The 123,563-nt window shown below is 32.7% G+C and overlaps 10 protein-coding genes, 1 long non-coding RNA gene, 1 other non-coding gene and 3 pseudogenes across 12 annotated transcripts; 8 read left to right on the top strand and 7 right to left on the bottom strand.

The window, feature by feature from the left end:
• Window positions 1-12,539: 12,539 nt before the first annotated feature.
• Window positions 12,540-13,282, top strand: LOC120137222 (uclacyanin 1-like). Its single transcript, XM_039153030.1, has 2 exons — window positions 12,540-12,755; window positions 12,846-13,282. Exons 1-2 carry the CDS (start codon window positions 12,587-12,589, stop codon window positions 13,223-13,225), a joined length of 549 nt encoding a protein of 182 aa, XP_039008961.1. The 5' UTR covers window positions 12,540-12,586; the 3' UTR covers window positions 13,226-13,282.
• A 1,322-nt stretch (window positions 13,283-14,604) lies between these two features.
• Window positions 14,605-14,677, top strand: TRNAT-CGU. Its single transcript has one exon. It is a non-coding gene; the product is annotated as a tRNA-Thr (tRNA).
• A 60-nt stretch (window positions 14,678-14,737) lies between these two features.
• Window positions 14,738-16,673, bottom strand: LOC120137220 (probable terpene synthase 12). Its single transcript, XM_039153028.1, has 4 exons — window positions 16,549-16,673; window positions 16,203-16,470; window positions 15,750-16,128; window positions 14,738-15,665 (listed from the first exon to the last, which is right to left on the bottom strand). Exons 1-4 carry the CDS (start codon window positions 16,666-16,668, stop codon window positions 14,762-14,764), a joined length of 1,671 nt encoding a protein of 556 aa, XP_039008959.1. The 5' UTR covers window positions 16,669-16,673; the 3' UTR covers window positions 14,738-14,761.
• A 9,377-nt stretch (window positions 16,674-26,050) lies between these two features.
• Window positions 26,051-26,948, top strand: LOC120137215 (transcription factor MYB30-like). The gene is made up of 2 exons (XM_039153025.1): window positions 26,051-26,203; window positions 26,299-26,948. The coding sequence occupies exons 1-2, from the start codon at window positions 26,071-26,073 to the stop codon at window positions 26,934-26,936; spliced, it is 771 nt and encodes a 256-aa protein (XP_039008956.1). The 5' UTR covers window positions 26,051-26,070; the 3' UTR covers window positions 26,937-26,948.
• A 2,181-nt stretch (window positions 26,949-29,129) lies between these two features.
• LOC120137242 (external alternative NAD(P)H-ubiquinone oxidoreductase B1, mitochondrial-like) lies at window positions 29,130-33,220 on the bottom strand. The gene is made up of 10 exons (XM_039153046.1): window positions 33,029-33,220; window positions 32,200-32,476; window positions 31,827-32,033; window positions 31,458-31,708; window positions 31,010-31,229; window positions 30,357-30,461; window positions 30,020-30,283; window positions 29,833-29,954; window positions 29,609-29,728; window positions 29,130-29,480 (listed from the first exon to the last, which is right to left on the bottom strand). Exons 1-10 carry the CDS (start codon window positions 33,121-33,123, stop codon window positions 29,393-29,395), a joined length of 1,749 nt encoding a protein of 582 aa, XP_039008977.1. The 5' UTR covers window positions 33,124-33,220; the 3' UTR covers window positions 29,130-29,392.
• LOC120137224 (probable galacturonosyltransferase 10) lies at window positions 33,138-36,213 on the top strand. Its single transcript, XM_039153031.1, has 2 exons — window positions 33,138-33,230; window positions 35,371-36,213. The coding sequence occupies exons 1-2, from the start codon at window positions 33,138-33,140 to the stop codon at window positions 36,106-36,108; spliced, it is 831 nt and encodes a 276-aa protein (XP_039008962.1). The 3' UTR covers window positions 36,109-36,213.
• A 7,718-nt stretch (window positions 36,214-43,931) lies between these two features.
• On the bottom strand, window positions 43,932-49,104 carry LOC120137221 (secretory carrier-associated membrane protein 1-like). Its single transcript, XM_039153029.1, has 10 exons — window positions 49,051-49,104; window positions 48,464-48,553; window positions 48,305-48,385; window positions 48,156-48,218; window positions 47,794-47,827; window positions 47,581-47,703; window positions 46,931-46,996; window positions 46,739-46,832; window positions 44,101-44,146; window positions 43,932-44,003 (listed from the first exon to the last, which is right to left on the bottom strand). The coding sequence occupies exons 1-10, from the start codon at window positions 49,102-49,104 to the stop codon at window positions 43,932-43,934; spliced, it is 723 nt and encodes a 240-aa protein (XP_039008960.1).
• Window positions 49,105-54,081: 4,977 nt separating this feature from the next.
• Window positions 54,082-56,961, bottom strand: LOC120137240 (probable protein phosphatase 2C 52). The gene is made up of 7 exons (XM_039153045.1): window positions 56,859-56,961; window positions 56,001-56,168; window positions 55,675-55,963; window positions 55,228-55,578; window positions 55,018-55,135; window positions 54,713-54,936; window positions 54,082-54,598 (listed from the first exon to the last, which is right to left on the bottom strand). Exons 3-7 carry the CDS (start codon window positions 55,933-55,935, stop codon window positions 54,131-54,133), a joined length of 1,422 nt encoding a protein of 473 aa, XP_039008976.1. The 5' UTR covers window positions 55,936-55,963; window positions 56,001-56,168; window positions 56,859-56,961; the 3' UTR covers window positions 54,082-54,130.
• An 11,355-nt stretch (window positions 56,962-68,316) lies between these two features.
• LOC120137225 (epoxide hydrolase B-like) lies at window positions 68,317-68,823 on the top strand. Its single transcript, XM_039153032.1, has one exon. It carries the CDS (start codon window positions 68,455-68,457, stop codon window positions 68,821-68,823), a length of 369 nt encoding a protein of 122 aa, XP_039008963.1. The 5' UTR covers window positions 68,317-68,454.
• Window positions 68,824-69,632: 809 nt separating this feature from the next.
• On the top strand, window positions 69,633-72,067 carry LOC120137241 (annotated as a pseudogene).
• Window positions 72,068-78,962: 6,895 nt separating this feature from the next.
• On the bottom strand, window positions 78,963-80,314 carry LOC120137211 (E3 ubiquitin-protein ligase RMA1H1-like). The gene is made up of 2 exons (XM_039153017.1): window positions 80,211-80,314; window positions 78,963-79,737 (listed from the first exon to the last, which is right to left on the bottom strand). The coding sequence occupies exon 2, from the start codon at window positions 79,721-79,723 to the stop codon at window positions 79,070-79,072; it is 654 nt and encodes a 217-aa protein (XP_039008948.1). The 5' UTR covers window positions 79,724-79,737; window positions 80,211-80,314; the 3' UTR covers window positions 78,963-79,069.
• Window positions 80,315-81,223: 909 nt separating this feature from the next.
• On the bottom strand, window positions 81,224-82,903 carry LOC120137212 (thioredoxin 1-like; the record flags this gene model as incomplete). The annotated part of the gene is made up of 2 exons (XM_039153018.1): window positions 81,224-81,661; window positions 82,633-82,903. Coding segments are annotated over 2 exons (585 nt in total), but the record flags the coding sequence as incomplete, so codon positions are not given.
• A 4,708-nt stretch (window positions 82,904-87,611) lies between these two features.
• LOC120137239 lies at window positions 87,612-88,404 on the bottom strand. The gene is made up of 2 exons (XR_005517420.1): window positions 88,138-88,404; window positions 87,612-87,967 (listed from the first exon to the last, which is right to left on the bottom strand). It is a non-coding gene; the product is annotated as an uncharacterized LOC120137239 (long non-coding RNA).
• A 4,167-nt stretch (window positions 88,405-92,571) lies between these two features.
• LOC120137237 lies at window positions 92,572-96,867 on the top strand (annotated as a pseudogene).
• Window positions 96,868-97,803: 936 nt separating this feature from the next.
• Window positions 97,804-102,033, top strand: LOC120137238 (annotated as a pseudogene).
• Window positions 102,034-123,563: the final 21,530 nt, after the last annotated feature.

Consider the following 123,563-nt stretch of genomic DNA (forward strand, 5'->3'; position numbering starts at 1 on the left):
CGGCTAAGTCAACATCTACATAGCCTGTCAGTATCGTATCTCCACCTTTGAAACAAAGTGCTTTGTTTGTGGTACCCCGTAGATATTGTAAGATTCATTTGACTGCTTCCCAGTGTACCTTGCCTGGATTATTCATGTACCTGCTAACAGCTCCTACTGCTTGAGCAATATCTGGTCTAGTACAAACCATGACATACATTAAACTTCCAATTGCTGAGGCATACGACACATTCACCATGTGTGCACGTTCTTCCTCCGTCATTGGCGACTGTTCTTTGGAGAGTCTAAAATGAACACCTAAATGTGTACTTGCTGGTTTAATATCTTTCATGTTAAACCTGGAGAGTATTTTGTTGATGTACTCAACCTGTGATAACATCAAAGTCCCCGACTTTGTATCTCTCTTAATCCTCATCCCAAGAATCTACTTTGCAGCACCCATATATTTAATTACAAATTGCTTCGACAATTTTTGCTTCAACTTTATAATCTCTTACATGTCTGAGCTTGCAACGAGCATGTCTTCAACGTACAACAATAAAATAATGAAATTGTTGTCGAACTTCTTGATGTAGCAACAATGATCTGCTTGACATCTGGTAAAACCATTGCTACCCATGAAGCTATCGAAATTCTTGTACCACTGTCTAGGAGCTTATTTTAAACCATACAAGCTCTTCTTCAACCTACATACTATGTTTTTCTTGTCTTCCTTTATGAAGTCTTCTGGCTGTCTCATATAGATTTCTTCCTCCAAATCACCATGAAGGAAAGTTGTCTTCACATCTAACTGCTCAAGATGTAGATTCTATGCAGTTACAATTTTCAACACTAGTATGATTGTAGACAACTTCACGACTGGAGAGAAAATTTCATTGTAGTCAATACATTCTTTTTGCTGAAAACCTTTGACAACCAATCTTGTTTTGTAGCGTTTGCTCCCATCGTTCTTTTCTTTGATCATGTAAGCCCACTTATTATGAAACGCTCACTTGATTGAATCCTCCACCTGCATTATTTCATCATAACAATCTGGTTCACCATTGTCAGTCAGCAACAAGTATTGCAAATAAGGCGAATAACGCTGGGTTGGTTTAGGAATTCTAGAGGAGCGTCTCAATTCTGGTGTGCCTGATTCTTCTTGAACTTCTTCAGGACTGATATGAACATCATTTCCAGAAATCTCTTCAAACTCAATAAATTCCTTTGTTTCATCTTCGGTATTGGAGCTACTTGATGCTATGGTTGACATGTCTTTGTACATCACATTCTCATTGAAAATGATATCTCTGCTTCTAATGATCTTTCGATTTTCGTAGTCCCAAAACTGGTAACCGAACTCATCACCACCATAATCAACAAAAACACATTTGTTGGACTTAGCATCAAGTTTAGTTCTTTCAGCAGAATTTATGTGTACATAAGAAATACAACCAAACACTCTTAAGTGTGAAAGATTATTTTTTTCTGCTTCAAACTTCCTCTGGTATTCTACCATCCAAGGGAACTGAAGGCCCACGATTGATCAGGTAAGTTGCATTGTTGATAGCTTCAGCCCATAGCAATTTGGGCAAGCCGACATGTATCTTTATGTTTCTGGCATGTTCATTCAAAGTTCTGTTCCTGCGCTCTGCTACGGCATTCTATTACGGTGTCATGGGAACTGTTTTCTCAATCTTGATCTCATTGTTTGCGTAAAATTCTCTAAATCTACTATTTCTGTACTCTCCTTCATTATTAGACATCAACCGCTTGACTTTCAAACCAGTCTCATTTTCCATCATGACCTTCAATTTTTTGAAGATATCAAAGACTTCTGATTTTTCTTCAGAAAATAAACCCATACATTCCTTGCAGAATCATCGATGAAGGTGACATAATAAAGTGAGCCTGCAAGAGATGGAACTAGAGATGGTTCACATACAATAGTATGAGCCAACTCTAACTTTTCAGCCTTGGGTGTCTTGCCAATCTTTGCAAAACTTTCTTTTGTTTGCCAAAGATGCAATCCTCACATAGTCCGACATCTATACTTTTTAGATCCGACAACTTCCCTTTTGACAAAAGTGTCTTCATCTTTTTCTCGCTCATATGATCAATCCTTTGGTGCCATAGGTTTAATTTTCCATTAGCATCTGCTTTTGCAATTATATTCCCCAAATTTAAGGTTACACAGAGAGTATCAGTCTTTTTACCATGAGCAATGACGAGTGCTCTTTTGATAATCTTTCGTTTATAGCCTGAAAAGGTTGTACAATATCCTTCTTCATCAAGTTGTCCTACATAAATCAAATTTCTTTTGAGGTCAGGAATATGTCTCACTCCTTTCAGCTTCCAGATGGTCTGGTTTGACAACTTTAATCGGATGTCTCATTTTCCGATGATCTTTAAGGTTTCATCATCAGCTAGTTGAACTTTCCCAAAATCACCACTAACATAGTTCTCTATGATTTCTTGGCATGGGTGGAGTGGAAAGATGCCCCTGAATCTAAGATCCATGATCCAATCGGACTGTTGATGCTTAGAATCATGGCATCACCTTTTTCCTCTGTCACGTTGGTAGATTCCTGTGCACCGGTATCTTTCTTCGATTCTCGACAATCTCTTTTAAAGTGACCATTCTTGCCGTAATTATAACAGTTAAAATATTTCTTTCATGTTATTGATTTTCTCGTTCTAGATTTCAATCTGTCACGATTTGGATTTCTTTCTAAAGTTCTCCCTCTAAACTCCGTGTACAAGGCTGAGAATCTTGATGCTTCACCCGATTCTCTTCGTCGAATTTCTTCACTCAATACCAGATCCCGAACATCGTCGAATTTTAATTTATTGTTTCCCGACGAGCTGCTGACTGTTGTAATAGTAACATTCCAACTGTCTGGTAGAGATGATAAGAGAATTAAAGCTCGAACTTTATCATCGAATTCAATTTCCACGGAACTCAACTGGGTTGTGATTATGTTGAGTTCATTTAGGTGTTGAGCCACTGATGTCTATTCTGCCATCCGCAAATTGAATAATCGCCTCATCGAGTGAACTTTGTTTTAGGCCGATGACTTCTCATACATACTGGAGAGAGCCTCTATAAGACCCGTCGTGGTCTTTTCCTTTGCTATGTTGAAAGCAACATTACGAGATAACGTCAGTTGGATAACTCCGAGGGCTTGTCTGTCGAGAATAGTCGATCTTCATCCTTCATGCCCTCTGGTTGCTTTCCTGAGAGAGGTTGATATAGCTTTTTCTAATACAAAAAATATTCAATCTGTATCTTTCAAAAGCCAAAGTCTACACCATCGAACTTCTCAATTTTCACCCTCTCTTCGTCTGCAACCATCACTCTCACTCGAATCTGGCTTCTTTTGGATCGTTTCTGACAATTCTTGCGAACCACCATGTATTAGAACAACTCTGTCGACAAATTCGTATCGTCAACCGAATTTTATTATTCATGAAATTTACTATTCATATGAATAGTAACCTCACAAAATAACTGACAAAATTCACCACCAAAAGCTATTGATACTAGTTGTTGGGAAATAAAAAAAACGAGTAATTTTTATTTCCCAACAAAGGAGTGCAGGAAGCACACTTTGCACAAGGTTACACAGTATAAGAAGGGTAAGGATAGTTTGGTTGCCCAAGGTTGAAACGCCGTTACGATCGCAAATAATCCGATTATGGTGGTTAGACCAAACCAGTGTTCCACAAGAAGGTAACTTTTACTTGTCTTTTAACCCTTCCCTTGGATGGGTATAGTGGTCAGACCAAACATAATTATGTGTTCTTTGAATAGGCAAAAACCACCAAGAAGATTGTGCTGAGGCTGGAATGCCAGGGTTGCAAGCATGTTTCGCTGCATCCGATCAAGGTCAGTGCAGGGAAAAGGCCATGCTAATTTATTTTCGTTTTGGTTTTACTTTGCTGTATCGACAAGCTAATGTTGTGTGTTCGTGTTTGCAGAGGTGCTAGCACTTTGAGATTGGTGGGGATAAGAAAGGGAAGGGAACGTCTCTTTTCTAGTTTTTGTTATTCATATTGCATGTTTTGCTGTTGTTTACTTTGGTGGCAGAACGTTTCATGCAGAATGGAATTTTTGTGGGAGCTTTGATTTTAATTTTCTGATGCTATGAAAATGGAAGTTTTGGTTCATTGTTACCCTTAGTGTTCTTATCTGGTTATTATAAATTTACATCCTTGAATGGAATTTCACATTACAAAAGCCTGAATGTCAAAATCTTAAACAAAAAGAATACAACTGAGTTCAAAAATTTATCATGTAAGATTCATGGCATTGCAATGGTAAATGTAGCTAGAGGCTGCATGGTTACATGTATATCAACATTCGATGTGTTGAGAATTAAGATCAAATGAATAACATCTGATATTACTATTATGCTTCACGTGCAACTACATCACAACCAGCTTATATAGCAGCTATGACTTCAAGCTTACTCAATCTCTTAGCTTCCTATAACAACATTCATATCAGAATCCAAAACGTCCCTATCCTTAAAAACCATAACAACTCACACACACACACTCAATGCACACATTAACAGTGCATGCACACATTACACGTTAACAATGCATATTCTAGAATGCAAATGTATATTCCAGAATACATATTCCAATATTCTCCCTACTCTTTTCCTTCTCCTTGAGTAAATGAGAAAATCTGCACTTTGGGTCGAAATTGCTCAAACGAATATTTGGACAATGATTTAGTAAATCATCCGCTCTAGTTGAATCGAAAGTGCGATGCTTCTCTTCGTTATACTTTATTCACCTTTATTTTCTTCATTCTTCATCCTTTTACCCAATGTGCCTTTAGATTTTCTGTGAAGCTTTCAAGTCCCATGATTTCTTTAGAGAAAAAGTAACAAATGATGAAAAGATACCACAACAAAAAGTTGTTTTTAAATAGACCATGACTATTGAAGAGATCACCAAAACAATACCATTGTTCTCAACCAAATTAACTCGCTTATACCAATGAACAAGTATTCATCCAACCATCAGCAGTAACCAATTCAGTAAAAGTCAACAGAACAAGACTCAGAAGGAGGAGTATGCACGTCTATGCAACAACTAAATTACTACATCGGAATTCTCACATGTTGCTACTATGCTCAAATTCACATTAACTTTGATTTCTTACTTGAATAACGTCCCAAATGCAAGAATCCAATCACCAAACCAGATTTGATTAACCATTGTGAATCACCAACACAAAACTAATCTCAATAAAGCATAAGAAGTAGACAGACAACATCTGATATTCCAAAATCAATTATCATCTAAAACTAAGAAATGATAGTGATTGAGACATGAATCAGTAATCAAACACGAATGATAGAGGATGAAGCATGCATTTAGATAGAACCTGAAAAACAAACTCAACATATCTCATTGTAGAATTGCAACAGTCGCCATAAAACATGAAGCGATGACGATGAAACTCTGACGTAGCGAACCATCAAATTTGTAACACTGCCAATGAACAACCAACTGGCGTCAAGGAACCAGATTCAGATATGAGATTCTGATATGAAATAGAGGAAGTTTGACTGGTGAATCGACGAAGATAACAAACAATTAGAGATCGGATGAACCCGAAAAACAGACAAGATATTTGAGAGCAATTTTGCAGCAGTGATGACAAAGGCATCATCAACAAAAGCGACAAGAGAATAGCAGGTGGATACGATCATTAACAGCGCTGGAAACAGTCACGATAGCACCAACGAATTCCAAGCAGCGGGAGAAAACATTGTCACTACCGAACTCTCACAAACAAAACGTTGAACAGGTAGTAGATGATTCCAAATAAGATCATAAATGATAAATGCACGACAGAGCCATCATTGTTTAACTCAAAATTCTTCAATACTGATGTTAAAGAAAAACTAGTGATAAAAGAGACAATCACCTCATGATGCGATACTTGCGGCAGAAAAAGAAAAAGAAACAGGTGGTGCCAGCGATGACAGCAACATCATTCAATGAAGAGCAGAAGATGAAGAAAAACAACTTGAAAAAAGGTAATGGAGATAACAATGGCGAAAGAAAGGTGCGGCGGAAGAAAGGCTTCAGGATCTTTAGCTCTGATACCATGTTGAGAATTAAGATCAAATGAATAACATCTGATATTACTATTATGCTTCACGTGCAACTACATCACAACCAGCTTATATAGCAGCTATGACTTCAAGCTTACTCAATCTCTTAGCTTCCTATAACAACATTCATAACAGAATCCAAAACGTCCCTATCCTTAACAACCATAACAACTCACACACACACACTCAATGCACACATTAACAGTGCATGCACACATTACACGTTAACAATGCATATTCTAGAATGCAAATGTATATTCCATAATAAATATTCCAATACGATGCATATGTTGTGTGCACTTGGCAGACGATTTTAAATGAAGGATCGAGCACATGGGTCCTTCAACTAGATATTGTTACAACAGAAATGCAGCAGCCACTAGCAGAGTTGGATCATACCTTCAACTATGAATCCACATGGATTTTAAGGAGAAAGGTTTCTTACTCTGCGAACAGAAGACGACTGAAGTTCCGGCCTGAGGCGCGTCCACTGTTATAGGTGGAACCCAAACACATTTGTCTCTACCTTCTATTAAAAGAGGATGCTCATATCTGAATTCGTAATTAAAAACAGTCGCATTTGGCAGCAGCCAAGGCAGAAATATTCTAAATATTTATAAAACTTAAGCATAGACTACACTAACTACCACATGTGATCATACCTTGTCCAGTCTACATTCTTTGGGGTAGTGAAGAATTCAAATCTTAGGACCCACTCACCGAGACATGAGGAGTGGAAAACGACATGGGACCATCCATGGGAAGTGAAAAAGTAATAAATCTTAGGACCCACAATCTACAAACTGATTTTACCATATCACTGAAGTAATAAGTGGACTCAGAGTTCTTAGGGGAAAATCTTAGCAAAACTTGGTCATCCATCCTGATATTATAAGACCTTCCTCGAATTAAGCCTTCTGCTGCAGAAAATATCGGTAACAAATAAGTTTACCGGGATCCGCATGTGAGACAGCTCAAGGCTGGATTCCTGCTTCATTAGCAACAAATAGAACAAAAAACAAAAATGGGGGCAGAAAGTCCGGTGCTTTACATGCTAAAGGTTCAGTAGTTCCTGATCTTGTGGATGTCTGCTGCTGTCTTGGAGATATGACTGATGATGATGTGTCTGCATGAAAAAAAATCTACTTCAAAAGGCATTCTAAGTACCAAGAAAATATAATTTGGATTCAAATGATTAACATTACGTCTGCAGGTCTTCTGAAAAACTTAGAAGTTACCACAACAATCTAACAGAAAACAAAAGCATGCACGTATAGTGACAAAAGGAAGGAAACAAATAACATTATAAATATATTTCATAATTTTAGATTATATTTGATTTATTAAATAATATTATGTGAAAAAGAATATATATATATATAATTAGAGAAAGTCCTTAAATTGTAACAAATTTGTATTATAATATTATAAATAATCACAATTAAATTGAACATAAAACTTTAACAATTCGGTTTAACTCGAAAAAAAGTTCAAATAAAGTTCAAATAATAAAATAAAACTCGTTAATTTGACTAACTCAAATTTTATGACTCGACTTGATCAATTTCTCCCTCTACCCTTGAGCATTTTTGCTTGTATATCAAATATAAGTCTCCAAATGTTATATGGTGCTGTAAAGCCTGTTGTTTGTGTCCATGGGAACTGATTATCTTGCCATGTTTTATTATCCATGGGAACTCATTTTTTATGTCGATTTTTTTATTGAAGTTAATAGTTTTGGGGTAACTCAGTAAGGTAATTAAATTTTGGGACGAACGTAAAAATTTATGTCGAGATGCTAATTTAAGGAATTGTATTAAAAATTTTAGAAAATACGAAATTAAATAATCAATAAAATATTGAAAGAATTTCAGTGGTTCGACCCTGGCTCCGTCCCCGATTAAAACGCGTTATTGCTTACAAGACAAATGGTTCATTAATCCTTTTGATTATTATGATATTAATTAATTAACCTTAAAAAATATTTTGAAAGTACAAGTTAGAAAACATCATTAATTTTTAATTAGCTACCTACTCAATCACCTAATCAGATTTTGACCGCTTATTATATTGCTTAAATTATAAAATTACGAAATTTTTAAATATTCACATATTTATTACATTATTTTGAGTTATGATCAACTTGATAGGATGTGTAAATTTTACGAACTAAAACTATTATCACATCATACCACTTCACAGTTTCTGTTAAGTCAACGATCAAATCTAGTTACGGTGACCTAAACAAAAATAAAACATAACTTTTACGATTAAAAATAATAATCGAATGACCAAAATAGAAACACGGAAAAAGGTGAGTGACCAAATAAGTGTCTATCCTATGTAATTTTATTGGTCAAACTTTTATATTCTTCTCCCTTGGCATGGGGCTAATGTATAATGTATTCTTCCTTTGAAAGTGTCACGTATGTTATTCTAATATACAAAGCTACATCCCACCAAATTATGAAGATTTCTTCGAGAGTGGAAACAATAAAATAATAATGCATGTACCTCGAAGGTCATCAATATATATACAAGAAATTTTCAAACATGATTATTATTTAGTATATTAGTATAAGTAAAATAAATAAAATATATATTATTTATTTATTTATTTATTTATTTTATTAAATATTAATTAAAAATAAGTTATAGTTTCGGACTCATTGAACGATTTAATGACAAAATGAAGTACGGTTCTTTATGAAGCTCCCGAGTTTGAGCAGATATGTCAGCATAGTACATGCATGTTAATTATCAATCCATTAAGAAATAATTATTTATATATATTTAAATAAAATAATTTTTAAAGGTTTCTTGTGGAATTAGCTGAGGAGAAAAAGAACCATTCATGTTCGGTTTTGTTTCTTCATTATGACATTATCCCAATGTATTATATGCTAATGTCAACCAAAACATAAAAGAGTATTCAAATGAGACATTTGCCATTACAATTTTCTCCCGATTATTTATACTTGCTTCTAGGGTTGGCTACGGGACTCAAATTCGACGGCTTCCGATTGTACTCGATTTTTTTTAAAAAAAAAAGTTTACGGTTTGGGCAGGGTCAAATTTTTTAGATATTATGTTTAAGTCGGGTTGGGTTTATGTTTAAGGTAAAAAATAACGAACACGACCCGATCCAAAAATATAATATCCATATATATATATATATATATATATATATATAATTGCAATAATATCCATATATATCTTTCAATTAAATCTATATTTTTATTAAATAAAGTAATATTTTTAATAAATATATTATTTTAGGTTAGGCTGAGTCAGGTTCGGATTTTATCTCAAAAAGACGGGTTAGGTGGAATGTGTATATTTTTCGGGTTGAATTCGGTTCGGTTGGAATATGTATAATTTTCGGGTCGGGTCCGATGGACCGAAAAGCCGACCCAATCCGACTCATACCCATCCTATTTGCTTATGTTATAAAATAAATTATTTTTTGATATATTCATAAATATAATATTATAAGAAAATTGAGTATTTATTGTCGTGTTATTATAAATTACAAAGCAACATTAAATAAAAATGTACCTACTCGGATTTTTTTTAATTTTTTTAAAATAAAAGCAATTAATTTTATTAATAAATAAGAAAAAAATCAAATACAATAAAATTTACAATAAAAATCATAAATTAGATAAATAATTAAAAAATTATTCTATAATCATTAGAAACTAGCCATTCAAGATCATAGCATGATCATACAAGGAAAATATGAAAATCTCATCCAAAAAAACTCGAACAACGGGTAGATACGAACACACCTGACTACTACGGCAAACCAAACACAATGGATGATTTAAACTACTGAAAGATCACCGAAAAAACACAAATCGCTGGAACAGTTAAAATTGTCGGAATTTTTTTATTTAAATATTCTTTATGAAATATGTCATCATGACAGGGTAAATATAAATACTCTTTTCAAAAGTGACATGTTTATAAAATTCAGTTTAAAAGTTGAAGTGCTAGCGGAAGATGGCGGTAGGCGGCAAGAAATGGTGGTGGGAGTCCGAGTTTAAAGCAATTTGTATTAAATTGGTAAAATATTAAAATTATATAAGCAAGTTTTTACAATTAGAGTTAAATTAAAAATAATTGTAAAATTTGAGGGCTAAATATCTTATTATATTAATTTTATTAACTTTAATGTCATCTCCCGTTACAAATAACTAATGGCTATGCATTAATTTATTAATTTGTTAAAGTTGGAGGATCATTTTAAACTTTTCATAGTTAAGGGTCTCAATATAAAAACACCGTACAATCGGAAGATTATTTATATGTTTTACCCTTCATGTTTTAATTTCTTAAAAGTAGGAGTATATTTAGGCAAAAAGGAATTAGTTTAGGAGCTTAATTAACATTTTCAGAAGATTTTGATAATTTTTGAATTATTTATTGATGTGATATATAAAATAAAATGATTATGTCAACTAGGACTGTAAACGAGCCGAGTCGAGTTTAAGTATTGTTGAGCTCGAATCGACTCGAAAACTCGTAAGCTTAAAATTTTTAAGCTCGACTCAAACTCGAAAACATGAACTGAAGCTCGTAAAAGCTCGAAATAATTTTTTTTTAACTTAACTCGATTGAAAACCTTAAACTCGAACTCGAACCTAAACCCTAAAAAATAAGGTTTTGCATTTAAAAAAATCAACACATTTAAATTATATATTTGACTTGGCACATAAAAAGACTACAAATAATAAAACATATTTCACACACAACTTAATTTTTTTATCATACGTACACATATCTTGAGATAATTACTTAGACGACCATTTCCTCTCCTCATCCTCACAAATAATTAGTATATTTGTGATCTGAATTTTATTTGGCCGAGTTTGAAAAATTTTACGGTCAATTACAAGTTTAGTATTTAAATTATTATTTTTATTCTGTTTTGGTACTTCAACTTTATTTTTTTCAAAATTATATCTAACATTTAATTTATGTTTCAATTTGGTACACTTCTGTTAAAAAGTTAACATGACTACTGTCATGACATTTTTATATTCTTTTAATGATGACATGGGGTTACCTTACACGTCAACATCGCCGTTAAGATTTTAACGGTAATATACTAAAATAAAATCTAAACTACACGTTAAGTATATTATCCTTAATTATATTTTTCAATTATAATCAGTCCATTCAATTTCTCTTTTTTTAGTGTTTCATCCTTCTTGGGATTAGGTGCACCCACCAAAGAATTTTGGACTAATATTTTATCCTTCATTCACATGGAAGCCAACAACCAATTGCTCTCTTTGTATTTATACATGTATGATAATTAAAAAAATATAGATGAATTCGATTATTATCAAATTAGTCCGACCTTTTGGGTTTATCTTCTACAACGTATATGCATATATATATATATATATATATATATATATATATATATATATATATATATATATATATATATATATATACATGAACACATAGGAAGTTGTTAGTATACGTTAGTCAAACGATTTGGGGTCATTTGAGATGCACAAACCAATCAATATTTACTAGACGCAGAATATTATTATATTACTCTAAACAATAAGTCAACCCTCGCAAAAGTAAGTATGTTTATATTGATTTTTAGGGTAAATTAAATGAGGTATCATCAAATATTTTTCTATTGAATTTTGTATGGAATTGTACCACTCGGTCGTTAAGCAGTAGATCAAGAGTTGACATGTTCCGTTAATGTGATGATGTTACCAAAACGATATTTTTTTGGTGTAGATATATTGATATTCAAATCGACATCATTTTTGGGACTATATAAATCTTTTAATTTATGTATTGATTTTTTTTTACTAAACTTTAAAACGTTTCAATTTTAAGCACTGGACTTTTCAACCGCCATTGGAGGTCACTCGTCCCTCATCATAAGTCACTATTCGTAGCATGACCGACAACAAAACGTTCATATTTCGCTCATCTTTCTTCTCATTGGATTGTTTTCTCACGAAATACACTCAAAATTGACAAAAAAATAATCAAAAGATCTGACATATTAATTCTCCGATCTCATCCGATAGCTTCTGATGAGATTAGTTTTATGTTGTTTGTATTCTTGAAATAATGATTCTCATCGTTCGAAATTTAGAATTAACACCCTAAATCTCCATTAAAAAACCCAAAGGATAAGAGGAGGAAGTATTAATTTTAAATAGATTAAATTAATAGTAAAAAAAATTTTGGTATATCCTTGGAAAAACAAGTTGGCATCTGCAAGTGTTCATACACTAATTAAATAAACTCCGGCAGGTAAATTAATAAACTAATCCTCATCTCTTCCATTTGAAAATGAATTTTCCATCGTCTTCGATCATCTTCCTCTATAAAACAAACTTTTAACACAATTCAAATCCAATCAATCTTGTCCAAATTTAGTCTATTTTATACTTTGATCATCATCTTCCATAGCCAGGAAAATGGCAGTGCGGAGAGCATTATTAGTGTTTTTTGCAGCCACCGCAATTGTTTTCCAGTTAGCCATGGCAGTGGATCACACGGTCGGAGCTCCGAACGGAGGCTGGGACACAAGCACTGATCTCGCAGCTTGGGCCAGATCCCAGAGTTTTACCGTAGGCGATAATCTGGGTAAGTTTATAAACTATACGAGAATTTAAAATTTTTAAATGACGATGATATGTGTTTTGAATCGAACATACGTGTTCTTATAACTTGCAGTCTTCCGGTACACCTCGAACCACGATGTGGTCGAGGTGACGCAGGCGAACTACGACTCGTGCTCGATTAGTAACTCGGTCGAGACTCACACCGGTGGCAACACGGTCATAGCTTTGTCTTCACCGGGGAGGCGTTACTTCATATGTGGAACACCCGGACATTGTAGCCAAGGAATGAAGGTTGAAATCGATACCTTGGCATCTGCGGGAACACCCCCGGGATCGGCTCCCGGCACTCCGTCGTCCCCCGAAGTTCCTTCGGCTGAATCGCCCGGAAGCACTCCGCCGCCACCGCCTCCGGCATCTTCTAACGGTGTCGGTTTGAAGGCATGCCTCGCAGGGGGAATTGGCCTCATGTTGATGATGCCTTTGGCCATCTAGGGCCTATAAGCCTTGTGGGAATCTTCAAATAATCAGATCTTTGTGATTCATTTTCGCCTCCTCTCTATCATGTATTACTTCGTGTTTGTATTATTTTTTATTTACGTTAGATATAATAATTTCTATGTAATTTAAAATTTAATCCACATCTAAAATACATTATTAAAAAATAAATATTAACGATTGATTTGTTATAAAAAAAATTATCTATTAATTTATCATTAAAATAAGTTCCTTTCTCCCTCAATCAAAAGTCACCGCTAGATAACAAATTTGGGATGGTCGTTTAATTGATATATTATGTTATAGTATTTTCATAAATACTCATTTAATTTGGGAAGATTGTTTTACCTAGATATAATGGGTTTCGATTCGATCTAATTTTATAAAATTAAATTAAAAAAGATTGGATTGGGGGTCGACTTTATGTTTACGATAAAAAAAATTCAACTTGACCCATGATAATAGTTTAATTTTTCTATATTTATTTAGGGATAATTGCTATAAATATAAATATCTTTCTATTTTTTAAGTTCTCTATTTTATGCAATAAAAATGATAATTAGTTTTATATTTTTATCGGATCGATTCAGTGTGAGTTTTTACTTTAAAATTTGGATCGAATGAAATCTCCATAAATTGAACCAGATCAAATTTCAGATAAAAGATGTATATTTCTAGAGTTAGTCGAAAAACCCAACTTGATCTATAATCATCTCTAATTTAAATAACAAATGTTTTATTAAAAATAATAATATTAAATATTTATAACTAACGAGATAGTATAGTTGACAATTTATAAGCATATTTAACTTTAAATACAATATAAAAACTTATATTTCTCTCTCATTAGTGTGCCGCTCATATATTTTCTTTTTCGTTTTTATTTATCGGCGGTTGACAACTAACATTCACGTTTTTATCTACGTATATGACACGTTTTCCTATATTTTTGACATGTTTTTTGGTTCTTTGGCCGTTTTTCATTTTCTTTTCTGAGGGCTGATTTAACATCGCTACAACTGATCAAGATGACGCTTATTTGATATCTTGTTATTTTCCCTGCCTTGGACCCTCTTAGTGGATTTGGATACCCGATTTGCATTCGTGGATAACTTTTCACGTCGCTCGAGTTTGATTTGCGGTTTTTCGGTGGTGTCTTTCAATAGCTTGATCCTCTTTTATGGTTCATTTATCGATGCGATCAGATATGTTTGTATATATTTTTGTTCGAGTTTCTTGATTAGATTTAATCTTTCCTTGTATGGTCCTTGTGTGGTCCTTGATAATGAAGTATATATTCTAGAATATAATTTATTATAAAGTAATATAAGATAATATACATCACCACCACATGGATAACAAAGGACGCAGGACCAGCCCTTATAGCTCAGTGGTAGAGCGTCAGTCTCGTAAACTGAAGGCCTGTAGTTCAATCCCTGCATGGGGGCACTTAGAAAGGTCCTTTACAATTGTGGCATTTGAAAGTATTAATATTTTTCTGTACCAAAATGCAAAACTTACGAGATTGTTCTTTTAGTCGATAGAAATAGGGTCAACAATCAATGATTGAACTCGATTCTTAGACAGGTTATCTGGACATCCATGAGCATCTCCATGCTGGTATGTGCATTGGGAAATCCGAGCCAGATTAATACCTGTTTCCAACATTTGTTTTTCAAATGGAGAACCATCAACTCGACATCTATTCATTTTCATCCAATAATTGTCGATCAGGTCACTTATGTGTCGTCGAGCCACTGCCTCCGAGCAACCAGTTTCCTTCATATAGCATGTTATCGAGTTCGCACTTTCACCTCTCTCCAACTCATCCTTTGACGTGCCTAAGTCATTGCAGAGTCGAAAAATAGTGGATGGCCAACGGAGGACATCATCGTATTGTTCCAAGCCGTCGAGTGCCTCACCGGTGATGCTTGAAGTTTGTAAGAAGTAGGCGTGTACTAGAAATACATGTCCAGACACAGACATCCATGCATTGTCAAGATAGTGTTCGAATGTTGGAACATGTTCACTGTGTTTCCACTTTGCTTCTTTCAGGAATGCTTTGCACAGATCACTCCACGCTTTTGTTAAGTATGGGGTGATGTTTTGTCCGTGATCTCTAAGAGTTTCATAAGCCATTTCATTGACAGAGTTAGACAGGGCAAAAAAGCATAGCTCCATACACTTGGGAAGATTTTTCGCAGCACGTACATCCCACCTTCGAACAGCATCGGTGAATAACTCGAGTTCATCTAATGTGCCGTAAACGTCGTAAACATCATCGATTATAGTTACCATGGAAGCCACTTTGGTTAGACATTTTCGACAATTCCCGAATTCGGGTTCCGAAACCACTCCGATCGACCAAAAGAAACATTCCATGAGCCTATCCCTTGCGAAATTCAACTTGCTCGCTAGCCCCCGACTTGTCCACCATCTAATCAAGCGTTCATGAAAGCAATGTTGTCAAAGCTGTAACTGATAAACAAAGTAACTTATTTTTCCTTACCAATCGTTTTACCTTGCCATCTCCTTTAGATCTTCTTGATGTGTTGATTGCACCATGTTGAAATCCAACTTGGCCAATTCGAGTTGGGTTGGATTTACCGTCGCCCTTCTGCTGTAAGCTTCGATGTACCACCGAGCTTCTAGCCTGAGCATTCTTTGATGCAACGGGAGCTCCAACGCGTGGCTCACCTCTTCTAATGAGCCTTGTTCGGAACTACTGACGCCATGTAAATCCATGAGATGCATTCGTGAAAACACGAGGGCTTCATCCAAAAGATCTTCTCCTTCAAAGGCAAGATGTGAAGCTTCATACAAACTCAACATTCCTTTGACATCCTTACCAAGGCATTCCTTGAAGTTTCCCTTATTGTCCTTGAAAGCTTCAAATACATCTGCATTAGGACAATTTATCAACATCAATGCAACTTCGAAAGAAAAATACATTTTCAAAGGATTCAACGCTTACCTTGAGAGACATGGTAGCCATGTTGCCTGAGGAGCCTAAATCTCAGAGCTGCTGCATGCAAGCTATACTCCGTAGCGACACCGCCGTCGTCCGAAGACACAAATTTCCAAAGGGCTCTATCGATATCCATCTCGAAACGATGCCCCAACCCCAGCCGTTGGATGTCATCAATAAGTTCAAGCAAGTTCAGTGGCTCTGCATCTTCATCATTAATAGCAAACCTCAGTTCCTGCTCTAACTTGGCTGCTCTCTCTTTGTATATGACATCCTGCGAATTCAGCACCAAATAATCAAGCAAACAAGGAAAGAAAGGGACATAGACAGTGTGATGAGGTTAATTACGCACGGCATGATCATTGTTCAAGGACTGAAGGAAATCGTAGTTCCAGATGGTCGGCTGGTAATTTGCCGAACGCCTTCCGTCATTCGGCTGATCGGAACCGGAAACCTTTGCAGTCGACGACATAGCATGGCAGATATGATTGTCTGATACAACTTGTCGACGACGAATTGTGGTAGGGATCGTTATTTTCTTAGGGTTGAAACTGGACAGGCAGAGGTTGAGGCTGGTGGGTACTATTGCCATGATTCCCTTTAACATATTTATTACATACCACCTTCCGTTTTTGTTTCGATAAGTTTACCAGTTAAACCTTAGTACTAAAATAATAGTTGTATGGATCAAGCAGAAACGAGTAGGTGACAAGTTTCTAACTCAGTGGAAACGACATGAAACATCAATAAAATCATTCACATAAATATTGACTGTTATTCTACTTTCTAGGTCCATATTTTTCAAGACCACGAAGAGTTTTATAGATCTTGGAGAAACACATCAAGCACTAACTGCTGATTTATTAGATGAGCAAGCCAAGTAAAATCCATGGTTTTCAGAATCGGATTGATTAGCGAATCGGTCATGCTATCGATTCATTGGTTCAATTGATCGAATCGGTCCGATCGGTCGGAAGAACCGAACGACATCATAATTATTTAAAAAATTAAATAAAAATATCAAAAATATTTAATAAAAAATAATTTTTTATACCACAAGTCATATTCAAAACAAGTCATAACATATATAAGTTAAAAACCATAAAATCAAGTGAAATAAAATTATTCAAATTAACTACAACATAATATTTAAGGTAAAACATATTAAATAATAAATATAATTATATAACTATAATTAAAAAATAAATTTGACGCTAAAAAATCATAACAAAATGATATTGTTTGGTTTAATTTTTTTTAAACAATTTCACATGGCTAAGAAACATAGAAAAACATCCAAAAAGTCTAAAGAGTAAAAATATGAGAACAAAACAATCCAACATGGCTAAGAAACATAGAAGAGCATCCCAACTAACTTCTATAAATAATAGAGGTAAATTGACATTCAAAATCATGGAGCCTTTTGGTAAGCATTGAGTGAACTATTCTTTCACTTCAATTAAGCTCGAATTTTAGGCTTCAATTGAGCTTCTAATTTTTTTTAGTTCAAGCCTTTTTGAGTTCAAGTTTCAATATAATTTTCAAGTTTGAGTTGAACTTGATAATTTTTAGCTCGTGAGTTTGAGTTGAGTTGAGCTTACTTTTAAAGTTTTCAAGTTCGAGTCGTGCTCAGTAATATTCGAGTTCGACTTGGCTCGTTTAACAAACGACATCGTTTGATTTAATTTTTTTTTAAAACAAAAAACAAAATTGGTGGTTTTTTTGGTTTTTAGCCGGTCCGATTCGAATGGTTCAACGGTTCCGGCCGGTTCACTAATAGTGGTTCAACCGGTGTAAATTGAATCGAATTAGACAATGATTCTCGATTGAACCGACCGATCCAATCCGATTTTTAAAACAATGGTAAAATCAGTGTACTTGGAGATAATGAAACCATATATTTTGATGTTCCGATTGCGTGTATGAATTTGCCTATATGTTTAATGTACTCCACAAACATTTCGCAACGACTGCCACCCTCAAAAGTAGTTACGGTTCGAAAGTACATAAATTTTTATGTTAAAATAAAATTTTAAAATTTTAGAGGTTAATTTATAAACTTATAAGAGGCTAAAATAAATAATAAATAAAAATATAGAAAAACTATATGAAATATATAATAATTCAAAAATTTTAAAGAGATCGACTACCCAAACGTACTTTTTGAATCCCTACCCTAAAGGCATAAAAGATCGTGTGCAATCTCAAAAATTGATCTAACGGTTGTTGGTAGTAACGATCAAGGTTGTAATGGGTTGCTATGAACGATCATTTATGTCAGTTTCGTATTCAAGCCATACTTTGCTTAAAATCATTTCCTACTATTTTAACTGACATGGTAATTCTTCCGTCAAACGTTAATGGTATGCGACTTGATTAACAATATTTAAATAACTAAGTGTTCTGATTGATAAAATTAAACGATCGATGTCAAAATAAAATCTATCGATGGTCAAGTGATCATGGGTGTAGTTTACCCTAGATTTTAAGTTCAAATAACAAGTGTAACGGCCCGGATTTTCGAGTCAACATGTGGGAGTTGACCCGGAATATTCTTAGGCCGATATAAGATCTTAATTGGATCTCTAAGATATGTTGGGCCTAATTTGGGTGAGAAATAAACTTGAAAAAAGGGGATTTTACATGTGATTCAAATATTGATGGACAAAAAATTGCAATTTACTCATTAGTGAAAATCATGGTCGGCCTTAAGGGAAGAAAGAGGAGACTTTTTCACCCACTTTTTCTTTTGCCCATATTTGGTCATAAAATTCTGCAAAATCCGTGGGTACTATTGCCATGCTTCAGTTGAACATTTTTTTAGGGTAAACTACATCAAATACCATCCAACTTTGAGTCATGACTTGTTTATAGAATTAAACTTTTAATTTTATCAATTTTATCACTAACTTTATGTTTTACGTTCAATTATATCTCTGCCGTAAATGACTTAACGGGACGATGACCTTTTTACCTATTTTATTTCACTTTGACATTCTCTTCTCATCAACGATAAAAGTAAGAAGAAGAAGACGACGACGAAGAAGAAGAGCCATGAGCAACAGATAGCAGAACGGTCTGGTAATGGTGCTGAGAATTTTGACGACAGGCAGATAGCCTGAAAAACATATTTTGGGAAGATGCCTGGTTTGGGTAAATTAAAAACTTATCCTTGCACTGTTTTGGGTTTACAAAAACGCCCATAATTAATATTTTATCTAAAATTTAGTGGTTAGAATAAAAATTAAACTATTTTGTTCACGTACCACCTCATCAAACTAATGACATTCAACGTCCCAATGACCAAAACTTAATAAAATAATAACGTAAGTGACCAAAAAATCACTTTTTTTTAAAATTTGATGAACAAAAGTGTATAAATATGAAATATAAGTGATAATTTTTGTAATTTATCCTTTAATTTTTTCCCATCATGTCGCCCAATGTCCATTTCATCGTCCCGTTATTTCATTAACGACTGAGTGATATAATCGATCGTAAAATATAAAATTAGTGCTAAAATTGACAAAATTAAACGTTTAACGATATAAAAGAGTCATGACTCAAAGTTGGGCGGTATCTGATGTAGTTTACCCATATATTTTTATTACACACAAACTTCTGGTTTTGTTTAGATAAGTTCACCTGTTAAACATTAGCATTAAAATAGTGGTTGTATAGATCAGCCAGGACCGAGTTGAAGACAAGTTTCTAACTCAGTGGAAACGACATGAAACATGAATAAAATCATTCACATGATAAATGCTATTCTAAAGTTTCAACAAGAATTTGTTTTTCTGAGCTAAAAGACATTTTAGTCTAAGTTCGTACTCACCCATTTTCATACGAGTCAAGACTCAACACGCCACTGGATTGTGAAACGATTCCGACAAAATGATTTTAGAGGATTAGATGTTTCACCCATTAGACACATAAGTATATGTTCGAAAACTCTCTCAACCATTTGATATTGGACGCTCAGACACTCTTGGCATACATAGTGTTCGAATCTAGATCCTAAAAAATAAAAAACAACTATTTAACCACTAAGATCACGCGGTTCGTGTTTTATAAATTTCGACTCTTGTTCTACTTTCTAGATCAATATACATGACCACCAAGAGTTTTATAAATCTTGGAGAAACAGATCGAGCACTGACTGCTGACTTGTTAGGGTGAGGCAAGCAAAGTAAAATCAATGTACTTGGAGATAATGAAACTATACATGTTGATGCTCCGATTGCGTGTATGAGTTTGCCTATATGTTTAATGTACTCCACAAACATTTCGCAATGACTGTCGCCCTCAACTAGGGACGGTTCGAACGGACGTAAGATTTTATGTTAGAAAATAATTTCTAAGGTTTTAGAGACTAACTTATAGAATTATAGGAGGCTTAAATAAATTGTAGATAAAAAATATAGAAAACTATATGAAAAATATAATAATTTAATTTCTTTTCAAGAGAGGGACTATCCCCGATCGTACTCTCTCAGTCCCTACCCTCAAGGCATGAAGGATTGTGTTCAACTTCAATCTAAAAAATTGATCTAACGGTCGTTGGTACTAACAATCAAGGTTGTGCCGGGTTGTTATGAGCGATCGTTTGTGTTATGGAATAATCTCAAATTTAATGATCGATGGTCAAAATAAAATCTACTGATAATCAAGTGATCATGGGTGTAGTTTACCCTAAATTTTAAGGTCAAATAACAAGATGTGTGAGCGGTAACGTGTAACGGCCTAATTCGGATGGGAATTGAGTCCATTTAAGCTTAGAAGAAGGGGATTTTTACACGTGATTCAAATGTTGATGGACAAAAGAATGGAATTTACCCATTAGTGAAAATCAACTGATTTTCCCCTAATTTACACGTGATACAAGTGGCAAACGACGTGCTATCGTTTGAGTTGGTCTCGAGATTGAGACATTGTATGTGTAAAAAAATTCATGCTGAAAGGTTCACAAATCAAAACCAGATGTACAATACGGATCGATCTGGGTCAGTCAACGTAACAAACAATTTCTTTTTAATATTTCTAGAACAACAATAAAGGTGCACTTGTTTGACGTTGAACAGCTATGTTCCATGCCAATAATCACCATTATTTTAAACTTGACTCCAAATCATTCATGAAAAATGGTCTAAATTCTCCACCTCTAAAATCACATCGGATCGTACATAAATATACATTAATGTATGCGTTAAAAATATACGAACAAGAACTTGTACGTCAGTACATTACAATTGGACAACGTAAGAGTCATGGACCTACTTATTTTTATATTTGCCTTGTGCTCTCATTCAATGAATTTTATAGATATTTATAATATTTAAGTGCCAAAATTTCAACATTATCCCCTTGTGTGTTTTATGGGTCTTTTGACTTGATTTCCCTTCATGTTTTGATTAGGTTGGGACCAAGGCCAGGATAATATAATTTTTTTTAAATAAAATATTTATTTTATGAATTTAAAATATAATTTTTAAATAAATAGTAGATTCCATTAGCCTTATCTTCTAGACATGATGAATGATAATAGATTTCTCCATGATTTTCTGTCCAATTAGTTAGATCTAATATAAAATTTAAGTTAAAATCCAATAGAATTATTATTTTTATTTAAATTATATTATTAATTAATATAATTACAAATTTGTAATTTGTCAATGAGACTTTGGCATAGTTGACAAAGGCTAAGATTTCAGTTTCTTTTATTAATATAAAGTGAATACAAAATAGTATCTGCTCTAAATACTATTAACCATTTGACAATGAACGTTCAATCACCGTGTTGCAATTGTTGGTGTTCGAACACGTGACTTCTAGGAACAATAACGATTCCTTTACTCGTTGAGGTAAGTTGGTTCGTGTAAGATTCTAGGTTATTAAGAACTCATAATATTCAAGCATTTCATTAATCATGTGTGGATTTTATAATCGGTTATATCTCTAGTTTTAGTTAGAATTAATTATACGTATAGTTCAATATTTACAGAGATTGATTTTAATTATATATATATATATTATGAAATATTTGAAAAATAAGTTTATCATATTAAAAAAGAATTCAAAATTTCAAATTACTTCTCCAATTAGGTTCATAGATTGAAAATAAGGTTCATAAATATATATTGTCATCATCGCTTCGTCGACCTGTATTTTTTTTGAACAAAATTCATTTAACTTTTTGTTATTGTACCACGTTTTTTTTTCTTTATTATTGTGACACATTTTTTCTCTATCTTTTTTGTATGTTCTTTATGATATTCATTAAATTTTTCGTATACTTTTACAGTTGTGTTGGTGATTCTACAAAGATTATTACGGCATTTATTTTTCATTGGCTTGTCAATGGTCACGTAGTGTCATATCCCCTCTTTTGTAAATGGTTGTTTGCCGATATAATCAGAACTGTGTAACGAAACAGACTGATAAATTGTTTGGTTCGCTCACCACTCCTTTATCACATTGTAAAGCGTCTCGTTCGACATAGACAATGAGTTTTATGAATGTTACTGGATTGTTTTGATGTTTGGAAGGTTTCATTCGCTTCGTATCTTTGAACTTAATATTTTAATTTTATGTATGAGTTTTTGATAACTACTGTCTCCAATTTTCTCTTTAAATACGTTATAATTTTGATTTCTTTATTTTTATTAATGAAATTCAGTTATCATTATTCAAATAATAATAATAATTAATTAATTGAGAATATGTTGTTTTTATATCTAATTATTTTTATGATGATATTTGAGTAGTTTAATCGTAAAGTGTTGGGAATTAAAAAATGTGATTATAATTCAATAATAGGTAAACTAAATTTCTCGGGTTTTCTGGTTTATTTTTTTATTATTTTTTTTAAAAATAAAATAAATATTTAAAAATGAGGAGCTTCACGCAGGACTTCATTTCCCCCCTAATAATTTGTGGCTGATTCCTGCTCGTTTCCGGGGATGTGAAACTGAGAAGATTACGAGTTGACTCGTGAATGATGCTAAACGTGACTCAGAAAGAAGGTAAGGTAAAAGGAAAGAAACGTGGAGAAAGGTCGAGTTTACACTGTTGACCACTTTCCGCTTTTTTTTTTTTTTTTTGGCAGTGACACAGTATCATTGTCGTTCTGTTTAAATTTTAAAAATATAATTTTAAATAATATTTTATTTAAAAAAAATTTAGATGTAATATGTGTCATTTAACAATTTTTTTAACGGTAAGTGTCTAAAAGTGTAACAGATAAAATTTTAACGGTAGACGCCTAAAAGTTATTTTCAATAATAAATTAATTTAAATAAAATTGATAATTTATTTAAAAAAAGTTAGATTTATAATAAAATAATAAAAATTTTAAGAGGAATATAAAAGTAAGAATATAATTTTAAGATTAAAAACAATAATAAATAAAGTTTACTTATCTTACTTGTTATAAAAACATTAGATTAGAATAAAAACAAGAAAACAACTCAAACAAATGAAATAATATTAGATTTATAATAAAAATAATATAAAATTTACTTATGTTACGACTAAAAATTAACAAATAAAGTTATGTATTATTTTTTTAAAATATAATAAAAATATTAAATTTATAATTGTAAATAAAAAATTTAATAAAAAATATTTTTTATCAAATAGTTCTCATTATATACTTTTCATACGAGAACAATAAAAATTTTGATAACAAATTCTAACACGCATTATAAGATCGTATTTGTGTCAAATTATCGATTTATCATCTCTAAATGATGGATTAATTCAAAATATTGAATGATTGAGAATTGAAATTAAACCTAAATGATGAAATTAAGAAAGAAGAAGACATGTTTTTACAAATATATATATCAGTTTTCTATATATACTTTATTTTGATTAGAATATAACCAATTCAACCCGAATTGACTTATTCTAAAGGTTGACCCAAACCAAAAATCAACCGATCCGATATTGACCCGACCCGAAATCTAATTAATCCGGTATTATCTCAACCCAAAAATCAATCAATCTGGTATTGACCCGACCCGATATTGACCGATAAAAAAAGCAACTGATATGTTATTGATCCAAACCAGAAAATAATCGATCTAATAATCACTCAACCCGATAGTCGACCCGATCCGATTCATTGTACACCCAAACTAGATCCGAACCAGATCTGAACAAAATTAAATCGAATTTAATCTAAACCCGAAATTACCCGATCCAAATGACCCGTTTGCCACCTCTAGCCGAGGGGAGCGGGTGAAGTCAGTCGCCTCCTGAAATTTTAAAATTATTATATATTTTAGATTTTTTTTCTATGTATTTTTTTTATTGAAAATATGTTTTTGCCACTAAAATTTTAAAAGTTTAAGTTTACCCCTAAAATTTTAAAAGTTCAAGTTCCTTAACACAAAATCTTACCTCCGTTTATGAACTTAACTATCTATTCTTCAATTATAAAATTGAATAAATGAAATAAATTACTCAATTCTCGAACAAAACGGTTTATTTAAATATTTATATTAATAATGTTTACTCTTATAATTTATAAATAATACTTATGTTGTTTAAAGAAATTACTATATCATTATGATATTTCCTAAATTCAAAACTTCGTTAAATTTGAAAGTTAAACTTATCAAATGGTCTTAATAGTGAAATAAAATATTTTTTTTCTTTAAGATTATAAGTTCGAATAATTATATTTATACAAAATATATAAACATTATTAATAGATTAAATATTTTTAAATAAATATTATCTTATAATTATCTAAATTATTAAAAATAACTTGATTAAACTTCAAAATAAATAACTTAATGACGAGAGCAAAAGAAGATACCATAAAAGAGCATGAAATGTAAACAACGGAACACGTGTACTTCTGGACAAGTTTTAAAGATGGAAATGTCGAGGATGGCCATATCCTTTTAAAGACGGAACACGTGTACTTCTGATGGTGTCTACCATGAAATTTTTTGTGCTCACTCCGAAATATAACACGTGTACTTCTGATGGTGTCTACCATGAAATTTTTTGTGCTCACTCCGAAATATAAGTTTTCTTCGATTAATTACTTATTTTTCGGATAATGCTCACCCTAAAATTTTATTTGCATCTATCTCATTTAAAAATATTATTTTGTTAAAATATATGTGTCCACCCTAAAAAATATTTCTGGATATATCCGTGATCTTATTTCACGAAACATGCTTGGAGTAATATCTGTTTATTTCTAGATTAAATAAATTCACGTACAACCTTACTAATAATATTATCAGGATCGAACTATTTAAGAAGTATAGTATCTTTTATCATTAGAGCTATTCTTCTAGGTCAGTTATTACTTCATGATTTAAAGCCCATAATTGGTATGAATCACGTGAAGCTATTCAACATGGAAACATAGCAGATAATGTCTTAGTTTCTTAAAGCAGCATACAGACATGGAACTCTGTGCAAGATTCAAAGCGATTTTCAAGCTCAAAACAACAGTGGCTATGCACGAAGCAAATCAGGTTAAAATAACGTGCTGAATCCACTGCTGATGATGAAACCGAAAACTGACCTTCGTCGAAATGCTCGTGTAGTCGTGTGCACACATCACGTTATGTTGCTTCTTCCTTCCTCGAAGGTCGGCCGTGTATTAATTTATGCCAAGTCATCGATCTGACATAATACATAATTTTGACTGTGATCAAACACTGAAAGCGACATCTGCTGAATCTTCCTGGATGTTTTGTAATAATGTAATAAGGAGTGTTAAAAATTTCGAAATCGAAACGTGCAGCACGTTTTGGTCCAACGCATGGGAGAGTATAAATTGCCTCTCAACTTTTGAAGTCTGAGCTTGTAAAATAGAGAAAGCACAAGGAACCAAAGGCAAGGAACCATGGCGAGAACACCTTCGTGTGATAAGAGTGGACTGAGGAAAGGAACATGGACGCCCGAGGAGGATCGGAAACTGAAAGCCTATGTCACCAGATACGGCTGCTGGAATTGGCGACAACTCCCCAAGTTCGCCGGTATTGTCTTCTTGTCGATAATCTAATTCCGCTAAATTTTGTAAAAAGTTCTTAAGTTGGCACCTCTTAACATAAAATCATGCCCTATTCTTCAGGTCTGCAGAGGTGCGGGAAGAGTTGCAGGCTCCGGTGGCTGAACTATTTAAGGCCGAACGTCAAAAGAGGGAATTACAGCAAGGAAGAAGAAGAGACGATCATCAGGTTACATGGATCGCTGGGAAACAAGTGGTCTGCCATTGCTGCACAGTTGCCTGGTCGGACGGACAACGAGGTCAAGAACCATTGGAACACGAATCTCAAGAAACGCTTCAATGAATCAAAACACGAGAAAGATGAAAACCAGGAACCAGTCGAAGTACACGTGAAGCGTGGGAGAAGCAAAGAGAAAGAAGAAACAAAGCGTGTGATTAATCCTTCAAGCCCTCCATTGATTCTGGAAAGCTCGTTATGGTATTCGCCGGCACAACCGGCTTCAAGCGACCAATTCTCATCGGACACCAAGGATAACACGGCTGAGTCCAGCAAAGACTCGGTTACAGATGACGATAACAAGGCTTTGTTCGAAGCATTCGAGGCAGATAGTGGAAGTTTCTGGACAGAACCATTTTTCTGGAAAAATTCTAACACAAGTACCAGTAGTTCTTTGGATTCTGCTGGGTATGAATTTTCCGAGTTTCCATTTCTTTATGGAGAAATGGATTTCTACGACCAGCTCGATGGCTTCTACTTATAATTAAGTGGGTGAAACCAGTTTTTTCCCCTTTTTTTCTGGGTAATTAGCTGAATTAGTTTCCTTTGTGATTCTTTCTCCATGATGGGGTCTTTTTCAGGCTTAGAATCTAATTCAGATATGATCTTGGACATTGAATATATAGTAACGAGGAATCACCTATGTAATTTATTCTTTTTCTTAAACAAAACTAGTAATTAACATCACAAAACTACCATATAAGAAAAGATTAAAAATCTGACCAAGAAATTCGAACAAAGATAGATACAAACATATTTGATCATTCCAGCAAACGAACCAAAAAAGATGATCAAACTATTGAAATATCACTGATAAACAACAAATCAGACTCGAGCGACGTGAAAAACTATCCACGAACGTAAATTAGGTATCTAAATTCAATCCGATGGTCCAAACTGGGAAGATCAACAAGATAACAGATAAACACCATCTTGATCAGTCGTGACGACGTCAAACCAACCCTTAGAAAAAAGATAAATGAAAAACAATCAAACAACCGAAAAACATACAAAAAATATAAAAAAAATGTCATAAAAGCATATGAAAACGTGTCATATAGGTAGACTTATTGAAAAAAAAATATAGATACAATATAAAAAAAAGATAATAAAAAATGGGTGGTTAGAAATTAATTTCAAAATTAAAATTGTTCCGATCAACAAAAGAAAAAGAGATGAACAAAACACCGATAAAAAAAATTGCCTATGTAATTTATTCAGAATTTAATAAAAGGTTATGTTTCTAAATTCTAGACCATTCAAACAAGATAAGCTAAGCAACTACTCTAACTATAGATATTAACATAATGCAATTCAGATGTGGATTAATTATAAATTGTCACTTGTCAATGAAAAAAAATTTCAATTAAAGATATTACATCATCGTTAATTATTATAATTGAGTATGAGTATATGATTTTTTATAATTTATTTTTATCCCGTGTTATTATTTTATTTTTAACTATATTAAATTAATTATAAGATGAATAAAAAATCAAAATATATAGAGTTTTTTTAAAAAGTTATCATTTATAAGCATTTTTATGACAAACTAAATTAAATTAACTGGAAGATAAATATGAATAATAAAGACAGTTTAATATAAGGTTAAGGAAAGGCTCTACCGAAAATGTTAATATTTTTTTAAGATTTTCGATAGAACGTTACTTAAAATGTTATTTTTTTCTACCGAAAATATTAATATTGGACACTACCAATGTTACTTTTTCTACCGAAAATGTTAATATCAAAAATATTCATTTTAGATAGCGAAATTAACATTTTCGGTAAAAAAATATTTTAGGTAGCGCTCTACCGGAAATATTAAAAAAATATTAATATTTCTAATAACATATTTTATTAACCTTATATTAGACTGTCGTATAGTAAAACTACCCTCTTACTTGTTCTAGGGTGATATAAGAAAAGTATGGGCTGTTGCTTTATTAGGTAGTTCGTTCACCGATTGAATTGACAAAAAAAATTTATAATTTTTTAGTTAATATAGGTCTTTTATTTAGATTAAAATTTAATTGAGTCTCGATAATTTAATAGGTATAATGCAGTTAAAAATAATTGGATATTAATTTATAATGGATTTTATCTTAAAATATATATTATTTAATATATAATATATTTAATATTTAATATTTTTAGCTAATTTAGTTAATTCGATTATTTAACTGATTTCGAATCAAATTAATCGTTATCCAAATATTAAAAATTTAATCGTTTCTTGAATCAAACTAATTCAGTGACCAATCATTTTAACCAAATTAATTTAGTTCGGTTGACTAATTTGATTAAAATTGAGAAATGAACACGCCCGGATATACCTAAATACATTTAGACATTCACTTACTCTACTTAGATTTAATGAAATGGATGACACCAATTGATATATAATAAATTTATATGCTCTGCATAGCCAACGTGGCCGGAGACATTAGCCGAGCTCGCCATTGCTACATGCTCTGTTTGATGTCATAATACTTGCCGACAAGAATTGAAGAAGATGAGGAAATGGCATATAGGAGGTGATGGTATTTATTACGGAAGAGAAAGTAGAGGGAAGGGAAGTTAGGTTTGTTGTGTGTTAATTGCACGTGGTATAACAAAGGTGTTGGCCGGATGAAGTACAAGTCTCCGTGAAAGCGTCAGAGTTGAGCTCGGCAAGTATCGAATATAAGTTTTCATTGCACAACCCCATTTGTTTTCTTCATAGGTATTATAGGGAAAAAAGGACCAGTACACACCAAAACAGGGAAAGAGCACAGTGAAAAGATTAAAAGCCTACATACGTCCACACGACTCGTAATACTCGTATACAACCGATGCCGATGCAAACACAAACACCATACGAATGAATAACTAACGTTGGTGAGTGACAAAAGTCCCCCCCCCCAGCTTATTATGACAAGGTTCACTCATGTTGCTGCCTCAAATGCGGCTTGAATCTCTTCCGAAAATGAATCTTCGAGTCCAATCGGATACCACCAACACCCGAGTACGCCAGCTCACTTGTTTGCTGAACCAGAATGCATGAGAAAATTGATCATGTCAAAAGATGTCCCTCATTATACATACCATAATGTGCATGTGATGAGCCGTTAGGCAAATGTATACCAAACGGATAAGACGAAGACCAGGATTCACCTTGCATAAACAGAATACCAGAGCCACTGTGTGCTATGACCCATGGAAACCCAGTCCCCAGGAAGCTCAGCAGCTGCTTGCTCCCCTCCTAAAGGAGCAAATTGCCCAAAGTGTTTGTATCTTCCAGTTGAAATAAAAGAAGATCCAATTTAGCATTTTTTCCAAGCAATATGAATATTTATTGGTGCAGTCATATGATTGTATAATGTAACAAGAGCACATACTGAAATGGACGGAATTGATGTCGACCGGACCCTCTGAAACGCCGTGGCCCTTCGGGATTATCTTCACTCAGATACTTGCGGTTGAAGCATTTAGAAAGATATTCACCTTGTTGTGCCGCAACCTGAAGATACAAACTATAAGATCGTGTATCGACAGTGAAGCTGATAAAGGCCAAAGATAAATTACCTGAGCTGTTGCAGGCAGATTTTTCAATTGTGTATCAGCGTGAACAAGGGCTAACTTAAACCCTTCGATGTCAACTTCATCTCTTTTGTTCCCCTCGGGATCTTTTAACAGATCGGTTACATCCCTCATTTGCTTGCTCCTCAAATAGTGTTTCACTTGAGGATACCGTTCAAGGATATCATCTACAACGTCTTCGAATTCTTTAATAGTTAAGAAACCAGAGTTATCTTTGTCTGCAGCCTTGAATATGGCAGAGATATCTTCCTGAAGGAACATGATGGAAGATTACATACCATAATCTTCGTCGAAATAAACTCAAATAGTCAAAGGGAATTACCATGACTTTACGCTGATTTATAGTGGCACAATCACCAAGGGCATACACATTTTCACTTCCTTTTACTCTCAACCATTCATCGGTTGCTAGAACGCGTCTATTAGCCTGAAATGTGAATCTTATCGTAAGTGACCCGACTGCAAAACAACCATTAATTTCAAACATAACAATTGTAGACAAGAATGTAAGAGGTAAGTTTGTCCGAAATTAACACTCTATTACTCCTAGGGACTACAGAGTACAGACAAAATCATCATAGACAGCTACAACTTCAAAGTTGAAGCTATTACTAACACCTCTATTCAATCAGGATTTGGGATCACTTTTCTTGTCTTTATTCAGTAACTTTAACTTCAAATTATAACTTCTCATAATGACATTACGGTTGTTAAGTACCGTGGCGGTTTTCGTCTTGTGATTAGGTGACGATTCTATATGAATTTGGATACTCCAACTTCAACTTTACAATGTTTTCTAAACCAGTGAAGTATGATGGTTAACTCCATTTTCCGGATATCGTTTTATGTAGTGTCTTGTTTTCGGGTTTATGCAAAGTAAAAGTTCTAATTTTTGGGTACTTCTAATTTGTACTTTGTTCCTAAAACTATCAAATAAAGATAATTTTGCCTTTCAAAGGAAAAGAATTTTCGCACCTGCCCGATTTGGGCCATGAAGTCCTTCACGACAGGTCGAGTCTCAACACCAGTAGACCAAACAACCAATCCATGGGGTACAGAACAAACCTCTCCTGTTGACTTGATCTTCATAGTGATTTCCTTATCGGAAAGGCTAATAACACGACATCCGGTTTGAACATCAATACCATCTCTGCTAAATTTCTGCTCAGCAAAACAACTTATTCGTTCATCAAACCTGCAGAGTGTAGAATCTGACAAGTTATTTGTGATTTTGTCTATAGACTGCAGTCCAATTTGTATGTCACACTGCATGTTTAGAATTTAGACATAAAATATGCCACAAAATGAAAAGATAGAGATCAACAGAATAGTTGGCATAAGGAAAGAGTATAGTTCAGTCTTCAAGTCACTGAAATTTAAAGACCGTATCGATGAAATAAAATGAAAAATCGTATCCCCTTACATGTTCAGAATATGGTCCCCTGATTGAACCACTGTTATTTTCACTAAATCTTTAACTGAAGGATATAAGTTGACCAAATCCTCCTTAACAAAGTCATGCAACTCTGCTGCAAACTCCACACCAGTAGGTCCCCCTCCGACAATTACAAAATGAAGGTTTATCCTTCGTTCTTCTTCGGTTAAGCCAGGAAGAACAGCCTTTTCAAAACAGTCGATAACACTCCTGCGTATCTTCTGTGCATCCTCAACTTCCTGCATTCAAGTGGGGAACCGGAAAGACTTTATTTACAAAAGGAAGAGTTTCCGAATGCTACCGATCGTCCCTTTTACTATAATATATATGATATGATATGACAAAAGATGACTCTACCTTCAGGAAGTGGCAGTTCTCAAGGACACCTGGGGTGTTAAATGTGTTTACTTGTGCTCCCACAGCTATAACTAAATAATCATAATCCAACGAGAATTCGTCGTTTCCCACCAAGTTATTTTCACTGGTATGACGGCACAAAAGTTTCTTGTTTGCATCATCAATCTTCATACATTCGGCTTCCCAAAACCGTATTTCTCCATTTCTCTGTCAGCAACAAAATGATCAGATTAATTAAGCAAACAAGACACCAAAACCCCCAACTGCAATATCCATGAAACTGTACCTATGTATGCATATCATTTAGCCCCTACAATAACACTAAAGAGAAGAGGAAAAACGATTTTGTGCAGCTCTAGTTTCTTTCATCTACCTTCTTAATCATGTTTCGGACAGGCTCTACAATGCTCCGTGCTTCAACAGTCCCACAGGTGACACTAGGCAACAACGGGGTGAACGCGAAATAATTCCGGGGTGAAACAACCTGAACATCGTAAGCCGAAACATCAAGATCCTTAAGGAAACTAATGCCGGCCCATCCGGTCCCGAGAACCACCACTCTCTTTTTCTTGCTGTCTTTTTCATTCACTTGAACACTCGTTTTGATAACATCTGCTTGCGATTCCGAGTAAGCTACAACACCTCCACCACTGCACCAATTCAACAACAACAGGTAAATAGGCTACCTGGTAAAACAATGTGCATTCTCTAAAATCTACATTAAACTTCAACATGTCTAAAGATTTCACTTTTTTCCTACTGTTCTTGAGGCCATAATGATTACAATCCCAGATTTAATATCAACCAGAAGTTCATTTCCTCCAAAATTCTTCGACATTATACTCATGGACTTAGCTGACGAGCTAAACAAAGCTTAAGAAGCTGAAATTTAAGTAAATTTAAAACCTAAGCTTTATAGTACTATTAGATTTACCCTATTTTGATCCACCAGACTATCTACTTATCTAAACACTGAGCAGCTGGAAAAATCAAACTTCAATTTTTTATTTTAATGTCTACAATATACAAACATGTATATGTATGTGCGAATAATTTCACTTTTCACTATATCCATTACAGTACACATAAATCAAACAGAAGCCAAAAGAACCACACAAAAAGGAGGTGGGGAACAAGGCAAAAAGGTTTTAAAAAGTGGGGTTTTTCATGGAAGAATGAAAAAGAAAAAAAAAAGAAGGAACCTGAGACTGAGAGTACAGAGAAGCAAAAGCTTAGAGGAAGCAGGGTAGCCATTGAAAGCCCTTGAAGCTCTGGTGAAGAAAGAGAGAATTGCCATTTTGAAAGTAAAAGATGGCGAAATCTGAGTGGTTTTTCTTCAAAGAATCAGAAGAGGAACTTCAAAAATCATTATTGTTTTCCTTGATTAACAACGACAAGTTAGGGGTGATGAGTTTCCTAAAGCTTTCAGATTTACATAACCTGTTCCACCAACATACAGTTGACTTCACGGATGGTAAAAGCTACACCTGGCAAATATTAATTTTATTTAGGGTAAACTACACTGGTGACCATTAAATTATGGTTAAAAATAATTTTGACTACCGATGTTTTAATTTGGTAAAAGAGACCACTCAACTTTTTAAATGTTTCAATCAAGCCACTTTCCGTTAATTTTTAAAAGAAATTGTGACATGCCCGTTAATAAAAATAGAATAATTATACATTTAGTCCTCAATACTTATGAATTCTATAAATATTGTCCTAATTTTAATTTAATTTAAAATAATTAATCCTCCAATCTGAAGGTCTCACGTGTTAACATATTATTGTGACATATTTCTAAGTAAAACATGTCATCACATGATTGGAGAATTATTTTTAATATTTAATTTGATAATTTTATCCACCAACCAAGTTATGACACGTGTCAAACATATGTAAAGGAAAACAAATTATGAAAATGCTGCTACCAAAATGTTATGAACCAGGAACCATTGGTGTCATTGAGCAAGCCTTAACCACTGAGCTAACTAGTCCATACATTATTATATTGCAAACTCTTTTATATATTTTATTTTATATTATTTCACACATACACAAATATACTAAATTGTTGAAATAAATCTAATAAATAAATTATATTTTTCACACATATATATAATTATAGGTAATACAAGATTTATAAATAAAAACAAGTTTAACATTGTTATATTTTCAAATTAAATTAATTTCTTCATAATTATTTTTAAATAATTATATATGAATTATATTAAAAACTAAAAATATTAAAAATTCATATTAGAATTCAAAGTCACAAAAGCAATTTAAATCATAAAATAAATTTATAATAAGAATCTTAACTATTTATTTTCAAATTCTTAAAAAAATATTTCTCATTTGCTTTATATTTATAATCATTTAAAATTGTAAAAAAAAAAGATAAATTAAATTAATTTAAAATATAAAAAATATGAAACTCATTTTTATTTATAAATCTTGTATTACCTATAATTAAATATATATGTGTGCGAAAAATATAATTTAATTATTAGATTTGTTTTAATAATTTAATATATATGTGTATGTGTGAAATAATATAAAAAATATATATAAAAGAGATGAAATTTTGAATTGTCGAGTTACTTGAAAAACCAATAATTTGAATAAATATTTTGATAGTTTTATGATTTAGTCTCTGATTTCAACATTCTTTCAATTTCTCCTTTATTTTAAGTTCGTATTTTACCAAATTTGAACCACGTGCTCATAAATCATCGTAAAATACATATGTATTTTCAACTCCTCATTTTGTTAACAAATTTTTTATTTTTCAATTTAGTCCTTAATTTTTCATATTTTTTTATTTCTTCAATTCATCCTTTATTTTAAGTCCATCTTTTACCAAATTTAAACCACATGCTCATAAACCATTGTAGAATACATATGTACTTTCAATTCCTCTTTTCGATAATAATTTTTTTATTTTTCAATTTAGTCCCTTAATATTTCATATTTTTCTTATTTCTTCAATTCATTATTTATTTTAAGTCCATCTTTTACCAAATTTGAATCACATACTCATATACCACAATAGAATACCTATGTAACTTCAATTCTTAATTTTTTACTAAAATTGTATTTTCTTTTTTATTTAGTCCCTTAACTTTGCATTTTACTCAATTTGGTCTTTTGACTACAAATGTTTACAAATTCTTTCTTACCATCAATTCCTTAACTTCTTTATACTCTCATCAATATTTTACCCTCAAAATAATTTCTTTAAAATATAATATTATGAATATAATTCATATTTTTAGATTGTATTTAATATATTAAATAACATTATAATGTTAAAAGAATATATATATATATATATATATATATGATTAGAGAAAGAAAAAAATGTAACAAATGATTGTCATAAAACTATAAAAATTCTAATAAAATTGGTATAGAGACTAGAATAACTCGACTCGAAAAAATTTCAAGTTAAGTTTGAGTTGTAAATACGATTCGTCAACTTGAATAACTCAAAATTTTTTGACTCAACTCGATCGAATGTTCACCCCTATCCCCAATTCAGAAGTTTGAGGACTTCAAGTGGTTGAATGCTTCTTATGTTCCGGTTCTTAAGCAACTGCAAGATTCTGAGACTCAGAGTTATTATTTTTCTGGCCATAACGATGATGGTCGGACTCCAATAAAGTTCAGAAATCCCAAATACCTGTCAATGCTTATTCATTTGAGGTTTTATATCCCTGAAGTTTATCCAGCACTAAAGAAGGTGGTATTTGTCGACGATGACATTGTGGTTCAGAAAGATCTTTCTGGTCTATTTTCCATTGATTTGAAGGGCAACGTTAACGGAGCAGTGGAGACGTGCATGGAGACATTTCACAGGTATCACAAGTACCTGAACTACTCTCACCCTCTGATAAGGGCACACTTTGACCCTGACGCTTGTGGTTGGGCATTTGGGATGACTGTTTTCGATTTGGTCGAGTGGAGGAAGAGGAATGTGACCGGCATCTATCACTATTGGCAAGAACGGAACGTGGACAGGACGTTGTGGAAACTCGGGACACTTCCGCCCGGACTGCTGACGTTCTATGGATTGACAGAGGCATTGGATCCCTCATGGCATGTACTAGGGCTAGGCTACACAAACGTTGATCCCCAGTTGATAGAGAAAGGGGCTGTTCTACACTTCAAAGGGAACTCGAAGCCATGGTTGAAAATCGGGATAGAGAAATACAAGCCGCTGTGGGAGAAGTACGTCAATTATTCCTATCCTCTCTTGCAACAGTGCAATTTTCACTGATCCGTCGCCATAGAAATCTGAGTTCTTCCACACACCATCTTAGAAGCTTCGAGGTCGGGTATGCTTGTATAATTTTAAAGAGGTCAAGCATGGCTGCCGGTTGTAACATGGTCTGTAGTCCATTCCGACTTAGTCTGTTCCTTTCATATAAAACTATTTAAAAGATCACAGAGAAAACAATTTTGATCTTCACCATTAGGTCAAGCTGTAAACTTTTACCTTTGTTCCCATTTTAGTAGTCCTATGCTGCATATATTGGCTTGGCTTGCAAGTAACGTCGTTTTATCTTATTTGTTTTTCTCTTACTTCTAACAATCGATGCATGAACTTTCCATTGCTTAAATGGAAAAAGTCTTGAATAAAAATGCTATAAATTTAAACATAAATTCAAATAAATATATTTGATTTGACTCGAAATTTATAAATTTATCTTGAAACTGTTTTTAAATAAGGTTTAAATGATAAATTGGTGTCCATAATTCTTTTTTACACAACTCTTGAATACTCACCCCCATACAAATTCAATTTGTTCGAGAATATAATTCTTAAAATTTTGTAGAAGTCTATTTGTATCTATAAATGATTTTTTATGTGGTTATAACAAATTGTCTAATAATGCTATGAGTTATTTTTCTAAGGGTAAACTATACCAGATATTATTAAACTTTAGGCGCTATATCATTTATACAACTAAGCTTTTAATTTTTGTAAATTATAGCATTGAATTTTATTTTTGTTTTGATTATACCACTAGGCCATTAAATCGTTAACGGACGGATCAAAATGACGTCATTTTGGTGAGATGTCTATATTGACATCCGTCAGTCACGTCATCGATCGTTAACGATTTAATGGTTTAGTTGTATAATTGAAACAAATATCAAAGTTTAGTGCTACAATTGGCAAAATTGAAAGTTCGATGGTATAAACAATACAACTTTTAAAGTTCAGTGGTATTTGATGTAGTTTACCCTTTTTTAATAGTCTAAGATGATTATAAGATAGTATTTGATTAGAAACTTTCTTAGCCATTAACAACGCACACACTTACAGACAAAACTGCTTGAACACAGGATCCCGAAAAAGAATAATATCACATTTAATTATTGAGGTCATTTGTTAGTTTCTGCTATGAGTTAATTTAATAAGTCAATGCTAGCAAATATTGTTTTGAGTGATTAAAAAGACTAATGATAAGGATTAGGGCTTAGTTAATGTTGTGGAGTAATGGTATACTATAGTAGGGATGGGCATGGGTCGGGTCAGGTTTTTTGTCCACCCGACCCGAACCCGACCCGACATATAACTTAGAAACCCGACCCGAAATAATAAAAAATATTATTTTTATTCAATAAAACATTAACTTAATTGAAAAAATATATATATGGAGGGGTATTATTGTAATTATTTTTAAATATATAAGATAAAATTATATATTTTTTTGAGGTCGGGTCGGGTATTTTTTACCTTAAACCCGAACCCAATTTTTTTTTAAAAAAAAACCCGACCCGATTGAATAGGGTCGGATCAGAACCCGTCAGATTCAGGTCCAATACCCATCCCTATACTATAGTTAACATATCTTAAAATATAAAAATTTCTTATACGTATATGTTTATGCAGTTTAACTTACGAGCACACGAGAGTTTTGACCTATTACACTTTGAGCACTCGAGATTATAATATTATATTTATATTATTATAACAATATTTGAATATTTAAAATAGTTTGAAATATTTTAATTATTTTTAATAAGTTTAAATAATAATTAATCTATTTCAATTGAATTAAAGATTAAATACACAAAATCACATTAAAAACTAAGGTAAATTACGTGTTTAGTACCCAAAATATCAGTTTTGATCTATTTTAGTACCTAAATTTCAATTTTTTCAAATCATATCTAAAGTTTAGTTTTTGTTTCATTTTAGTACCCATTGTTAAAAACTTCAGTTTTTATTTCATTTTAGTAACCGTTCAAAATTTAACGTTAACTATTGGGGGGAATGAAAGTTTAGGTTCTAAAACGGACCAAAACTAATAGTTTAGATAGTAAATGCGTTAAGTTTAACAACGGGGGTACTAAAATGAAATGAAAACTAAACATTAAATATGATTTTAAAAAATTGAAAGCTAAAGTGTTAAAACAGACCAAAATTGATAGATTAGTTACTAAATACATAATCTATCCTAAAAACAACATGTTAGAAAGTACTCAACATGGATATAATTGGTGTAGACACCCGTTTTTGTCCAGGTTTTTTATCGTTATTATTATTATTATTATTATTATTATCGTTATATTATTATTATTACTATTATTATTATTAATTTACAAATATTACAATTTTTGCAGGCTCAAACCCGAAGCCCATCAGATACCAAACCCGACCCAGAATTACAAGACTTGGAGCCCAGACCCGGTTCAGGCCCAATACCCGAACCAGGCCTGGATCTGGCCCAAGTAATTAGGGTTTTAAACCCTAAACCGAAGCCAGTGGCTAGCCGCCGCCGCCAGCAGCAAAGGAACAGCCGCGCCGCCGTCACTGTTCCGGCCCGTCTCGCTCCACTCCGACTGCTCCCACCTGCACCAACAGTAACCCCATCAGTTCCAAATCAAACCAATCAAAGGAAATAGTAAACAAATCAAAACCCTAAAATATAAAATACCTAAATCCCGGTAAATCGGGAAATTGGTCACCCTAAATCAACAACCCATAATTTCCCCTATTCCTAGACATCATCATCTCACCAAACGAAGCAAAAATCAACCATAAATCAAGCAAGATATCAGAGTCAAAAAGGAGAGGGATTCGGGGTCAAAAAAAAAAAAAGAGAAAAATACACAGAGGAAAGAAAAGAAAGAAACCAAGAGAAAAACCATACATCCCATTCAAACAAAAATACGAAAGAAAAAAAACAGAGAGAGGGGAACCCATACCTTGATCGGAGGAACCATCGGAAGTCCAAAGGGTCGTTGGAGTCTCGGTTTTCCGTGAGGTAAATCCTAAATCTAGGGTTTTCTGTTTGGATTTTGGGGTAGGGGACTTTAGATTTGGGTTGAGAGCTAAGAGAGGAGTCTTTTGGAGGCTTCTCTCTCTCCGGCCGCCGTGAGTTCCGCCGTGGACTCCGTCGGTGGCGGCCAACGCCCTCGTCTCCGGCGAGAGAAGTTGAGAGAGTTCTCAACTATATCTTTTTTTTTTTGTTTCTGAAAGAGGGAAAATGAGGGAGATGAGAGGTTTAGCCCGTGTATGGGGCTTTTATTTCCCAGCTGAAATGCTGCCGTTTTGAACCCCATCCCCATCCGTGTTTTCGATTTATGGGGTAACTACTCTTTTGGTCCCTGATGCTTTGTAACCGTATTATTTAGCCATTAAATGAAGTTTCATTTATTTGATTTCAGATTCTGATGTTTCCTTATTTATATTTTAGTCCTTTTATTATTTGTTAAGTTATTTTTGTTAATATTTGACATTGGTCACTATATTTGTGAATATATTATTTTAGCCATTGGCTTGTGTATGGTTTAATTCCTATTTAGTCTTTTAGGTTTCAGTTTTTTCTATTTGAGTCTCCTTTTTATTTCTTGTTATATTTTCGTCCTAACATATGTGTTGATGTTTATGACAATTTTTATATATCAATCCTGGAATTTGTGAAATGTTTATTTCAGTCCTTAAATTTTCTGTAATGTTAGTTTGGTTTTATGCCTATTCAGGTTTATTGATTTGTGATTAATTTTATTTTGATCATTGTATGTATATTAATGGAATTTATTAACATTTATGTTTTAGTCTTTAAACTGGGTTGCCTTCTATTTTAGTCCATCTTTGTTCTTAGTTTTTATTTTCGATGAGGTTTATGATTTTGGTCATCTGTTTTGCATCCTTTTCATTTCGGTCCTTTATGTTGGCTTGTGGGTTCGATTGGGATTAATATTTGATTTAGGCTTAAATTTTCTTTTAGGTTCATTTTAGTCACTATCCTAGGTATTATAACATTTTTTGGTTTATATTTGGTTCTGGTTTCAATATTTATAAATGTTACATCTTAGCCACTGATTTAATATTTCATGTATGTTTCTTTGATATTCGAATCTGGCCATCCCATTTTTTAAAATACTTTATTTTAGTCCTATTAATGTATGTTATGTCATTTTTGTGAATATTTGACTTTTGGACATTATGTTTGTAATAGTTTCATTCTAGTCCTAAGTTCTTGTGTTGTGATATTTTGTGGATGTTTGAATTCAGCCATCATATTTGCAAATGTTCTATTTGGTCACTGTCTGACATTTTATTTAATTACTTTTTGATCCTCCATGTTTCTGTGAAATTTCAATTTAGTCATAAGCTTTACTTTTGGGTTATTTTCACTTCTAGTATTTGACTGTTTAATGTTTGAGATATGGGCTCTAAATTATTTTTATTTTATATTTAGTCCTTTAAATTTCGGTTAGTGCTATTTTGGTCCATTAACTTTCTGTTTTTTGCTGTTTAGCCCCCTAAGTTTCTGTTTCTATTATTTTAGCCCCTTAAATGTTTTATATTTATTTTGGTTTGTAATATTTACTAATTTATTTTTAGACATTTATGTATGGATGTGTATTTTACTCATTAGTTAATTATTTGGATTATGTAAATAATGTTTTCAATTTCATTTAATGTAAATATTTTATTTTTGTATTTCCAATTACATTTATTTTCATTATATCTTTATCTATGTAAGAAATGTTCGATTATATTTTCAAGAACACGTATGCGTAGAATGGGCGTGGAAAGTACCACTTGGTCGAAGTGGTACGATCCGATACGGCATTTTAACGACATAGGAACTTGCAACAAGTCGAGTATATTTTACTAATTAATTTATTCAAACGATGCAATGTGTGTTATTTTAAATGACAATTTACTTTATTTTATGTGAATGTAAATTTCAAAATTTTTAATTTGTATTCAATTCACGTTTTCAGTTAATCAATTTATTCGTATGTAAACATTGTTTTTAATTATATTCGTTTTGTATTTTTAACATAATCAATGGTAGAATATTCTTTTACGAATGAGAAATAGTTCGAGTTAGTTGTCCCGATGGAGGATTGCTAATTTCAAGATTTCCTTTCGAGTTAAAGAATTTTCTCTAATTAAATAATTCGAAGCAAATTAATTAATGTTCGATAAATGGATCATAAATTAACTTTATATTCAATTTGTAATTTCCACCATTATGACAATGTGTAAGCGACACAGTACCAATTTTGGGCGCTGTGGGGTGCTAATCCTTCCCCACGCGTAACCGACTTCCGAATCCATTTAAATGAATCTTTGGTAACGCATACCGAATTTTGTCTAAAAAATGATTTTTTCTTAAAATTGTTTTAAAAGACGTTTTTAGGTATTCGGCCTACCTAACCCAAAGGTCGATGGCGACTCCATTTTTAATTTAATTCAAATCAATTCAAAATCACTCATTTTTTTCAATTTAAAGTCATAATTGTTTTTTTAAAATAATATTTAATTGTTTTACAAAAAAATGGTTATGACAATTGGTATAATATAATATTTTGCCCTAAGTTCATACATTGATGTATAAATACATTTTATACAGTGATGTACAAATTACAAAAGATTTATGTCTCAAATCAAAATTATTTGGACGCCGTTAGGAAAAATCATTTTAAATGCGTGCAAAATGACACTATGGTTAGCTAAGCCACCTATGGGGTAAGAGTAGAACAAAAACTTGTTGGCAAATAAAGCAAACACAAAATGAGAATTAGAAATTACCATCTTTCAGTACACCTCTTTTCCTCTCATAGTGCAGACATAATGGTTTGTCTTGCAACCTCACGCTTCATCTCTGCAGCTTTACCACTGCCTCGGAAGTACATGAATACTTGCTGCAAATTCAAATCAGAGATCAATGGGGGCTTAGATGAAACCGAATTCGAGCAAAGTTATCGACAATATTGTGTTAATTGAATCGTTAGAGATTATGACCTGCATTTTCGAAAAAGTACATTATACAATTGTTTGGTGATGATCTTTTCCGGAAAATAATTAAGAATTTATAGCGACTCGTTTCGAGACCGTATATATAAATATATAGTGAATTTTATGGGTTATTTTCGTCTTTATTTTTCTTGTTTAGAGAATTTCCTGTGTAAAATATGTGTTTGTTTGCTTTTGTCTTCTAATTTACATCCATTTGTTTATTATTATCTTGATTTTGTAACATGGACTCAAGTATGAATTTATGAAGAAGAAAAAAACAGTTAATAATGATATCTTCGTATCTATATGTCATATATAATTATTAAAAATTGTAAAATTCTAATGAAAATAACGGAAAGGCACTAGGGAAAGAGGGATCAGTGGACCTGAATAACCCAGATGCTCACAAGTGATTCACAGCAAAATAATGCAGAACCGACGAAGTACATCATCTGCAAGTTGAAATCAAGCCTGGATAATGTCAGTATTCTCAAAGACTCAAAAGATATATAGAGATAGGGATAGGCATGGGTCGGGTTTTAGTTCACCCGAGAACAAGGGATCCTCCACCCGACTCGACCCGACCCGACCAAAATAAGATTTCACCCGACCCAACCCGAAACAATAAAAAATATTATTTTTATTCAATAAAATCAGTGACTTAATTGAAAAAAAAATATATAGAGGAGTATTATTGTAATTATTCCAAAATATATAAGGTAAAATTATATTTTTTTCAAGTCGGGTATTTTTCACCCTAAACTCGAACGTGACCCGATCACCACATTAAAAAAACCCGACCCGACCCAGAATTTTTTTTAAAAACCCGACTCGATCGGGTCGGGGTCGGGTCCCATGCCCATCCCTAGATAGAGAGGAAGTAAAATTAATGAATTTTACACTAATTTAAGCTATTAGATGCGTGTAATAAATAACTTGATTGAAAATGAGAAGATGATTATCTGTAAAAAAAAAGTTAATAATGTGAATGCACACTATTTAAATCTCATTCATTCATTTATATACGTTCATCGTCTCATTCATTTACGTTCATCTAATGATTGTAAATCAATGTAAAATTCATTGGTTTTACACGAATTATATATAGGGTAAAGTACATAAATGATCAATTGTCTATAGGATATTGCTTTATTAAGTTTCCAACTATTAAAAGTTACAAAATAGTTCTCTAACTATAGAGAGTTGTTTTGTTGAGTCTCTTCACTATTAAAAATCTCAAATGGTCACTTGACTATTCATTATGTTTCAAACTCATCCTTTTCAGTTAAAAAATTGGTTGCATTCTGAGCTGTGTGTTAAAATGTTGGCTAAGATATGATAAAAATCTTATCTCATAATCTCAAACGACTATCATATTTTAGTTAGCATGTTAATGTCCAACTCAATTTATTGTTAATTTTTAACATAAAATGACGAGTTTAGAACATAATGAATAGCCAAGTGACCATTTTGTAACTTTTAATAGTCAATAGACTCAATAAAGCAACCTCTATTGTCAAGGGATCATTTTGTAACTTTTAATAATCAAATGATTCAATAAAGCAGTATCCTATAATCAGATGACCATTTGTGTACTTTACCTTTATATATATATATATCATAAAAAGTAAAAAATCGTGATTCCTAAGTAACCATAATGGAATATTGCATTCAAATGGAACGAACTTACCCCCAACGTACGATCTTGGGGGAATATAGACAATGCAGCCAAAATACCTCTGCACAAAGAATTACCCCATTAAGACCTAAGCTGTAGAGTATCTTAACATGATTGATAAGCACCCTTGGAAGAAAAGAAGAAGCAAAACTTACGTTATGGACCCGCCCTTGAAAAACAATTCAGGAGCAATTGCAGCAAGGATGCAAAACGCTATATGGACCTGCAAGGAGGAGGAGGAAGAGAGTTTGTAATGAGGAGTTTTCCAACATATATTGGTTGGATATTCAATAAGTAAACTGAGAAAGCAATGAGCTTACCGAGAAAACTAAGAGAAACGATCCAAACCACAGCGCACTGTCAGACCTGTAAAAGGAATGCGGACATTACGTCCGAGTGCATGATCACAAGTGGCATTTACAAATAGTTTGTATAATGTCAAAAACCATTCTTGATAAATAGTTACTTTAACTTTCTTTCTTTTTTAAGTATTTAAAATCTTCTCTGATTGGATGGGAAATGTTAGTTAATTAATGGACATCGCTTATCGTTGACAAGGTAAATCCTATGTATCCAAAGTGCAATTTACCACTTTAAACACGTAGCATGTGTCATGTAAGCACTTTGTATATATAGTATTTGGCACGTCAGCAATAAGTATAAATATTGATCGTTAGTCAATTAACGGTTTTTATCTAACTGGGTGTCATTTCACTCCCCCCGAACAAAACGTTGAGAATAAAATGTTCCGAAAAAGAATACAAGCTAAAGTGATTATTTAATCGAATGATAATAATATTTTTTTGAATTTTTTTGGCATTATACCTAAATATTTCTCATGGGGTATCTTATCTTATGTCACGAACTTGGTTTTTAAGGGCTCAAGGCGCACTGTGGCGCAAAAGTCCCTGGAGCCTGACGCAAGGCGCAAACGCGCCTTTCGTATGCGAGGCGCACCCTTTATACTATATGATATAAATCAAACTAATACTTTGTAGGACAAACATAACTACACAAACTTGAATTTCTTAAAGGCAATAACAATTATTTTAATATTTAAAATCATTATTTTATTTATTTTAAATGATACAAATTAATTTTATTATCAATTTAAAATCATCATTTAACTCTAAATTATTATAAAAAATAACTTTTATATTTAATAAGAATGATTAAATAAATATTATTAAATTTGATATTTTACTATTTTATAATTAATTATATATATTATTATTATTAAATTAATTAATTAAAATAACATAACATAAAAATATTATATAGAAATAATAAACTTTTCAATAAAAGCATATAAATAGTAAAAGAAGTTATGAGCTTGTTATAATAAATAAATATTATAATGGGTTATAGATTTGGGCCTATTTATAAGTAATTTTATGTGTTAGGGTTGGGGTTGAACATGAATATTCTGTCTTTTCAATATTAATACTTAGACCTTTTCCTTTCAAAGCAATCTTTCAGGCAGACAGTCTATTATTTAGCTCAGTTTTTGTTTCAGCAATTAGACAATGTCGTCAGTGAAAAGTATACACCATGGAACACCGTATAAAGGCATGATGACAAAAGTAGATAACTTCTACTGGAGTTTTGTGTGACAAGAAGGTACCTCTAAAACTTAAGGGAAAATTTTATAGAATGAAAATAAGACCAACGCTGCTGTATGGATCAGAATGTTGGGCAATCAAGAAGAATCACGTAAGGAGGATGGAGGCCGCAGAAATGAGAATACTTCGATGGGCATGTGGTAGGACTCTGTGGGACATGACACCAAACTTAACTATTATGATGTCCTTGGGGTGGTGTCTGTATCCGAAAAATTGAAGGAGAGAAGACTACGGTGGTTTGGACATGTCCTTAGGCGACAACCGTCGGATGCTGTCAGGAGGGTAGAGTCGATTACAGTCGACGGTGCCAGAAGGAGATGATGACCAAGGCGGAAGTGGGAAGACTGCTTGAGATCTGATTTGAAGAATTTAACCCTTACCAAGAACATGACCTCTGATAGGAAAGTATGGAGACTTAAGACCAGGGTAGTCGAGTAGTGCGGGTCACAGACATAGGGTGTAATATCTTTGTCTTCCTTTTAATTCTTTTGTAATAATTTCCATGACTTCTACTTTATATTTATTTTTGTCATTAGAATTTATGTAGGATTAGAACTAAGATATCGGAGTATTGTTGCCTTAGTTTAGGTTTTAACTCATTTGACTGTATTCTTTCTCCTAGCTTGTTATCATTAACTTCTGTGTATCATTCTCTTCAGGTTTCCTCTTTTTAAATTTAGTCGCGTCTTACGTTTCTTTCTATATGCAGAGATTTTTACTCAGGGATTACTTTTCATTAAAGACGCGCATGTGAATATTGCATATGAAAACTGTTCAACTATGTATTTATTTATGTATTTATATATGCATTGCATTTTCTCTTTATTTTTAATTTTCTGACTGTCGGAGATCTTCCACGAAAACTGCTCTCAATCCTGACGTTGGAGGCAACCTACTGCCCTACCTTCACTTATTCTATTGCATATGAAAATAGAGTTTTGTTGTTGTATTAGTTCTCTACTGTGACTTTCTGCCTCTCCTTCTTCTACTTTTCCTGTAGCAGTGTTTATTTTCTTCTTCTTCCTACTTAGTTTGGATTTTCCTATTTTCTTAACAAAAATCTAAATAGCCAAAGGCGCTACGCCTGGCGTCTAAATCCCCTAGGCGTGTGCCTCCGGCCGCCCCCGTAGATCGCCTCGTCCCAACCCAGGCGGGCGCTACCTTCATCGCCTGACTGCGCCTCGCACCTAATGCGCGCCTTTTAAAACCCAGTTCACGAAAGCTTCAAACATATTTTAGGAGTCGAAATAATTCTAAAATGTAGTGATAATTGTAAACATACAACTGTAGGAAGCAATAAAAAAAATCCAAACGAGGAACAATCAAAAAGTAGTACCTCGCAGCCTGATAAAGAGGGCGATACCAGAAGTAAAAGCCTCCAGGGATGCCAGTTAAGGTATATATAACAGCAAGAAGCCAAATTATTGGGCCTGGAACAAATTATAGTAAATTTATACAATGATAAAAAATGCCAAAAATAGCAATTAAGCACTAATGATCAGGGGCTAAGCTTAGTAATTTTCAAAACCCACTGTATCCCTGGTCCATGCTGTAGTAACAGCCACCATATTGTAGAGAAGACAGATAACCAAACCTGCCATGTCCGTATAAATTTATAGACAAAAATCAGCATAGACCATTATAACAAATTGGAACAAGAAATGAACATTTCAACCAATTCGATCCACATAAAATTTTGAGGAATACTGAAGAATTCTCCTTTTTAGTAAATGCCCTTCATAAAATCGTTAATACAGACCATTTTGATATAAAGAAACAGGAACTTCTATGAATGACTTCATAAGATTCAGTTAATTGTCTTGATTATAGGACATCATCGATAAATAAGAACCCATTAATATTAAAATATTTCAGTGATTAATTCTAATATAGAATGAGTCAATCTCCCACTTTAGCATCTTATTAAACAAAAATGGTAATATTGTTGATAAAGATTTTTTTCTTCTTGGAAAGTATTATGAACTTCCAATAAGTAAAGCTCCAGTTTTTCAAATAAACAAATTAATCTACAGATTCTAACAACTAACTGCAAAGCTACTCATTATTTGGATGTCAAACCTATGAATGGAAAATCGAAAACCAAAACCGAAGCACTGTCATGCTTAAAATATTGAAGCCTAATTTTTTTTTAAAAAAAAATCCTGAATTTTAACTCACCTATCAATGTTGCGAAAGCAACATACATGATTGTTTGTAGGTGGACTGGTATTTCATTTGCGATGTCGTTATGGATAATCGGAAAAAATGCTGGCCAATTTTTCACCTCTATCACTATTCGAGCTGCCAAGACAAAGGTAAAGCATATATGTGAATAAAACTGATAATGCACAAAATAATCAAGCATCAAAAACAAAAATAAAAAGATCTTGCCTCTTTTTATTGCTTCCTCCTTCGTCATTAATTCCTGCATTACACAAAGATAACAGTCATTTAGTATGAGAACAATTTATTCTGGAAACAACGAGAACTGCAAAATCAACCTGCAGACAGCGCTACCTACATATGAAATCCAAGTTTACATTTAGGATCAAATCTTTGCATAATTTAGTGTTTTCACAATGAAAAAAGCAGCAATTGAAAAGTCAAGAACAAATGCGTATAACCACAGCTGCATTATGAAAGGAATAACATATTAATGTTGAAACCAAATGCCACAAATAATTATCCGGAAGCACCAGATTTGTACTTCATCAGCTAGCCTAGCTCGATTTCAAGCAGACATCAGAAATTACCTCCTCTCGCCTTTTCAGTTCAGCCTCTTTTGCTCTAAGTTCTTTCTCCTTTGATGTGACATCCTACAATTGATAAGACAGAAAATATCAAAAGAAGGCTTTAGAAACATGATAGTTTCCCATTAAATATCTGGAAAGTTTTAGGATACCTCGGTAGAATGAGTATCAAGAGGAATATCTATTGTTGCACCACTCTCATACGGTTCGGGAGGAAGGGGTGAAATCCCTGACTAATATTTGTATATTTACAATTTAAGGAACACAAGCAATATCATAAGCCCTTACAGAGGATGAATAAGCATGGATACGCAAGCAAAATAACTCACTGTAGAAAAAAGTGAACCTCCACCTCCACCTCCACCTCCACGGGCGCCTGATCCTTTCTTAACCGATGGATCCTGCAATAAATAAAATGGAAACATACATGTCGTTTATAAGCAAAGTTGATAATAAAGAGCAGAAATCATCATCTTGTATTTAATAAATCACTAGTAATTTTATGTAGTGACAAAATTCCATCTGGTTTGACTTCACGTTAAACAAGCAAAACAATACTCGCCAAATAAATGTCATATACCATGAATATCATCTTTATGTAACAGAAACAAAATTAACTTATATACTACTTCTAAGAGAAAATAACCATGCCACACCATATCAATTTGTCTACGTTTGAAAAGCAAATCCTTCAAAATGACATTATTAGTTGCGTCCAAATCGTTCCTTTTTTGCTCAGTAAAAACAAGGAATCCGATCTCGAAATTGATTAACTCTAACATAAACGAAATATCTCAAGCAATTTAGTCAATGAGTCATCTAAATCAACAAAACCTGACGATCAGATCACGCGAGAAAAAGGAAACTGATTCTAATAGGAGGACGGAAGGAACTTTACCGCGAAAGGATTGACCTCTTCATCGGCGAAAGGGTTGGTCTCGTAGTGACTCATTGAACCACGGAAACGGATCCTCCAAACACTAAAAGGATGCGAAAAGGATTATGAAGTTGAGAAAAACAAAACAGTCTTAACAAAAAGAGGAAAGGAAAGATGGAAATTGAAGAAAATACAGAGAGAAGAAAAAGGAAGCGAACGATCACAGCAACGGGTGGATGCAGTTAATTTCTGGTACGAACGGTGCTTGTTTGTTTGGTTGCCGAGAAAATGGAGATGAGAGGCAAATACCAGAGCGAAAGAGTTTCGCGGGCTTCGCCTGAAAAAAAAAATATAAATTCTCAATTTTAAAAACCACGCTATTTAAATTTTTGATTAAAGTCTTTTGTAACATTACATTTTTAAAGTATTTTGAAATTTAAAATTGCAATTACAATTTTTATTTTTTATTTTATGACGTGGTTATTTTGTAATTACAAATTCGTATTAAATAAAATATATTTTGAATTTTATGCTTTTTATAGAATACTTACAATTATTATATATATATATATATATATATATATATATATATATATATATATATATTTAATATTTTTATATTTATATTATAATTTAAGTTCATATTTTTCTTATATTATAATATTAAAAATTTCAAATAACATAATATACATGTTTAAAATAATATTTATTTATTTTAAATTGTATTTTGACAACAATTTTAAATATTTAAATTTTGGATTCAACCAAATATAAGTACATGAATTATATTATTTTTTTAAGTATTTGACGATTTTTGTCAAAATAATTATCTAATATTTTATTTTAGTATTATTTTAAGATTAAATCATATACTTTTATTAAAGAATATATCGCACAATGATTGTTTGACATGTATTACTTTGAGTGCTATAGTAAGGCTTTTCTTCCTTTCCTGGCTGTTGTTTGTCAATCTTAAGCATCATAGAAGAAGCAGGTGGAGGCGCTCGTTTCTTAAAAATTTTAAATTATTTTAAATTTTAGATTTTTTTATATTTTTTATTGAAATTATATTTTCGCTCCCTTGAAATTTTATAAATTCTTTTTTGTCCTCCTTAAATTCAAGTTTACCCCTAACATAAAACTCTACGTACGTCTTTAACAGAATCAATGATGAACAATGGACATAAAAGCAAGGAGAAAAACCAACAAGGCATCGAGGATAACCATGGCTTCCGACTGCAACTACCGAGCACACAAAGAAGAAAAGTGAGATAAGTGCAAGACACGACTACTTTCACTGTCCCTTTAGGAGTGGATTTCTAAAGTTGAAGAGTTGACAGATCAATACAGATAGGGTCTTTATGTGGCTATTGGAGTTGCCAAGTAAACAACTAATGGGCCAGGTAAGTTTTTCATCACCCATGTTAACGGAACTTAACGTCGAGTAATCGATTTGTTATAAATCGATAACGTTAGTGACTGGTTTGTAAAAATTGATAATATTAGTAACCTATTTATTATTTTTGAAACTTCAGTAAGAAAAATAAAAATTTACTCAAATATTAGTGACTATTTGTGTAGTTTACCATACTAAAAAAAACGCACAAACGAAGTTCAGATCCCCAGATTCATTTTTTGTTGCAGTGAAATCCGAAAATTCATCAGTTCAATGGCGAAACTGGAAGATTCAGAAGAATCGAAATCGAAGATGAATAAACTGCAGAAAAGAAATCATGGGTCAACCAAGTTTTTCGTAATGGTGGACTACATTTTCCTCTTCATCTTCTTCGGATTCCTCGCTTTCGTTCTCCTTAAAATCCTTCATCTCCTCTGATTGTTTCTTCCACTTTCTACCGATCAGGTCACTCTTTTCTTTCTTTTATTGAATACCCACTTCTCCATTTCAATTTAAGAATCGAATTATAGTTTTCTTTCTGTGATCTTTGTCTGCACATTTAAGGAATTTATTGGAACATTGTTTCTGTTAGCTGCACATTCTTTATCTTTAAACAATTATACCCCAGTTTAAATGGTGATTGTAATTTTAACTTTTACAACCAGTGATCCTGGGGATAAGTTAGATCCAATTGTTCATTCAATTCTGGCTAATTGAATTGCATTGATGTTGTTGTTGAATCTATGTTATTATCTGATCAAATAGCCATAAACTACACATAATCCCTCAAACCGTTACATCGAGGCACTTGAATTCTGAAAAACGTCAATCGAACTAAGATCCACTCGGTCTTGTAGGCATTTCTTTTACTCATCCGAAACTATTACAATTTGTTTTCTTATGGTGTCCTAATTATTGTTCATAGTGAGGCAAATAGGACCTGATTGTTTCTTTTGATTTGGCTTTGTTTCATTTTCCCTTGCTAGCATTGGTCCCCCCCCCCCTTCAAATTATTGACATGGGAATGAATGAATGTTGTGTAATACAACCACTGGTACTGTACATTTGTAGTTAATGGACTGAGTAGCAGAGCACATTATGTACATTATTGTGTTTTTCGCGAAGATGTTCCCTTCTAAGTTTTTTTTCTTTTTGAGCTAAATAGACATATTAAAAGGACATGAAGAGGACCTGATTGTTTCTTTTGATTTGGCTTTGTTTCATTTCCCTTGCTAGCATTGGTCCCCCCACCCAAAAAAAATGTGTATTGTTCATGGTGAAATCCGAATTCTTTTATGTGAGTTGTTTATTTTATGTCCATACTAAAATTTTATTTATATTTATTCTATAAAAAAAATTATTATTAATAAATATGTGTTCTTAAAAAATATTTTTGAATCTGTTAGTTATTTCATAGAATGAACTATGAGTAGCATAGCATACTTTTGGGAAATGTTGAGTTCTCTCACACACACATTGGAGTACACTAATGGTGGCCAATGATAGTGATGGTGGGGCCAAAAATTATATTTAAACTTCCTGTAGTTGACAAATATGAGCTGAAGAATTAAGGGGTGGCATAAATTTAGTGGCAGAGGGTTGAAAATTGGGTGCCTTTTGTAGAAAACTTGAAATGCAAGTTAATCATTTTAGAGCCTTTTTCTTCATTGTTATCCTATTTTCGATTGCCTTAGATCAACTCCAGTGCATCAGTATAGAAAATTTTTACTTTGTAGATAAATTTTAACTCTAGTCCATCTTTAGAGTAGAGTTTAGAATGTGAAGATATTACAGTGATACTCGACATTTGACGCAGTACTATAGCTACGCTACATAATATATATTTTTTGTTATTTTTATTATTTTTTTACTTTCTTTTGTTATTTTCTTTTTCTTTTTCTTTTCTTGGTTACATTATTTTCTCTTATTCTATCTTTTATTTTTTTATTGTACTTTCTACACAATAAAATAAAAATTAAAAATAATATAATAAATTCAAGTAGATTAAATTGCAAGATAAAAAAATACATTGAAATTAGATAAATAAACATACTAATAGTTAAATATTGTGAATAAAATAGAGTTGGTGGTAATGTATATATAGTGCTGGAGATAAATTATTGTTTCATCTTTAGAGTAGAGATAGAGATGTTGTAGAGTAGAGATGAGGGCTGGAGATGACGTTACTTTTATACTTCACAATGAGTTAATATAAAAATAAATATTTAAATTATACTCAAAATTAATTTTTGATGTCTAAAGATTTTTTTGTTAAAAATAAATATCTAAAGTTTTTCTTGTTACATTTTTAGATGGCTACCGTTAAAAAAACTGTTAAGTGACACATGTCACGTCCAAATTTTTAAAAAATATTTTTAAATGTTTTAAAAATAATATTTTATTTTTTTTTAAATAAATCTATACGTGACACATGCCACTTAACGGTTTTTTAATGATAGACACTTAAAAATATAACGGAAAAAATTTTACACTTATTTTTAACGAAAAATTATTTAGGTATTAAAATATTTTTCGAGGCATTCTTTAGACACTTATTTTTGTATTAAGTTCTTCACAATTGTGTTGCGATCAATTATGATGGACGTTATATATATATATATATATAAATAAGTTAATTATCCCGCTAGTCATTGAACTTTAGTCTATTTATTGATTTTGTCATTGAACTTTAAAATACTTCAATTTTGTCACTAAACTTTTAACATTGTCTTTTTTTGTTATTGGATCATTAAATCATTAACAACCTAATGACTATCAATTATGATGAACATTATTTATATAAAAAAAGTAAATTATCCCCCTAGTCATTGAACCTTAGTCTATGTATTGATTTTGTCATTGAACTTTAAAAGGCTTCAATTTTGTCACTAAACTTTTAACATTGTTTTTTTTTACTGGACCATTAAATCAGTAACAACCGAATGAATCAATAGTTTGATACTTACATGGGAGTCAAAAAAATAAGTTTTATCCCATATCATAGTTTTCATCAAAATTAATGATTTTTCTTACATTTTCAATCGTTATCAAAAACTATCATTCTTCAATGTCTTTTACGATCACCCTAGATACTAATGAGCTTGTTTCACTGTCCTCTACCATTATCTATTTAGGTTTTTCCAAAACCTCTTTATAACTTACGAAAAATACAAAAAATCTTGTAATTTTTGGGGATTTGAGTTTTCCAGAATCTAAAAGTTTAGGATGCTTGTTTGAAAATAAAACGGTGAGAAACATTGTTTGGAGAAGACAAACAACATATCTCAATCTAGCCTCATCAGACAGTCATATGAGGAGATCAAAGTACTAGAATATTGAACAATTAAAAGATTTTTTGTCAGTTTTGAGTAGGTATCTTAGAAAATCAATCAAAGGAGAAAGAAGACTGAAATTTAGACATTTGAATGGTGATTGATGATGGATGATAATTGAATGAGGACGAGGGGAGGAATTATCAATTTTTTTTTGTAGAAAAATAAGAATGAAAATGATTCGACATTCCAGTAACAGAAAAATAATGTCAAAAGTTTAGTGTTAAAATTAAAATGTTTTAATATTACCAAAAAAAATAAAATATTTTAAAATTCAATAACAAAATCAAGACATATACTAAAGTTGTATGATCTAATGCAGCCAAAATGTTACACTAAAACCCGTCCAGTTTCGTTACAGACACTACAAAACCTATTGGTTTGGCCTTTTCCCGGAAAATCTAGGAAGTTGTATGAGTGAGTTCACTCGAGTAACACCTTCCAAACCCGACCAGTTTTGATCTTCACCGGAAACTGTATCCACGTCCCCTTCGAGCTCCTCGGGACATAGCCTTCCGCTTTCTTCCGATGATCTAACCGTAAAATTCCTCTCCAAACACGGCTCTGATTTGTTTCCGCCATCATCGGACTCACCTGCATTACCGGAATGATAACTCTGAAGGGTTGCAGAAGAAAAGCCCTGTTCCTCGTAATCCGATTCCATGTCCATTCTTCCATCTAAAAATAAGCAAACAACTGCACAATCATCCATCTTTGAAGTAGGGTACTTGAGTTTCCATTCACGTGCAGCCGAGTCCACCAAAATCCTGGCAGCGGACGATCGGGACGGAGCCAATGATACAATCTCGACTACCTCTTCATTGCTCAATACATCCCATACCTGTCATAACAGTTTACATGCTAAGGACAAATTTCCTGTTATAGAAGTTTTTTTTATTCCCATATCATGTCAAACTCGCATGTCAATTTACATGCTAAGGTGAAAAATATTTACCCCATCCGAGGCTAGGACGATAAATTGATCTCTTTCTGTGAGTATGCAATGGGAAAATTCGGGCACGGAGATGACACCATATTCCTTCAAACAAAAATCTCCGAAAGCTCGAGCCATTGCTAGCCCTGGTGCATCATCGAATGGTAACCACACTCGACATACTTCAGGTTCATCTTGCAATGCAAACACCCTTCCTTTGCACTTCTTAATCCTTTCGGCTTCCCCTGTTGCATAAATTAGATGTTACTTACGTCCCATTTAAGCATTCCGACGAGAAAAAAACCAATTGGTATGGGATGTTATACTTGGCAAATCAGGTTTGAGATCAACTGTCAATTGGATTGCAACCATAGAATCGTTATTGTCTTTCGATCCCATGACAGCTCGAGAATCCCCAATGTATCCCATGAAAAGATCGGACCCCTGAAGTAGTAAAAACCGACCCCGAACAAGTTATAGATGAGAGCAAACAATCTAAAGATGAAAAGAAGCAGGCAGGGCTTGTGTTCATTAACCTGTTTAACTATACTGACTGCTGTGCTACCACTGCAGAAGCAGTCCAAATTAGAATGGGACCTTAGCTCTTTATCCATGGCCTTGTATGACTTCATGAATGCTTCCCTCCATAACAAACTTAATCTCTCCTCTGCTGAGACTTCCTTCTCCGAATCCCCACCGTCCGATTTCTTCTCCAAACTCCCTTTGAAACACGTTTGCCCCGACCCGTTTTGCCTCGACCGACAAGAATGCAAAGAGGACAGCAACTTAAGCGGAAGGTCATCTCTCACTTTGCGAGCAACGAGATGACCGTGTGGACCGTGGCCATCAAATACACCACAAAAGGTCACATCTTCCGGCATGAAATCCTATAGGAAATTTTGAGTTCATCAATGTTATATAGCAGTTAAACTTCGAGAACATAAACGAATATCGGAACCGAAGCAACAACATCGGAAACTTACTTCCCATACAATCATGGCATCCTGGTTTATTCCCTTGCGACCCTGCTGAGTGAATATGCAAGAGCTTCTACTCTTCCCATTAGTGAATATCCTGTTGGGGGCTGATGGTGAATGCTGCAATCCGATAACATGATCCGAAAATGTTCTCTTAGCTCTCTTCGATCTGCAACAGCCGAAACCGAAACACGTCGGAGAAACCGCTTCCCCGCGGCTCCTGTTGCTACAATTACTCCGGCTACTAGTGGAGACACAACCCCCCATTTCGTCAACTCCGAGAGACAATGAATCGACGAAATTAAAAACGATGAGCTTGACACTTCGAAATCCAGAACAGATCTCACGTGAAAACTGTATGAAGTCGCTGGAAAATGTCAGCCAAACCGAATACTAAAACACCAAAGATTCCCACACACATCAGACCACACCTCAATGTAATGAAACTGGGAATCTTTCAACACTTGGTCATATGGAATCCATTGAAGCTGACAAACCAGCTGAAAAAAAGAACAGTATATTAGTTAATTGATTTGTTTATTACATAGTTCGAAGTTGGGGTTTCATGTAAGGAAACGTAGAAAATTGAACAATATCTTTTCATGTGACATCAGAATAAGATATACTTAAAACTCTGTCACAAATCAGATGGTGAGATCAGCAGAATCAGCAGAACAAGGAGAAGATAAACCCAAGGATGAACCAGAAAACAAGAGCCAATGTCTGGTTGTTTGAACAATATCTTACTTTAAAAACATCAAGCAAAATTTTCAGTCACAGAATTAATTGAAAACAAAGCACAAAAGAGAGATTAAAACAAGGGAAAATTACTCATCAGATCCAAAACAATAACAACGGAGCCTAATGAAGTTTCAAATAAAGTTGGGAACTTTAGGGGGAAAAGAACGATTTTGTCAAAAGACAGAATCGAGAACAGGAAAAGTGAGAACATTAGAGATCAAAGTAAAACATAAGCAGCAGGAACAAAACCCATAAATAATGCAGAGTTGAAAGTTGAAAGCTTGCAGAAGAGGGGGGAAAAGGAGCTTACAACAAAGGTGGAAGCTTTGTTGATGCATTACTAAACGAAGAAAAGGGTTAGCTGAGAGAAGAAATAAGGTGAAGGGAAACTGATTGAGGTTATGATTTAGCAGATAAAATAAAACCCAGAAATGAAAGAAAGAAAGTACCTGTGCTTGTGTGTTTGCAGAAGTTCAGGCTCTGTGGCAGATGAGAAAACGAGGGAGAGAGAGGTGATGGTAATAATTACAATCCCAGTGAGATGGGTGCGCTCGTTAATAGCCGAAGAAGATCATAACAAAGATGGAGTCTTTGTAATTGTAGTCACTAACCACAACCCTTTTCTGATTTATTATGAATATGTTTATAAAACATATATAAATTAATTTTCTAGTCAAATTAGTTTAGAAATTAAAAAATTATTAGTTATCCAAAAAAAAATCAATACCATAACTAACTAATCGAGATCGAATCTAATTAATCGAGAATTTTTCTTTTTGATTAAATATAGTCTGAAGTGATTACAATGTAGTATATATTTAAGATTTTTCTTTTTTCTATTAATCAAGTGATTAGTATAAGGTAATATATATGTTCAAAGATAACTTCTTAATATTTTTGAGGTCGAACGTTCACACCCTTGGTCTCAAGGAATAATAACAATTATTTTATCACTGAGGTCGTTTGGTTCGTGCGTTTAAGATATTTCTTTGTTATTGATAACACATGCACTCTATAGATACATATGCTTGAATCCATGATCTTTAAAAAAAAATATTCTTTATAAACTATTGAAATCACTCACAATATTACTTTAAAAATAATTTTATATCAATTTTATTTAATTTTATTTTTTATAATTTTTTTATTTTTATTAATGATATTATATTATATCATACCATATCATATAGTTTGTTTTGAATTTGGTTTGGATTGTGGGGTTGTAGCATATGTAACTATTCTCCAACCTCATGAGCCTAAATTCATCGAGAAGTTTTACAGTACGACACCTTAATATAAGACTAAAATAAGACGTTATCTGTTTTGTTATTATTTAAATAACAAAATCGGTAAAAAATTACCTAAAATTTTATTATTTTTACCTAAAGCATCAATTTTTTCAAGATTTTCGGTAAAAGTGCCCAATAATAATAAAATTGGTAAAAAAATAAAACCAGTAGCGTTTTACCAAATTCGGTAAAGTGTCAAATAATAACAAAACCGATAAAAATAATAATGTTTCTGGTAACACATTTTTTTTAACCGTATATTAAGGCTAACCCACGTGAACATTTATCAAATTCAACTCCTCCCACAATTTCTACCACACTCTACTTCTTCCCCAAATACTCTACACAAATTATTATTTTTTCCAAATAATCTTATATTATATTTAATAATATAAAATTTCAAAATGATACTATCTCGTTTAATTCCATAAGACTATATGATGATAGAAATATAAAAATTATAAATAGTAAATATTATTTGAAAAAGCAAAAGAATGTTATACTTCTCATTTCTTAAATAATGTAATATTTTTATAAGAATAATATATTGCATAATTTTATTCCCAAAATTTATAATTTCATTAATTTAATCAATTTAAATTAAATTCAAAATAACGGTGAATGCAGGTCTTATTTAGGGACATTCTCTAAACAAGACCTACATCTTCGAAAAACTATCGTGTTTTCATATAGATACCTTTAACGGAAGATGTAAGTCTTGTTTAGGGATATTTTGTTCACTCGAATACTTTAAAATTATTTTAAAAGTTTTTATTCAAATATTCATGCATGATCAAATACTCGTAAATTTAAAGAAAATAATTTCAGTGATCAAAAATGTCTTATAATATACGATTTTAACCAAAAAAATTTTATTTGCGAAAATGACCAACAAATTCGCAACGCGAACTCCAATTTCGCAACACAGGTTCCAAAATCGCAACGCGAAAGTCAAATTCGCAACGCTAATTACCGATATAGGTAAACAATACTATCGCAACGCGATTTTCGTTTTCGCAATGCGATTCTCCAAAAGCGCAATGCGAATTTCATTTTCGCAACGCTAATTACCTATATCGGTAATTAGCGTTGAGAAATTCAAGTTGTGAATTTGGAAAACCGCAACGCGAATTTTGTTTTCGCAACGCTAATTACCTATATCGGTAATTAGCGTTGCGAAATTCGAGTTGCGAGTTTGGAGAATTCGCGTTGTGATTTACATATTATCGTTGCGCTTTACCTATTCGCGTTGTGAATTACATATTATCGTTGCGATTTAACTATTCGCGTTGCGAATTTGACTTTCGCGTTGCGATTTTGGAACCTGTGTTGCGAAATTGGAGTTCCCGTTGCGAATTTGTTGGTCATTTTCGCAAATCCAAAAAACGTTGGTTAAAATCGTATATTATAAGACATTTTCGGACACTGAAGTTATTTTATTAAATTTAAATGGCTTGTCTCATGTTACAATATTTATAATTTATTTTAGATGCAAAAAAAATTCTGAATAAAATCCTAAATATAATCTTATAAAAAATTCGTATGGTTGCTTTCACATCTGTAATATTCAATTTAAATTAATTAATTAATAAATCAGATATTAATGATTAAATACGGGTAAGTGAAAATAACATTTTGCCTTGTGTGTGAGGGTGTCCCAAACACAATGAAAGATGCCACAATGATTAATGTCATTGCCAATGGCCATGCACGTTCTATATCTTTTATTCCCTCCAATCATATGACTTGTCTTCCATCAATCCTATTTTTCACTTTTTTTCCCACCAAAATTAAAATATAGCAACTACTTTTTACCATTTTGTAATTATTATTTTAAATTTTAGATTAATTGGTAGTACTAATATTATTTTAATTTTGGGTAAATTTAATAATTTATCACTTAGCTTTTTTATCTTTTCTATTTTAGTCACCAAAATTTTTAAAATTTTCAATTTAGTCAGTGAATTTTTAATTTATTCTTATTTTAATCACTCGAATGTTAAATTATAAATGGAAGTATGACATAACAATTACACATGCTGATGTAGACTATTTTTTTATTGACATGAAACCGTGTGTCTTTTATGTCATTCCCCTCCTTTTTTTATCTTATTTCTCCAAATATGAAAGTAGATGAAAGTTGTACAGTTTCATCAATGTGTCACGTGGGTGATGTAATTACCATTTTCCAACGTCTTCTCTATTTAAAACTCATAAAAATCAATCATAAACACAAACTAATGAAACCACGTCAATCTACAATATCCACTATCCAAACAACATACAATCGAGATATACAAATCAATTCCTCCTTCTCTATCACCCCCAACGTGCTTCATCATCAAGAAATCGAAATTAGGGCAAAAATGGAGAAAGTTTTGAGACCGTTTATAATTATTAAAAGAAAATATTTAATCATAACACTATTAATTATTTAACGGCGAAGTAACTAAAATAGTAACAAATTGAAGAAAAAAACTTTAATTACCCTTGTCATATTTAGTTGATTAATTGCCTTAATGTCATGTAACAACAAAAATGGTGAGCAACAATACGAGTTATTGAATGGAGTCCTAAGCATTTATTCCCCACCAACTAAGTGTTGATTCGGTGGGGGAGGTAGCTACCTTAAATGCTCCCATCTTCATCACAAACGATCACCATTCACCATTCACCATTCACCATTCACAAACAAATACCTCTATCTTTATTACTCGACACACTTGACAATAAGGGTAGAAGTCATTTGTTGGATGGGAGGAAAGGCGACTCCCAGATTTTTCTTTTACAGAATAATATTTTAGGTCATTGTTAGTTGAAATATTAATCAAATAAGGTCTTTGTCCCTTCTAACTTTTATATTTGAATACATGATAAATCTGTATCCCTTCCGATATTTAATCTTCATTCTGTCCATATTGACAATCAACAACAATATTAGTCCGGCTTTTCGGGACAAATTCAACCGCTCATATTGTGACCATAAAAGGAGAGATTATGGTACATGAAGATTTATAATGATTAATGGGCATGGTTAATATTCAACAAGGACATGGGTCGTGATTTTAGGGGTTGATATACCCAACTTGGGGTACTACTACTCACACAACTTTTCACAAGTAATCCGTTTTGAGTTGGATTTTTTACAACTGTGTATGTAGTTGAGAGTAAGAGACATGGCAACTAATCTACCTTCCTTTTGCGTCCACCACCATGCAAGTTGTTGTAGGGTACCCATGTGGTCCTAGAGATTTCAATCAAGTCTTTTGGTTGAATTTCTTCTTAGGGTTTACACTTTGGGCTTTGGGATCATCTTCCTTCATCACATAGACATCCTTAGGATTGCATTAATTTGAAGAATGGTTCTACTTTGAATGGTGAGTTCTTAATTTTCAATTTCATTTCTTATTCTTCTTATCTCTCCCTCTCTTTACACAATGCGAAAGTTTTTAGTTTTACACGAATTTAAGACTATTGGATGAGTGAAAATAGATGAGCGAGATTAACAGTAGGAAACAAGAAGATATTTACTAGAAAAAAAAACAAGAAGTTAATCTCAGCCATCTATTTTCACTCATTAAACGATTCTAGATCTATATAAAATTAAAACAATTTTACGCAATGTAAATAGATCATAATCTTTTGAGTCAATCGAATGATGAACTATTCAAGAGGGGGTGAATTGACAATTAAAATTTTGTGGAAGCTTAAGAGAAAAAATTTAAAACGAATGAACACAAGAATTTAGAGTGGTTCGACTTTATCAACCAAAGTCTACGTCCACAACCTTAGCTATCCAGGATTTTCACAAATTCACTAATTTGTATCTACCTTTGAGGATAAGGTGTAACCTTACAACTCTTTCAAGAATTATACCTCAAATTCTTGAGACACTCTCTCAAAGAGAAAAATTACAAATTTGCAAACTTATAAAAACCTCACAAGGAATGTGTTTGCACAATTCAAGAACAAATAAGAACACTTGAGAAATGAATACAAATACCAAAATAGCAAAATGTTTTCAACATAATCTTATATAGGGCAGGATATGCTTACACTATATAAAACTAATAAGTTTTACATCAAATTATAGTCATTACATTTAAATAAATAAATAGCATAGATTTGATTAAAACTTATAGCCCATAAATAAATACCTTTTAACTCATATAGTAAAACAATATCTCTTTTTACCTCAACCCTAAACTCTAAACCCTACACCCTAAACCTAAACTCTAAATCCTAAACTTTAACCCTAATAAAAAATATTATTTTACCTTGAGTTAAGGTAATATTTATTTATGTGTTATAAACTTTAATTAAATCTGAACTATATATTTATTTATTTAAATTTAATGATTATAAATTAATGTAAAATTTATTATTTTTTTATAGTGTAAGTGGATATATAATCAACTTACTCCATCAATGGCCCTATTGTTTTTCTTTTTTATTGGTTAAAAGGTGATTGAGATGTAAATTTTTTCACAACTTTTACAGTTAATGCTATGAAAAAGGCAATGAATTTCTATATATCTTACAACTGGTCTAAAATGTAGGACCCCTTTTTGCTTTCTTAATCATTCGTTGATTATATATGTGGTGTGCTTTCTTTGTGAATAAAGCAAAGTGGTTAGTGTCTCCCACTTGATTTCTTAGGCTTAATGATCCTTCACTCGTATTTATTTATTTATTTATTTATTTAAATTATTTAATTATTTATTTGGCTTTTTTTAAAAAAAATCAATATTCGATGAATGAGTCTTAATTTAGTCGATTGAAACATTCTAAATGTCATGAGAGTGTATAATATTCTCTGATTTATGGACTTAAAAATTATGTATAATATAACCATAGGACTTAAGGGTTACTTTACCTATGTAATAGATTTAATTTATCATTTTCGTTCCTATTATATTTTGGCATTAATTTAGTCTTCAAAATTATTTAATTGCGCCATTCTATACGCTTCCTCTAACTTAAAACCCTCAGTTAGTGTTTAGAGTTTAGAGTTTAGGGTTATGATTTAGGTTTAGGGATAGAATATAGAATGATGCAATTGAGTAACTTTGATGTCTAAATTGATGCGAAACTAGATCGTGACGAAAGTGAAAAGTTGGGTATGCTACAATAGCAAAAATTATCATATGCCTAACTATTGTATTAAAATAAAATTATTAATAAAATATATAAAAATATTCTCGACTGATATCATATAAACATTAGCAAATGTTTTTGAATCGAATTATTGCTAAAAATAATATAAAAAAACATCAATTATTGCTAGAAATAATAAATTCAGGTGTGAATGAAAACATCAATAATTGCTTCCAATTATTTTAGATCAAATTAAATTAGAAAACTTTTAGATCATTTTAGTTTTTCAAACTTCTATTAGTTCATGTTTGAGATTTGATTTTGGATCAAATTATTATTGGTTTAGAATATTTTAGTTTTAAATTACTTCCAATTTCGAGTGTATTTCAAATTCAAAATTATGTAATTTTATGGCAAAATGGAGTCAAGATGAGGTTGAATTTTAGAGTTAGGATTTACAAGTGATAGGCAGTGATGGCCTATGGATGGGCATGGGTCGGGTTTCGGCCAACCCGACCCAACCTCAAAATTTTATATCCTTCACCCGGCCCGAAAAATATATACCCTCCACCCGACCTGAATCATAACCGATTTTTTGAGATAAAATTGAACCTAGTCTAACTCGACCCACCCTAATAATAAAAATATTATTTTTATTTAATAAAAACAATGGTTTAATTGAAAAATAATATATATAAGGGTATTATTGTAATTATTCTAAATATATAAGGTAAAATTATATTTTTTGGGTCGAGTCGGATTGGATATTTTTCATCCTAAACCCGAATCCGACCTGAATCTGATTTTTTTAAAAGACTTGACCCGATTCGGGTCGGAACCCGTCGGATACGTGTCCCATGCCCATCATTAGGATGGGCATGAGTAGGGACGAGTCGAGTTTTAAGTCAGTCCGAATCGACCCAAAATTATATATTCTTCATCCGGAATTCGATTTGACCTGAGTGTAGGGGTGATTTTATCTGATTTGAACTCAACCTAATTTTTTGTGATAAAACCTGAACTCGACCCGAAATAAATATATTTATAAAAATATTTTTTTATTCAAAAAAATATGGCTCTAATTGAAAAATAATATATAGAGCATTATAATTGTAATATTCCTAAATATATAAGGTAAATTTGTATTATTTTTCGAGTAAAGTCAGATTTTTTTCACCCTAAATCTGAACTCGATCCTACCCGAACATTTTAAAAAAAATCTAACTTGACCCAACCCAAACCTAAACATTTAAAAAAATCTGTCTCGATCATATTAGATCTGATCGAATTCGAGTTCCATGGTCATCGATAGTGATAGGTGCTATTAATTGGGCACGGCGAAATACGTGGGAACGTCATATTTTAGGCACATTGAAGCAACCCTTTTAAGAGAGAGGCCAGCTTTAAAGTAGAAAATATTTTATAGGAAGAAAGTAGGCTCCAGAAACTATATCTTTTGTTATTTAAAAATCATTTCTTAAAAGATATTTAATATTATTATATGGGTGTTTTCAACCTTTTATACATTTTTATACAATTTTATAAAAAAAATAAAAAATTATTATTTGACCATTAAACATGATATTGATAGATTAATATAAATATTTTCACCATTCCATTTTTCTATTGACTGGACGCGTTCTCTAATATAGTGTTTGTCATCAATCGAGCTTTAACGGACTTTAAAAATAATAATAAATCTTTTAATCACTAAAATTATTTAGTTCGTGCTCGTATATTTTAAATATTTTTTATTAATAATTTATTTATATTCTCTTAAAATTTTATAAATCTAACTTTAACATAAAATTATATATACCAATAATGGGCTAGTTTGGCAGCCACTGCAATTAGAAACAATGGGCTAATTTGGCGACCACTACACTACTACACATTATGTATATATACCAATAAAATCATAGTTAAATTATCAATAATTAATTGATTTAATGAAATAAAATATTAATTTTTTAAATAAGATCGTAGGTTTAAATCCTAACATTTAAAAAGAAAATAAATTGAGTTTAGATGATCACTATGATAATAAATTTTGTAAAATCGATCAATATACTAAATATTGATAATTAAAAAAATCATAATTAACCAACGAGGGTTGGTTGTAGTGGTAAGTAGTTTAATATCCCTTAAGCAAAGTATCATGTTCGAGCCCTTGAGTATGCAGAAAATCCGCACTGGGAGATTCACCCATCAAAACCAGATATACGACCCGGTTCAAATTAATCATGACGAAACCTAGGAACTAGAGGACAACAAAAAAAAATGATTGAAAATGCCCTCTCATCTTATTTATTGGATTTTTCAAGGAAAGAAATTAGTAATAAATATCTTGCTCACCCATCGCACTCTTCTTTATAGGTAGTGTAATAATACCATACAAACAAAATTCCCCCATTTTCGGTACGTATAACTGCATTTTACGATATTCTTCTGTTTTATCATTTATATTTATGATGGGTCGTTAGAGGAAAATAAAAAAAATTGTTGATTTTTATTAAAGATTAAATTAATATTTTTTTATATTTTCGGAATTAAATTAGACCATCAATCATGATCGACCAAAACTATATGATCAATATAAAATATAAAAAATATTTAAAATATATGATAATTTAAATTTTTTAAAATGATAGCTACCTCCGAATACTCTCTCAATCTGTTGTTACTAGGGGTGTTCAAAATCGTGTACCCACATTTTTGGATACTCGAAATAATGGATACCCGAGATTTTAAGGTATAAAAATTTCGACATGTCTCCCGACCCGTTAAGTCTAAGTACCGTGAGTAGGGGTGTTCAAAGGTATAATTATACATTGGTCACTGTTACTTATATTCTATCAATTTGATCCTAATTTTAATAAATTAAAATAAACTTAACCCTCAAATCATCAATTTTAAAAGATCTTAAAAGTTACCACATATTCTATATTTATAACAAAACAAAATTTTTGCTAGAAATTCCATTTATGGTTCTCAGAAGCATCCCGTCAACGGTACCATAACCTTTTTTGGTTTTAAGGAAAATATAATTGATTAGTCCATGCATATAAAGTTCGATGGACAAAATTTTTATCCTACTACTATTTGAAAATGACATTCTACTAGAAAAAGGTGATATAGTCTAACCTGTAAACTAAGAAATTTTCATCCAGTAAATTTCTAATAGAAAAATGTGACATATATTTCTTTCACTTTTGACACAGTCTTCCTTCGAAATAAAAAAAAATCCCATACCATAAAATTTTATGTCCAACTTTAATAAAAGTTTATACTAATAAGATTCTAAGTGGAATTAGCATGGAAATTTTTGCTATAATATCCCAAATTTCGGACTAATGACTGGAATGTAAAAAATTTGAAAGTTGGGAACCAAAGTGTAAAGTTGTAAAAGTATAGGGATTAAACATGTAAATTTTCAAAATTTATATTTGCATACGTAAACAAGTAGTTCAGACAAAGGCAATTATTTTAGTGGGTTTTAGATTTTTGATCCATAGAGTATATAAAAGTTTATTAAATGACAAAGATCGGAAGAATATTTGGATTGGAAGTCTACAAAAATTTGAAGGAATGTAATTTTCGGTTATAAAAATTATATGGATACTTTTAATTAGTGGAATTTAAGTTGGATTGGTGTAATTTGATGAGAATTGCACTATAAAGTAGGATAGTGCAATTTAGTGATTAAAATGAAATTTTGAAAAAGTAGAGCGTCAAAAAGAAAATTTGAGAGATGAGATTTTTATAGTTATTTAATAATATTAAAATGGAGATGAAAGATTGACATGAGAGTAAATTTAAGAATTCATTAATGGCAATTTAGGCTTTTTGGCCTAAAATGAATAAAAAATTTATTTTTAATTGATTTTTAAAGGCTAAATTAAGAGACTTTATGTTAGAATTCTCTTGAAATTCTTCAGACAATTATCGTAAATAGATGGAAAGTAACATGTTTGTGTTTCACTTTTGTTTTACTTGGTTAAGATTTACTTTCTGGATCTTAGAATCAAGCATGATGTTAGATTCAACTTGCTTGGTTCCTCAGCTAGTGAACCAATCTTTTAGCAAGTCCCTCAGCGGTATCTCTGCATGAGTTTCAAGACATTATATGGCATTCATGGCGGCATCGATTGATGCCGGTGGCGAATGGTTATCGGAATGTTGGTGAAACGGATAGATATATAAGTTTATATTTGTCTCTTTAAAATTTTATAAGTTTAAGTTCGTCTTTTCCTGATCGTCGAGCTTCTTGAATTTGAATGCTTGTTGAGCTACCCATCCTTGTCGTTTGGTACGAAAACGGGCAGGTAAACTCTAAAAAGTTGCTCAACATAAAGATGGTGAGATGCCAACAAAACCCATATCATCAAATGTAGATGGGGTTATATTTTAATGATATTTAATAGCCAGTGGTTAAGATCACAAGGTCATCATTGTAAACTCCTCTAGTATCATCCCAATTCTCACCCCCTCCATCACTGTTCTCTTTTCCAGTCTGTCAATGGAGAAGATCGAGCACAGCCATGTTCAAGTTCGAGGATTAGAGCTTCACGTTGCCCAGATCGGAACAGGTTTGATGATCATCTGACATCCATTGACCACATGTTCCATTTTCCTGCAATACTAATGGTGATAATCTTATGCAGGTCCTAAGGTGGTTCTTTTCCTCCATGGCTTCCCGGAGATTTGGTACCAGATGGTTGCCGTCGCTAACGCCGGCTTCCGAGCCGTTGCTTTTGATTTTAGGGGCTCTCGGACCATCCACCGGAGGCGGAAAAGGCTAGCTTCAAGGACCTTGTCGATGACTTGGTCGCACTTCTCGACTCGTTCGGCGTCGATAAGGTAACCGTTACTTCACGAGTTCATGTTAGATTGAACTCAAATTTGATTTAACTCGATGAATGAAAACTATATTACATTGGTAAGACGATTTAATTTTGTACTAAGTACGTAATACGTCCCTGACATGAGTACGGGATGAGTATAATTTGAGTATATGTTAGGGATGTCCCATATTGAAAGGAGACAATAAAAATTAGTTCGGTATGTCAGAGAGATATTTAGGAATATATCGGGGATGACGTTTAATCTTCACACGTGTATTCAAGATTATTTTTGAGATTTAACTTAAAAATAATAATAATAAAAAGATGAATTTGAATAAAAAATTAAAGTTAATTTTGAAGCCTATGAGATTTATGTATTTTTAGATTGAGATGTCCTCTTACGCATGAATCATTTTTCAAGTACCTTTCTAATGCATCTTGAACTACTTTAATCGAACATCAAAAACTCAAGATATACCTATTTTAACAAAGATTGTGCAAACAAAAATTAGATACTAGTGTGATTCATGATTTTATAATAATTACGAATTTTAAATTTTATTTATATTTATCACACTCGTATCATGCAATTTTAGAGATTACTATTTCATGCGTATGTGTCTGTACTTATATTCTTATCGATGATCGTTTATCAACATATGCTCGATGGTGACATGAATTCGATGAACAAACTGCAGGAACCGGGACGAGCAGAGTCGGATTTCGGTTGATTCGATGTTAAGACCGTGGTAAGAAACATTTACATCCTCTTCCGCAGAAGTGAGCTACAAGTAGCCGGCGACGACGAGGAGATAATGGACTTGGTTGATCCATTGACCCCGTTGCCACCGTGGTTCACCAACGACGATCTCGATGCCTATGCGACGTTGTACCGTAATTCCGGTTTCAGAACCGCATTGCAGGTTCCCTACAGGCGCTCTCGAATGGATTATGGCGTGACGGATCCGAAAGTTATGGCTCCGTCGTTGCTGATAATGGGGGAGGACTATTTTATGAAATTTCCAGGGATTGAGGAATACATTAGGAAAGGTACAGTGAAGCAGTTTATGCCTAATCTGGACATAACTTGTATGCCAGAAGGGAATCACTTTGTTCAAGAGCAGTTCCCAGAGCAGGTGAATGAGCATATCATCTCCTTCCTCAACAAAAATTGCACTACTTAGCCTCGAAAGTATACGTGTCACGAGATTATTATCCTCTTTTATGTATCACTGTTTATATATTTTAAATTTTCTTTTCCGATATAAGATTAATGTCTTTTACCTTTTCAAGGCCTCAAACATTATATGTAATTTCCCTAAATTGCATTCATAAAGATTTACTCGAGGCCCATTGAACGTAAGAGCCAACTTTAGAGCATAGATGGCCATGCCTGGTAGTCACACTTCACCTTTTTTTTTTTCCTTTTTTTTCCTTTGCTGAAATGGATGAGCAAATGCAGGATTAAGCCCTTGAAATGCCTCAAAATTTTAAAACTACCCTAAAACTTTTAAAGCTTCACAGATCAATCCCTGAAATTTAGATAAATAAAATTAAATTAAAAACAATGAAAATTGAAGGGTCACAACTCCCTCCCCTTTTAAAACTAAGATGTGAATATATAAGAACTTGACATATCTTGATGACATGAATGGACTTAGACGAGTTGGGTAGGGATGGCCTTTTTTTTTTAAATTTACACTCATCATATATTTTATATTTTTTTATATATATTTTCTATTGAAAATTTATTTTTATTCCCTAAAATTTATAAATTTAAATTTTTCCCTTAAAATTCTATAGTTCAAATTCATCTTTGTTAACATAAATATCTACGTCCCTTCCTTATCGTTGTGCTCCTTGAATTTGAATGCTTGTAGAGAAACCCATCCTTGTCTTTTGGTACGAAAATGGGCAGGTAAACCCTAAAAGATACTCAACATAAAGACGATGAGATGCCAACAAAACCCAAATCATCAAATGGAGATGGAATTATATTTTAATGATATTTTATTAATTTTAATAGCCAGTGGATAAGATCTCAACATCATCCCTCTTTGTAAACTCCGCTAATCTCATCCCAATTCTCACCCCTCCATTCTCTTTCCCAGTCTGTCAATGGAGAAGATTGAGCACAGCCATGTTCAAGTTCGAGGGTTAAAGCTTCACGTTGCGCAGATCGGAACAGGTTTGATAATCATCTCACATCCATTGACCATATGTTCCATTTTTCTGCAATATTAATGGTGATAATCTTATGCAGGTCCCAAGGTGGTTCTTTTCTCCATGGCTTCCCGGAGATTTGGTACTCATGGAGGCACCAGATGGTTGCCGTCGCTAACGCCGGCTTCCGAGCCGTAGCTTTTGATTTTAGGGGCTATGGTCTCTCGGACCATCCACCGGAGCCGGAAAAGGCTAACTTCAAGGACCTTGTTGATGACGTGGTCGCGCTTCTCGACTCGTTCGGCATCGATAAGGTAACCGTTACTTCACGAGTTCATGTTAGACTTTAACTCGAATTTGATTTGACTCGATAATTTAATATCGTACTAAGTACCTAATCGTCCCTGACATGAGTACAGGATAAGTATAATTTGAGTGGACATGAGTACAGGATAAGTATAATTTGAGTATATGTTGGGATGTCCCATATTGAAAGAGACAATTAAATATAGACTTTAACCCGAATTTGATCTAACTCGATAAGTAAAGATTATGTTACACGGTATAGTGATCTAATACCGTTTTAGGTATCTAACACGTCTCTAGTTGAGTACTGGAAGAGTATAATTTGAGTATACATCGGGGATGTCCCATATTGAAGGGAGACAATTAAAATTCGTTGGGTACGTCAGATAGATTTTAGAGATATATCGGGGATGACATTTAATCTTCACACGCGTATTTAAGATTATTTTTAGATTTAACTTAAAATAATAAAAAAAAGATGAATTTGAATAAAAAATTAAAGTTGATTTTGAAGCCTATAAGATTTATGTATTTTTTGATTGAGATGTCATCTTACATATGAATCGTCTTCAATTATCTTTTTAATGCATCTTAAGTTGTATTCATCGGATGTCGAAAAATTTAAGATATATTTATTTTAATGATGATTGTACAAACATAAAATTAGACACTAATTTGATATGTGATTTTATAGTAATTACGAATTTTAAATTTTATTTATATTTTCTATACTCGTATCATGTAAATTTAGAAGTTGCCGTTTCATGTCTATGTATATGTTCTTGTATACGTATCAATGCAACATAGAATGAAGATATAAATTAAGAGAAAATTGAGGAAATTAGGAAATTTAGTTTGATTAGGTTACGCATGAAGATTTCTTTTGTATTCTTATTCGTTCGACATTAGTAAATTTTCTTTTTTTCTACATGTAAATTTAAAAGAAAAATCACGTACTATTTTAATGTTTGTTTTATTATACATACGATCATTATATTTATCATTATCTTCTCACAAATTATTAAGCTACTTGCAAATGTGAATTAGCATTAACCATGTGAGAAAACGTATAGGTTTTTCTTGTGGCGAAGGACTTTGGAACAGTGCCTGCATTCATGGTATCTGTCATCCACCCTGAAAGGGTGTCGGGTGTGATAACACTCGGCACTCCTTTTCTCATACCCGGTCCGGTCGGTATCCAATACGATCTCCTCCCGAAAGGCTTCTATGGTTTACGATGGGCGGTAATATTACCTTCTTTCGACGACCGTTTAACGACATATGCTCGATTGTGACATGAAATCAATGAACAAACTGCAGGAACCGGGACGAGCAGAGGCGGATTTCGGTCGATTCGATGTTAAGATCGTCATAAGAAACATTTACATCCTCTTCTGCAGAAGTGAGCTACAAGTAGCCGCCGACGACGAGGAGATAATGGACTTGGTCGATCCATCGACCCCGTTGCCACCGTGGTTCACAGACGACGATCTCGATGCCTATGCTACGTTGTACCGGAATTCCGGTTTCAGAACCGCATTGCAGGTTCCCTACAGGTGCTTTCAAATGGATTATGGCGTGAGGAATCCGAAAGTGTCAGCTCCGTCGTTGCTGATAATGGGGGAGAAGGACTATTTTATGAAATTTCCAGGGATTGAGGACTACATTAGGAAAGGGATAGTGAAGCAGTTTATGCCTAATCTGGACATAACTTATCTGCCAGAAGGGAATCACTTTGTTCAAGAGCAGTTACCAGAGCAGGTGAATGAGCTTATCATCTCCTTCCTCAACAAAAATTGCACTACTTGATATACGAGCCTCGAAAGTATACGTGTCACGAGATTATTATCCTCTTTTATGCGTCACCGTTTGTATATTTTAAATTTTTTTTCTTTTCCGATATAAGATTAATGTCTTAATTCACGATGAGTGTTTGCAACCTCCTTGGATGATCGTTGCTAATGCTAGGGCTATTCATCACTATTTCCTTGCTGTACAATGTTTGGCTAACCCTTCATTGCATCCTATATGTGCACTAGATAAATGGTCTCCTCCTCTCGATGAGATAATAAATTTGAATGCTGATGGTGCGTACAATCTCATCTCAAGACTTATTACAGGAGCAGTTCTAGGTGACTTGGCTACTAAGTTTGCTGGCTGTTTCGATTTGGGGCTTGCTGAATTGCATAGTCTTACTGCTGTTGTCAATAGAACTTTGGAAGTAGGGTGACAATATCATCATCAAGCTTAATTCCACTATGGTTAGGGATGGGCATGGGTCGGGTCGGATTTTTGGTCCACCCGACCCGAGAACAATGACTCCTCCCCTGAAATCCGACCCGCATAATATATATCATCCACCCGACCCGACCTTAAATAATAAAAAAATATTATTTTTATTCAATAAAAACAGTAATTTAATTTAAAAAATAATATAGAGAGGTATTATTATAATTATTTCTAAATATAAAAGGTAAAATTATATTTTTTCGGGTCAGGTGTTTTTCACCCTAAAACTGAATCCGACCCGAACACCACTTTTTTTAAAAAAATTCTACCCGAACCCGAATATTTTTTTAAAAGCCCGACCTGATCGAGTCGGGTCAAGTTGAAACCCGTCGGATTTTGGTCCCATGCCCATCCTTAACTATGGTGGTTAATAAGTTCAATAGTGGAGAAATTAACGAATCTACGTTAGGAATTCACATGCAACCTATTTGTTCAAATTGTAATAGTTTCAATAGTTGTATAGTATTTTATGTTCGTAGAGATGTGAATCAAGTGGCTCATAGGTTGGCTAAACGTGCATTTGATTCCAATGTTTTCTTCTTTTTTGGACCGATTATCCCGAGTTCCTCGATACTGATGTAAAGAATGATTTGTTATCATCTTGATTAAGATTAATGGATAGTTGGACACTCTTTTTCTCTGATAGGATCTTAACATTATGTTGGTAGAAAGTGTTTTTAACGACGCTCATATATTTAAAAAAAAATATATGAGTTTAACCTTATGTTAGTAGAAAGTGTTTTTAACGAGACTCATATATTTAAAAAAACAAATTCTAAAACAATTCTAATATTTTCTATAAAGAAATTAAGTTATATGATCCCTGATTATCAAATTAATTTATGTTTTTTTATTAAATTTAAACATTAAACAAATAATTATCAAATCTTTTTATTGTACCAAAGTTTTTGTGTGTGGATAATTCGATTTTTATTACCCAAAGAGCAGGATATGCATAAAATACAGCCTGTTCAAGAATACAAAGAGTATCTACTTACAAGTAGAACAAAATATCAGCTAATCTATACACCATTGATTACAAAGTGTAGTATTAACACTATCATTCCTATTAATACTTCTACCCCTTAGTTGGATAGCAACAGAGTGTTTAACAGCATGGAGCAATGCTTCAAAATTTCGTGAGCATCCTTGGAATAGCCTCTTGTTCCTCTCCTCCCAAACAGTGTAAATAAATGATGTCCAAGCTAATTTCAAAATGGTAGAGAGCAAGGATCTACCTTTCCAAACATCACAAGCCCAAGCTAAGTGATTTCCCCATGAACATGATGTCCTTCGCATGCCATTGAGAATGATAACCGCATCCCATAGAGAAATAGCCAGAGGACATTGAATTAATAAATGATCTCTAGTTTCCATCGAGTCATTACAAAGCACACATTTATCGTCGATATCAAACTCAAAACGTTTCAGTCTGTCTTTAGTTAGGAGTATGTCTAATAAGGCCATCCATGCAATAATAGTAAACTTAGGAATATGGAGAGGGAACCACATCAGTTTGTGCCAAGCGACTTTTACCCCTTTATTTTGAATCAGAAGCCAAATTTCCTTAATATTCTGCGCACCAGAAGTTAGTACATGAAAAGCTTGGAGTCTCATGCTAAGTAAGCGTCGAAAGCTCCGACTAGAATTAATACAAAAGTTTTTTTTTTACTTTGAAAAAGTAAAACTAAAAAGTTTTTAGGATTGTTGGATGAGAGAAAATCAAAGGTTGAGATTAATAGTAGGAAATGAGAATATATTCATTGAAAAAAAAATGAGTTAATCTCATCCTTTGATTTCCCTCAATCCAACAGTCCTAAAAAAAGTTTTACACACGTGTAAGCGGATCCTAACCCATATTATGACTCATCGATTTGATTAACTTAATTTGATTCAATGGAATATTTATATATTTTTTTGTGTTTTTATTAAGAGCATAAAAATTATTTGAATAATATTTGTTGTTGAAACATTAGCTTGACTTTTCACTTGCCTGTTGTGTTCCATATTATTATCGAACTCGTCATTAAGTTGGTTTAGTTATTGCACTTGAAAAGTTTTAATTATGAAATTGCACTTGTAGTTTTAGGTGCAGCATGCCATCCTTGAGCCTTTCAATTGCTTGCATGGCATTGAATCTGCAACAGATGATGCCAAGGCACCATTGCAACAGATGAAGTGTCTCAGGTGGCTACGATAGATCGCTTCTCCGGATGTTACAAACAAGATCGTGCACCGAATCTGCGGGCGCAGTCGAGTTCTTGACTTCGATTGTGAGTAAATACGAGTCTCCGGCGGCCGACGAGTCTCTACAATATGCAACTCTCGGATGCTGCTCTCGAGAGTCTTATGGGCAGAAATGGTGATTTCGTAGTGTCCTTAACGAGAGTACTGCATGCAACACGGAAGCTACGAGCCTCGGGCTTATGCGGTGTTTCTGTTGAAATCAATGCTGGAGTTAGCAGAACCAATGCAAATCATCATCTTACGACCCGAATTACTCGTCAAATTGAATCGAGTTTTACGCGACAAAATTTCTCAGCAGGCCTCGAAAGCTACATTAAAGTTGTTGGCAAGTGTTCCTTCTTTAGTAGTGACATTCTCTCGGGTTTATGCGGTCCCTGGTGTTCGAACCCAGGATCTCTAAAAATAACAATTATTCTTTTAATCACCGAGAAAATTTGATATGCTGTCATGGAATTATTATTAAAATGTCTTTAAAATGGTTAATTTTATTCATGAAAAGTTTATATTATATAAAAACTATTCATTTATGAGATGTTATTTTGGCCATGTGAGTAGATTGGCTGATGATTAAGAGAAGTGTTTGTGAATAGTTTGACTTAGGGTTTGTTAGATTTGGTTTCATAAAAATTAATTCAATTGAAATTGATCCATAATACTATTGATTAACTTTCACGTGCAAGAACCAAACTAATTAATTGATTAAGGAATGATTGTTATTTTTAAAAGTTCTGAGTTCGAGCACTAACGATTATAAGATATTTTTGTGGGTAGAAAGATGCTAGTTTTATTAAAAATAGAAAATATCCAGAATTGCAAAGAAGAACATAACCGTAAACGTAAACTAAATTATGATTAGAATATTTTCCTATAACCATTAACACAAAATCTAATCACCTAGATCACACAAGGATCATAAAAGGAAAAGGTTAAAAAACCTAACCAATGCTTGAATAAAATAAATATACGAACAAATCTGATTGCATCGACGAACAAACCATAAAAAAGGGATGAAACTACTGAAAGACCACTGACAAATCGCAAATCAAAGTCAAGCGACGTGAGAAAACTATCCACAAGCTCAAAATGCATATCCAAATCAATTCGAGGATCCAAAGCATGAAAGATCAGCATGATAACAAATAAGTCTTATCTTGATCAGTCGTGGCAATGTCAAATTCAACCCTGTGAAAAAAAGATAAATGAAAACAACGGCAAAAAACTGTAAGTTACAAAAAGACAGAGATAAAAGTGTCATAAAGACAGAGAACATGTCACAAAGACATAATTATTCTTATTGAAAAACTAATAAAAAAAGATAATCAGGGGCGGCAACTGGCATCAAAATTGGTGTCGTTGTCGGTTAAACAAAATTAAAGAAGAAAAAGTTTGATTGATCAATAAAATTGACACAAGTTGTAAAGAAGAAAAAAGGAAAAGAGAACGATTACATGATATTTAAATGTTCATTATCAAATAATTGAAAATCTTTAGAACACATATTATCACTTGTAAGCACTCTAACTTAAAAAAAACTATAAAGCATTTATTATAGGGAAAACTACTCCAGATATCACAAAACTTAAGGTGATGTATCAATTATACCACTAAACTTTTTGTAACACTCTAAATCCCAACCTAGTAGTTTCGGGTTTACCCGAGAGGTAAGTGGACCTCGCGGATATTATGGTTTAAGTTGTTGGGCTTAATTGGGTGGGTTTTGAGGCCCAATTAGTCATAAAAAGGGGATTTTTAAATAAAGGGACAAAATGCAAAGGAATAAAAGTGTAATTAGACCATTGAGGAATTTGGAAGCTGATTTTAGAGTTTTATATCAAGCTTAGATATGGGTTTCACTCCCATTTTATATTTCTCTTTATTTATTCTTCCTCATTTTTCTTCTTCATTTCTTTCCTCTCCAAATTCCTTAGCAAGGTAAGATTTTTAGCTCTTCTATGCTTTATTTTCGTCCTAATAAACCCCTAGCAACATTATTTTTGAAAATTCAAGCTTTGGATTTGTTTTGCATGAAAATGAGGGGTTTTATTCAACTAAGTCAAAAAGGGGGTGCTTGATAGAAAAATGAGCTTCGTTTCGGGATCCTAGTATCAAGGTAGTGTATTTCTAATCATTTGGAGTATTAAGGTTTCATAAATTCATGGTTTTTGTTAAGATTTGTGTATTTGAGCATTTAGGGTTTCATATTTGATTCACTCCATAAATCATGAATTTGTTGTTTAGTATGTGTTTTATGACACCTTAAGACCATAAATAATTAACCACAACATTGATGCATGATTTGGAATCAAACTATGGCCTTCAGGATGAAATTTGAGTATTTCCCGAGCCTAAAATATCAGTTCCAAGGGTTGAGTATCGATATTGGGATGAACAATATTGATACTGGTTAAATTAGGGCAAAAAATAAGGATTTTGGGCTGGGGTATTGATACTACCATGGGGAGTATCGATAATGAGGCCCCAATTTTGAAACATGATGCATTTTTTGTAATGATACTCATAGGAGTATCGATACTTTACCCCTAAAATATCGATACTACAAGTAAAGTATCGATACTACTCACTTTGAATGGTTAGATTTCACCTGTTTAAGGCCCGTAAGACCTAAGGACTATCCCTAATAGTAAAACTTAGTCCATGATGGACATAAATGACCATATATACCCAAAAACACTTGTAGTAGAAGGTTACATCAGGTGTAACCATGATAAGCGTAATACGCCAAAGTACTTTCAATCGAGGACGTATATGGATTAATTGGGATAAAGGATCATTACAGGAGATATCCGATGAACGGTACGATAAATATCTCAAATTCAGTATTGACAAAGAGCATGTTGCTTCGAGAACGTTAGTGAACCAACGATGGAGAAGTCGTTCCATTACTTCAAGGGGTATTGGGAGAAGTACAATAAGAGTGTTGTTACCCAATAATAAACCCGAGTCAGGTATTGGGCTAACTAGTGTTTCAGTTAGTGTACTGTTAGCACCATAATCATCAGGAAATCGTGAAACGCTTAGAGATATCTCCGGAGACAGATATGACTAAAACACCCTTTAAGTGCTAATGACAGCACCTGACTTTAATAAGTTTGATAGCGAGTTTTCGAGCTACTTCGTTTGCCACAGTGTGGTATTGGTAGACGTGTGTTCAGACTTAGCTGTAGAGAAAATCCTAATAATAATAATAATAATGAGATAATAACACTAATTATGTGTAACCATAAAAGCCTTATGAAGTAAGATTTCATAAGACTTATGCCTATGTGTGTCACTCGGAAAACGATGAGGGCACCCGAGTTACTTTAGCAGTAGGACGATTGTCTTGTGTGTATTGAATATCCAGATATATCCAAATGAGTATTTCCTGTAAAAGTGCCTAATAATAACAAAATCGGTAGAAAAAATAACAAAACCAGTAGCGCTTTACCAAATCCGGTAAAGCGCCCAATAATAACAAAACTGGTAGAAATAATAATGTTTCCGGTAATTTTTACCGTTTTATTATTTAAATGATAACAAAATCGATAACGTATTTTTTAGCCGTATATTGAAGTTGCCACAAATGAACATTTCCAGTCAAATATAGCTGAGTCAAGAAAGATAAATTCTGGTTGACAGGAAAAAGGGAAAGAAAAAGAATAACAATGTTGAAATTACAATTGAAAAAAGAAATTAGGAACTCTAAACATTATATATAGGGAGATGTTTATGGTAGGGAAAAATTACTATATAACTAAGCAAAATCGTTACCGAAAATATTAATATTGGATATTACTTAAAAAGTTATTTTTTCTACCGATTTTTTTATCGAAAATTAGATAACTAAATTATTATTTTCGGTCAAAAAATAATATTTTATGTAACACTCTACCGAAAATATTAAAAAATATTAATATTTTTAATAACATATTTTCTTAACTTCATATTAAACTGCCAATAATAATATTTACGTAGATATTTTTCGATTTGGTATATTAAAGATCGTCAATTAAACATTTTAAATTCTCAGTCAGTCCTACATGTTGCCAAAAAAGAATAATGCCAATACACATCAAACGATCATGAAAATTTCATATAAAACAAGCTTAAACAGCTGGAAAATTTGTCATCCATTGCAAGTAATTTATTTAAAAAGTAACAACTCGACTTCAATGATGTAAAATCTTACATTAAAAAGTAAATTTATAAACTTTTATAAGATGAAATAAATTATTAATATAAAATATAAATAAATATTAAAATTATATAAAAATTGAAAAGTCTCTTAAAATTATCGTCTCGCTAATCCCTCGATCCATCCTTAACGATGAGTACAATAATTATTATTAGATAGTTAAGTAGATGCATGATCGTCTGTACAGGTAAAAAAATGGGAACGGAAGCAGAGAGGATGAAGCTCAGAAGTCAGAACAGAAGTAGACAGAAGAATAAGCAACAGAAGAGGAAGAAACTTATTCTGCCCAGTGATTCATCGGCCTGCAGTACATGCCGTCTGATCCTAGGACTACCGTTCCCCGCTAGATTGTACGAATTCGGATACGTATAAAAGTTCGTAACCGTGTCCCCGACGACTCTCGTGTACACCATTTCGCCCAACATTCGGATCACCGGATCCGGTACGTTTATCGTCGTGACACCGGGACTAGGCATCGGGTTATAGGTAGGATTTGGCGATCGTAGTGTCGTGTGAGTGCCACCGGTGGGACCGAGAGGTCGCTTTGGTATGTCGGTATCGAGTCGGGGAGTGTCGGTTGTCGATTCCTTAGCTGTTACACCCCTGCCGTAGAGCGGAATCAATGCGGCATCCGAAACTTCGGCTTTGCATACAGGACATTCCTGCTGTCCCTGGTCTTGGTTCTCAAAATGTAGCCATTTGTAGATGCAGGGCCAGCAATAGAGGTGACCGCAAAGCGTGACCACCGGATCCTGCACCGAGCCGAGGCAGATGTTGCAGTCGAAGCCTCTCGAAGGATTATCATCCGAAACCGCCATCACACCCGGCGAATCCTTCCACTTCTCCGAGCAATCTTTGCCTTCCAAGTACTGTTCAGTGGCCATGTGCCTGCCAAGATCTGTCAAAATTTAACGAAGATTATATCGTTTCTGAAAATTTTAAATTCTTATATAATGTAGACTTTTTTTTATATTTACCATTGATAATCAGATTTTATTCCTGACATAAAATTTAGTTCGCTTTTATGGATAATCAATACAGATTTCCATAGTTAAGAAACCCTATACATAATCAAAACCAGAAAAGGAGTAGAGAACACTTGTTTGAAGATTGAAATCATTCAAAAGCAAATGGATAATTTGATTAAAAGAAACCAAAATCATCAGAAAATCTTCATCAAACTTAAATAAAAACGATAAGCAAGCATCTTCATAGCTTGATTATAGAAAGCTCAAAAGAAACAGGGGAGCCTCTGAAACAGAGTATCACGGGATGTAAACATAACCAATCCAAACTTGAAAACAGAATCATACCCAGAAAATATAAGGTAAAATACAGTAATTATACGTGCAAAAATTTTGGATAACATACCAGTTAGTTGTCGAGTCTCCCTTATGTTAACCTGAGAAAACAGAGGAAAGCTGTTGTTTTGGTTCCTCAATGGTTAAAGAAACCAAAACTGGTGTGTAATTGAGGTTGAGCTGAAACGGAATAGGATTTTTAAGGCTTTATGATAAAGAAAGAGACGGAAGCCGATATTCTTTAAAGGAACAAAAGAAGCAGTAACTAAAATATTAAGACAAATAATTATGAAGATAATAGGAAAATAATAATAAACAATAATTTTAAAATAAAATACTAGAGACACCGAGAGGATAAGCATTAACTAAAATATTTGTAACATATAGTTTTTGACAATTTAGTCCCCAGTTAGTAAAATTTTTAATATCATCCAATAAAAATTCAATATAAAAATAACATTTATTTTAAATTATGTTTCGGATTGATACTCTTTTATGTTATATAAGATTAAAACATTCTTTTTAGCATGAAATGATTTTTTTTGAATTAGTCACTGGTATCCGATCTATTGACCGATAAATTCAGATCGGGAATGAAATGATTTTGAAAGGGTTTTTTTTACATGAAGCATCTTCTACCTAGGTGGCGATAATATGAACATAAGAAATGAAATAAGGGGAAAAGGAGATGAAAATATAAATAAAAAAAAAGTTATTTGAATTTTATCGAAGAGAATAAACGTACTCGATGTGTGTCAAAGACATTTATACGAGCACGAACCAGGTCAAGCAACAACACGTGTATATTAACTTTATCTTCAATCACTCGATTAATGTAGGTTCAAAATGCTATATTCAAATACTTGAAAAACTTCTATATTCAAACAATACGAGATTTGAAAAGTTCATCCTAAACTTGATCGTACATACGATTTTGAGCTAGCAATGACCAAGTGAAAAGTTTTGGTACTTTTGGTAATCAAAGGAAGGAGCTAAATCCACCTAAAATTTGGTTAAAAGGTAAGCATCGATTGTATTTGGAGCAAATTACCAATAATTTTTACTTTCAAAATAATGACAAAGTTTCCAAATTTGAGAACGAAGTAGAGAAGATTTCAACATCAGATGGAGAGGGCAAAGCATCTAACCAAGCCGAATGGGTGATGAGTATTGGACATCTCACTCAATATCACTACCTATGGGCTATCTACAAGAATCTCTCAATGCTTGTTGATAGGGTAGTTTTGGGTACAGCACCGACAACTGCATCTTTTTTCTCGCCATTCACAAAGATCATGGTCGTCGGGATGCTCCGGATTCCATATTTGGTAGCAATCGAGGGGCTATCATCGGTATTTAGTTTAAAGCACCTGAGTCTTCCTACGTATTGCTGTGCTAGATCACCTATTACAGGATCCATCATGCGGCAAGGTCCACACCATGGAGCCCAGAACTCGACTAATACAGGTCCATCAGCCTTGAGTACAAGTGATTGCCATGTTTCATCAGTCACGGCCGGAACTGCCAACAAAAATCCAAGAAACAAGGAAATCTAACATAAGCGAAACTACTACGTATTCGAAGGAAACTGATCCAAGCTATGCTCGATTCATTTAGGTTGCAAAGCCAGCTAGTTTACAGGTCACTGCTATGGAACTAGGCCACATGCCATTGTATGAAATAACATAGTGTTCTCTTCTAACAACACAGAAACCTCATTTGTCGACACTGAAAAACTACTTAACTAAAAATATAGTCTGATTTCAATAAAAACAACTATAGTCCAGCTTCAGATTCAACGACGGAATAGAACGACAAAACGTTTCAATGAATTTTCATGGATGGAAGCTTATTGCCTACCTATAAATTATCCTTATAAGAAGATATACTAAACAAATTATTAATTCTTGGTTTGGAAGACAATATTTTACATGAACTTTTAGAAACAATGCAACTAAAACAGAAACATAATGGTATCTTCCATTGTTCAAGCATTTCTTGATTTATCAACACATCATTTTCAGCAAAGTTACTAGAACTTGGCCAGAAAAGTTAAAATTTCAAGTCCTGAGAACATCATTTTCAGCTTCCAATTTCAAGAAAAATGGAAATCAGAACTCACACCAAGCTCTGCCTTTATACTTCCTTCCTAGACTTACAAAAACTAACTCTATCCATGGAATAAGAAACCCGAAGAACACGGAGAATATATAAGAATCGGACAGTGAAACCGGTCAGAATCGATTAATCCTACTATCTTCCATTGACATAAAGTAGGCCTTTATTTGAAGAGTTCCATCTCACATCACATCAAATAAATCCACATACAAAAATACGACACTCTCAGTCTCAAGTCTTGAACTGTAAATCTAAAATATTTCCCCCTCAATTCTTAAGTAGAGCTATTTCAATCTTCATTCAAAACCCACATTAGCATCAGTTATAATTTCAATCGAAATTCGAAAAGTTTCTACCGAGAAAGCAGAGCTTACTATCAAGAGTAGTTTCTTGAGCTTCGCAAACAAAGCGTCCTCTACGATTAGAAACCCTAGGATATCTCGAATCCGACGGCGCGGACGAAATCGTTGAATATGATTGGATCCTCAATCCTTTGAATTCCGGCAAGAGTCGGCGACTAGATAGAGAAACTGCCGGTCGTGAGATCATCATGGTCGGCAGTGAGACTGAATTCCCGAAGCGTAAAGTAGAAGAGAGGCCGGCCATCGACTCTGTCAGTGACGCCAACGAATAAAAAGTTGGAGAAAAAATATTGTTTCACCTAAAAAATACAATTTATTCTGTTTGATATATTATTTATTATTAGCTTAATTAGAAAATAAATGATAAATTGTAATTTTTTTTTATTTATTTTACGTGTTTAATGAGTTGAGCAACTTATGAACATCTCGAACTCTACTCGGTTAAAACTCAATAAAATTTTGATTCGGGTTGACTTGGTTCAAACTCGAGCTCGACTTGAGACCTTAACGAGCTGAGTCGAACAAACTCCAACTTAACTCGATAAAATTTACGAGCAACTCGTTAAGTTGTTATAATTTTTTAGTAGTTGTCTTAAAAAAATATTTCATTAAAATAATGACTAATTTACTATTAGATAATAAAAATGATAAACGACTAATCTATTAGTTTTCTAATAAAAAATAAAAAATACTAAGTTTATAAATTAATAATTATTATTTTATTACACCTAAAAATCAAACCCTAATTATTATTTAAATATATGTGTGTATTGTTATTTTGAAGTTTAGACTTTTAATTTGTTGCATATACTCTTTTGATATTTTTTTGTTAAATTTATTAGTTTATGTTTATATTAAGCTCCATAAAATATTATTAGATTTATACATAGTTAAAAAAGATAAGATAAAAATTTCGATAAGCTTAAATAGCAACGAGTTTAACGAGCACGAGTCAAGTAACAAGTTGTTTTAACTAGCACAAGTCGAGTAAAATTTTAACGAGCTTAAAAAGTAACGATTTGAGTCGAGCAATAAATTTTTTTAACGAGCATGAATTAAGCACTATCCAACTCGCGATTGACTATCTTGATAACGTTTATCTTATATTATTTGTTAAAAATATTTTTTTATCTAATGAATTTGTAGCATGTATCATCTGTTTATCTTTTTCTTTATACCTTCGATTTTTTTAAAATAAATAAAAAATAAGGGAAATTTTCAAAAATTAATTTGTTTTTGAGAAAGAGCAATTATAAATCTCAAGCACTGGTTTTAATAATCCTTTTTGTTTTTAGGCATTAATTTCGATTTGTCTCTTTATTTTTTTTTCTTTTTATAAAATAAAAAATTTTAAGTCTGGAAATTTTATCCAAAAATACTTCGATAGTAAAAATTAATGTGTGTGGAAGTGAAATTAAGATTCAAATTTTAAGAAATTAATCTTAAAATATTTTGGATTTCAATTAATTTTCTTTTGTTTATTAATTTTGTAATAATTTTACATTTATGATGCAATTTTATAGTTACATTTTTCTCTATCTTTTAGATTTTTTTTATTCCTTTTATTAATCGTTAGCCGTTATTTTCATTTAATTTTTTTTAGGATTAGATTCGACTTTGTCTCGACTAATCAAGATGCCACTCATTTATTATCATATTGATTTTTCTTTCTTTGGACACTCAAATCTGATTTACGATTGTCAGTGGTGTTTCAAAAGTTTGATATGTGTTGTGATTTATCTGTCGATATAGTCAGATCTATTCATATCTATCTTTTGTTCGAGATTTTTCAGATAATTTTTTAGTTTTTGTCTTATTAAAATTTTATAAGTGTGTAGTGTGTTCCTATTAACTTAAAATCATGCGTTTGTCACTAGGTATATATTATGTTTACCTCGTGATCAATGGTATATATTGTCTGTCCAGCTCAATTGGTAGAACGCAAGGCTCTTAACCTTATGGTCGTGGGATCAAGTCTCACGATAGGCAATTCATAATGTTGGAGGTCTCCCACATAAGCTGCTCTCAACCTGACGTTGGGGGCAACCTACTATCCTACCTCTCCTTACCCCATTACATATCGGAATAAGGTCAACTAATTTATTTTTTTTCGTGATATTCTATTTCACTAAATATCATTCCATAGCACAGTTATAATTATTTTTGTCTATCCCATCTGTCAAGCAGTTCAACATGAACTTGGACGATCAAATAATCACCCTAAAATTATTTATTACATAATTATTATTATCTTCCTAAAAGATATTTAATAAAATGCACAATATAATTACTTTTAAATTTTATTTTTTTTAACGTAGGGTTAATATATGCCATCTCTTACCAACCATAAGTTATTAGATGAACTCGATTCTCCACGTTATATACGGTCTCAACCAATAAAATCTATGGATATCTAGGTAATTTCCAAATGACTACCTACTACATTTTACATGTAAGAAAGAAGTGAAGATTCACCTTAAAAAACGGTTACGAATGAATCTTCTTAGGATCACGGATGATGATACGATCCCATTAATTTGGTCGATACATGTCATATAAAGTCAAATGAAACGACCTTACTTTAAAAGTTGAATCACTTCAAGGAAAAAAAACATTGCATCTGTTGTTTCTTTTCCCCATCCTTATCTAATTAATTAATCCCTAAAATTAAGCAAATAATAATTAATCCCTAAAAGTGTTTAACTGGATGAGATTAGCACATAAGCTCACTATTAGACAAAACTTCAATTGTTTATCGTCGTCTCTCTCTGTCGTGTAGACAAGTCATGAACAAATATGTATATATATATATATAAACTTAATTTATCCTAATAATATACACCTTTTTATAATAGAGAAAATAACCTCAGTGATCGAAAATACCTTGTAATATACGATTTTGACCAATTTTTTTTGGATTTGCCAAAATGATCGATAATTCGCAATGCGATCTCCGGTATCGCAAATCAGTTTCCAGATTCGCAACGCGTTGCGATTGATTCCAAATCGTTGTGATAGTCAAAGTTCGCGTTGCGATTCATTCCAAATTGTTGTGATAGTCTAAATATTGCATTTGTTTCTTAAGAATTTTCTCTAAAAAGATAGATTTCACGCGGACGTGTCGAAGACACGTATTACCACGACCACGACCACGACCACGACCACGACCACGACCCGACCCGACCCGACCCGAGACGGGACGGCGGCGGCGCGCGAGAGTCCCCCTTATTCTCTATCACTCAACAAGGAAGTGGGAAAGCCAAGCCTTAAATACCATTCCCAATAGTATTTCCAATACTATGTGTGATTGAGCATTACCAACACTTGTTTCCAATACCATTACCTTCATTGTCTGTATGAGTTTAATTTTGAAACTAAAAAAATATTTATTCGAATAAATAACTTAAATTAATCGAACTGATGTTATAAACTAATCAAATATTAATTAATAAATTTATTTAAAGTAAATTTAGATAATACCCGTTAATAAATGTTAATCATTATATATTAATCTAAGTATTTTATATTATTATTAATCGTGACTAGTTTATTTTTAAATAAAGATTTGATAAAAAAAAGTGTTTATATTACACTTAAAATTGACTTTTAGTATCTAAGGAAGTTTTTTTGTTAAAAATAGATATATAATGTTTTTTTTCTGTTATACTTTTAGATGATCATCATTAAAAAAAGACTCGTTAAGTAACATGTGTTACGTTTATTTTTTTTTTAAATAAAATATTATTTAAAAGTGCTTTTAAGAAATATCTGAATATTATATGTATTGATTTAATACTTAAAAATATAACGGATAAAACTTTAAACATCTATTTTTAACGAAAAATCTTTAAACACCAAAATTTAAAATTTTGAATATAAATTAGATTCTTATTTTTATATTAATAAGTCTTAAATAAATTATAGAATCAAAACAGCCGATAATGTTGCTGATCTCACACTGCTCACCGAAAGGGTCGAGAGCGACTTGGAAAAATCAACATTCCATAATACGCATTAAAGATGAAAAGCGACCACTGGTAGCACCAATGCCACATAATAAGTTTTAAAATTCTAAAATTAAATTAAAATTAAATATGTACAGTGAACATAGTTTTCTCTTATTGGTGTGTCGTTTATCTTTTTTTTTTTCATCTTTGTTGATCGAAAACGACACCAACTTTAATATTAGTTATCGACCGTCGGTATTCTTTATTTTCTTTTTCTTTTTTATATCTTATCTCTATTTTTTATATTTACAATATGTTTGTCTGGATGTCACGTTTTTATATGTTTTTATGACACGTTTTCTTATGTTTTTTGTTGTTGTTTGTTCGTTGTTTCATTTCTCTTTTTTTATGGTTGATTTGACATCGTCACGACTGATCAATATGACACTTATTTGATATCTTGTTAATCTTCTCTATTTTAGACCCTCAAATCGGATTTGGGTACCCTATTTGCATTCGTGAATAGCTTTTCACGTCACTCAAGTATGGTTTATGGCTTGTCGATGGTCTTTCAACAGTTTGATCCCCTTTTGTGATTTGTTTGTCGATATAATCAGATTTATTTGTATATAGTCCTTATGTGATCTTAAGTTGTTAATTTTATTTCAATGATTATCGAAATTTTTTCTAATTACGTGTTTAATTTACGACTGTAACTGTAAATCTTTATTGTAATCGATGATATTTCCTATTTTGAATAAAAGTAGTTACTCCTATTAAAAAATGATTCGAATGTAAGTATATATAATTGTCAAAATTTAAAGTCAAACACACATATTATTTTATAATTGAGTTAGAATATTAAGAAATATGTCTATCGTTATTATAAATTTAGGTTATTTGGATCATTCAATCTAATATCGTTTAATTTATTTCTTCAATCGAAATGTAAAGATATTATTATTATATCTTAAAATTCAATATCGATTCAAAAAATAATAATATCAAATTATTTTCAATCGATACTTCCTTTTTCTCCCTTCGAAAAAAAACCGTGTCGACATATAGTTTATACATAAATATTAAAAGATATACATATGGTGCATTATGGAAACAATTTTGAACAGAAGGGGCTCAAAAATTGGAGAAATATTATAAAGTGCATCTCTTTCGCTTCCTTCGTAGAATTATGAACCAAACAGGTAAAAAAAAAAAAGCGAAAATTCTTCATCAGTTTTAAGGAGAAAAGAATCGAAGCTTGTGGTTATCAAGCTTTGATTTGTTCATCGATGAGCAGTGACCAAAGTCTCAATGAACCTCAACCCATCAAACCTGGGTGCAAATTTCTCAGTCGAAGTCGATTTTTTGTTTGCAGAAGAATTCTCATCTTCTTTCTTGTCCTGCAAAATTAAATCGTCATCTTTAAACAGAAGTTTTATAAACATTCAAAATTTGAAATTACAACGAAATATTGAGAATATTTTTCTTGGCAACCAAACAGAGCAAAACCCAGTTTTCAACTAAACCAGAGGAAAAGAGAGAGACCCGGAATTGAGTTCAAAGATTTTACCTCGCCGGAGAACTGGAAATTGGAGTTACAAGTGAAAGTGGAAGAGGCAGAGGCGGCGGCGACTGAGGCAGCGAATAGCCCTGATTTCTTCATGGCTGACTATAAGCAATCTGATCCGAAGAACTGTGGAGAAACGGAAGGATTCCTTGTTTCTTGGATGGGAAATTTGAAGAGAAAGTGGGAAAATTTTCTGAGAAAATATTGGGCGTTAGACGGCATTTATATAGTGGGAATTGACGTTGCCGATTGGTTAATGCAAATTTTCCACTATTTACGCGGCAAATCATAGCCTCACCTTTCTCATTTATATACCACTTGCAATTACTTTCTTGCCCCTACTTAATTCTTTTTTGAGTTTTATTCTTAAATGGGGCACGAACATTAATTTATACCCGTTTTAGTCCACATGTTTTAATTATTCGTATCCGATCTATTGATCGACTAATTTAAATTGGTGTTTACAGAGACAATGGCAACCCTCACAACCTAATTTACTCTATTCACAATGGCCAAGATTCGAACCATTAACATTGCTTAAGGGATCTAGTGTCTCATCTCACTAGACCAACTGATTATTGCATTTTATTATTAATATTTTTCAGATAATTTCTTCAATTACACTTTTGATTAATTTTTAAACTTTTTTTTTAGAAAAAAATCAAAAGATATGGATACATGCATCTTTCATTCAAATAAATATTTTCTTTAAATAATTTTAATTTGATGAGAATTTATTTTGCCATCCATGATCTTGACATTTTCTAGCTTGTTTAGGTGAAATGCTTCTGACCATTTTCTTTTATCAGTAAGTAATTTAAATTTAAATAAAATATTATGATAATTTATAATAATAAAAAAGATATTTTAAATTTAATTTATAATATTAAAATTTAAATATTTAATTTTATTTAAAGTATGCAATACCTTATTTCATTGATCAATTAGTTGATTCTTACTCTCTCTCTCTCTCTTTTTATTATCATTTTTTTTTGTTTTCTAAGCATATTACTTGATATGTATTTTAGAATTATTTATAAATCTTGAACTAATTACTATAAAATATATTATATATTTAAATATGTTTAAATTAGAAGATTTATATATAATACGAAGTATTGGATTTAAAATGAGATTTCTGGTATCCAATTATTTAAAAATATGTCGAAATTTTTTATTTAGAAAATGATGAAATATTAAAAAATATTTTTCAAAACCATTCAAAAAATATTTTCAGAAAATGTGGAAAATGGCAGTTTCGTAACTTAAAGGAAGTTATTTTGAGGCCACGTTGATGTTTCCAGGGCCGGTGACTTCCAAGAAAACAGTCAATTATCGCAAGAAACGTGTACGGTCCGGATCTAATCACTTAACCATCAAAATTTTCCTTTTCATTCACGGCAGTATTGCGGAAATTTCCATTACGATCCCTCAAAAATATCTAATTACCTGGCTTTGGAAACGCAGATCGATTGGATTTGGAATCTGGAAGGGGTATTATTGTAAACTCGTTACGCATGATACACGAAGTTCATGATTTTTTTTTCGTTCGTGTGGTTACCATCACCAGTAGGATACACTATTAAAATAGTCAATTTTATTTTATTTATTTTTAACTATTGATTTTAAAAATATTTTATTTTAAGTATTTATGTTATTTTTTTAACTTTTTAGTCACTAAATGTTACTTTTTATTATTTTGATGATATAATACATTAATAAAAAAATAATTTTTAGTTTAATCATTTAATTCTAGATAAAATATTAATTTGACACTTAAAATTTAGATAAAATATTAATATGACTCTTAAAATATAAATAAAATATTAATTTAATCCCTGAATCTAATCAAAATATTAGTTGATGATGGAATCAAAGTTTTTTTTTTGGGGTGGGGGGACGTTTAAGTTTGACATCTCATGCTATTTTACAATGAAATGTACATTACATTTGTGTTTGTTCATAGATATCGATTCGGGTTGAAAACATTCTATATCAATCCTATCATTTTAATTTGATATTTTCTATTAACATGTCGTTAATTCTATTGATTAAAAAATTTAATATGTTTGTGAAGGTCTCAAGAATTGAACTAGAGATATTCTAAAAAAGTTAATCTATTTTTGAAGGATCCGAGAATTTTTTAGATTTATTTCTCGAGATCATAAAAGATAGACTAATTTTTTAACTATAAGAGTTAGCAACACATTAGCGTAATGATCAGAATAAAATGATAACAATTTAAGGGTTGGTATAGAATATTTCAAAGTTCAGAAACTAATTTAGAATAGGGTCATAGTTGAACGACTAATATAAAATATTGTAAAACATAAGGACCAATTTATAATAATTGTTGTATTTTAGAGACCTCCTATGTAATTAAAATTTCTTATGCTATTATTTTATTAATCATTTATGTAATTTATAATAATCCGGCGAAAAATGACGTTTGAGACGTCCAAAAGAGTGTCTATGGACAGTTTGGATAATCATAAGAATGTCTATGGAATTGATAATAAGAAACAATAGAAAAAATATCACGTGCGACAATCTTAATTTACAGTTAAAAGTATTATTGATTTTGTTATTATTTAAATAATAAAATTGGTAAAAAATTATCGAAAATATTATTATTTATACCAGTTTTGTTATTATTAGGCGTTTCACCAGTTTTGTTAACAAAATCAGTAAAGCGCTATCGATTTTATTATTTTTTTCTATTAGTTTTGTTATTGTTGGATACTTTATCAAAAATATTAAAAATATTAATATTTTAAGTAAAAATAATAATATTTTAAATATTTTATTACCAATTTTATTATTTAAATAATAAAAAATTAATAATATATATTTTAATTATATATTAAAGATGTCGTACTATAAAACTTTACGAAAGAACATTATGTTTCCCAAAGATAATTTAAAATAAAATAAAGAATGTATTTTTTAATATTTGTGGAGAATAATAATTCATCTTCTCCTCCGTTTATGTGAATGGACGGCTCCGATGTGACCGATTAACAGATAATTATGTACTTTTGACATTAATAATGATCTGACATGTCAATTATCTAGATCACAATGTTTGTATTTGAAGAAATTATTGTAAAAGTGTATTTGGCCCAGGGATTACATGACCCATAGGGCAGCTTGATTTTTTTTTTTACAAAATAAGATATACAATTTTATTTTGTGATCTACTATAATCTTTACAGTGAGTGAAATTTATCATTTTGAGTTTCGATAAAAAAATATTTTATATTCAAACTGTTTCCCTTGATGTGATAAATTTTAACAAAAAATTATATTTTTATTAGAGTTTATCACGTTAGAGTGATGAGTTTGAATAAAAAATATTTTTTTATTAAAACTCGTCATTTCGACATGTCGAATTCTTTAAATACTGTAGTATTTATCGTATTTTTCAAAATAAAAGTTCGACTTTCCTAATGGAATAAATAAAAAACACAAATGCCCTAATGGGCAAAAAAAATCTCCCAAATTATGCCCAAGGTTGTTGAGTTGTCTAGATAAACGAAATTGCAATCGTCCTTTGACTATGATAATACAACGTAATATTAACTAAAATTTGCATAAATAGTTTAGAATTAATATGTTAAAACAATCCTATTAGAATCCAATTAATTTTTTTACATAACTTTTTTAAATTATTCATGTAATATGTGGCCATGTGTTTAAAATTAGGCAAACAATAATCGTGGTCTCTTATATTTTTGATCTGATCGATTTAAAAAAAAATAGTTTTGATCATTTTACCGTTAAATTTCGTTACTTTTCTTACCTGACATATTAGTGAAAATAGTTGAACTTTAATTTGACTCGTGAATTTTAGATAAAATATTGATTTGACTCTAAATTTCATATAAAATACTAATTTAACCTTCATGGTCAAATCTTATTTTATTTTATTTTTGATCTTATATTTTTATGGTGAAATGAATATTGAATTTATGTTGAGGAGGTCAAAAAGAATGAATTGAAAATTTTGGGGATCTAACAATCATCAATAACAACGTCTGGTGGTGATTGGTGACGACAATCGACAATGACCAACGACAATGATGAGTGGCGGCTAGCAACATGAACTTTGGTTGGATCCAAGAGTCAAATTAATGTTTTTATATAACATTTAAGTGTTAAATTAATATTTTATATAAGTTTAAATTCAAATTAATATTCTATCTATAATTCAATGGTTAAATTAAAATTTAACTATTTTACCTAGGTTCCAGTGACCAAAATAAGACAGATTGAAAATAAAAGTGACCGAAATTAAACTTTAAAAAATGTATGATCAAAATGGAATGGATTAAAAATAAAAGTGACCATCAGTGTTGTTTACCCAATTGTAAAATCATGTACGCTTTAAAATTTATGTAAGCATTTAATATCTAAACTATCATTACATCCGATTATCAATCTAAACTTTTAGTTTTTTTCAACTTAGATCTAATTTTTCTGTTTCGATTTGGGGTCAGCCTGTGTTTTATTCGTTTCAAGGAAAATGGCTTCCGGGTTATCGGGTCGGGGCAACTTCGGTGGATCCAAAGGGTTCGATTTTGGGTCCGATGATATTCTTTGCTCTTATGAGGACTACGGGAACCATGAATCGTCTAATGGTAGCCACGCTGAAACCGCTATCGGTACCACTACCAGCAGCTCCAGCAAGGTATCTGACTATCAGTTCGTTTTTTATTTGTGGGTTTTTCCCCTTTTGCGGGAAGGGGATTTGATCTGATTAGGGTTTATTGAGAATTTGATTTGACAAAGAGAAAGGCTTAATTTTTTTCTTCATAATTTTGTTATCCATTTGATCGATGGTTGACTTCGAATTAGTGAAGGTTAGAACATACCGCTTTTCCTATTTTTTGGCGTGGTGTGAGAAAATCTATAAACTTATATTGGAAATATTTGTGATCTTTATTTGTAATTAGTGAAGATCTGTGGAGGGGTTGCGGTTTTTTCTGTTGTTAATGCAATTCCTTGTCGACTCTCTGTAAAATACTCGTTTGGACGAGGGCTTCCAAACACATCATAAGCTAAAGATATGCTGACAAATAACCAGCCCCTATGAATAGGGAAGGTATAGTAATACCATGAATGATCCAGTATCGTATACTGGTAATAATATCAGCAAAAGAACGTTCTCCTGTGCTTCCAGACATGCTGAGCTCGGCATATTCTTGTATGGGATTGATTCTGTGAAAGATATATATACACACACACACACACACATGTATCCAATTAATTGGTTACAAATCTTATGGTAACATACTAAACCGAGAGTAATCAGCCATGACTTGAGTGTTAACAAATCATGGTATTTGCAAAGGGTAGAAAGCATATGATTTGGATATTGTTAGGAAGTTTGTGGTGTCTGTAATTTCGTTGCCGCTTTACTCCCTTTTTTACGAGGACAAGAGAATGTTGATTCTTTGGCATTGCTTTTAAGAAAATGAAAAATTGTTTTCCAATTGCAGGAAGTAGATCCTGATGTTGGCTGAAGTTCAGTCTTGGATGGAGTAGTGAGAAACTTTCTATATTATATCACATTTGTGGTATATGCAATGTGTAGAAATTTTAGGTTTGGATTTTTTGGAGAACGTTTTTTTGATCAGAAAGAGAATTACCCTTTGTTAATCAAATATATACTCTACCTTAATAACATTCTAGAGTTATGAAAAGTCAGCAACCTATTTGTATTTTTGCAGCTGTCGGGGGAGAGGGAGGTCTAATCTACCATTTTGGCTTTTATTTTCCATAGCAATATAGCATATATCTTTATGGCATTTCCATCCTTGATCCTAAGAATTTGTAAAGTCAAATATGTCATTTTAGGTATCTATTTTCCTATAACATATTTCATTGTTGCATTTCAATCCTTGTTCCTAAGCATTTGTCTTTGTAGTTCCCTAGAGAAACAATTACCAAACCTAGAAAAGGCCACATGAACTTCTTAATCATAAGCATTTGTCTTTGTAGTTCCCCACAGAAATAATGACCAAACCTAGACAAGGTCACATGAAGTTCCACGAACTGAAGTTTAGACCCTAAAGTTCTCATACTAGATGGTTTTTCGGCCATGGAATGTTTTTGGATTGAGCCTTTGATCTTTTGCTTTTTGTTGTGAAACAATGAGTTGAAAAATATCGTCTTAAGTGTTGCATTACATTTACATATCCTATTTATTCCTGGGAAAACTGAGCTACACTTCTTCATTTTCTATTGTGACAAGTGGTATTTATCAGTGCCTTTTGCTTCTAGAGGTAAATAATTGATCATGTTAGATTGACCTCTGCAGGATTTTCACAAATGCAGAGTGACACGATCGATGTTCCCACCTAATGCATACAGTCAACCGGACGATTCATACTTGGATGTGACTGCTACTGTTGAGAAAACCATGAAAAAACACGGGGACAACCTAATGCGCTTTCTTGAGGGAATAAGTTCACGACTGTCACAGTTGGAATTATATTGCTACAATCTCGATAAATCAATTGGAGAAATGCGATCTGATTTAGATCGTGATAATGGGGATGCAGATTCAAAGCTCAAATCTATTGAGAAACCATCTCCAAGAGGTGAGTATCCTGAGAACATTGTATATCATTTGTACCCTCAGTCCCGACTTCTTAGTTTTATACCCTTTTAAGCCTTGAGATGCTTTTATGGTCCTTGTTCTTTACAGCAAACATCTATTTATCATTTTCCTCTATAGACACTGACCTAATTATCTAAAATGGAGCTGCAAGAAAGAGAAGAACATTGTATATCATTTGTACCTCATCCCGACTTCTTAGTTTTATACCCTTTTAAGCCTTGAGATGCTTTTATGGTCCTTGTTCTTTACAGCAAACATCTATTTATCATTTTCCTCTATAGACACTGACCTAATTATCTAAAATGGAGCTGCAAGAAAGAGAAGTACATTAAATATGGATTAGGAAAGATCTGGTAGTTTATTGTGCTCCTGCTGTTATATTCTAGGAGTAACTTCAGCTTCTGCTATTAGCTTTAAACTTTGACAAAATTTTGATTTTTTCCCCTTTGGATCCATATCATATGGAGATTAGATTTGGATTCAGATTCATTCTGCATGTTCTCTTAGTTGAATATTGATCAGAGAATTGAGTTCAGAATTTCTTCCAGCTGGACTTCAGTTCCATCTCCTTGTTTGTTACCTTTTTCTCTTGCTGTGAGTATAGATACCTTGGTCATCATGTGTCGAAACTGTACCATTTGATTCTGGAAATTTACTTTCATTGCACAATGTAGGTCCACAGGTCTGTGCAGATACTAAGAGATAAGCAGGAGTTAGCGGAGACTCAAAAGGAGTTGGCTAAATTACAACTTGTTCGCAAGGATTCTACTTCTTCCAGCTATTCACAATCCACTGAGGAGAAGGCATCACCATCTGTCTCCGATTCTAAAAAGACGGACCACGCATCTGAGATGCAAAATCAACAATTAGATCTTGCCCTTCCACATCAAGTTGCACCACCACAACAGCCTGTGGTGCCGCACTCTCAAGCTCAACCTCAGAATTTGACCCAACAATCCTATTATCTTCCTTCAAACCAGTTATCCAACCCTCATACTCAAGCTCCAGCTCCAGCTCAAGTCCATGTTCCAGCCCCAGCCCCAGGCCCTGCACCACCTTCACTTACGGTTCCAGCACCAACTCAACACACTCAAAGTCGATATTTGCCACCTGATCAAACAATACCAAACTCCTCATATCCAAGACATGTCTGGGATGTCACCACAGCCTACGCAGACCCATCAGGCACCACCTGTTCAATCATTCCCTCGGTATCCGCAGCAGTGGCCACAACAATTACCACAACAAGTACAGCAGCAGCAGCAGTCCACTATGCAACCACAGATGATGCCTCCATCCACACCAGCTTACACTTCCTACCCTCCCACACAATCATCGAACCCATCTCCTCCCAATACATTACCGCACAACAACCCTATGCAGGTCCCATATTCTGGAGTTCCACAACCTGTGCCTAGTCGGTCTGATACCATTCCTTACGGGTACGGAGTGCCTGGAAGAACACCTCCGCAGCAAATGAAGAGTACTTTTGAAGCACAACCAAGGGATGGGTATCAGGCTTCTGGCTCCAATCCCCCTCCTCCTCCGGGAACTGCATACATGATGTATGATAGTGAAGGGGGTAGAACAGATCATCACCTGCCCCAACAGCCTCACTTCTCACAGGGTGGGTACCCCCCCTGCTAATGTTTCTCTTCAGACTGTTCAATGTGGATTTAGAAACACCGGCCATCCACAGTATGTTCGCAACCATCCTTACAATGAACTGGTTGAGAAGTTAGTGGGCATGGGTTTCAGGGTGGACCATGTTGGCAGTGTGATTCAGAGGATGGAGGAGAGTGGGCAGCCGGTGGATTTTAATGCCGTGCTTGATAGGCTGAGTGTGCATTCCTCTGGCGGCTCGCAGAGAGGAGGATGGTAAATGCAATTTGCATGTTCGAACCGACCACGAATATTGTTTGAATAAAAGGGTCGTACTCGCAATGTATATCTTGGGAGGGAAACGAGTATTTGTATGTTACTTCCGTATGCAACTTCTAGAAACTGTAGCTTAATTTGGGTTTGATCACCATATTACCCTGTTTATCCTGGTGACTCATTCCCTGCAAGCTTCTAATATCGTTAAATATCTGTTGAATATTCCTTTACAATCGAAGTCTTTTGATTCGTGCTATTTATCTATACTTGTATACACAACTTTTGACCGTATTTGGTTATAAATTTTTTTCAAGGATGCCAACTTAATGAATAAAATTCTAACTTTTCACTATTTCTGTGACTTGTTATGATGGAGGGTATTAGGGTAGGATTAATATTTAGGGTGAAGTGATTATAAGATAGTATTTATTTATAATTTTTTAATTAATTGATAATGAATGCATACATATTATATATACAGTTAATCAAATTTAAAATCTTTAAAACGAATAATATTTTATTTTATCATGAAATCGTTCACTAGTTCGTGAGAACATTTTTAGGCCAGTGAGCTATTAGTGAAAGTGAAGGATTAGAGACTGATTATTTATTAGAATAAATAAAATAAAATAAATCTATTATTACTATATACATATATATTCACATTCTTATTAATTGTAATAATTACAATTTTAAAATAGGTTCATATAATTTATCTAATGCAAAAAAATAAATGTATCTATCTATAATATAATTATCACACAACAAATTTATGTATTACATAGATATCTACAATAGTTCAATATAAATTAATTTCAAAATAATATAAATTTAACCCTAATTGTTATTTCCTTTTTTTCTTTAGGGTTTGTATTAGTTTTTTATAAACTAGATCAATTTTTTCTTTGATTTTATTTAGGAGGAGGTGACACTAATATTAATATTGATTATCGACCGTTAATTCTCTTTTCTTTCTTTGTTTTTCTAATTTTTTAATAAAAATAATTTTATTTTTTCTCTATCTTTGTGATATTTTTTTATATTTTTCTTCAAGTCATTTAATCGTTCTTTTTTTTTTATGTTTATTCCACGAACTAAACACACGCTGAAATAAATTTAATCTCCTCTGCTTTGTTTGTAAACAAGTCGACCTTCAATCATAATCTTTATTTTCAGTTTCAGTTTTAATCTCTTCGCTCAGTACCAAAAAGAAAAAGGCCTAAAAATATTGACTTTTTACTTCCCTCTTTCCGTAGTATCAAGAGAGAACTAATTTTACTGTTTCGATTTGGGCCAGCCTCTGCTTTCTTTTTCAGGGAAGATGACTTCTGGGATGTCGGGTTGGCGAAACTCCGGTGGTTCCAAAGGGTTCGATTTTGGGTCCGATGATATTCTTTGCTCTTATGAGGACTATGGGAACCAGGAATTGTCTGAAACCGCTATCAGAACCACTACCAGCAGCTCCAGTAAGGTATCTGTTGCTTTTTATTTGTGGGGTTTTCTTCTCTCTCTTCTTTTGCGGGTTGGGGGTTTTGATTTGATTAGGGTTTTATCGAGAGTTTGATTTGACAAAGATAAAAGCTTATTTTTTTTCATTGTTTTAATAATTTTGTGATCACTTTGATCGATAGTTGACTTAAATCTAAAAACTTATATCAGAAACATTGTAACGGTAAATTACACCGTGTATCATTGAATTTTATCATATTTTATTTATTATAATTTTACTTATAAAACTTTACAAATTAAATTATTTTGTTTATTATATCGTTAAATATCTTTAGTGGTGTGATGATGTGTTATTTTTTATTATCATTTAATATAAAATAATTAGAAATATTTCTCACTGAATTTTATTTTTTCTCCTATTTTGCTCACCCAACAATAAAATAAAAACATATAATGGTCGGATGTCACAGTCGGCCACCGTCGATCGTCGTAGATGGTGACCGGTCTTAAATTTCATGGATCGCTTCATCTCGACACCTTGAGTCCCAAATCGACCTTCATTTTGCCGGAACTTTCTCTGAATTCCACGAATCGGAGATTGAAAGTGAGTAAGCCAAATGTTTCAGTCAATATTCACAGATTTTTGGAACATTTTTCGGTGTAACAATTACTCGATTCAGACTCAGAGGGTCGAGACGAACCAATCCATGAATTTTGGGACTGAACGACCACCATTAACAACAGTCAACAGTGACCAGAATGAAAAATGACATGGTGGCTGACAACGACAGCGGGAAAAGAAGATTCAAAATGACGTTGTTTTAGTGTATATTTGAGTTTTTCAAAACGACGTCGTTTCGATACTTGTATCATATCATAACACTGTTAAAAAGTTGACGGCATAATGTATAAAATGGTTCAATATGTAGAGTTCAGTGAATAAAATAGAAAAATTAAAAATACGGTGAACAAAATAATAGAGAGAGTAAAGTTCAGTGAGGAACGGTGTAATTTACCCTATTTGTAATTTACAAGAAGATTTGAGTGTCTACAAGTGAACTTTCATATTCTGTAATTTTCTCCTTTTTATCGTTGGAGCTTGTTTCCATTTTTGGGAGGGGTTGTGGTTAGTTTTTCCCTTTATATATGTCCCCATTGGTTACTTTAGTTTTAAAAAGCGCACCTAGGCGCTGGGCGTCGGAAAAATCGTCTCCGGTAGCATAGGCGAGGCGATGAACGGCGGGCACGTGCTTCCGACGCATTTAGCGTTTTTCCATGTGGGTGCAGGCACTACGCTTCTTGCACCTATGGGATGTGCTTCCATCTTTGTTCTCCAACCGGAGAAAGTTTTGAAAAGAGAATTATGAAAAGATTTTGGATAAAAGAGATGTGCTTCCATCTCTGTTCTTCGTGCTTCCGGCGCATTTAGCGGTTTGGATTTTGGAGAACGTTTTTTGATCGGAAAGAGAATTACCCTTTGTTAATCAAATATATACTCTACCTTATTAACATTCTAGAGTTATGAAAAGTCAGCAACCTATTTGTATTTTTGCAGCTGTCGGGGGAGAGGGAGGTCTAATCCACCATTTTGGCTTTTATTTTCCCATAGCAATATAGCATATATCTTTATTGCATGTCCATCCTTGATCCTAAGAATTAGTAAAGTCAAATCTGTCATTTTAGGTATCTATTTTCCTATAACATATATCGTTGTTGCATTTCAATCCTTGTTCCTAAGCATTCGTCTTTGTAGTTCCCTAGAGAAACAATGACCAAACCTAGACAAGGTCACATGCACTTCTTGATCATAAGCATTTGTCTTTGTTCCCCACAGAAATAATGACCAAACCTAGACAAGGTCACATGAAGTTCCACGAACTGAAGTTTAGACCCTAAAGTTCTCATACTAGATGGATTTTCGGCCATGGCATGTTTTTGGATTGAGCCGTTGATCTTTTGCTTTTTGTTGTGAAACAATGAGTTGAAAAATATCGTCTTAAGGGTTGCATTACATATCCTATTTATTCCTGGGAAAACAAAGCTACACTTCTTCATTTTCTAGTGGTATTTATCGGTGCCTTTTTCTTCTAGAGGTAAATAATTGATCATGTTAGATTGACCTCTGCAGGATTTTCACAAAGGCAGAGTGACACGATCAATGTTCCCACCTTATGCATACAGTCAACCGGACGATTCATACTTGGATGTGACTCCTACTGTTGAGAAGACCATGAAAAAACATGTGGACAACCTAATGTGCTTTCTTGAGGGAATAAGTTCACGACTGTCACAGTTGGAATTTATATTGCTACAATCTTGATAAATCTATTGGAGAAATGCGATCTGATTTAGTTCGTGATAATGGTGATGCAGATTCAAAGCTCAAATCTATTGAGAAACATCTCCAAGAGGTGAGTATCCTGAGAACATTGTATATCATTTGTACCCTCAGTCCCGACTTCTTAGTTTTATACCCTTTTAAGCCTTGAGATGCTTTTATGGTCCTTGTTCTTTACAGCAAACATCTATTTATCTTTTTCCTCTATAGACACCGACCTAATTATCTAAAATGGAGCTGCAAGAAAGAGAAGTACATTAAATATGGATTAGAAAAGATCTGATAGTTTATTGCGCTACTGCTGTTGTATTCTAGGAGTAACTTCTGCTTCTGCTATTAGCTTTAAACTTTGACAAAATTTTAATTTTTTTCCTTTGGATCCATATCATATGGAGATTAGATTTGGATTCAGGTTCATTCTGCATGTTCTCTTAGTTGAATATTTTGGAGATAAGCCACTCTTAAATTACACACTTGATCTCTTTTATTGGCCTGTTTAAGAGAGATTATATCAGAGAATTGAGTTCGGAATTTTCTTCCAGCTGGACTTCAGTTCCATCACCTTGTTTGTTACCTTTTTCTCTTGCTGCTAGTATAGATGCCTTGGTCACCATGTGTCGAAACCGTACCATTTGATTCTGGAAATTTACTTTCATTGCACAATGTAGGTCCACAGGTCTGTGCAGATACTAAGAGATAAGCAGGAGCTAGCGGAGACTCGAGAGGAGTTGGCTAAATTACAACTTGTTCACAAGGATTCTACTTCTTCCAGCCATTCACAATCCACTGAGGAGAAGGCATCACCACCTGTCTCCGATTCTAAAAAGACGGACCACACATCTGAGATGCAAAACCAGCAATTAGCTCTTGCCCTTCCGCATCAAGTTGCACCACCACAACAGCCTGTGGTGCCGCACTCTCAAGCCCTACCTCAGAATTTGACCCAACAATCCTATTATGTACCTTCTAAGCAGTTATCCAACCTCCATGCTCCTGCTCCGGTTCATGTTCCACAACAATTACCACAGCAAGTACAACAGCAGCAGCAGTCCTCTATGCAGCCACAGATGAGGCCTCCATCAACACCAGCCTACCCTCCCAACCCTCCCTCACAATCATCTAGCACATCTGAAATAGAAGCAGCTGAAACAATGTCAAAATCTTTGAAGCGGAAGATTACAAACATTGCAGTGGAAAGTAAGAAAGATCCCTCCAATTCCGGTGTCATAATATAATATGACAGCAACCCAAATAACATTTGAGAGGTTTTTACTTTCGTAGGCATCCAAGATGAAGACACAAATGAGTTACTAGCCATTAAATATGCATTGGAGAGCTTATTAAAAGCTGAAAGGAAGGGGAAAGCGCTATTGATTATTGAATCCAACTCGGCTACTGCAGTTAAATGGATAGAGGATCATGAGTCCAGACCCAGGAAGTTGTGGGGTATGCTCAAGGAGATTGACTCTCTTATTTCTCAAATTGGGACTGTTGTGTTCAAAATTTTTCTAAAAGAATCGAACGCCGTTGAAGATTGTTTGGTGAAACATGAAGTTGTAAGATCTTCAAAGTTGTGTGCTTTAATGTAAAATGTAGGTAGTATTAAATATGTGAGTGGCCTGCCTAAGATGACAGTGGGACGATGTAATTCAAGTAAGCAAACAGACCTCGAATATTGTTTGAAGAAAAGTGTCGTATTCGCAATGTATATCGTGGGGGGGGGGGAGTATTTGTATGTTACTTCCGTATGCAACTTCTAGAAACTGTAGCATAATTTGGGTTTGATCACTATATTACCCTGTATATCCTAGTGACTTATTCCCTGCAAGCTTCTAATGGCTTCCTACAAATCTTCAGTCTTATGCTATCCGATATGTATATATGTCGTAAAATATTTGTTGAATGTTGCTATATTTTTAGATAAACTGTCCGTCTGTATTGCATTATTAAAAAGTTTTTACAAGTATAACTTGCACTACAACCAATGCATGAAAGAATTGCATCACAAGGAATTAGAAAAGGAAAAGGTGGATAGTCACCGATCAAATAGCAACCATGTTCATACCTAATGAAAAATAAGTAAAACTAAAAGGGAAAAATGGATGATTTTGAGCATTCTCCAAGTGGCAGCTCGAAAATGGTGAAAGGGAAACTTTTTTTGAATAATAAGAAAATTTTAACAAATAAGTTTATTTAGCATATAATAATACATTACTAAATCAGTATCCGAGCTTTTTATTTATACTTTTCTTCATACAAGTTTTGATCGTATTTGGTTATAAAAATTAAAACGATACCAACTTAATCAATAAAATACTAACTTTGCACTGTTTTATTGTCTTGTGCCGGTGGAGGGTAGGATTATGATATACAGTAGAGTGATTATAAGATAGTATTTATTTAATTTTTTTGATTAATTGATAATGAATGCATATAAATCATGCAGACGTAACTCATCGATCTCTAAACTTTTAAAAAGAATAATATCATTTTTATCACTGTTCAATAAGTTCATTTTTATACTAGTGAGCTACTAGTGAAAGTGAGGTATTTGCCAACGAGTGTTGATACAAGTGGTTAGGATTCAGGAATTTGAGTTTGTAAGGCCAAGTTTGAATCCTACCACCGTCACTCTCGATGAACAATTTTTAAATTCTTATGTAAATCTCAATTGGATCTTAAGTATGTCATAACTCTGGATTGGAGTAACTACCTAAATTTTTTCTTGAACCTAAAAAAGAAAGTGAAAGATTTTACAAGATGGATTCATGGGAACTTGAAGACTGATTATTTATTAGTACAAATAAAATAAAATTATTATTACATACCTATAAATTCATATTCTTAAAAATTGGAATAATTATAATTTTAAAATAAGTCCACATAATTTATCTAATATAAAAAATAATTTATCTATATATATATAATTATCGCGCAACAAATTTATGAATTATATATATATATATATATATATATGTCGACACCGTTTTTCACCCGGGCAGGGAAAGACTGATACCGACTCGGAGGTTTTCTCTTTGAAAATCATTTCGAAATGTGAGGAGTCGCCACCAATCATTTAAGGTGAGATTGGAACACCATAAAAACCGGGTGATTTTAATAAAATATTTTTATTTTAATAAAATACTGAGTTTTGGGGTCTGCGAAAATCCAAAAATTAGGTTCGGGAGTCAGTTACGCGTGGGGAAGGATTAGCACCCCCACAAGCGCCCAAAAATTGGTACCTAGTTGGTTACCATATATTTAAAATTGAAAATTTTGAGTTCGATCTTTATTTAATTTAAAAGTCATTAAGGATGCAAAGTTTGAAAAAGGTATTCGTTTATTGAGACTGATAGCATTCGCCCCCGAGCGTAAATGCGGGAGATCAGCTATTGTGCCTAATAACTTAACATTGCCTCGCTTTTAGAAAACATGATGTAATTTTGAAAAGGATGTCGACTTATTTATGGAATTACCAGTAGTCACCCCTTGAGCACGATCGCGGAGGATATACTATTAACTCCTTAATAAGTGAACAATGCCTTAAGTTTTAAAAACAATGCGATTAAGCAAAATTTTATTTAATCCTAATTATACTAAGAATAAATTAAGGTTTTTTCTAACCTATGACGTCAAATTATGAAAATTAAAGAACCTAGGGGCTCAAGCCTAAGAACGTAGGCTCTAATATTAATCCTATTTAATTTTAATTATTATTGAATCGAATAACCGAGATGGTCCCTCGAGCGTTTACGCGAGAGCCAACCCGAATTATCCCCTAAATTAAAAGACTAGTTTGAAATCTAAGCTAAAATGGAGGCTCTATTTAACCTATTTAGTTATGTCAGTATAAAGTTATGATCGAAGTTTGGGGACTAAAATGTCGAGATCTAAAAATATAAATTTCTAAAAGATTTAAAAGTCTAAGGACCTAAATAGGCATTTATAAAGTTAAGGGGCTAACCTAATTATTAAACTAAAATTTTTAGAAAATATTAATCATTAATTAATTTTAATCGAACAATTGATTCGAGCAGTCGAACGTATAATGCGAAAACTCAACTCGAATTGCCCCCTAATTAAGCTACATTGTCATCCTGATTTATAATTTGATTCGAATATTAATCTAATTTAAAAAACTAAATTTAGAAATAAAACTATGAAACAAAACAATTAAAAATAAACTTAATTGAAATAATTAAAACAAAAGATAATAAAAACATAAAATAAAATAAACATAAAATAAAGACATAATTGCATAAATATAAAATAATAATGATGAAAATACAAGAAAATAAAAGTTAGTAACTAAATAAGAAATAAAAAGTGACCAAAATACAAAAATTAAAATAATAGTAGCTAAATCAGAAATTAAAAGTGACAAAATTAAAATAAAACAACATCAGCATGCATAATCGAAATAAAATAAAAAGGAGACGACTATAGTATAAACACGCTGAAGCTGGGGATTTATTCGTGATTTACCTATTAATATGTGTGAACCAAGCAAAAAGCCTTAGAATATGGGGACCTAATGTTTAATAACCCCTATTTTATTTCTACCCGTGAAATCCCTGTTCTCCCTCATCTCTCATGTGCGGCTCAAAAACTCCAAGGCTAAGAAGCTCCAGGCGCCACACGAGCAAACCGAGCACATCAACGAATCGGAGCTGCTCAGGCCACCACGAATGGGTGGCCATTTTTCCGGTTTAACGCCCATTGAAGAGCGAAACAACCCCTCGATCCTACAATCCCGACGAAATCCACGGCTACAAGGTAAGCACTCTCGATCTTTTCTTATTTTGTTTCAAACCATAAAATTCGCATAAAAGAAAAACGAAGAATGAAAATGAAGAATTGATTCTATTTTATTCATTGCATTACAAGGTTTAAACAAATAAAACTAAACAAGCTTATGATACCTTACGATTCTTGGCTCTGTTTTTATTGCTCCAAAGAAAATCCTCTCCTCCATTACACTGATTTGGGGATTTTATAACCCATTACATATATAAAAAAATTAATTAAAAATGCTGTTGGAGCAGGGCATGGGCGACCGTATGGGCTGCTCGTTGAGGATGGGTGTTGGCAGATGGTCTTTGAAATTTGTGGAGGCATGGTTGTGGATGCATGGGTAACAGCTAATAGTGGCTCCACGTGGGAGACATGGTCTTGGGATGGTGGAGCATGGTTTGAATAAAAAATGGAGTGCTCATAACTTCCCCTCTTTGCTCATTATTGTGAAACGGTAATGAAGCAAAGATAAGATGGCACCATCTTTGACTCAATCTTTGCTTTTTAAGTCGCTGGTTTTTTCTCATCGTGATATTTCTTTCAAAAGTGTTGATCTTTCAAGTAAGGTGTTGCTGATTCAACTCCATATGCGATGAATCGAGCGAGAATGACAATGTTGATGATGCTGATCCAACTCCGTATGTGATGGATGAGCCAAGTATTGGTACTGTTCCAACTCCGTATGTTATGAAATCGAGCAAGAATGACAATGTTTGATGATGCTGATCCAAATCCGTATGCGATGGATGAGCCAAGTATTGGTGCTGTTCCAACTCCGTATGTGATGGAATCGAGCAAGAATGACAATATTGATGATGGTGATCCAACTCCGTATGTGATGGATGAGCCAAGCATTGGTGTTGTTCCAACTCCGTATGTGATGGAATCAAGCAAGAATGACAATGTTGATGATGCTGATCCAACTCCGTATATAATGGATGAGCCAAGCATTGGTGCTGTTCCAACTCAGTATGTGATGGAATCGAGCAAGAATGACAATGTGATGCTAATCTACCTCATTCTGTGATAGAATCGAACCAAGGTTGAACAAGTTCTTCTCATTATGAGCTTCTTCTCCCTCGTTGGATGAGTTCTTCTCATTATGAACTCTCTACTGGAAATGTTGAGCTAAGGTTGAACAAGTTCTTCTCATTATGAACTTCTTCTCCCTCGTTGGATTAGTTCTTCTCATTATGAACTATTCACTGGAAATCTTTAACCAATGTTGAACAAGTTCTTCTCATTATGAACTTATTCTCCCTCGTTGGACGAGTTCTTATTATTATGAACTCTTCGTTGGAAATGCAGAGCCAAGGTTGAACAAGTTCTTCTCATTATGAACTTATGAGTTATTCTCATTATGAACTCTCCATTCGAAATCTTGAACCAAAGTTGAACAAGTTCTTCTCATTATGAACTTATTCTCCCTCCGTTGACGAGTTCTTCTCATTATAAACTCTCCGCTGGAATGTTGATTGGTTTATCTTTTCTTTGAAGATCTTCCAACCTACAAAAGATTATCATGTGTCAGTAATAGTTGTGTTTGAAGTACTCGAAAGTATTGACCCAAAGGTCCTCGAATTTTGCTGAGATTTATTTCTTTCAAAAATGAATATGTGAATTAATTCTTTGCTAAAATCTTCTTTTTCAACATGGAATTGTGAAATAAAACCTCTGTTAACTTTAGAATTCCTGTCAAATATTCAACATCTGGATGAAAATAAATAAGAAACTTGTTTTAAGAGAAGCTCTCTCGAGTGAGATAAATTTTATTTCGAGGGAAAATTGTCTAAAGCAACGAAATTAGTTTTAAGAAAAACCATCTCAAGTGAAATAAAATTTCTTGTTTCAATCAAAGTTTTTGTGTTTCAAGAGAAACTAACTCTAGGGAGACAAAATTTAGTTCAAGGGAAACGATCTCAAAGATCGGTGTTTCAAGGGAAACTGTCTCAAGAGAGACAAAATTCATTTCAAGAGAAACATATTCAAAGATTTTGTGTTTTAAGAGAAACTGTCTCAAGTGAGAAAAATTTTGTTTCAAGAAAAACTGTCTCAAGAGAGACAAAACTCGTATAAAATAATAATGACGAAAATATAAGAAAATAAAAGTTAATAACTAAATAAGAAATAAAAAGTGACCAAAATACAAAAATTAAAATAATAGTAGCTAAATCATAAATTAAAAGTGACAAAATTAAAATAAAACAACATCAGCATGCATAATCGAAATAAAATAAAAAAGAAGTGACTATAGTATAAACATGCTGAAGCTGAGGATTTATTTGTGATTTACCTATTAATATGTGTGAACCAAGCAAAAAGCCTTAGAATATGGGGACCTAATGTTTAATAACCCCCTATTTTATTTCTACCCGTGAAATCCCTGTTATTCCTCATCTCTCATGTGCGGCTCAAAAACTCCAAGGCCAAGAAGCTCCAGGCGCCACACGAGCAAACTGAGCACACCAGCGAATCGAAGCTTCGCAGGCCACCACGAATGGGTGGCCATTTTTCTGGTTTAAGGCCCATTGAAGAGCGAAACAACCCCTCGATCCTACCATCTCGACGAAACCCACGACTATAAGGTAAGCACTCTCGATCTTTTCTTATTTTGTTTCAAACCATAAAATTCGCATAAAAGAAAAACGAAGAATGAAAATGAAGAACTGATTCTATTTTATTCATTGCAATACAAGGTTTAAACAAATAAAACTAAATAAGCTTATGATACCTTGCGATTCTTAGCTCTGTTTTTATTGCTCCAAAGAAAATCCTCTCCTTCATTACACTGATTTGAGGATTTTATAACCCATTACATATGTAAAAAAAATTAATTAAAAACGCTGTTGGAGCTGTGTTGGAGCAGGGCATGGGTGACCGTATGGGCTGTTCGTGGAGGATGGGCTATGGCAGCTAGTCTTTGAAATTTATGGAGGCATGGTTGTGGATGCATTGGTAACAGCCAATAGTGGCTCCATGTGGGAGACATGGTCTTGGGATGGTGGAGCATGGTTTTAATAAAAAATGGGGTGCTCACAGCTGTCCCTCTTTGCTCATTTTTGTGAAACGGTAATGAAGCAAAGATAAAATAACACCATCTTTGACTCAATCTTTGCTTTTTAAGTCGCTGGTTTTTTCTCATCGTGATCTTTCTTTCAAAAGTGTTGATCTTTCAAGTAAGGTGTTACTGATTCAACTCCATATACGATGAATCGAGCGAGAATGACAATGTTGATGATGCTGATCCAACTCTGTATGTGATGGATGAGCCAAGTATTTGTGTTGTTCCAACTCCGTATGTTATAAAATCGAGCAAGAATGACAATGTTTGATGTTGCTGATCCAAATCTGTATGCTATGGATGAGCCAAGTATTGGTGTTGTTCCAACTCCGTATGTGATGGAATCGAGCAAGAATGACAATATTAATGATGATGATCCAACTCCGTATGTGATGGATGAGCCAAGCAATGGTGCTGTTCCAACTCCGTATGTGATGGAATCAAGCAAGAATGACAATGTTGATGATGCTGATCCAACTCCGTATATGATGGATGAGCCAAGCATTGGTGCTATTCCAACTCAGTATGTGATGGAATCGAGCAAGAATGACAATGTGATGCTAATCTACCTCATTCTGTGATAGAATCGAACCAAGGTTGAACAAGTTATTCTCATTATGAACTTCTTCTCCCTCGTTGGATGAGTTCTTCTCATTATGAACTCTCCACTGGAAATGTTGAGCTAAGGTTGAACAAGTTCTTCTCATTATGAACTTATTCTCCCTCGTTGGATGAGTTCTTCTCATTATGAACTATTCACTGGAAATCTTTAACCAATGTTGAACAAGTTCTTCTCATTATGAACTTATTCTCCCTCGTTGAACGAGTTCTTCTCATTATGAACTCTTCGCTGGAAATGCAGAGCCAAGGTTGAACAAGTTCTTCTCATTATGAACTTCTTCTCTCTCGTTGGATGAGTTCTTCTCATTATGAACTCTCCATTGGAAATCTTGAACCAAAGTTGAACAAGTTCTTCTCATTATGAACTTATTCTCCCTCATTGGACGAGTTCTTCTTATTATGAACTCTCCGCTGGAATAATGATTGGTTTATCTTCTCTTTGGAGATCTTCCAACCTACAAAAGATTATCATGCGTCAGTAATAATTGTGTTTGAAGTACTCGAAAGTATTTACCCAAAGGTCCTCGAATTTTGTTGAGATTCATTTCGTTCAAAAATGAATATGTGAATTAATTCTTTGCTAAAATCTTCTTTTTCAACATGGAATTGTGAAATAAAACCTATGCTAAATTTAGAATTCATGTCAAATATTCAACATCTGGATGAAAATGAATAAGAAACTTATTTTAAGAGAAGCTCTCTTGAGTGAGATAAATTTTATTTCGAGGGAAAATTGTCTCAATCGACGAAGTTGGTTTTAAGAAAACACATCTCAAGTGAAATAAAATTTCTTGTTTCAAAGGAAAACACAATCAAAGTTTTTGTGTTTCAAGAGAAACTAACTCCAGGGAGACAAAATTTAGTTCAAGGGAAATGATCTCAAAGATCGGTGTTTCAAGGGAAACTGTCTCAAGAGAGACAAAATTTATTTCAAGAGAAACATATTCAAAGATTTTGTGTTTTAAGAGAAAATGTCTCAAGCGAGACAAATTTTGTTTCAAGAAAAACTGTCTCAAGAAAGTCAAAACTCGTTTCAAGGGAAACTGTCTCAGGAGAGACAAACTCGTTTAAAGGGAAACTGTCTCAAGAGAGACAAAACTCGTTTCAAGGGAAACTGTCTCAAGAGAGATAAAACTCGTTTCAAGGGAAATTATCTCAAGGGAGACAAAATTTGTTTCAAGGGAAACTGTCTCAAGAGAGACAAAACTCGTTTCAAGGGAAACTGTCTCAAGAAAGACAAAACCTGTTTCAAGGGGAACTGTCTCAAGTGAGACGAAATTTGTTTCAAGGGAAACAATCTCAAAGATTGATGTTTCAAGGGAAACTGCCTCAAGAGAGATAAAATCTTCTGTTTCGAGGGAAACTATCTCAAGCGAGATAAAATCTTCTGTTTCAAGGGAAACTATCTCAAGCGGGATAAAATCTTCTGTTTCAAGAGAAACTATCTTAAGCAAGATAAAATCTTATGTTTCTTGAGAAACTATCTCAAGCGAGATAAAATCTTCTGTTTCAAGGGAAACTATCTCAAGCGAGATACAATCTTCTTTAAAAACAATCTTTGAGTGAAATGAAATGTATTCTTTCGAGTAAAAACTGTCTCAAGAGAGACAAATCTTGTTATAAGAAAAACAATCATGAGTCAAATGAAATGTCTTCTTTCGAGTAAAACAGTCTCAAGTGAGACAAAGTCCGTTTTAAGAAAAACAATCTCCAATGAGATAAATCTTCTGTATTAAATGAGACTGTCTCAAGTGAGATAAAATTTATTGGAAATGTTGAATCTGAAGATGATTGTTCCCTCTTGTTGAGGATGTCATGTTGTCTTTTAATCTTATCTTCTCCTGAAAGATATATAAAAAGTAACTGGATGTAACTATCCTGATGATGAATGTTTGATGCAAAGATGCAAATTTATGTATGTATAATGCATGTTCTTCTTGATTAATAGCAGTGAAAATGTGATCAAGCAATCTTGGTTCTCTTCTTGATCTGTTCGTCTTCATTATTTTCCCATACCAAGGCGTACCATTACATCTTTTGCAAAAATCTGCTTTTCTTGCTCCCTAACATTCAAATTCTTTGCTCCATTTTTTGATTTTTAGCTTCTAGGTATGAGGGACCTTTGTCAATTTTCAGGCTATAACTCTCCAGAGAGATTGTCCTGTTTGAAAATGTTTTATTTCTTTTTATTATTTTAAAAATGTAAAAAATGTTGAATAAAATTAAAAAATGTTGTCATTTTCTTCCGACTCACAATCAAAACAAATTCTAAAAAAAGAGTTTACTGAATATCAAATAAATCAAATTTTCTTTTAATCCTTCAAAAATTATATACATTTGAAAAGTATAAAGATTAATGTTGATAAAAGGCTCAGGTTAATTTGGGGAGGTAATGTGTTTCAAGTTGGCTTCTTGCGTTCTTGATTATGGCTTTCATTGATCCGATGAAGCAACCGTCACGCTTCTCTTCTGGAAATGTTCACTGGTTCTCATCCCTCGTGAGCGCCTTTAGACTGTGCAATACTTTATCAAGAGATGTATAAGATCGTTCTTCTGTGTAGTGGTTGACAATCTTCGTGTTCGAGCTGCCTTTTCATATTTTCAACTCGAATCCTCCTTTGGTTTCAAGACGTCATCTAAAATTATACATCTTGAACCCTCCTTTTATTATTTTTTCCCTGTCATGCATAAAAGTTTTAAAAACTAATTTTTCAAATAAAATTAACCCTGAGGGGCAGAATGAAATCTGAAGATAGTCTCTCTACTTAGAAATCCATGTACGATTAGAAGGGACTTTTCGGGCACGTGATGTAGGCTAGGGCTCATGGTTATGAAATAAAATGATAAATAGGCCCAAACAAGTGTTTAAGGGTTTTTGAACCAAGGATCAATTCGTACTGATGTCTTCAATCTTGTCTTGCTCAACTTGAATCTGCTCGTACGCTTTTTATTCTCTTCTTATGATCTTCAGGTGAATTGGTTCTAGATCTTTGAACCGCCCATCTTGAAGTATCATATCTATTTTCTTTCTTTTTTTCTTTCGTCTCTCTTTAATTTTTTTATTTATGTTTTTTTTATTTTTTATGTTTTTTTATCTTTTTCCTTTTTTCTTCTTTGATCTTCGAGCGCTTCGTATTTGGTCTACCTCGTGGTATCTTGGTATTCCTCAATTTATTTCATCATGACTTGCTTCTGTAGCGAAATCTGTATTGATGATCTTCACTCATGCGAGCAGATGTCTTTCACCTTTGCCCCCCTGTGTGGAGGGTGATCCTTGGTTAGGGTTGAATCAAAAGAAAAAACTATAGGCTCAAAAGGGGAATACAAGAGATATATAAGGATAAATGAAACAAAGTCGTTCATCATCTCATACACAGAAGTCTTTGTAAAAGAGGTATCTCCAGGGGGACGAGTATTCAGGATTAATCGTATTTACATGAAAACAATGTAATTAATGCATGATAGAATTATTTCAATGATTCCATTTATTTCTTTTTTTTCTTATTCTATTTGCCCCCAGTATGCCCCAATTATTCAAATTCGCTCGCAACAACTTGATCCACAACACTTTATCTTTTCGTTTTTGTAGAAAATGTCCTCGTCATGCCCCCAGGATTTATTGAGATTGGTAAATGAATACTGGCTCCGTGTATAGGAAGGGAAATGTGTGACTTTAAAGTCGTTATTCTGAAAAAATGTAATGTTATGTAAAGGTTATTTCTGTATGGAAAGGGGTATGAAAGGTCTAATCTTGCCCCTTATCAAAGATCTATAATTAATGAAGTAGTAAAAGAACCTTTAATTCATTCGATATTCAATGAATTACAAGATTAAAACTTGATTTATTGCTCATAACCTTAGAAAATGACATAAGCCCAATTAACAAAATATCTACTAAGGAAAGAACAAAAACACGTTCAAACAGGACAAGGCCAGTGCAACAAGGTTTCACTGTGGATGAAATCTAAGCCTTGCTCTCAATCCTTTTAGGGTACGGATAGGGTGACTTCATCTTACCCCAAAACTTTTATCACAAGACTCTCCGCAAGCTATTCCCCGGATCCGTGATTAATGCATGTTGAGATGCAATGTATACCATGTAATGTACAATGTGTATATGTTAATGCAAAAATGCAAAGATGTATATGCAAATGTAAAATGGGTGTGCAAAATATGAGATGCAAATGCAGCCCGATATTGATTCCAAAATAACTTAGTTTATACAAAAAGTACTCAACAACACACAAAATACACCAACATGGAAACTAAACGTAGAATCTTGCCCTATTCGCTAATCTCTCGAGCTCTATCATCAATCCCATGATGCGTTGTTCTTCCTCTGATTCTGGGATCACGAAAACTCTTAAGGCTGTCGCTTCTTTAGATAATTCGTATACTTGACGAGTAACACCATTGGACTGATTCACTACTCTCTCCATTGCTTCATGTTGTCTATGAATAGTGTCTTGAGCCTGCCGTAGCGTGGTTCTAAGTTCTGGATTAGTCAATGGTAGCTCTCCTCTAACTGCTGAATTCACTGATGGAATCTTTGTACTGTAACTTCTGGCAATACTGATTCTTTGGTAGTGACAAGACTATCTCTGAATCGCGTCTTCCCATACTCGAATCAGGTCTGAACACTGATTGCATTCTCAACCCATCGGAAGACATTGCTGCCTTAAGCTTTTTTTATAATAACTAGGTAATCTGGGAATCAATACCGTTTATGAAATGATGTGATATGCCAATGATACATGCAAAAATGCAATAAGAGCATACAAAAGAAAATCAATGTTAGTAGAAACAAGACAACAAGAATCAAGTTAGTTGAAATAATTAGTAAAAAAATATAATCTTAAATATGACTTAAATTTGAGACTAAAAAATAAAACATACAAAGGAAATTAATGGTCCTAACCGCATGCGTTCTAGTTCTCCTAGGTTATCCATATGGCTCTAGCGAGGTAATCTTACTAAATTCTCTATATGAGGATGGGATCTAGCAAATGTTCCCAAGCTAATTTTACAACCTGCTAAGGTTGACCCAGATTCTGGCCCATTACAAACTTGTGAATCGGGTTCAGCTCAGGGGATCACACCACTAAAAGCGTACCTCGGAACTGATATCCGAATAGGCAACTTATGATGCTTTCCAGAGATACTTTGTCAGACCCACACAAGGAAGCCCAATGCTCCTCGTGAGGTGTGACATTTCTCTCTACTTAGGTAAACCGGGATTGAGCTCGGGTTTAGAGCTACGATATGCAACAATCCTAAATATTTCACAGAAGTGTAAACATTAACCGAAGAGAAAATCTCTTTTTTTTGGAAGAACATAATGAATCATAAATTAAACAAGATCGAACTTGTAATTTCCAAATAATAAATATAGGGTAACCAACTCGTGGCTCAACTCTCAATTTGTTTTAAAAACAAAAGTCCCCAGCGGAGTCGCCAAGCTATCGACACCGTTTTTCACCCGGGCAGGGAAAGACCGATACCGACTCGGGGGTTTTCTCTTTGAAAATCTTTTCAAAATGTGAGAAGTCGCCACCAATCATTTAAGGTGAGATTGGAACACCATAAAAATCGGGTGATTTTAATAAAACATTTTATTTTAAGAAAATACTGAGTTTTGAGGTCTACGAAAATCCAAAAATTAGGTTCATGAGTCAGTTACGCGTGGGGAAGGATTAGAACCCCCACAAGAGCCCAAAAATTGGTACCTAGTTAGTTACCATATATTTAAAATTGGAAATTTTGAGTTCGATCTTTATTTAATTTAAAAGTCATTAAGGATGCAAAGTTTGAAAAGGGTATTCGTTTATTGAGACCGATAGCATTCGCCCCCGAGCGTAAATGCAGGAGATCAGCTATTGAGCCTAATAACTTAACATTGCCTCGCTTTTAGAAAACATTATGTGGTTTTGAAAAGGCTGTCGACTTATTTATGGAATTACCAGTAGTCACCCCCTGAGCACGATCACAGAGGATATACTATTAACTCCTTAATAAGTGAACAATGCCTTAAGTTTTAAAAACAATGCGATTAAGCAAAATTTTATTTAATCCTAATTATACTAAGAATAAATTAAGGTTTTTTCTAACCTATGGCGTCAAATTATGAAAATTAAAGAACCTAGGGGCTCAAGCCAAAGAACGTAGGCTCTAATGTTAATCCTATTTAATTTTAATTATTATTGAATCGAATAACCGAGATGGTCCCTCGAGCGTTTACGCGAGAGCCAACCCGAATTATCCCCTAAATTAAAAGACTAGTTTGAAATTTAAGCTAAAATGGAGGCTCTATTTAACCTATTTAATTATGTCAGTATAAAGTTATGATCGAAGTTCGGGGACTAAAATGTCGAGATCTAAAAATATAAATTTCTAAAAGATTTAAAAGTCTAAGGACCTAAATAGGCATTTCTAAAGTTAAGGGGCTAACCTAATTATTAAACTAAAATTTTTAGAAAATATTAATCATTAATTAATTTTAATCGAACAATTGATTCGAGCATTCGGACGTATAATACGAAAACTCAACTCGAATTGCCCCCTAATTAAGCTACATTGTCATCCTAATTTCTAATTTGATTCGAATATTAATCTAATTTAAAAAACTAAATTTAGAAATAAAACTATAAAACAAAACAATTAAAAATAAACTTAATTGAAATAATTAAAACAAAAATAATAAAAACATAAAATAAAATAAAGACATAATTGCATAAATATAAAATAATAATGACGAAAATACAAGAAAATAAAAGTTAGTAACTAAATAAGAAATAAAAAGTGACCAAAATACAAAAATTAAAATAATAGTAGCTAAATCAGAAATTAAAAGTGACAAAATTAAAATAAAAAAAATCAGCATGCATAATCGAAATAAAATAAAAAGGAGGTGACTATAGTATAAACACGCTGAAGTTAGGGATTTATTCGTGATTTACCTATTAATATGTGTGAACCAAGCAAAAAGCCTTAGAATATGGGGACCTAATGTTTAATTAGACCAAAAATCATAAAAGTTTAATAACCCCCTATTTTATTTCTACCCGTGAAATCCCTGCTCTCCCTCATCTCTTATGTGCGGCTCAAAAACTCCAAGGCCAATAAGCTCCAGGCGCCACACGAGCAAACTGAGCATACCAGCGAATCGGAGTTGCTCAGACCACCACGAATGGGTGTCCATTTTTTCGGTTGAACGCTTATTGAAGAGCGAAACAACCCCTCGATCCTACTATCCTGACGAAACCCACGGCTACAAGGTAAGCACTCTCGATCTTTTCTTATTTTGTTTCAAACCATAAAATTCGCATAAAAGAAAAACGAAGAATGAAAATGAATAACTGATTCTATTTTATTCAATGCATTACAAGGTTTAAACAAATAAAACTAAATAAGCTTATGATATCTTGCGATTCTTGGCTCTGTTTTTATCGCTCCAAAGAAAATCCTCTCCTCTATTACATTGATTTAGGGTTTTTATAACCTATTACATATGTAAAAAAATTAATTAAAAACGTTGCTGGAGCTGTGTTGGAGCAGGGCATGGGCGACCGTATGGGCTGCTCGTGGAGGATGGGCTTTGGCAGCTAGTCTTTGAAATTTATGGAGGCATGGTTGTGGATGCATGGGTAACAGCCAATAGTGGCTCCACGTGGGAGACATGGTCTTGGGATGGTGGAGCATGGTTTGAATAAAAAATGGGGTGCTCACAATATATAATAATAAATTAAATTCAAAATGACTATTTTTTTATGAATCTAGGGTGTTTATAAGACAATATCTCTTTAAAGATGTTGGAACGATCCTTAAGTGTTTTAGAATCAAACATGCATCGCTATTGGTAGGGATCAATCCAACTTAATTTTAAAAATTATGATTTTAGAAGAATAAATTTAGAGTCGTCATCGACCTTTGGATTAGATAGGTCGAATACCCAAAAATATATTTTAAAATAATTTTAAGAAAAAATATTTTAGAGATATAAAATAGTACACGGCAAACCAAAAAACCACTTGGAAAAGAGTTCCGGAGTCGATAACTCGTGATGAAGGGTGAGCACCCCCGTAGTGCCCAAAACCAGTACTTAAATAATTATACATCATTTAGAAATTGAAATAATGTGAATTTAAATATGCATTTAAATTGTGACCCCTTTAAAATTTAAAATTTAAAAAATAAATTCTTTTATACATCATTTTTAAAAAGTACCTTTTTTAAAAAAAAATTAAACCCTTCAAAATTTTTAAAAAATTCAATTTAAATCTCCGATTTTTTTTTGAAGTTTTGAATTGCCTCCCCCAAACTCCATCACCAAGTTTCGCCGTTGTTCGATGGTCTTTAAATAGCTTAACTACCTTTTGTGATTTATTTGTTGATATAGTAGAATTTATTTATATCTATTTTTTATTTGATTCTTTTTATTTGGCCTTTTTCATATATGATCCTTATATGATCTAAAGTGACTAGTTTTAATGTTATATGAAAAATATATAAATTATGTATTTAAATTATTATGATAGTTGTAAACCTTTATTATAATTTTAGATATTTTCACTTTTTAATAAGATTAATTACTTCTATTCAAAGAAATAATTTAAATTTAAAGATTTAAAATTTAAATAATCCGAATTAATCCAATAAGGCTTGTTTTGTGGTGTTTTGAAGAAAACATTTCATTAAAAATTAGAATTAGGACAAGTTTTCCTTTGTTGGTGTCAGTCTACCTCGCAAGCTTCAATGCTAAGCCAATTAACTAAATAGGCAGATAAATGATACATTAATAATAAGGCTTAATAGAAAAAATAAGTGACTCAACTTTTCCTCGAAAAATATTTTGGTACTTAAAAGAAATTATTGTTAAAAATTGATGTTTAAAGTTTTTTCAGTTATATTTTTAGGTGTCTATCATTATATTTTTTTAATTTTTTAATTTTTAATAATAAAATATTATTTTTAATTAATATTTTAAAAAAGACTAAAAACTTAATTTATTTATAAAAAAAATCCCAAAGTTTTTACTTAAATTGTAAAAAAATTCCAAAAAACTAAAATCTCTCATTTCAATTTTGTTACCTACTGTCGCCGGCCATCTCTGACCACCATCGTCATCGACGAACGGTCACCCATCCGTCACCGACCACCCATCCGTCACCGACCACCCATTGATCAATTTTTGCCCTTACCGTTACCGAAATCCCCTAAATCTCTAAAATCCCCTATACCTAAATCCCTTACCTTTAAAATCTTAATCTCCATGATAGAATGCCGGAGGAGCACCAACAGAGCGACGACGAGGATGAGTTTTAAGCGGAATTGCACGATGGTTCGAATGGTGGTGGCAGTGTGGCCTGGATAGATCGAAATCGACGAAAAACAACTACGATGGCTTAAAATCCACCGAACAATTGAACGCTTCTCCATGGTAAATGGTGGTAGCTTACGACGAAAGGTCAACGGGATTTGATCGGGGGTCGACATAGATGTTAATGACAGTGGCGGTGCCTATCACGGCTTGTCGATCGACGACCATGAAAGGAGGAAAGTTGAATCACTTATTTCTGTATCAAGCCTAATAATAATAATACTAATAATAATAATAAAATAGGTGAGGTGAAGGATTGAAATAATTTGTGATAGAAAAAGGAGAATTATTGGTGTTTAATTGTTTATAACGTCCAACTGTACAAGAAAGGACAGATATGGAGTCCGAGGTAAACAACATGTGGAATATCGTCAATTTCAGCCCCTTGCATTAATAAGGTTTGAGTTGTACCATTTATTTATGTGTTAATAATGTGGTTTATAAATGTTACCTAATATGTCTTCAATACCGTCCATGTGCAAATCAAAGACGGTTGTTAGTCTCTTGCTAATTTTAAAAGAACATCTCTAGACGTAAGATTTTAAAAGTTTAACGCCTTTTAAAAAATAACGATCATTTGATATAATCTATGACAAATTCACATGAACAGTCAGAGTTAAATATGTTATCAATCGACTGTATTTATCGAATCTACCAATCTACGAGTAGCAATCACGACCATACACTTAACACCAACATTAAGAGTTATTATAAAATTTCTTGGTCAATATTAAGAAAGAGACTTGAAATCATTTTCTTCACTTTTTCTTATCCTTATCAAAATAAAAGATCTAAACACATTTATTTTTTTTGGATAATATTTCTATAATTTTTTGTACCCATTAACATTGAGTGATCACAATGGTAAAATGAAATATTAGTCTCTCTAGAAGATCCGAGTTTGAGCAGCTGCATCTATAAGTATATTCTCATAAGTTTAAAAAGCATTCTAACCAAATATTACCTTATAATCATTCAAAATATTAAAAAATATTTTTTTTTTTTTATGTTTTATTTTTCTTTCATTTTGATGATACATATCTTTATCTAATATGACGGGTCTAAGTAAACTAAAACAAATATTGATTCTAAATAATAATAAAAAAGCCTAGATAATACCTATTTTTGTTCTTTGTTAAATATAGTTTGACCATTGATATATGCCAAATAGAATACCAAAAGAATGGGTCCATTAGAGAAATCAATTTTTTAGGCAGTATTAACTTAACTAATTCTGTTTTCTAAATTTAAGATTAGGGATTAAGGAAATTTGGGTTAACAATTTGTATTTTAATAATTTGAAAGCTTGAATATCTAATCGGTGACGTGTTTATTTTTCTTAATACAAAAATAAATGCTTAAATTATATCTCGAATTGACTTTTGATGTCTAAAGAATTTTTCGTTAAAAATAGGTGTTTAACGCTTCCAACGTTACACTTTCAGGTGCCTGGATCGTAATTGCCGTTAAATTTTGCTGTTATCTAACCTGTCTTATGTATTTAAAATTAAAAAATATATATTATAATTTAAAAAACCATAAACCTTATTTCCTCCACTGTCAATCGACTATCATTGGTATGTGGTCATCCATGTTTGATACCATTAAAACCATCTTACCGCTACGACCAAAATCCAATCCCCACCCACCGTGAAATTGTGTCAATTGTCGTGGAAATCGTCGTGAAGGATCGTCAGATTTTTAAGGTTTCCTTTACTATTTCCCGACGATTCCAATGGCTCCAGCTATCCTTGCGTTATAGGGTCACCATCATTGAATTCCTCGTCCTGCTCCGAACAAAACTTAGCCAGTAGTAAACCTTCGCCGTCGAAAGTCGGGGGATGGGAGGGAGAGGGGACGATGCAAGTTTTCTTTTTTATTTTTTAAATCGTATTTTTATTTAAAAAATAAAAAAATATAACAATAGATACCTAAAAATGTAACGGAAAAAACATTAGATATTTATTTTTAACAAAAAAAAATTAAACACCAAAAATCAATTTATGTTATATTTTAGGCCTTTTCTTCGTGTAAATTTCATAAATTTTAAATATCAATTTATGTTACATTTGACCTTCCCCCCTACAGAGTACCAATAAAGTGGATCATATTTCATTCCACGTTGACTGGACCTTTTCTTCAAGTAAATTTCATAAATTTTAAATACCAATAGAATATCTAATGGGTGAAAATGTTGATTATCTCTACTTTTATAGTAATTTTTTAAATAAAAAAATTAGGGATATTTGAAGCTGTTTTTAATTGATATTTTATTATTATTTTATTGGAACATCTTTAGTTTAAACTTTCAATTAATTCTATTATTTTAATAAACACCCATAATCATCTTTTATTTTTTTAGTTATTTGATTAATTTTTGTAATACTTTACATATATAATCTTATTTTTATTTAATGATTGGTTTATGTTATCTAATAGTTTTATGAGAAATGATGTTTAATGTAAATTATTTATTTATATTTTATAAACTTTTTCTTGAAATTACAATTTTATTATATTTTTAGTTATTTAATAGAATCAAATGCTCATATTTTTTTAATCTAAAGTTTATTTTATCCCTACTTCGACTTCAAATCAATGGTACAAGTGGCCACCTCAAATTTGTTGGAAGAATTTAAAATTTTAAAGCTGGGATAAATATATTATATTTCTAAATAAATAATATAATTTAAAAAATTTATAATTGTACAAATGAAGCGACCTCGATGATAAATAAATTATTGTTATTTTTTGAGGTTTTGGGTCGAACATAAGTAACACCAAGAATATAAACATTTGATATATTATAAAATTTTCATCGATTAATTAATTATTTTATTAATTTTGTATACTATAAAATTTTATTTATATGTACTCATATTACAACTTTCGATTATTAATATATGTGTGTTTATTTAAAAAATTTAACAACGATGGCTATCAAGGCCATTTTTCTTAATTAAGTTTCCAAGTATCATCCATGTCATTGCTGAGATAGATAAAGAGGGTAAACTACATGCATAACCTCTTAATTATGATCGGATTTTAATTTGACCATTAATTTTTTAGTTTTGTCAATCAAACTATTTAATCATTTTAAAAAACATCAATTAAGTCACTTATCATTAATATTTAATGGAGAGTATGATGTGATAGTTGAAAATTTTAATATATTTATCATTTGATCCTATTATTTATACTAAGAGAATGACAAGGACTACATCGGCGGCGGTGGTCATGTAATAAAAGGGTGGGTTAAGGGTATGATTTGGGGATTTTAAGTATTGTAGGCTTTTTATAATCTAAGAGAAATTAGAGTTTTTTTTTATAAATATAATAATATTTTAAAAAAATAAATTTTAAAATCACCAGATAGTGCACATGTCACTTAACATGAGAAATTAACGCAGTTAACGACCTGAGCACCTAAAATGATAAAACGTTTGTAACGTTAGACACCTGTATGAGTTAAAAAAAATAGTTTAGGCCCCTCTTCAAGAATTGAGGTATAGTTTGAGAACTTATTTTGGTATTAAGCCTTTTGAAATGAAAAATAATTAGGTGATCAAAACGAAATCAATATGATAATGCAATGACTAAATACATAGTTTACCCTAATAACTATATAAAATACCGGACATACCTACACAATGTAGTAGTCAAATCGTAAACGCGTTAAATGCAACACAACATTCAAACACCCCACTCAGCAAAAAGGAGAAAAAAATCTCTATTTCCTTTTTTTTCTCTTTCTAGAATATAAAGGGAAAATCTATGATAATTTTAATATACTGCTAAGAAAAAATATTATCAGTCTTATTATTATTTTTAATATTTTTAATAAAAAATTATCTAATAATATTATTATTGGTCGTTTTATCGATTTGTTAATATATCCGATACATCGTTATCTAAAATATTATTTTTTTATTAATTTTATTATTATTAGACACTTTACCAAAAATATTAATATTTTAAGTAAAAATAATAATATTTTAAATACCTTTTTATAAAAATATTAAAAAATAAGGTTAAAGTATAGTAAAGGTCACTGAATTTTTTTAAAGATTTCATTTAGGTCCCCCAACTTTTAAAACTTGCAATATAGTCTCTCAACATTTAGTCCGTTTGCAATATGATTCCCCAACAGTTACGTCGGGGACCATATTGCAAACAGACTAAATGTTGGGGGACCATATTGAAAATAGACTAAATGTTGGGGGACTATATTGCAAGTTTTAAAAGTTAGGGGACCTAAATGAAAGCTTTAGAAAAGATCAATGATCATTACTATACTTTACCCCTTTTTTATTCAAAAAGAATTATTTGATCAATCGTTTTATTGTATTATTTGTGAGAGAGTTTTGTCATTCTATATAAATCAATTTATTTAAAGAATATTATAAGTGTGCTATTGAATGTTTAGAATATTGTATTTACAAGTGTTAAATAATTAGTGGGAATTATTTAAGAGATAAATTAGCTAAGATAATATCATAAAGAACATCTACAACTAATATGTAATAAAGTTGAGAATCCATATTTTTTTATATTAAAAATATTATAAAATGTTTCTCTCCGACTAAAATTCCGTAAAACTTGTTGATCTAAATTGCATAAAAAAACTCTATTATAATTTTCTTTACATTTTAATTGTTATTTATTCATCCAAAGCTTAAACATTCTTCGATAAAATTTCACTACGCTTTTTCGTACCTCGGCATATTCAATACTTTTCTTACTGTCAATATTATTGCTTAACGAGTTTAGCAGCTCGTCAGCAGCTCGAACTCGACTCGGTCAAAATTGGATAAACGTTCAACTCGAGTTGGCTCGACTCGAATTCAAACTCGACTCGAGACATTAACGAGCTGGGTCGAGCAAAGTCTAACTTGACTCGATAAGTTCGCGAGCAACTCGTTAATTTTTTAAAATATATTTTTAGTAATTACTGCAAAATTATTTCATTCAAACGACCGAGAAAGAAGATGAATAATATGCCATCAAGGTGAGAAAAACGTGTCACAAAGACATAATTATTCTTATTAAAAAACTAAAAATGAAATAAAGAAAAAAGAGAATTAGCAATCAATAACTAACATTAAAATCGTTGTTGACATCTACTAAACAAAATTAAAGAAAAAATTATTTTGATCTTTAAAAAAACGATATAAACTCTAAAGAAAAAAAATACAGTCAGAGTAATCAATTGTAACATAATTTGTTAATTTTTTTTCTATCATATTATTTTTCAAAAGTTTGTATTATGTCAATGTTATTATAAAGA

Source organism: Hibiscus syriacus, unplaced genomic scaffold (assembly GCF_006381635.1).
Source record: "Hibiscus syriacus cultivar Baekdansim isolate YM2019G1 unplaced genomic scaffold, ASM638163v2 tig00110654_pilon, whole genome shotgun sequence".
Taxonomy (NCBI): domain Eukaryota; kingdom Viridiplantae; phylum Streptophyta; class Magnoliopsida; order Malvales; family Malvaceae; genus Hibiscus; species Hibiscus syriacus.

Coding starts and splice junctions, on each gene's coding strand:
- LOC120137242 (XM_039153046.1), bottom strand. CDS start 33,123: ATGGCAATTCTCTCTTTCTTCACCAGAGCTTCAAGGGCTTTCAATGGC. Junction 31,709..31,826: donor AGAACTGCCACTTCCTGAAG/GTAGAGTCATCT, acceptor ACTTGAATGCAG/GAAGTTGAGGATGCACAGAA. Junction 29,955..30,019: donor ATCTGCCTGCAACAGCTCAG/GTAATTTATCTT, acceptor TTGTATCTTCAG/GTTGCGGCACAACAAGGTGA.
- LOC120137222 (XM_039153030.1), top strand. CDS start 12,587: ATGGCAGTGCGGAGAGCATTATTAGTGTTTTTTGCAGCCACCGCAATT. Junction 12,756..12,845: donor TACCGTAGGCGATAATCTGG/GTAAGTTTATAA, acceptor TATAACTTGCAG/TCTTCCGGTACACCTCGAAC.
- LOC120137215 (XM_039153025.1), top strand. CDS start 26,071: ATGGCGAGAACACCTTCGTGTGATAAGAGTGGACTGAGGAAAGGAACA. Junction 26,204..26,298: donor ACAACTCCCCAAGTTCGCCG/GTATTGTCTTCT, acceptor CCTATTCTTCAG/GTCTGCAGAGGTGCGGGAAG.
- LOC120137224 (XM_039153031.1), top strand. CDS start 33,138: ATGGCGAAATCTGAGTGGTTTTTCTTCAAAGAATCAGAAGAGGAACTT. Junction 33,231..35,370: donor TTAACAACGACAAGTTAGGG/GTGATGAGTTTC, acceptor TCCCCAATTCAG/AAGTTTGAGGACTTCAAGTG.
- LOC120137240 (XM_039153045.1), bottom strand. CDS start 55,935: ATGGGGGGTTGTGTCTCCACTAGTAGCCGGAGTAATTGTAGCAACAGG. Junction 55,136..55,227: donor CAGTCAGTATAGTTAAACAG/GTTAATGAACAC, acceptor TTACTACTTCAG/GGGTCCGATCTTTTCATGGG. Junction 54,937..55,017: donor TCTCAAACCTGATTTGCCAA/GTATAACATCCC, acceptor TTTATGCAACAG/GGGAAGCCGAAAGGATTAAG.
- LOC120137220 (XM_039153028.1), bottom strand. CDS start 16,668: ATGTCGTCGACTGCAAAGGTTTCCGGTTCCGATCAGCCGAATGACGGA. Junction 16,471..16,548: donor CCTTGAACAATGATCATGCC/GTGCGTAATTAA, acceptor CTGAATTCGCAG/GATGTCATATACAAAGAGAG. Junction 16,129..16,202: donor TGGCTACCATGTCTCTCAAG/GTAAGCGTTGAA, acceptor GTCCTAATGCAG/ATGTATTTGAAGCTTTCAAG.
- LOC120137211 (XM_039153017.1), bottom strand. CDS start 79,723: ATGGCCACTGAACAGTACTTGGAAGGCAAAGATTGCTCGGAGAAGTGG.
- LOC120137221 (XM_039153029.1), bottom strand. CDS start 49,104: ATGAGTCACTACGAGACCAACCCTTTCGCCGATGAAGAGGTCAATCCT. Junction 48,554..49,050: donor AAGAGGTCAATCCTTTCGCG/GTAAAGTTCCTT, acceptor TATTTATTGCAG/GATCCATCGGTTAAGAAAGG. Junction 44,147..46,738: donor CCTCTTTATCAGGCTGCGAG/GTACTACTTTTT, acceptor TTCCTTTTACAG/GTCTGACAGTGCGCTGTGGT.
- LOC120137225 (XM_039153032.1), top strand. CDS start 68,455: ATGGACTTGGTTGATCCATTGACCCCGTTGCCACCGTGGTTCACCAAC.